Raw genomic sequence first — 130,730 nt, 5'->3', positions numbered from 1 at the left:
TTCATTTAAATGTTTTTTTCATTTGCCGGGTGAACGACAGGGAGACGGAGAGGGATGTCGAGACAAGTGGGTGGAAAATGTGACGTGCAGGTGTGACTGCAGAATGGGCATCGTCACTTGTACACTCACGCGTGCACATATGTGCAGCTTTCTCTGCAGGGTTTTCCATTTCGTTATGCAGGCTTCCATTTATGTGACAACCTTCTCCCTAAACTTAACCTGACCCAACCCTGACAGGACGTGTGACCCAAAATCTCAGAGTTTAAAATCCTCCTAATACCGAGTATCAGTTTCCTCATCAGCATAACTTGGTAATTAATGATATGAGCACAGACAAAACTGTTAATCAACAGAGGCTGGAATATAAATAAGGCAGCACAAGGACATTTAGTTGGTCAGTATCAGAAGTCCAGACATTTGTAATGGCTATATGAGGAGGAAAAAAAACAGTGAGTAATCAAAAATGGAGGTGTTTTATCAAGTGATAGAAATACAGCATCCATAAATTCGTGGTTGTTCTGGGAATGCAAGACCAAGTCAAGGCCAAAGCTTGTGTAATTACAGTTGAACAAAGATATATCACAGTTCCACTGAATTAAAGCTGATTAAGACCATCGTGATTTACTGAAAGCTTTGAAGAAAGGGTGCCTTTGCCAAATTGCTGTATAGTAAAATTTACCGCCGTTTAATGTTTTCATGAGCCAAGTGAGATTTACCTAATATCAAATTTATTGGGACATTTTTGACATTTGAGCCAACGAAAGCAACGATAAATCAAGGAGCTGCTTTTCAAGAATCTCTCTATCATGATGCTCCCCCCCCCCCCCCCCTTTTGACAACCACCTCTCATTAATGGAATTACCATTGTATTGCATGTGGAGAGCGATGAGGTCACCCCTCATGAATCATTTTATTATTTGCAAAATAGGCACATACTAATTAGGTCATCCATCTCGTCTTAGTTAAAACACGAGGAACAACTCAAATGGTGAACTGATCCATTAGGAACATTCTAAACAGCTGCATAGCTTTCCAGACACATTTTTCTCTCTATCTGGACAATAATTATAATAGTATTTTTGCTATGTGATCATTCTTCTTGGAAATTACTAATCGGTGAGCTTAGGTTGTGATTGACTGCACGTATATTGCAGCAATACTGTGCACTCACTGACATTTTTTGTCTTAATAATCTCAGCAAGCCGTCACTTAGTGTTTATTGTCTATGTCCAGAAGAGGGCGCTAACACACCAACAAATACTCACTTCCTCCCTTATTCAAACTTCCTTTCCATCTTTGTCTCCCTCTACTGGCTAAATGTGGAAGTGCGACTCCTAAATGCATTCCCACATTGATTAGTTATGCTCATTTGCACTAATATAGCACCACCTGGCCCCATGAGAGGCCTGCTGCTGAAAGAATGAGCATCTCGGACCCAGCCACAGACAGAAGCAGCCAACAGTGTTAAACATCTTTACAGTAAATGATAAGATGAGCTCATTGATGTACAGTATTTCTCTGGATAGGACGCACCAACTGTGATGTCACCTCAGGGCAACAAAAGTTGAACACTGAGAGACTTTAGTGTTCAGATTAGTTCAACATTACACACTCGCTAAAATCACAGCTACTTTTGAAATAAAGTAGCAGCATTTATCAATGTGTCTGTCAGGACTCGCACAGCGGGAGGGGGTTACGAGGCCTCGGTATCCTTTTCAAATGAAAATACAATGTGAAAAGAGGTTGCATGATGGCAGCGCCGTTCACAATCCGTATGAAAGGGGATCAGAACAGAGGGTAGAGAATGCTTGCTTCACAGAAAAACAAACCCAATCCTTTGATTCCTCCAAGGTAAAAGTGCACCCTGGTTGGTGAGAGCATCTAATGGCGAACCAGTAGGTCTTGTATTGGTTGGAAAGGTTTTTTTCCTCCTGATTGCTTACAGCTCAAGGTTGGAATGACCTACCCTCGACACACTTCTTATGAAAACGCTGCTTCAAGACTCAGGAAAAAACCCGGGTGTGAAAGGAAGGATGCTTTATTGCCTGTTTAGGATTAAGAGTTCAGTGGATCATCGCTGTCCAAGAATCTGGCATAAAGCTGTTTTATTTATGAGTTCGTTTACGTGGGCAACAAACAACTGGACCTAAAATAGGTCCTCTGTTAAAAAGAGATATGTACTGCTTATTGTAGACCTTCTGAACACAAACCACACACGGAGAGAACAGAATATTGACCCGTGTGGGCTCACGACTCTCCCTCATTGGCTGGCCTGTGTTGACATTCACAAGCAAACAGCCAGCAGCGACGAAGATGACGATGATGATGACACCGTGACGGCGTTGGTTTAGAAAATTCTAGCCTGCATGATCTCTTGTCCAAGCTCGTCCTCCACCTAAGACAAGCTGTTGGGCTGAAGAAAGCGGTCGTAGTCGGTGGCCCAAGTATGACGGTAATCAGGCTTTTGTTTGCTGCGTTGCTGCTGGGTAATTGCAGGTTTTCGTCAAAGGGCAATCAAAGAGCTCTCAGCGTGCAGTGTGTCATTAGAGAACCTGTTCAGTGATGACCCCCTCACCGGTCCAAAAATAGATTTTTTTTTCAAGAACATCCTGATTTGACAACGAGCCACGGTGGACTTTGTCTTAGCATGTTTAAAGAACAGTCAGATCTGGAAAACACTCCTGTTTTTCATAGGTTAAAGTCAACAAACTGCTTATTTCTGCGAACAAGCGCGTTGTTGAAACATCGCGCTGCTGTCCGCGGAGGCTCACGGCATTGAACTGTCTCGAGCTAGCAAAGCCTATTTTCAGCCCTGTGGTCATTTCCACTTTTCAGCCTCAGCCGTCAGGTAATCAGAGGCTTTCGCCTGTTTTGTTCCTGATGTGCGCAAAAGCACCTCATTTATAAAAGAAGCCTGTAATTGAGATTCAAGTACCTACCTGTTATTGGGAACGTAGTCGTGTAATTACAGGAAGGGAATATAGGACTGATGGGGAGAAAACGCTCTGCAATATGCATGAGGTATCAAAGAATAAACTTCTGCCCACGATGACAAACCCTGAGTGCAGTGGTGGCCTTTATAGTGCTAAAAATAGCCATTCGTGTTCTAAACTGGAGTCCTCGTGGAGCTTTGGCTGATGGGGACTCAAAGATGGAACCTGAACTCATCATAAAGCAGTTTTTTTTTTTTAAATATCTACAATAGAAGTACATGTACACAAAGCAAGTCCTGTTCAAAATTGCTTTTCTGTTATTTAACTTCCAGTGCTTCAGCAAAAGGCAACAAAGTTTGAAGAAAAGTTAGAAAGAGAGCTGTTTTTAAAGCCGAATGCAGCCGTACGCCCACTTTCACCCTCCTCTGACTTCTCTCATTTGCCGATTCTGCTTTTATAATCGAAAAGTTTCACAGACGAAAGCCAGCATCAGTCGCATCAGCCTGCATCAATAATCTACATTTGGCTCGAAACTCAGTGGCATTAAAGCCATTTAGGACAGCTGAGAGCCAAGCAAAGCCCTTGTAAACCTCTCAGGTACTTCTGTTCGAATTTGAATTAACATTAAGAGAATTCCTCTTTTATAACCACACTGTTAGTTTTATACAATAACATGCATTGTTCTCAACAAATTAAGATTCCTAGATGATGCCAGATGATGGCTACACCCAGGTCGTCCTGAGGGCAACGTGTCAGGCCGATTTCAGAACAAACTGTTTACGCCAAGTTCATCCAATTGGATGATGTCGCATGTTGGAGTCTTTCATTCGTGTTCGGATGGATGAAGCAGAAGCCTGACTCAAATTTACATAAGCGTTATACGTTTTATGCACGTTATGCTTTCACCTTAGTCACACTCCCACTCCTTTGTATTTTCGACCGTGCGTCGGCGTCCCAGCGAAAGGACAAAAAGGAAATCATTTTCTCGATGAGATTTTTTTTAGGAAAAAAAAAGAACGAAAGGCACAGGTTCAAACTGAGGCTAGGGTTAACGGTTCATTCCATTCATGTCTCCAGCTCGCAGTAAACCTTTAGATAATCCCCTAAAACCTGTTCTTCTTCTTAGGTCAGTGAACTCAGCATGGCTGCTCATCCACGCAGCAACCGTAAGCGTTCATTAGACTTGTTTTCATAGATTTGCTTCAGGAAATTATTATTTGTGCTCTTGTTTTCTGCGTCTGGGACGAGAACAGTTGACCTATTCTTTCTTACTGCAACTACAGGGACATTAAAACCTTAAGCACGAGACCCACGCTTCCTCATTGTTCATGTTTATCCAGATGAAGGGTTATTTTTGGTCTGCAGACGGGACTTTTTCGCCATATTAAATTGCAGAAATTGGTCCCAGCACGCAAATATGAACTCACTCCAGTTCAGACCTTTCAGCCATTTGGCCGACCGTATCCTCGAGGGTCACCGAGTTCATTAGAGACTAAATTAAGAATGGTTAAATTGAGTTTAGCGTACTGAAAAACTCTGACACTGACCGAAATGAACCATCCGTCATAACTCGCTGGGACAAGGGCAGGAAGCCGGCCGAGATAAGGCCACATCTGATTACAGGGCGGCCCCAGTAGTTTTCCTCTGCAGGAGGTGAACTGCATGTTCGGCAAGAAAATCCACCTTTTTCAGAGTCATTCTGAGGCAATCGCGGCTCAAAAACCACCGTCTCCGTTTCACCTGACTCATGTGAGCGTATGAAATCAGACCTGCGTTCCCTCCCCTGTTTCCTGTCGCCACCCACTCAGTTGGAGATTGTCTCCGGTCGTCTGGAGGCCTGTGAGGAACGCGCCATGTGTCACCCGCAGCCCCGCCCCCGTCGCCTCGGAGCCGACCTTTGACCCGCCCCGTGCAGAGGCCGTGGCCGACGACACCAGAAGGGCAGCCTGACAGAGAGCGAGGGGACAGCTGAGGAAACACACATGATCTCTGAGCCATTAATCACACCGGGAAGACAAACGTTTGCGGGAAAAGTTGAAAATTTGGACGTATATTGATGCATTCGCTGGAGGGACGATGGGGGGCCCCGTCTGAAGTTAGCAGATGAAAAGACAATCACATAAATAGGGGTTTGTAAACGATCCAGCAGGAATGTGCTCCCTCGAGGGAGTGCGTGGATAACGCACGTGCTGGCTTGACCTGAGCGCTGACATCATATAAATGAGGGCTCTATAAATGGAAGCTCATTAGTGGGCTGTTATAATAGAGACAGGACATCTGAAGGACCCACGGGGCTTTAAATTCTGTCTGTGTTGCGAGTCCAAATTCTATTAGCGCCACAGGAGAGTTCAGATCACGAGTCCCTGCCTGGTGACACCAAGTGTCGCTGAGGCGCATCACAAGGTTATACAGAGTAATTGTTATGGAAATTCAGCCATTAGCACCAGTACAATAAACTCATACTGTCACATGACCTGGGTGGCTGAAAGGAGCGGATATTTAGGCTAAATTATAGTGGAAGTGATGCAATTTTCCATCCCATTTGCAAATCAATCAATCACACGTGTCTATATATACATGATACATTTCCTTTATGAACATTTGAAGAAATATCATTGGTTGGATTTGGGTGCGAGAGTTTGGGATTTTCAGGGCTGAAGACAGATTTTGCACTGCGAAGCTGAAACCGGCGCCGCCGCTCTTTTGTTCTGGATAAAACCCTCCAGTCTGAGTCAACGTTTGCAGAACCGCGTCTCGTCTGCGCCCATCCTCGTTTCTATTCACGCCACCTTTTTTTTTTTTTTCTCTCTAAATCAGCACCATCTTCTCCGCTGCCTACTTTATCTCGGTTATGTAATATCTCTGTCCACACCTCCCCCCTCCTGCCCCCCCTCCTGCTCCTGGCTTTCAGGAGCCAGTGTATTTGCTTGAAGAGGCTATTTTGTTGTTTTCCACATTAATCAGCCTCTCTGCAATCTGCACTCAGGCTCTTCTTGTGCGGCTTGTTTTAGTCACGTTCGCTCTGTCCTGATTGCAGCCTGAAAAACACTCCATCTATTCACTTCCTCGCGAAGGGCTGGAGCCCAACCCGTCGTGAACTAGCCGGAAGTCACCAGGTCAATACGGAGCGGCGGACAGGCTGCACAGTGCCTGATGATTATTATTTTACGTGGTCACCTTCTGGCGCTTATCTCCCACATTAGGTAAATCTCATCTCATCCAGCTTCCGTCCTCCTCTCTGAAGGAGGACGGTAATGACCACCGCAGCACGCGGTGTTCACAGCCCTGCTTCCATCAGCACCTGTCCGGATACCACCAGCCGAATGGATCGTCTCAGAAAAAGTCAATCAGCCAAAGAATCCCTACTCCCTAGCTGCAAATTGCTCCAGCTGGTTTGCTGAATGAAAGCAGAGGTCCGTCGTCCACATTAGCGGCTCCGTGCGTCCTTTCCCAGCCGTGATTATGACCTCCTGCAGGACAGTCCTGATTGCGTGGCGGGGAGGTTGCACTGATTCCAGAGAGGAACTGAGCCAGCCTTGATGTTTGCTGCTGTTGCAGTGGGGGTAAAGACTTCAGCCCTTCCTCATTCTCTTTTTTCATTTTTGAATGGGACAAAAAAAACGACCATCTTGGTCGGTGGTGGCGGACTCAATTTATACCTTTATGAGCTAAATTCAGGGACGTTACACACTCCAAACCACCCAAAAAAGGTTTTTAGTGCCCAGTTTGGTCTTACTCTGCTCTCTTTTTCCTTCTTTGTTCTTTGAGACCTCAATATCTCAAGCAAACACTCGTATTATCTGGAATTGCGTCACGCAGGTGAGTGGACTCGCAGAGCGGAGGACTGCCCACTTCTGCCCAAACTGTTATTTCTGGTTCAAATGAGTCACCTTTATTAAACTCGATCAAAAGAGTTCTATTTCTACTAAAAGAGCAAGCCGCACCCTTTTCCTCCCACATATTTGTGAGTTTAGCATTGCATCGTGTATCCTTTTCATTTCCCTATCCAAAGCTAAAAATAGACATCAAATAACCATAATGGAAGAGTCCCTCTGCCACGATGGAGCGCTCCAAATCCAGATGTGCTCACAGTCACGAACACACGCTCGAGCACTCATGAGAATTAGCAGTTTTACATCATCTCCTGTCATCGCACCTCGCAGATGATGCTAGTATGGTGGATTATGCTAAATTAAACGTGAGCACTCAGTGACCTAGATGGTCTATTTCAGGCTTCCAGTCAGTGTTTTACTCATGATTGATGGAGATTAAAGTGTTTGTCATCTCTCTTTTTCTACCGACTATGCTCTAAATGAGCATTTGTGCAATTTTTCTTTCTCTCGTGTGGATATCTCATGTGACACGCTGCTCAAGACGGCGTCCTTTAAGATTGTTTCTTGGACGAGCTCAGCACCACATCAAGAAACAACTGGCTCTATGATCCGTCCCTATTTCACACTCCTCCTCAGAAACAAGAGTCTGCATTGACGTCATTGTGTCCGCCTATTGATTATGCACGCTCGCAGCATTTCCAGTAGCGGCGGGGGAAATCTCGCTGCGGAGGCTTTCACCTTCCTCACAGCCGTACCTTCATCTCCAATAATCAAAGCCACTTTTAAAGAGATTCATAAGCCAGTTAGTCACAGCTTGAGAATTCTTTCAACCGATTAGGCCTGCTGGGCCTTTTTTCAAACTAAAACGGATCAAGGCTGATCTGTTTGCCAGCTGTTTACTCATCCCGTGTTTGGGAGAGGACACAAACGCTCCCGTCTGCCCATCGCAACATCAGCTCGAGCTGAATAGAGTCTGTCTGCTGATGCTAAAGATGCACTGCTGTCAAGAAACCACACATAAGTATGCCATCCTGCTAGTTGCACTGATTAATCACGTTCTGTGTCTTGACTCAACACACACCAGGTCTTTGTCCTGTTTTTAGGGGTTGATGTGCCCTTATTTCCAATGAAATCATCACCTTGAATAAACCAGTTCATTGGTTTTTCTTTAGAAAAAACTCCGTCAGAGATCATCACATGATGTGCTCTTCTATCTGAAAAGACTGACTTTAAACTAGTCAGTGCTTCTTGGAAATTAGCTGTATTAAATGATTTTGTTGATTTCTGAGGCAAGGGGCCGTTACACAATAAAGGTTATTCAGAACTTTGGGGCCCATGTGAGCAAGAGATGGACTTCCTGCTAACCTCAATTATTTCAGTGGTTATTTTTAGGCCAGACTATTCCATTCAGCAGATTGCGTGTTACCTCCCGGCCGCTCTGACGAGGAGATGGAGGAGGAAGCCGCGCCTGTCACAATATTATTCCAGGCGGATGGCATTTTGAAGGGAAGAAGTAATAATACCTGTGAGTTTCAGCTGGGAAGCCGCAGTCAAGGCGAGGTTGCGTAACTGCCAATTACATTAAAAACATTCAAATCATCCTGTCTCTGTCAGCATCCTTCCAACGTTCCATGTTTCAAGTGATATGTCTTTTTTAATGTTTGGAAAGGAAAGTGAACATTACAGGAAGATCCTTTTTTAACACCCCTTTCAGACGGATGATTTTTTACGTGCCAGTGAAGGCCTCATCTTTCCTAGTTTAAGAAAAAAATGTTTTTCATAAACCTGGGCTGTAATCCAAGTGGATTCAGTTAGACTCAATCACAACTCCTATTTATTTATTTTTGCAGCAGCAGCATATCAAGAGGCTTTTTGCATGTAGGGCGGCTCGGGAGAAGAGGCCGGTCCATCTCTGGTTCCTGTTTTCTAATTCCACATGAGGGGAAAAGGAGATGAAGAGTTTCCGGAGTGTTTCCTGAGAGATCAGGGCCTGGTTGCTAAGACACTAATGGAAAGTCAGGGGCTGAAGGAATGACAGGAGAGAGTCACTGCCTGAGGAGCGAGAGAGGGAAAAAAATGAAATATGAAATGATTACATCATGATCTGCCTTTACATTACTTTGGGACGACAACAAAACGATTAATCTCTGCACACTCGCAATACTAATCCATTAATTCTGGATCCCCGCGTCGCCCTTTAGTGGCTGTTGACTCATTCTTCGTAATCATCATCCAGACACGGTGTTGATCAATCCTCACCCTCCCAGAGCGGAACGCCACACTCAGCAGCGGTCGTTACAGTCGCTCCGAGTGAGGTTTGAATGACAGCGACGCCTCATCAGCATCCATGAGTTTATTCCGCCTGTTTCTGCAAACACCACGCTGGTGTAGTCGTCTGAATCTGTGTCACAGAAACGGTTGAGGGATGACTAGCAGCGTTCTTTCCGCATCGCTTGGTCCTCCTTTTGTCTATTTTTGACCTGTGACGCCAGCGCGAGGGGGGAATTAAGCAGCTTAACCTAAAGATTTCAGCATTCCAGCATGATCCCTAATGCAAAACTCAAGATGTTCTCACCACTAGGTGTTACCAAATCCCACACACGGTGGATTTACGCAAAGGCATGCGAAATCGACGTTTTCTCTGGGTTTTATTGCTCATCTCTGTGTTGTAAGGCTAAAAAAAAAATGTGTCACCGGAACTTGGAGGCTTTTTTCACCTCGCCAACCTCCTGGATGAACCTTTCCTCTATTTGCATCCAGGGCAGGTAAATGTTGGTGCAAACTTGGCAGCACACACTGACATTAACCGCTGCGGTATTAGGTAACATGTGCGTGGGCGAGGGCGGAAACATGTGTTCCTGTTAAGTTTCGCGTGATGAAGCGAATCTACATTCAGGTCCTTCCTTGACAGTTGGAGAGATCAACAGAGCCTGTCTCTTTTGTCAGCATGCTTTTTGAAAATCTTTATCGCAGATATGCCACAGTGACCGCCATGGGCAGACAGGAACATTCTTTCCCCCAAAATAGCCTACAATAGTGCACAAACAAGATAAAACTTATAGGAGAAGGAGTTGAAGCCTCTGTTTAGTTAACAATATCCAACCTGGCACTTTGATGAATGCATGTATATATGCAGGGACTCGTGAGGGGGGATTTTAGCATCCTAGCAGGAACTTTGCAGAGCATATATAAGAGAGGCCTCAGACAAGAGTGGAAAATCAGAGTCATGGCGCTGAAGGAGGAGGTATTTTGGCGTTGGATTTCGATGAAACTCCACTGTACATCACAACAGAGGCGCTTTAGACTGATGTGATTTACACACTCCAGACTTCCCCCTTCGCAGGGTTACCAGCGCCGCTGCTGCTTTTTCAGACAGACAGAAGTTTGTGCGAGACCTGAAACAACCAGCAGGCTTTACATCCATGCAATCTTCCAGACCGCAGGGACACATCATCTGAGACAGGAATAGAACCGGAGGAAGTGAAAGCAGCGGCACGGTGGAAAAAACTCATTTTTCATGGCTGCTATTGTCGATTAAACAGCGGTCATTCTGTCACCGTCCAACCACCAGCCAAATAAAGTCTGAAAAGTCCCGTTTTAACAGGGAAGTGTTGTCTGAGTGACCTCAAAGTGCTGCCTGTGGACCAAAACAGCTCCTTTGTGTAAAAAAAAAAAAGCTCATACTTCCACATGTGCCTGTTTCTGGTGACGTAACTAAGTTGAGAACAGAGGACTGAAGGAGTCACAAAGGTCCGACTCTGGGAAGACAAACCTTATGTCAGCTGCCATTCCCGACTCCAGGAAGGCTGCTGACTAATTCCTCAAATCACAGAAAAACCCAATGAGACTGCAGCTTTGCCCCATGTTTACCACTTTATTTTGATTTACAGTGTAAAATTCCCTGCTTCTTTTCCTGCAGCAAAGCCAGAAATATTTTTGGAGCCAAAACAAAAACGACTCTTTAGATGATTGCTGCTTTTATGGGTTTTGATGGCATGATTTCAGCATTTGGAAAAATACATATCCCCAGGATATGGTTTGTAAGCCATCAGCATGGAACGTTTCCAGCTCTCACAAGTACAGTAAAGCCGGTTTGGCGACGAGATCAACAAATGCTTCTTTTCTGGTTTTGGTGAGATCTGAAATAGCAGCAAAGTGTCTGTTTGCTCATTCCATTTAGCTAATGGCTGAATGGTGACGCCGCAGCGTGCATCGCCAAATAGCAACGTGCCACATGGGACGTCAATGTGCGCTGGTGTGTTTGTTGTGTCGTGTTTCATGATTACCTCCAGATTGGTTAGAAGTGTTTGTTTCAAGGAGGACACGAAGAGGAAATGAAAACCAGATTTGAGGAATTAATGTTTTTACTTTAGTGGAAAATGACGGAATTTACACTATACAAGGTTTACATGGAGCAGGTCAGATTGTTCTGATTTACTTCCCATTCCATTCCCATTTTGCACACAATCCCTCCATTTCTTGGGTTATTTTTACACCAAGCAGACGGTCCTTTTTTTCCCCAGTGTGTAAATGCACCATTAAAGAATTAGTGGTGCGCAATCACAGGATATGGACAAGAGCCAAGAGCGGACAGCTGTTTATGCGTCGGCCTCAGATCCTAAACTGATCTCCGCTCCTCCAGCCTTGCCCCCACCACCATGGCCACCACCCTGGGGGATGACACAGGCAGGAAGGGGAAACAAGTCATCTGCATGCCAGACAACGTCCTGCCCAGACTCGTCCTTTCAAAAGCTGCACCCTCCCAGAGGTGAAGCCATGTTGAGATGGTTGGCGACAAGTCTCCAGACTGAGATATATTTAAAACAACGCTCACCAAAAATAGTAAAAAGCTGAATACTACAGGGGTGATTTTATTGGTATTGCTTCACTATTGTTTCCATTGGTATTTTTCTATTAAAATTAATGTTGCACAACACCAGCCTATAAAAAAACCTTTACTTGTTTCACTTCGTCCAAGTATATTTATAACAGCCAGATTTATTTGGCATGGTGTCTTTCACTTTTGCTTTGTGTTTTAGAAAAAACAAATATCGCTTTAAGAGAAGAAGCTTTGACACAGCTAATTACTCCTACTTGTAGAAAAGAATGTATGTCTTCTCTCTATTATTCAGTGTTCAAGAAAAATTCTTCACCACAGCTAGAAGCTCTACCACCCTCAAACGAATATCAATTTGTCAACTGCCAAGTCAAACACTTCGGCTAAAGTGCTGTTAGCACGAGCAGTTAGCATAGATTGGTGAAAAGCTGAGCTGATAGAGGTTACAGCTGATGGAGCCACGTCATGACCCACAGACAGCACCAGGAACAATTGCCAGCCCTGCAGATGCGCCCCTGCACTTCTCCTTTGGTGACTTGAACAGACTCGACTTACTCATAAGAGTGAGCCAGTCTGAGTCACCGCCCACGTCAATGCATCAAGATCTCAGGTTCTGTGATGTGCTTCAAGATTAAATTCCAGCCTGCATGAGTTCACTTAATTACTGTGGTTTTATTTGTTGTGACAGTTGATTTAACAAAAAAAAAAAAAAAGCTGTAGATTGCACTGGAGAAAGATACTGAGATAATATGTGTGGGCGCCTCTTTTTGTGTGTGTGTGTGTGTGTGTGTGTGTGTGTGTATTTATGGTCCATTAAGATTTGACAAAACAAGTCCAAAAAATGGAAAAGTGACACGATGGAGAAAAACATTCCTCTCCCTCTTGGATTTGTTGCGTAACCAGATCATTGTGATAGAGAAATGGAATACGGATTAATCATTCAGCTGTGGCTGACACCTGCAGGCAGTGCGGCCCTTGTAATCCATGTGTAAACCAGGTATTGATCTGTATGTGTAAGGTGAGTGTGTGTGTGTGAGGTGTGTGTGTGTGTGTGTGTGTGTGTGTGTGGCGGGGGGGCTGGATCAGAAAATGCAGCTGGGGGATGTTTGTGTATGTTCAGCAGCATTGGTTTACGTAACCTCTGTGCTTCCATCTCTCATGGCCATCTTTTTCTTGACCAGTTTATCCCTTTAAAGGTCACAGTGAGGGTGTACATAAGGGCAAAGGCAGAGTATATATAGGGTATAAAGGGTATACACCCAGGATATAAATACAGGGTCTATATCAAGAGTTGTTAGTTCATCCCAGGGCCCCATGTGAACATTTGTGGCGTTCTGTACCTTGCTCCAGGGTACCTTGGCGGTGCTCTGAAGGTGTTGGCCTTGATCCGAGATCCCTCCGCTTCTCAACCAAGTCCCCAACAGGCTGAGCTACCACTGGCCTGTCACCGCTTGTGCTCTTCAGCTTATTTGCAAAAAAGGAGCAAAATTTGCATGTTTAAAAGTATGACAGAAAAAAACAAGTTAAACCACTTTGATGTCGTAATTGCAACGCAAGCTTGATCCTCTCCATCCGCTCCGCATCTCTGGTCAAATTCTGCCTACTTCCCCTCACTCCTGCCATCATCCACTTTTCCCTCACCATTCCATTGTTCCGCCACTTTTAATAACCTTCCTCTTCCTCACCTATCTCCTCCCCACTGGTCACATTTTTAGCAGATTTAATATCCACTTCCACTTTGCAGATGACACCCGGCTCTACCTTTCTGGACTCCATGCTCCCACCCTCCTCCCTCACTTCCTGCTTATCTAAAATCATATAACTGTTCTCCTCCTTCTTGATATAGTGGAATAAAAAACTCAACTTCTCCTCATTGGCACAAAATCATTGATATCCAAATTTGAAAGCTTCTCCCTTCCCAGCAGTGACTCCTCAGTCTCTCCCTCCCCTCAGGTTAAGAATCTGGGTGGCATCCTCATTCCCATTACAACATCACCCATACTACTACCATCCACCTTCACAACACAATCTAACTCCACCTCTCCCACACTGTCCGCACTGCTTCTATCTTTGTCCACAGTCTTGGCATCTCCAGTATTGATTATTGCAACACTCTCCTTTCGGTCCCCCTCCAGAAGCTCCAATTGGTCCATAACTCCGCTGCCCAGATGATCAACACCCCAATCCCGCAGCACCTCCACTGGTTCCCAGTCAGCCTGGTCACCTTCAGCCTGTTCAGCTCCATGCGTAGCAGAGCCTTCAGAAGGTTTTCTTCCTTTTCTTTTACTATATGCTGATTTAATCCATCATTGTTTTATGTGTTTGTTGTAAAGCCTCCTTGAGTTTTGTGAAGGGTGCTTATAAATAAAATATATTACAATTGTTATTAATGGTGGGTTAGATAACAGATATGACAGAACACGGGCAAAAAACACATCTTCATGTAATTTCATTAGTTTATTCTTTGATGTGACTTGTATAACATTTTCTATCTGAAAGTGTGAACAGAGGAGTGGCCCTTATCTTTTGGATGGTAGCTTGGGATTCCAGCTATTTAGCATGTGAAGGACTTCTTGGGAAATACCTGAACTGTGCACTGTGGGACAGAACAATCCTCCTTTCACGTCCAGGGTTAACTCAGTGTGTGTGTTGGGTCTCCGACCGATGGTTCTGGCCCCTCACGGTGCAAAAATGAGGCCCCCGTGCGAGGCCCCGAAGAAGAATGAGTCTAAGTCCAAGCATGAGCACCATTCTGGCCCTCCAACAGTGGAACATTTAGTCTCAAATGGCCTCTTGGCAAGGCAGAAGAGCTAAACACCAGAAATAAAGGTGAGAAATCAAGTTAAGAAGAGACCGTGTGGGCAGACAAACATTTTCTTAAAACAAAATCCGTCTCCTGAGGGGAGCCTGCTGAGGATCAGATTTTCTGAATTCCTTCAATGATTTAAGACTTTAACAGAATTTCTATTTAAGGATGGCTGAAAGGGCAGAAGCTTCCATCTTGGTGGATATCAGCGTAGCTGCGCTGCGGACCCACTGAAAGAGTAAATCCCTGTCAGCTTCCATCAAGACCGCCGAAATCCTGCTTATTTGAGATTCCTTGCAGCCCCTCTGAGCTGGAAATTATCCAGAGCCACGTGGCGGGACAGCATGAGTAAGGTCAAGAGGTGAAGGCCGTTGAGCTTTTCCTCTTTTTACAGCTCATTTGTGGCGCTCTTTATGCTGCCACAAGGTTTCCCAATTTCCTGGACAACAGAGACGTATTCAGGAGGGCCGAGACTGGACTTTTCTTCCGTGGATGGAACAATTTTCCACTTTTTGATGTCAGCTCAGAGCTGCGCAATATCAGCGTCACATCGGCCCAAATATGCGAGCCTTTATTTTCAGCAGCTCTTCCTGGAAACCGATAGAACCCACGAGGACAGAGGAGATGGATTGTGTGCTTCTGAATTGTCTCTCTTTGTCGGTCTCGGGAGGAAATTGGGATTTTGCGGTCACATGAAACGGGGCGCGAGCGTCATCTCCCACAGTCACGGCTCATCGTCATTCCTGTGATGACGCCTCTCATTTCTTTCAGCTTTTCCCCCTGCCTCCCTTCTCAATTAGCCTTCAGAGTTTTCCAAGTAAACATTTTAAGAGGAGGGCGCCGCTCGTAAACTCTTTCCACTCCGTTTATGCTGGATGCAACACATCTCGCCTGCAATCGAACATGAGTCAAACGGGCTTTTAGAGCAGCCTTGTGCTGACATCACGGGATTGATTCATTTCCGCCCCCCCCCCCCCCCCCCCACACACACACACACACTCATTAATGGCTCATTGCTGCCAATTAACACACAAGCGACGGAGCAAAGCAGGAGGAGGAAACATTGTCACAACAGTGTAGAAACATCTTATCAGACAAGGATGAAATTACACGCGATGAACGAGGCCACACTGGTGGTGCATTTTCTCCCCATCCCCACTCTGAAGCAGGGTGGTTGATAAATGATTATCTCCCTTTGTGTCTCCCCCCAAACATCAGCAGAGGCAGATTTTTGTGGATGGTGTGGCTTCTTCATGGTGAGCCTGTAACTCTGATGAGGTCAGTGGGGTTTTTTGACTGATTACAATCCTATTAAGGAAGTGCATTATTGGAGCTTAATGCCAGAGGACTTACATTCATCATTTAAAGTGTTTTGTTCTGCGCAACAAATGGCTTTTTTTTTTTCATTATTTCTTTGATGAAGCCGTTTTCTGCACAGAAAAACGTGTGTGATTTTTTCCCTTTTGAGGTTAGTGTGTTGATGGGTTTTGGACATGAAGCACGAGGGAAAAACATCAACTTTAAAGGTCAAAGCAGAGAAAAAGTGCCAGTATTGTTATAAGAAATTGAAATTGATTAATAAACGTGTTTGTTTTGTTTTTTGGCGTAAGCTGAAGAAGCGGAATACATTAAATTAACATGGAAATCATTTGGAAAGACACAGAAGGCTTTTAAGATGTCATCGAACAGACAAAAACCAGCTGTGTAAGGTATTTTTTTGGTTTTGTGATATTAATGCGAAGTTTAAAGAGCCTCTAATCCAACAATTCCTGACGTTAAAGAAACCGAGTGGTCCTTACACAAAGGCTATGCAAAAACAAGCAGAAAATGGGCGTAAAATGGATAACTAGCCTGTAAAAATCAGCACACTAGCACGCTCAGAATGTCTTTAACGATAATGTTCTGCTTTTTACCACAATCACCAGATCGTTATCATTATATACTGGGACAAATCTCTGTGGTTTATAAATTCAGGAAAATTTTAATTTAGGAAATCTATTTTTGGCACCCAGCAGTGGTTAGCAACATTTCTAGACTTACATCTCAAATAATAAAGCTAGGAGTTCCCTTACCTGAGTCTGGCCCTGCTCAAGGTTTCTACCTGAGTTTTTTTCCTGTTTCAGGGGTTCAGGCTATCACGACAGATGCTTTAAATAGAGTTGAATTGCATGAAATTGAATTTTATTCAAACCACATGGGTGACAGAAATGAATCATCTTGCAAAAAAATATACTAAGAAATTCTAAAAACAGACATGATTAACAGTTTTGTTCAAGAGAGAAGCTCGTTTTTCAGATTTATGCTCAGAATCTAAGACATGTGAACACATTTCAGTTCGCTTCTTTTTATTTTTAATGAATTATCAATGAAACTAGGAGACCCAAACACAGATACAGGTCTAAAAATATACAGAGATGCATTGACTCATGGGTGTTTTTATTCAGAGGATCCACCGCAAGTTGGAAGCGTGGGCCGTTCTGAGAATTAAGGATTAAATCAAAGCTTAAGCTGCACACAGAGATGAGGGACTGGAGGGGAACTCCTACTGAATTCACCATGACTCTCTGTTTAAGTCTTGTGAGTGTTAAAAATAGATCTCAAATGCATCATTTTATGCCCAGTTTTATTATTCCTGTCTGAGGTCATCTGATTGAGGCATGAAGAAAGAGGAATGTTACAAATGTGAATGTGGCTTTTTTTTTAGACTTTCCAGAAGCTTCTGCAGGCATGAGACCCAAACTGTGTTAATCCATGATGCCATATCACTTAAACACTTCTGCTAAACTTCAAAATCCTTATTTTAAGACCACAATAGTCCTTCAGAAGAAAATGTTTTATCCCAGCACAAGTGATATAATTAGTATCTGTGCACAACAGAGCCCAGCGACAAACCACGTCTGTCCTTCAAGATAACAGTACAACTTGTTCCATATCTTGGTGACAAAAATTCCGATACCCGTCACACTGACAGCGGGGACAGCGCTGCGGAAAATGGGAGCCGTCTGGCAGCCGCGCAGCAGCAGTTTGAAAACAATGACAGTCGCTGCGATACGGTTAAGAGATTACAGAGGAAGGAAACTTGAACAAAAAAGATTTGGGAAAAGAGTCCGGCTGGAATGGGAGCCCACGTTGTATGACATTTAATACGAATGTTTGGAGGGGATAAAAAAAACACATAAGCGCTGAGGAAAAGGACGTGGTGAGCGGGGAGGAAACAGGCCCGGAGATAAAGAGACCAAGGACAATCCTAAAAAGAAATGGTGTCTGTCAAAGCAGATGGTGACTGGTTAAGAAGATTAGGCTGTTACTTACTACTGTTTCCAACAGTCGCGATGGAGCTCTGCAAACAGACAAAAACACACACTTCAGCTGCTTCCGCACATTCCTCCCAAACAAGTCAACCCCGTGTCTCAAACACACGCTTGTTTTTAGAACAAGACAGGGGTCAAGACACGTCTGTCTGACCATTCCTAAACTGCTTCAGCCACAGTTTCCCCGACGGACGGTCTGAGTTCGGCCTACGCTTTTCTTCCCCTTGTGCGGCCGCATTTATTTTAGTTTGGTTTTGATCTGCGAAGCGGGTTTTTATGTCTCCTCCATGTCCAAACGCACAGGGAGGAACCAACAGTTTAGAAAAAAAGCATATTTTACTTATGTATAATTGACTGTCTGCAGTGTTGCAAGACCAATGCTAGGCAGTTAGCCGAGCGACCTGTGGATGCAACATGTCATATTTATCATAATTATGAAGCTATCTTGGACCTAATTGCACGCGGGAAAGGTTGTAATAAATGAGCAGAGCGGCTCTTCCATGACAAACACAACCATTGCTTGCTGCACTGTTATCGGTTCTCCTTATCTTATCTTCGTCAGGCGATATCTGCTGGGTGGAAGTGCAGCGTAAATAAAACTCCAAAGCCAGACAGACCTTCCTTCATCAGTTGGGTGGTTTATTTAGCATTAGCAATGACACCATGTACTCTACTGTTGGTAGTTGCTATAATAGGAGATGCATTTTGAATTGTAAACAGTGAAAATGACCAAATGCATTTCAGAAAACTCCTTATGTAAGCAGTGTATGTCCAAGGGAGACGAGCGGATCCAACCCGCCCTTGCTTACTGTGTTTTTGTTTGTTTGTTTAACAATACATCTTATAGTTTTGAGTCTCTCGTATTTACATAGACACAGCTGGCTCGCATTCATCACCAGCAGAGACATTTTTTTTCTCCATTACTTTTTATTATTTTTAATGTGTTATCACATACTTTTCTTAAAGAATTATATTTACAACCATAACAGCCCCGGCTGCCTGCTGCTGGGGTTAATACACAGTTAGAATCACTTGCTTAGATTTCAATAAACTACTTATGTTTCTTGAAAGTTTGCGTTTTTACTTCAACCTTATAGCTCTACATTGTTTTTCTCCTCTTAACAAATTAAGTTAATACAGAGCTCAAGCCTTTCGTCTTTCCTCATAAAAATTTTAAATGATCCAAATAAATGAACAAAAAAAACCAAAACATTGTAATAAAATAAAAAATAGAACAAAAAAATATTGCACTTAAAAGTTCAGGACAGCATTGGACCTGTTTGGTGGTAAAGAAGAAGAGTGAGAGCTTTTAGCTGAGTGCTTTAGAGGAGACGAAGGTGCCTGCAGGAGCATCCAGCAAGTTCATCTAAATAAATAGGCAAATTTCTTTCTACAACGTGAAGCTTTTACTTTAAACCCCTCTGAACAGGAAACAAGCAAATGCTTTGTGTATTGCTCCAGAGAACTAAGGAGTGCAGGTTGCAGCCCTAAAGCATATAAAAACAGTGAGTGTGTAGAAAAACAGAAACAGCTGAGGAGATAAACCAAGCTGGAACTGGTCGGGTTAATGTCCTGAGAACGCTCGCTCGGTTAGTCCACAATGAGCTACGATGTTAAAGGAAATGTCTTGGCTGCACAGGTTTTGTTTCGTGTGTCTCTTCTTGAGTTTTCATTCCACGTTGGAAGCAGTCTTTGGAGACAGGAAGTCTTTTTCTTTTGTTTTCCTTTACTGGCTCTGAATGCGACTTAAAGTTGTTTTTTTTAACGTGAGAGTGACACATCTGTCTCACATCACAGCTCCAGTCCGTTCTGCAGCTTTATATTTCATATTTCCCCCCGCACCCCCCTCCTTTTGTCCCTGTCGACCGCTCACAGTATCTTCCGAAGTGGGATGAAATGAGAGGAAAGCTGTTTAAAGAGGCTTGAGCGTGACGCAGGTGTTAGACAGGAGCGTTAGCGTTCTTTTGCACGTCGCCGCGTTCGTTGTCCCCTTGCCCTGTTGAAAAAAATAAAACACACACAAAAAAAGGACTTTGCGTCGTACCGACAGCTCTGAAGTGGCCTCGCGGAGAATGAGGTGGAGGAAAAGCGGAGGTTAAGGTAAAAAGTGACAAAACAGTACCGGACTGTCTTCATGTCTGCTGGGTTTTCTTTGATGAAACCCTTCTTTTTTTATCACTAAAACCGACGACACAACACAGAAGAAAAGCAAAAAAAACCCAAAAAACAGTGATCAGACAAAGTGTCCAGCTCCTGCTCTGGCCCCGGCCGACGGGCGTCCGTGTTTTGAGTTACGCCCGTCCATTCACCCATTCATTAATCACCCCATTCATCCATCCATTCACCCTGTAACTGTGTAAACTACATTCCTTTGCAGTGCTGCTGCGTTGCTGCGTCCTCTCACGCCATGACGTGGGTGACAAAAAACAAAAAAAAGCCCATAGCGGATGGGATGACGGACACACGTGAAGATTTTTTTTTAAAAAAGGCATACGAGTAACGTCACGTCCCACCCTCGCCCCAACCCCCCCGCCTGCTTCTGTGGCCTTCTGCACTTTATCCATCATCAGTGTTCTGGTTGGGTTTTTGTTTTTTCTGGGGTCTTTTATGATGAGGATGAGGTCGAGGTGGAGCTGGCCTTTTTTTGGTTGATTAAGTCCGAGTAGAGTTCTGAGCGCAGGAACCGGGGATATGAGTCCTTTTCCATCAGCCCGTATATCCGCCGCTGCGCTAGGTCGAAGCTGGAGCGCGTCACATTCTGCAGGTTGTCCTTGGTGTGATCTCTGGTGTAGGAATCCAGGTTTACCTGTGGAGAGATAACGGGGAGACGTGAGCCTTGGGAAAAGCCGGCAGAAGCTGTGCGCAGTTCTCTGGAACATTCCCACTGACCTCTTTGCAGGACTGGATGGCGATGTACTCTGCAAAGATTTTCTTGGCTTTGGAGGCCATCTTGGACTGTGACTTGATCTTCTTGTATTCCTCACATGCTAGCCAGAATTCCAGATTCTCCTCGCTGAACTCTGTGCGCAGGAAAGCTCTGAAGGCTGCCAGACCATCTGAGGGAGGAGGAAAAACAAGAGGAGAGTTGACTAGAGCGCCATGGCAACCCCACCTTGGAGTTTCAACGCCTGAAATAACTCTGCAATGAGCTTTTTTTTTTTTTAGACATGTGGTTGGAATAAAATGACACATAAAAATAACAACGCATTTTCAAGTTTTTACGCGATACTCCTGACCCGGTCTTTCCACGCCATTCAGCGTGCCCCCCCCCCCCCCCGAGGACACACACACGTGAATGAAGAATGACATTACTGTTTCGGCGTCGGGGGTAAAGGGCTAGCCGTCTTAGAGACCGAGTCGAGTTAATGATTCGCGGAAGAAGGCATCCATGAGAAAGAATGGCAGGAAGCCGCGTCCACCCACTGCTACCGTCTGCACCTTTCCGTTCCCATGAATCACCCACGCTGATCGGCCCCAAGTATGCAGCCTCTCATCCCTTACCTCATTCTATTCAGCAGGAATGAGGTAAGGGGTGGAAGAGGGGGGAAATGGGGAAGAGGAGAACGGAGGCCAGTGAAGCAAGAATGAGGAACAGATGTAGCTTTGGCTCGGCATCGGCGCGCTGCATTCCCGGGACTTAAATATAAAAGATGATTTACGGGAATCCAGAAGAGCCACACGCTTGTAGGTTGAGCGCGTTCTCTGGGGAGGGATGTGTGGGGATTTAACTTTTAAAAAAACAACTTGCTGCAATAAACAACAGGTCCTGCATCTATATGTGTTCCAGCAGATGCATCAATCCCTCCCCCGGTTCCACGTTATGCACCAGAGACACCAAAGACAAAGGCTGTATAATGACAAAAGAGGAGGTAAAAGCAACTTACATTTGTGTGTCAGCAGCTTATCAAGTGAGTCCCCCCACTTGAGTGCTTCTTCGGGGGTGGGCCTGCAGATAAAAGCAGAGCGGTTCTTTAACAAGCCCATCTCAGCCAGGTTTCTCATTGTGTGACCCATCCGCAGAAGTTCGGTCTTTGCTGGATAGAGAGGTCGAACACGTCGAAGCGGGTATGTCCTCTCCCTCCTTTTGCTCCCCTCCACTTTGTGTCTGCTGGTTCTTTCCCCCCCTCACACTCACTCCTGCCTCGCAGAGCCACGACAACACTGAGAGTCTATCTGCTCTGGGCTGGTTGGGGGGAGGCTTTTATAATCTTGCTGAATGGGACTTGGGAGGCGGGAGAGGAGGGGCTCCGGCTGGCCAATGGCAGCCTGTTGTCAGGTTTAGAGACCTCCCACCCGGCACATCGGTGTTGGTCTGCCCCCTACTGCATCTCATCCTTCTCCTCATGCTCACTATACTCTGTGGCCGAGGCCCAATTTGGCCAAATTTCGCGTGGCTTTGAATCAAATTCAGGCACAGTTTAGATCACCACTGAAGAGCCTACACATCAATACCGTTGCAATAAATAAACCAATGGATGCTCCTAGTGATGCTAATTCATTGATTTTGTGAAACATTGCTTTAAAATAATAAATACTCCCCTCCTCCAGACAGGCCAATGGTAAACATTCTTTTTTTACACACATTGCTCAAGCCCCCACCAGTGTCGCTGCCCCGGTGTCTGACTTCTAAGGCCAGGTCATCGTGAGCTGTGGCGAGCCCCGACCCGGAATGCGGCCGCACACAAACACACCCCCACACACGCTGCCAGGAAGTGGCCACTTACTTGACGGATTTCATGGATTTGTCTATCTTGCCGGCTGAGTTGCTTCCCGGCGACTCGTTCCTCCTCCGTAGGAAACCCAGTCGATTCTTCATGTCTTTGGCCCTGAGTGACAGAGAGGGAAGGAGGGGATGGATGTGTATATAAAGAAGGAAAGGAAAGGATGGGAGAAAGTTGGAATAAGGATAAACAATGGGTGTGAAAGGAAAAGGGGGGAAAAAACAAGGGGGGAAGTGTGTTAAATCCAAATCCAAAGTCCACATTAAACAATCCAAAGCATGAGAATCATCGCTTAAGTTCCTCAGTAAATCCAATTCCAATGAAATCAAGCCAACAGACGCCCGAAAAGCAAAAACAAAGGTACATTTTAGTCGCCCGGTCAACGCAAATTTTTCCAAGACGGCCGGTGTTACGCTTCCTGTCCTCCTGTCGGTGAAACACGTCTGACAGTCCTTCCTGTGGATGCGTCCCTGGCAGGTACCTGAACAGGGACTGAACGGATGTGCAAGAGGAGGAGGAGAGAGATTCAATCCTCACTCCTCTCTTTCATCACGCCGTTCTTGGTGCACCCACAGGGTTTGCTGCGAGGAGCTGACCTAGGCCCGGGACCAATTCTTCACCCTTCCACTGTGTCCCGTCACCAGTGGCACCACACGGTAAAAACAGCTCCCCTGACTGCCCGGCTTAAACGTTTAACCCCTCTTTATAAAATCCCTCCTCCCCACACACATATACATGAAGACCCTCAAACCTGGCAGACTCTACAGGCTAATTCTGCATATTCCCATATTCCCGAGGTACCTGTCCTGGCTTTTCCCGACCTGAAGCACGTGCTGCCTCAGTGGGACGTGACCTCACTCAACACCCATTTCCTGAGTCCCTGCTTTTGATTTCCACTGTGGATTAGTTGGCCCGCTAATACTGCAGGGAGGAAGCGTGAGCTCGCTGGTTCTAATCACTGCAAGCTGTCCCACTGTCAGCATAGGACCCCCCCTCCTGGGTGAGCCCGTCCACCCCCAAATTAGGAAACGCTGCCTCCAGTAATAGACACGCCGGGGGACGCACAGACATCTGCAAGGTAGCACAATACTGTACGTGGTACTAAGAAGCCCACGTCGCGGGTGCTTTGATGCCAGCTGTTGGAAAAGTCCCCTTGTCCAGCAACGATCCTACATTTAGCCAACTGATGTGTTGCTGTGGAAACCCACAGGTACATAGTAACGCTCAATACATTAAGTAACATTATGAATGCAGCTGAAGACATCCTTGAAAATCCAATACAATGTGCCCGATACAAAGTGAAGGCTCAGAGAATTGACTTGAAGAAACATGAATGTACATGCACACTGACTGGGGGAATGATGATTCATCCATTGATTAAATGTAAGCATAAGGTTTGAGCAGGGCTCAGGGCTCTCTGTCATGGTAACAAGAGAAAACTCTCAGAACACAGAATTGCCACATTTGCTGGTGAATAAACCCACATCTGAGCAGGATTCATTAGATTCTTCTATTTTTAGACTGAGCTGGAGGCAATTAGGGCTCAGCATGTGTTCACCCCAAGAAAGCCCCTATCTCACCAGCACAGGAGAATAAACCTATAAATTAATCTCAGCCTTCTTTTTATTGCAGCTCAGGCAATGTTTTGCAACAAAATTTTGTTTTTTTGCTGTGTGCCTTGTACTGCATGGTCATGAAGCGACAGTAACTGTCACTTTAAATGTATGTTTCTAGCCTGCCACCATGTGGGTGTCAACAGATATTGCATACATTTTAGCTTTATAGCAGCATTGGTGGATGCAATATAATGTGTAGCCACTGTTTGTCGTTACTTATGTACTTTCCTTTACAGTGCTAGCTGAAATAAGCTACCTCTGCAGTCATTAGCTTCATAGCTCCCATACATTGGTTATCATCTGAGCAGTTATCTGCAACTTTTGGATTCCAAAAAGTCACATTCATTGAACAAAGCTTTATGAGACACACAGCTACTTCAATGTGGCTTTTAACCCTAAATCAGCCAAAACAGCCATGAATTCATGTGCCTCCTTTGCACCTCTGTTCTTTATGTGCTAATGGCCCCTCTACTGTATTTAAAGTTGGGTCTTTAGTGTTTCTCTCCTGAGTTGAGCCATCTGACAGCTTCGCAGCACCAAACAAAATCAGCAAATCTGCTGCATCCCACGATCCATTCGTTTAACCCAATCTGCTAAAACAGTGGCACATGCTCGGTGGAGGATTAAAAAGTTGTCATTTAAAATGCTGTCACTCAAATATGTACACTATACAGAACCCTGAAAGTGCTAAATACAGCATGTGTTTGCCACACTAGCATCAACACAAGGCTGAATGTCTGCAAGTGTTTGCTAATGGAACAGAGGATCTTGTGTGTTTGACTAAGGGGACAAGAGGTCTTTAGTTCCGTAATTATCTGCAGGTTTCCGTACTCTTTATTCCCTATTTGCTCAGCTCATATTAGACAGGCTAATAGCGTCCCATTGGCTATTCCTAGTGTTCAGAAAAGTAGGCCATACTCTGAGGGAAAGGCTTTGGGTGCGCATGGGGGAGAACAGTGGGCTGACAAACTGCAGAGCACAAACCTATTCAAGCAAGAGTCAAATGATGTCATTTGGATGACATTTACATGCAGTCGAGCTTGAGCTGTGTCATCTGCAGCTCAGCACTAGGTTGAGAACAGCAAATCAAGCTGAGTAAAGTTTTCATCTTCCATCCATCTGTCTTCTCTATATTTTGGGAAGGATGCGTGGGTGCAGGACACAATATACATTGACTGACTCTGCGTGGGGCTATGCGGGCCAAACTGTATGCATGCAGGCCTGTTCTCACCGTCAAAAGATTCCAGGAAACATGCGCTGCAACACGGCACGCAACTAACCTTCCTAGAAGATCTGTTGAATGAGGGAATTGTCCTATTTTGTGTGTAAAAATAACCCTCTCAGTCACCATCTCCCTCAATCAAGACAAAAATAGGAACTCCATTTCTGAGCAGGCTCACCTTCCTGGGCACAAAAACCACATGAGCGACCCTATTCCTGAAATCCAGGCTGCATATAATAGGAAGAAAAGGGCAGCCTTAAGTTAGAAGTGGGAGCAGCTTTCTCCGAAATAGTTCGCCCTCCGGGGGCCGTCTTCTCCATGATGAGATGCAAGTGGAGGTCGCAGCGCTCCGCCGGCTCTTCTTAAACGTCGATCACGGCAGAGCAGATGAATCCACTCACCCACCGCCACGGCCGCCGTTCTTACCTTTCAAGGTATTTCTCTGAGAAATCAACCATGGTGGGGAACATGGGTGCTGGTTTGTATGCAGGATCTCTTTGCGCAGGTAGAACTTTGACTGCATGTAAGCGCATGTGGGGCTTGCTCACGCTCGTGGTCCTCGGTTTTGTCTGACAATCGCATTCCTCTAAACCCTGAGAGGCTCTAGTGGAGCTTAATATAGTCCCAGGGGTCCAGAAAAGGCGGACCTGTGACTCGCCAACATCACTGCTCTGTGTTTAGAAGAAGACGGATTCCTTCCAACAGGAGTCTGGGCGGGAGCTTTGGGATGGAGGAATTGCTTTTCTAAGCGATTAAATGGTGGGTGGTGGTCTGGAATCCATGAAGAAGAGCAGTGGTCAAGTTCATCCCTGTGGAAGAGTGTTTTATCCTTTCAAACATATTATAACGGGCACATAGAGGAAGAAAATATGTATGTATCTAATATCTGCCTAAAGCTGGTGTCAAAATACTGTGTTGCATTGTGGGAAATGCAGGCACCAGTTTCAGCGAGAAAGCTCAAGATTAGCCAAATTCCACCATGCATAAAATGCTAAAATATGACCCTTTATATCATCCTAACTGCAAAGAAGGGTCTACTTCTTGCTTTGACTTTATACCAGTGGTTTGGTAGGTGAATAAAATGCCAACGTTAGTTAGAATAGACATAAATCAGGACTGTGAGCTCAAGTTTTTGAAGGTATGACTCTCTGGAGGTTTATGGCTTTATTGCTCCGGTTTGAAGGGCATTTGGCGAGACAACAAAGGGGCCCAAACTGTTAACAGACCCGTTGCTTTGAGGGTTAAAAGAAGAACACCTGGAGACAAAGGTGAAGAAGGAAACAGCTTGTGCTGAAACCAGATTCAGTATCGCCGGACCTAAGAAGAGGTGCGTCTTGCTCTCAGTCCTCTGTGGGGGAACAGGGAGCACATTTGAATGGTGAGAGATCTAATGGCCCGTCAGACCGAGCCACTGAGCCAAAACAGGTTTCCATTTACCACACTGTTAGTATTCAAGATGTGTGTATTGGGATGCCTTTCATTTAAACGGCCCGCCATTAAGCAGAATAACCGCCGCAAACCGACAGACAGCAGCAGAACGCTGCCTTCAGGCTCTGGAGGCTGCTGCGCTGCAACAAGATGTGGATGTCAGATACTATCAGGGACAGATCTACTTGTTCCACATGCTCTGTGAGTAATATACCAGCTCCAAACATATGTGGGGGATAATTTAATTTCCATCTTGGTGGACCATCGGAGGTTTCTTTCCGTAGCAGGGTAATATTGCATTCGCATTCCTCTGAGCTACGCACACAGGCTGGAGGGCGTATTTATTAAAATGTGTATATTACTGCCCCAGTACTGGACTTAGGAACATAAGCTAAAAACAGGCCCTGAACACTGGACAAAGAAGCAATAACTGGCTCACAACAGCCAACATTTTGGAAACAAAGGCTGCAAAGAGAGAGGACAAGAACGTGGGGGGGAAATCAACAATTGCTTCTGATTTGCTGAAACAAGAAAGGAGAAGCAATGACGCACTGTGGAATCTTAAGCACCTAATCTCCTGGTTGACTAAACAGATGAAATGGCGGGAGAGTGGCCAGCCTGAGCGGCTTTATTGCCCTAAAGGTGTGAAAGGTGCTTTCATGGTGATGGACGGCGACGCGAGAGGGGCCAGCTGACGCAACGCCGAGGCGGCACGTGACACGGGCAAACAACAACAGCAGCCTCGGTGCGCACACCTTATTCCCACACTGCTGGGACACGCATTTGGTTCCACACTCATCAGCCCGTTTACAGGGGAGTTAACTGCAGGTTGATTAGCGTTCGACCACAAGACCTGAGGGGCGTCAACCTACATCCAATTTCACTTAAACTTAATAAAATACAATTAAAGGGCATTATTTTGGATGTATACCAATGTCCTCAAATAAACACCCCTCTTGACTGTAGCATGAGTTTGTCCACAGTTTAACCAATGTTAAAAGAGGGCGTGAAAAGTTCCTTCTTTGACAGGGGCCACATCTTGATTAAATTAGCATGACAATAAACGTTGATTGAAACCAGAAGAAGTGGCAAACGCTTTGGTAATTATTAGAACTGAACTTCCTCTCCTTCCCTCTCTTTCCCACACTCGGTAATGACTGAGTCACAGTTCAAAACTCCAGAATCTGCACAGAGAGAAACAACAAATGGAGCCGAGTCTGAATACTCACAGGTTCTTGGATTTCTTCTTCTTCGTTCCTTCGGCGCCGACCTCGCAGCTGCAGGGGGACCCGGCGCTCAGCTGGGGGGAGATGAAGAAGGGGAGACACTGCATCATCCACCCTCCACACAGAAAGAGGCCGTGGTGGCCCGATGCGGTTAGCTTTAGCAGCTAATGACAAACTAAGAGCTAATTAGTCCTCGTAGTGTCCAGTTCAGCCACTTAATCCATATTGGTAGTCCATATTCCCAGAAGTGTGTGTCTAAATGGGGTGGTTGTCTGCGATGTGCCGTCAGTGTGTGAAAGAAGTAAAACACTAATAATTCTGCAGGTGATAACAGTGAACGACCACAACTGCTGTTTCTGTTGGCCTCCAACTGTGCCCCACATTTCAAGAGTCGGAGCCCAGACCCCTGGTTTCACATTACACTTTCTGCCAACCCACCACGTTGATTGGTTAAGAGTAGAAGGGAAGTGGCTCCGGGGTGGGGAAGGGGTCAATCTCCTCTAATCTGATGGCTCTAAATAATGAGCCATTGTATTACAGGAACATGGTTGAGTCTGAGCGAGATACCAGCTGGTAGCACATGGTCCGGTCAGGGACTGGGACCTTTGGAAGTCTGGGGCAGTTTGGCTGACCTTCAGGACCTCAGGGTAGCGTTACGAGCGACCCGACAGTTAACAGTTAAACTTTGTAGTTTCTCTTAGCGCGAGAGCAGCGGTTTGAATTAGACGTGTATGATTAATGGGATAAATCCGGCCTTTCCAAGAGGGAATCCAACTTTTCTCTGGTCCACAATGAGTGGACTTCAGTCTGACCACAGCTGTTGTTCTCCATCAGCGACGGAGCTGCGAGTGTTTTTAGGGCCGCTTGTGGCGTGAGCCGTGAGTCAAGAGGCACAATCCTTGCAGGATCTGCAAGAGTTTTTTTTTTTAAAACAAGCAATGAAATATTCGCCCCATTTCCGAGAGGATGATGGATAACAGATGCTTCTATTCTCTTCGCAAGCCGATGCTAAAAATATCCAACGTGCACACAGATATGACCACCTCTGGCAAAGGCGTGGAAGCGTGCGCGTCGCCGTTGGCCCATTTGTAAAAGAATTCGGGGAAAATGTGTGCACCGCCATTGTGTTTGTGGCTGTGTTATTGTATTTAGACAATCAAGGCGAGTCCCATAAGAGTCTGCGTGCACGGGTTCCTGTTGCACTTGTTTTCCGCACCGTCGCTGTACCTGGTCACTGCATCGACCAGTTTTAGCGACCGAAATGACCGATATCTGCAAAGAGGCCAGAAAACAGGATGTGACTTGGGCGGCAGTGCCATGAAGCAAGAATAGATTTAGAGGAAGAGAATTCTAAAGCATCTTTCTGCCCCTGGTCATTTCCTCTGCCACTCAGGAATGTGTTAAAGCTTAATCAAATCTCAGCTGGATTTTATCACATCCCACATCTTTTTCCTTAAAAACAAACTCCATCCCTAATCTAATTTCATTTGTCTTTAAATTCTGTTTAATGGTCACTTCTCAAGTCGTGGGGAATTTGCCTCAGGCTTATTCTTAATAATAGCACTGCCTCTAATCCCGCCTCCATGCACCCAGATTAGGGAATATCTGCACAATCCTCTCCTCAACGTTCAGAGCCGAGTATAACTGGAGGAAGCGCCGATGCTCTCTGGGCTTTAATAATGTCACAGTTGAGGGGGAAAGGTGAGCGGGTGCATGTTATGTAGGAGGCAACTAAAAATAAAGAAGCTAGAGGCAAGAGCTGTTGTTTGATGGGGGCGAGACACAAACAGGGTATTTAGGGGGTTATTATCGCTGATCTGAATGACTTGGCATAGCTTTATAAGCTAATGACGTGTTGCATTGATGTTGCATTAGCACTCGTGTGACATCGGTTGATAGGGCGCACTAAGATTCCTAACATCCTGCATAGAATGATATTGGCACATTTCCTTCATACGATACGGGATGCACCTAAGCCTCCATTTTCATGGGCAAGAACCAGGGACTAAAAGACGGGAAACTTCATGAGTAACCTTCAAACGGAACAATTTCAGCCCACGTTGTGTTTGAGCACATTAACACATCAGCATTGTTGAGGACCCACCAGGATGGGATTAATCAAGGCCAATCAGATGAGCAAACGACTCAATCACACCAAACGGGGTTGGACTGTCCCGCTCGCTGCCAACATGTAAAGGGAGCACGCTCATTCGCGCCTGGCTGCGATGTTCCAGCGGGATGTTTCGCATCAATACACAAGTGGTGAGATGTGTTTGCCGAGACCGGCGCACAATAATGCGGAGCATGCAGCCCACCGCAACAGGGCCCTACTGACATGTGCACAAACAGTGCACAGTTGTAATGGAGGACGTTAATATTTTTATGATCTGAACAACCTGGTGCGGTTAAGCTGCATCAATTGATAAAGAAACCACTGTTGAATGTGCTAAGATAACGTTCTCCACTTTCAGTGTAACTGTGTTTCTTTGAGAGCGTTCTAACATTAAGACCCCCACCTGGGGCCCACACAAAACACACGGAGCGTGGAAAAGGCCAGTGAAGCATAAAAGTCTGAGTCTTTGCTAAAAATAACATGGCCGCGTGTGTTTCTGTGTGAGTGTGTGTGAGTGTGTTTAACTGCACACACGAGTCTGAATGACAACAGTGAGAGAAAAACAGTCAAACTGCCAAAGACCACACAAAACTAGACCCCCGGAGGGCTGTAGATAACCAGGTTGCACGTGTGTGTCAGACATGTTTTGACCTACAGTCTCGTGTATGTTGACGTGCACGTGTGAGGACAAAACTAGTAAATTCTTCTGGCTTCCAACCCAGTGGGGATCAGTGAAGCGGGATTTATAGCACCAGCAGACTGAGAACACTTGTGGGAACGCACAGTCCGGCTCTCCAAAAAGGTCCCTAACAATTAGCCGCAGGAACGTTCGGACTCCGCCGACCTGAAACCTCAGAGCTGCTGAAATGAATCTTGGCCTCTGTGTATTTTCCCACCGTTCCAATCGCGGCTGCTTTTCTTCATCGCCCCTCCCTCAGGCTAAATTCCCCCCACCAGAAACATTATGTGAAAACAAATTGACAAGCTGGCGTCTGAACAACGTGGAAGGGACCCAAACAGTCCTCCCCTCCGCCGTGGGGGCAGATGTGGATTGTTGCTGCGTCAGACACCCGTTTCCTGACATTGTGCGGCGCTGCTGGTGGTGTCAGGTTGTGTTTTGAGCCCGAGTTGGTGATTTGGGGGCAAGAAGAGACATTCTAATTGGAAGAAAAGTGTGCGCTGGCTTTTTTCATCCCAAAATATGAAACAAAACAGGCGGTTTCTGGTTTATGTGTCCGTGTACATGATGGTGGAGAAGCAGCGCCTGCTAGGTAAATGTCCTGGAAATGGCCGTTCGTGGAAGGCTCCTGCAGTGGAGACACGCACCAACGGCCATGGCCCCGTAAAATGACCCACTTCCTGCAGCGGAGACGCACCTTTCACCAGTAGCATTTATAAAACGCCGCTCAGCACAGATTCTGGTAGATGTCGGTGCAGTTATGTGTCCTGAACATTAGATATGGGTGAATCTGAAGAGAATTATGTTAGCTTGTTAATATGTTGGCTCTATTGAGCTCAAACCTGAGCTGGCAACAGATAATCTAGAATTAAATCGATTTTATGGCTCGGAGGGTTGTGATTGTCCAGCTGCAGTCTGAAACTGAGATAGTTGGAGCCGTTGTTTTACTTCCCAGGACTCTGAGTTCCTGGATAAATACACAGCCATGTAGGGAGCAAAAAAAATGATAAGTCTATTATTGTTCTTCTTTCTTCTTCTATGTTTTGAGTCAGGTATTAGACGATTGACACAGTTTGTTTTCAAAGTCACACGAAACCATTTGTGGCTAAATAAATGAGGGACACTAAAAAAATGGACATCCACTAAAGGACAAATGTGCGTTCTCTCTCTGAGAGGCCCCTGAGGAGACATTGAAGGCTTTATAAAGACCAGGATATAAAACAAGATATCAAGGGGGTGGGCTTCCAAGAAAGGTACAAACTAGGCTGGAAGCAGAGAATCCTGAGGGAAATGTCCCAAATCCAACCGCCGAAATCAGCAGAGATGCCGCGATTTCAGTGTGTTTACCAAAGATCAGAGTCGGTCCTTTCCCCTCACGGTTCTTTTGTTTCATAAGAGCTCAGAGAAAACATTAACTGGTGTGTTTTACCATTGCTTTTGATGCGTAATTGTGCAACTTCTAAAATTGCATGCTTTTGGTTTGGTTTTGTTCATTGTTCCTATTTATGTGACAAAATGTGTTTCCAACTTCACTTATGAATAAAAGGAAACATCTGGGTCAAATAAGCTTGTAGTTATAAACTGAATGTAATCAGTGTGTGTGTGTGTGTGTGTGTGTGTGTGTGTGTGTGATCAGGTTTACTCCATACTGAGGACCAAAATCCTCATTGTGCTAGCAAAGTGGGGCCATCAGCTTCAAAGGATTGTTTGAGGTTTCAGACATGGGTGAGGGTAGAATTGGGTTCAGGTTAGGGCTGATTAGGGGCAGGTTAAGGAGCTGGGTAATGTACTGCAAAAGTCCTCATAAAGATAGAAATGTGAGGAGTTCCTGTGTGTCAGGGTGTGTGTGTGTGTGTGTGTGTGTGTTATCTGTCACCCTGCAGAGATGCCTGCTTCCTCTATAACATCTTCCAGTGTCATGAGATGGTAACTAAGAGACCATCTTAGAGCAGCTCTTTGAACGCCAACACTGTTTTCACTGTTGGATCTTCTTTAAGACAGACGAAGCGTCGCCACTTCCTCCGGTTGCTTAAAAACAGCATTTCTGGGATTTAGACACCGCAAACACGCACTGTTAGCGTCAGTATCGACTTGTGCAATGACAAAATGACACTAACTGTTGATGGAACCACGATGATTCCGGGAACCTTCATCAGCAACGTTCTTGTCCTGTCCTGACTCAAAGCCGTGGCATCTTGTTGCCATCGGTGCGCTGTAGGCGTGTGCTGCGTGCTTCGTTTTATTATCGCGTCGGCTCGCCGCTTGGCTTACGAGGATCTTAGCAAATACGTGGTGATCAGCTGCCACAACAAAAGCCTCAAAGTCACACCAGGCGTCAAAGTCGTTGCATTTCCCCGCCGCAGATAGGAAACATGTTGCAGGTATGACCCGACATGCATTCCAGCCGTGTGGCGTGATGTCACAACTGCCAGGCTGTGACATCACAGCTATCCAGTCCTGCGACACAACGCCTCTGGTGCTAGAATCTCGAAAATAAAGGGGAAGCAGCCACGATGCGAGTGAATTTCCATTGCGTTGAACCTTCTTTGGCTGCCTCTGAGTTTGGATAATCTGCGAGATAGAACCGAGAACACGAACAGGACTGTTCTCTGCACCCAAAAGGAACAGTGCCAAAGAGTGGGACGATACGGATCGCTTATTTTAGTGCCGTTCCCAAACCTCTCAGGCTGAAAATGCAGTTCATTTACAAGCAGTTCCTGCTCCTCCGTCGCTGCAGCGCGGAGCTGTGCGCCTGTGCTGTTGGAGCGGCTGAAAGTATTAAAACGCTGCGACATGTGTGTGCTACCAGGCTGCCATCTGTAAGAAGCAACCACAACAAAGTTCTGGTTTCTAGGGAAGCAGAGCGACAGCCTGAGACACACAACCATGGCTGGAGGGACCAGATTCCAAATCTGGCTGCCAGAGAAGGATGCACACACACACACACACACACACACTAAGTACATAAGAAGCAGGAGGTACTGGAATATGTGCACACACATTCTAGCTTCTCTATCTATGTAGGGCCTTTCATGTACATAACACATTAGCCATTAACCTAACCATCCTGCCTAACCCCCTTAACCCTGACCTAAAGCCTGTCCCAACCTCAACTTTAAACCATGTCTTAACTCTTAAAAACTCCTTTGAAGGTGTGGGGAACAGAAAAAGGCCCATCATGTCCCCACTTTGCTAGCAGAATTAAGATTGTGGTCCTCATTTTGTAATTAATGCGAGAACACGCACACACGCCTAGAAAATCTCAAAGTAAACAAGCCGTGATGGAATACGTGCCGGCCTCTTTGTGGAGGTACACCAAAGCATCTGGACTATGCGCAGCCTTTTTCCAGTTCGAGTCCCAGTTACAATAAAAAGAAACAGCACTGAACGCGTCGCTGCCCTCTCAGAAATGCGCAGTGTCACAATTAGAAACACGCTTTTAAATGTAAAAAATTCAAAAGGAAACCGCTGCATAGATTAAAGTTATAAAGCTATTGGCTGAAAATTATTAAAGCGTGCGGGTCCTTAGTGAGTTCTCCTAAAGAGAACATGCAGCACATGTGCATTAAATGACTTTGAATGTTGAATAATGTAACTCTTTCACATATGCTCTGGAATAAATGATGCGAGGTTGCGCTAAATCAGTCCATTACAAGAGCGGTTCGTGAGTGGATGAAATCCTCCCCCTCCTCTGAGCTGCCATTTCTGCACGTCAGCGTTTTACTGCTGGAAATGCATTTGGGTTTCTTGGGTTCTGCACTGATGTGGGCCACATAGCTGAAGCACAGAGCGTTCTCCTCATTTCTATCAGATCGGGCCTTTTATACTGCAGACAGAACGCTGGGGGGGGGGGGGGGGGGCTGGAGCAGCCTTCCAGGAGCTGAGAACTGCTTCTAAAAATGGGCGAAAATGATCGAGGAGGTGAAACGGGCTGGATTCAGGCGCTCCAACTGGTGTTTATTAATGGAAAAAGACAGATTGGAACCATAGTGGTGTCCTGTGTGTCATGGCTGCGCTGTAGCAGAAGCTTATTTTTGACATTTTGATGCTTTTATGTTTGCACCAGGGACCTCAAACATCAAAGTAATCCAGTAGGGCTCAGGAGGGACGGCCCAGTCCAGACTGGAGAATCATCGTCAGCCTAATTTACTTCGAGTACCAAGCGAAAAACGCAGCATTTTTGCATCCTGACGAATCGGAGAGTCGTTATTAAGCTCAGATGGCTCCCGAAAAATCAGCGCGAGCCCTGGCAGGGCTGGAGAAACGAAATGTCTGCGTGCAAACACAAGGAACGACTCTCGGCATTTATGCAACCGGCTCCCGATCCAAAATACCGCCATGGCAACGGCCGCTGTAAACACCTCCGCTCACGCGCGCCGCTATAAACAAGGGGCCCCTCTGGATCTGCTCTGGGACCAGCCGCGAGGCTCTCGGGCAGATGACAGCATCCCAACGCGAGTCCGCCCGCCCAGTGGCCAATGACATCGTGGCACTGCTCGTGCATGTTCGCAATGATTTCAGTGTAATAAACAAGGTCAGAGGTCACCACTACATAAAGAAAAATGGGCCCATTTTGAGAGGGGGGGGGGGGGGGGGGGGGGGGTAACAGAGATATTCCAGGAGGAAACGTTAAACTGAGGAGACAGACGGGGATCACCACTCATCAAAGTTGCTCCGCTGAGCCATATCTCATGTTCTTGGACCTGCCTGCATCCCAGAATAACACGTAAACAGGATGCAAACATAAAAGAGATGAATCTTTTCCAAATAAATGGCCCCGTTTATAATAAAAACACACAAAGCCTTTAAAGCCCATCAGAGTTGAGCTCAACTGGTATTTCCAGGATGAGGTTCAGATTTATTCAATGATTGTGATGGATTACAGAGCAGAGGTGCCCGTTCTGAGCGGCTCCGGGTTCAATCCTCCTCGCTCGAATCCCACTCTTCTCCTCGCTGTAGTGGAAAAGTTTAAATCCAACATCTGAGCCAACTTTTTTTTTTTTTTTTGCATGAGGCGACGCAGGAAATCTGAAGTGTTGATAAATCCATGTGTTGTAGTCCAGCTGTCACGTCTGTAAACACAACAGATAAACATCCTCGTCTCTCTGGACTCTTGTTTGCTGTCCTGGAAGACTGCTATATCCACGTTTCAGGATTTCATGCCCACCTGTGCACCACACGTAAATAAAATCGCTCCTTTGCCCAGAATTTTGCTCCTTCTACGTGCTCTCGAGTTTGGTTTCAGATTGGGCCGTGAAAGGAGGAGATCGTCCTCCGCTGGATTCCCGGTACTCCTAAACTGCTTCCACGAAGGTCTTACAGTATAAAGTTCTTTCGGTATTATTAGCCCCTGGCTCGCACTCTGTGACATGTGTGAGATATTCCAGTAAGGATAGAAACAAGTGCTGCGCTTTTCCCATGCTAACCTACAAGTTAAACTGGGTACATGCAATCCGGAGCCGCGGGGTCCTGCTAACGGCTAATATGTTTTAGTCGATTACCAAACTGCCTACGTTAATAATATTTCAAAGACTCACTTCAACTGCATGTTTAAGGCAGCATTGATGCTCATCCTACCTGTGTTTGCACACAATTCAGAAAACATATATTAGCTTTATCGCCGACAACGACCGCTGTTAGCATCGGCTTACGCTGTGGAGTTGAGGCCCCTTGTTAAATCTTAAATGACGTGGATTCATTTGCAGCGTTGCGGTTTTGAAAAGCGAATTCATTCTTAGCTAAAAGCTGTTAGGATTAAATTTAGTTGGGAACCTTAATTTGGCTGCGCTGTAGCCTAAAGGTGTGTTTGAGTCGGGACGATGTGATTATGGGAGCCCTTAAATAAAGATCCTAGATTTCTGGATGTTGTTATTTAAGCCAGGGGATAATTTCACTTATTTTTCCATTGTTTCAAGGGTTTGTCACTTTGTCCGCCGTCCCTACACGAGCGCCAGCCTCACCCTACACTTCAATGCGCTTGCTAACATGCTAACATGATTCATTTTCCCGCCACGCCTCATATGAACTCGTGACACGTCGGAGGAATGTAAATCATCCGAACCAAAACATTAACATCATCTTAAAAGCTATTCAAACGCAGCCATTCCCGATTCCAAACACTCCGAGACCTGTAAACAAGATGTTTGGCCCACTTTGGCCGAAATCGTCCATCTCTGATCCAGATTGTGTGTCGCAACCGCGTTAGTGAGGATCCGCTGCAAATTGAGAGGCTGTTCGGCTGATTTGTGGGTTTGAACTGCGATGAGGGTTTGATTAAAAGCCTTATTGGAAAGAACAGTCAGGAGTTTATCTTTATTAAAGCCTTTCTTTTGGCTCGAGTCAGGGTTTCTGCTCCCCCAAGCTCTAAATTAGCTGCAGAATAATAAAACAGATCAGCGGAACGGTTCATCTCATTTATGGGTTTATAATAACTTTAACGATCCGTTTCAGTGGAGCTGGTTTAATAGCTATAAAAGTTAAGAAAAATAAAGAAGAAAATACCGTTCTGCCGAACGTCACAGCCGTTTGACGACCCCGTTATCAGCTTTGGGTCGTTTTATTTTTATTGCAAGCGCGGACATCTGTGAAATCCAGCTGCAGTTCTGGCAGAAATAACAAAAGCAGATTATTTCTCTTGTCGGCCGCTCTCAGGGTTTCTCCCCGAGCCGATGAGAGAACACTCGAGATATCGAGTGAGAGGAAAAAGGTGCAGAGTGTGCTCGTAAAGGGCGAGTAAAGGCTGCACGGAGCGAAACGAGAGAGCTCTTCTCTTCAGCCTTTAATGCTCCTACGTCTGACCAACCCATTAGCCTTTCACTAACACAACAGCATCATTAGATTTTTATGCCACTGATGAGATTTTTAAACCCTCACATTGCTCATTTTGTGTATTTGTGCATGTGGATTTGAGTGGTGCGTGCTGGCTCATGAATACACATGACACGTTCAGAGGCTCAGAGGTCAGGCGCACGCCCGTCGTGCCGTGCCTTATGGTGGCACCACGTGCACGGATTGAAGAGGACCCTACAGGTCATCTTAGCCAATGGAAACATGAGCCCCTGGGGAAATGTGTCCATGACGCCAATAGGTAGTGAAATTATCCTCGATTCTGCCAAGACAAATAGACTCCTGCCTCATCTGCTGCATTCCTCCTCTCCTCCTCACACTCGCTGCCATTTAAGGCTGCCGAGAGCGCTGACAGACCTGAGGCCAGAGAGACTGAAAAGGAGCAGCGCTCACATTGATGCACCGCCATGACAGAGTGCACACTCCATCGCCTCTGTCATTTGTGTATCATTAAGTCTATGGGATGTCTCTGGCGCTCTGATATTACTGCCACTGTCTCTTTTCGGGTTTCTCCCTGTTTTTCTTATGGCGATAGATAAAAGCATCCCATAAAAAAGAAATGTGGCTCAAGGTGCTATTAAAAAATGTTACCACCAAAACCACCATACAACCTGCCTGTGTTGTGGATAAAATGCTCATCTCGGGACATGGATTTTTATTTTTAAGACAAATTTAAGTCAGAAGTGATGCAAGAATTGATGGGATGTTGTTTTGTCTGGCAAATGGAGCCAACGGTGTTGCATGTCGCCCTCTGCTGGATAATTACAGTAACTGCTACCTGCACTCTGGAGGCACAGCAGTCCAGGAAATGGCCATTATTGTCCACTTAACTGGCCTTAAATAATAACAGTACTTGATCTTAATGGTTAGGAGGTAAAATAATGGTATGGCGGTAAACTAAATATAAAAATTATTCTGTTCAAAAATTATTAACTGTGCAACTGTGCTTTGAACACATTCATTCTTTAGTATTCAGTATTTTTGATCATCTTGATAACAAGTAACAGTTCTGTTTTATAAAGACATTGGAATATTTGCCAGTATTAGTACATTGAGGAATCACAGTGTTTCGATTTTTATTTACAAAAAATCAATCTTTGCCAAAACCGTGCACTTGCACATTGTTACCGCTTGATGTCGCTCTTTTACAGAGAGAATTTGGTGGAAACGGAGTCTGAGCTCCTGATCGCTTATGTCGAGGGAGGAGGCCCAACTTGATACAGCATGTCGTGTAACTGTGTTGGTTTTTGTGTCAAGCTCTCCGGTCTGCTTACCTTCCTCCCAGAGAACAGCATACACAGCTGGTGCATGGAGCCTCCGTTCTTGGTCAGCTCCTTCTTCAGGGTTTTCGGGGACGGGAGCGTCCAGCCTCCCTTGTTGTGCGCTCCCACGACCTCCAGACAGTTGATGGCGTTGTCAGAGGTGAAGCAGGGCGTGCGGGGGTCCTGCAGCAGGCTCCCCTCGCTGTGGGTGCGCCTGCGGAGGGAGTTCTGGACGCTGAGCCGGCCTCCGCCGTGCTTCTCACAGGTGGCGCCCTCCACCATGCTGCGGCGTTTGCTGTCGCTCCGCTGCAGGTAAGCGTCGTCGCTCTCGTCGTCCTCCTCATCATCTTCCTCCTCGGAGTCTTCCTCCTCGTCGTCCTCGTCATCGTACTCTTCTTCGTCTGTGTTGGGGGAGGACAGGGCGTCGGCGCTGAAGGAGTGATCCAGACGCAGCTCGGGGATAACAAACGAGGAAGAGGAGGAAGACGGGGGCGCGTAGGTGTCAGGGGGCTCAGATGCGTTGTCCTCGTCCGTGTTTGACACCACCAGGCTCAGATTGACATCTCCCTCATCCCCCTCTCTGTCCTCTTCCTCCTTTGCTCTTTTCTCCTCTTCCTCACTGCCCGGGCTCTTCCTGCTGACCATATACTCGCCCTCCTCCTCCTCCTCTTCATCATTCTCCTCTTTCCTGCACTCCCCATCCCTGAGCTCCCTCCAGAGCTCCATCTCCTCTACACTCTTGGAGTCCTCCCCCTCAGTGGAAGGAGGTGGCGTCGGAGGCACCCGATGTCGCTCTCCTGATCCAACCAGGCCTCCCAGGGGCATGTAGATCTCATCCAAAGGGGTGAGGGGCTCCGACGGGTGAGGGCTACCCAGGGTGGGCGGCTCGGACGGACTGGAGGGGTACAGGCTGCTCTCCTCGCCCTCAGAGTTGCGGGGGGGCAGGTGGAGGCACACGCCTCCTCGGCCTCCTGCTACTCCTCCCAGCTCACACGATGAAGCATCCACCTTCGGCTCCAGCATCTGAAAGCAGCAGAGAGGAAAACAGAAAGGGGAGAATGAGTCAGCGTACGTCGGACAGCCCCCGTGTGGCCGTGACCTGAAAACCCGCCCCGGTCGGCAGATTTATTTTCCCGTCAGGAGCTAATCAACTTATTACAAATGTTCCATTAGAGGTTATTGAATTTGATCTTTGACCTTTAATCCAGCGTGGATTCTGGCGTGGGCGAGCGGTAACGTCAGGAGCGCAGCGGGATGATATATGTGGACGGAGAAGGTCGCTCTGACAGAACGAAGGGATTCCGTCCGGTTTGAGAGCTGGGAGGGGCCGACGAGCACATATAGCACAGCCCTCCGCCACCCATCCTGTCTGACTGTTTCTATCATTCGCACACAAAGATCTCTGCCGATGCACCTTTCTGACTCGAAACGCTGCATTTGAAACATTAACCAGTCACCAGGAGGAGAGCTGTGAGGCGAACGGAGCATTTCAAAGCGACATAAACATGTAAACTCATCCCGCTGCTCCTCTCAAAGGGGCCTCTTTGTGCTGGTCAAGATATCCCATGATGACAGCGTGTAGTCACAAGACGCGCTGGCGTAATTGGAAATAATGCAGCCTCCTCTTAGACGGCGCTCATGATATTCCTCTGTGGCCATTAGTGTCCTCACATCCTTGTGTGTGGAACAGAAATCGGCTTTTTTTCCCCCTGACAATGATGTCACACCGTCCAACTGTGTACTTAAAGCTGTTTAGACTCTAAAATTTGGATGAACAGCTGACAGTTCCAACAAACTCCTAAATATAAAACCCACTAAATACCTATTATGTATTCCATGAGGACTTGTCATTATTTTTCCCAGACCCTGGTGCTCCAGTCACTTTTTCCTGACTTTGGCCATAGCGAAGCGTCTGAGCCTGAAATAGTGACTCAGGTCTCCCGATTTAGCCTAAAACGGCCTTGATGTTCACAGATATGCTCAGGCGCCCGGAGGTGAGCCCGACCCCTCGTTGCTCTGGGTCCCTCCTAACCTGCCCAGTCTAAATGATCCTGATCCTGTCTAAATGGTCCTCAGTCTTCCACCGAGGTGCACGTGGAGTATTTTTAGATTCAAATGCACTTCCAACCCGCCCCCCCCACCCCCCTTCCCGGGTACGCACGCTTCCTCGTGGTGGTCCGAGGTGGAACAATGAGTCACTGCCAGAAAATTCTGACATTTTTACGAGGCCTCTGCGGACAATTTAAGGCTCCGGGGATAAATGTGTAATTTTCAATCCATCTTCTACGTAGATCCAAACGGGCAGCTTTCCCGTCTTCTTCTGCACATAAACCACTGACCTGAAAACATGGCTTCCGACACAATGGAGCCACCTGTCCTGTCAGATCCTCCCTGCAGCCCCCGCGGCGAGCGCACGCCAAGCAGATCCGCCGGTCGGGGCCCGTCCTCATTTCAAATGAAACATTGGCTAACGTGTTTTTTCGTTATCTTTTCAGTCGGCGGGCGACAGAAAGCAAACGACACACTCGGTCACACGTGCACGTGCACGAGAAGAAGTCATCAATGATTCAACGCGATGCATTTCTGGCATCGGTTACGCTGGGAGGGGGCAGAGAGCAGCGCTAAATGGGCTGTAGTGAAGATGCAAAGTGGACGAGACAAGCAGACTGGAGGAGGAGAGACAGTGGACGTAATGACACAGAAGAGGAAGCAGGACACGTCCATCCTGACTCTCTGACGTACACGTGGACGCGTCTCCCGGGCCGGGCTGGATCATATTACAACAGTTCATTTAATTCGGTCCTTGACTTTTATTTTGATGGGAAGTTATTAGAAGGGGGGAAATGCTGAACCTCTTCAAGTGTTAGAGACAGCCACGTGTGCTGGGATGGTTGCCATGGCATCCCTGGAGAGCCCGTCTACAGTAGACTTTCTACCTTTGAACCGAGTCTCGCCCCCCTCGGAGGCCTCGTTTTATCTCTCTCCATACATGCTCTCCTTTTTTTAATTTCCTTTTTTGGGCGCAAGATGCCATCGACTTCCTGCCTCTGCCCCGGTCTATCAGCCTCCGCCTTTACACCCCCCCGGCTCTGATAAAACCTGCCTCGGCTGATTAGCGACGCTGTTTCAAATCTAGGCTTCCCATTCAGACGGATGCGTCCTTTCTGCCTTGGCCACGCCCTCTCTCTCCTCTCACCGCGTGGTCAATATGCAGGGTGACATCACCGCACACGCATCACTCTTGTTTACCCTCCACTTTGGCGTTCTGAGCTAACAGACGCCTTGAAGCCGAGACACCGTTCCGGGGGAGACGCTAAATCACCGCTAATCTCTCTGCGGCAACTCTGACCCAGTTTGCTTCGCTTGAGCATTTCAGTCATATTCCATCTGCACATTTTTGCTTCTGTGCCTCCATTTTTGAACTCTGACTCTCCTGAGAGCCGCATGGGGCCCTGAGTCCTCCACAAACAGGTGGTTTTAGCAACAAGGACACCATCACAAGCTCAGAACCTCCCCACGCTGACATCACGGACACAAAACAAGCAGTTTGACAATTGATATATCAGAAGGTTAAAGGTGCCCAGGAGAGAAGCGCAGTCTATTTTTATTCATAAAAAAGGGCGAGGCTGCTTCTTAATTCCTTCAAAGTGGGCCGACTTGTTTATATTTCATGGGATCTCATTATTCCGCGGCCCAGCCCGGGTTGTCAGTTTGCTCTGACCGCTGTTATGAAAACATGCGCGGGTCTCTCTTCACATTCCTGTGATCATCAAAAAGCTGCGTAGGACACAGCAACAGCGCGGCGTTGGCTGCCTCTCTGTGGATAAATAAAGCGGGTACGTTTCTGTCCATCACGCCAAATATACATCAGGCCCGTTTGGACACGTAACGGCTACGCTGATCCGCAGGCTGAGGAGCCTCTACCGCTGTATAGACGATCGATTTTTGAATGACCTCATTACATGCGCCACGATGCGCCCATCTGTTCAACCCCCCGTTTCATCCAGAGAGCAGCGCCGCGACGGTAATGGTCAATTACGGAGGAGCCCTCCGTTGTGACCAGGAGGGACGGGCGAGCGTCGATGTGGACTGGGATCGAGGCGGAGGAGCGAGGCCTGTAAATCCAGGAACATCAGGAAGGCAACGCATCAGGAAGCGCTCGGAGAGGTTTCGCTTTAGTTCAACGGATGTTCTTCACCGCTGCACTCCTGCACAGCAGGACATCTGCAGCCAAGAGCGCAATGATGGGGATCGATACGTTGCAGGAGCGCTGGAGAGATGCCGAGGACGCAACTGCAATTTATTAGCATGAATTATCTCCCCGTCAGGACCGCAGGGCCTTTTCCTGCTGAGAACCGGTGCGTTTATGTCGTAGTTCTCTCCCTCCGGAACACAACTTCCACTCAGTCAGACCCTTTGTTCTCCCACACAGACCAGCAGCGCCGGAGACGGCGCCGGAGACGGGCTTCAGACGTCACTCCCAAAGATGCGAAAGCATTAATGGAAGCTTGGAGCTCAGGGAGGGAGAAAAAACAAAAAAAACCTAAAAAGCAACCCATTGAGGCAACCGAGCGTGTGACGACAATGTGACCACTGAAGGACAGAGGGAGGCCTTCACGTCAGGAGTGGACAGAGACGCCTTCTGTGGCCAGTGAGTGTTTGTCTGCCTCCCGGAGCGGGGAGGAGATGCATTTGGCTTTTGCCTCCCGAGTCGAGTTTGTGTTTTTTCTGCTGAGTGGGAAACTGCGTGAGCGTGACCGGCATGTGTGCACCTAAATACTATTGATCATCGTGTCACTAAAGTCAGCCAGCGTAGTCTGAACATACGATTCCCTAGAAAAGGAGTGGGCGTCGCCACAAACAGTTCTGATCCGTCTCACTTTGACCCCCCCATGTGGTCCCATCTCTTCTGTCCTCCTACACCTTTCACCTCAGCTGTGGCACTCCTCCGTCCTCCCCGTGCGTCTCGCCCCACAGCTCCGCCACCATGCGGAGGGATAGATCGCCTCGCTGGCCTCCAGCCAGAGCAGGAACGACTGAAGTCGAAGCACCAAAACAAAGCAGCGTAACAACCTGTCGTTCCCGGAGCACGGACGTCAACTCTCGCTCACCGCGGCGGGAAAGACGCGCGATACCACCAAGCGGGAGGAGGTTTCACGCACTTTAAAAATAGCACGCGGCAATATATGTACAACTCCTCACATGAGTCTGTCATAAAGATGTCTGCTGATAAATACGGCTTTATTGCCTCCCGCTATCTCTCCTCACATCTCCTCATCTATCCAACATGTTCGCATGTGACTAAACCACTCCCTGCCCCACAGCAGCATGAAATGAAAAAAAAAAACACATTTCTCCCCCTCCGAAGTGAAAGACAAGCATCATAAAACTCATTTCCGCTAAAAACCCGGACGTAAAAATCAACTTCATATGGACGACAAAAAAAAAAAAAAGGAAAAGAGACCATGGTTTGTTCACCGTACCTGGTGAGAGGAAGCAGTTCCAGGTTAGAATCCACTTAAGACAGAGTCGGGCGCTCCACACATCCCTATGAAAGTGGCCTACTTCCTTTGTCAAACTGGAATGTGAGTGTTTGCGGCTGGTTGGCTGTGTGTGATTCTGCTAGTGTGGGCTAGGCCAAATGAACTATGCACACACACACGGAGTGAGAGAGAGAGAGAGAGGGAGAGAGAGAGAGAGAGGGATTGCCCAAGAGGCTGAGAAGGTAGAGTCTGAAGCTGCACAAACAAGTGAGAAAGAAAGAAGCAGAGGGAGGAGACGGAGATAATGAGGGGGGAGACAAATGAGCACCGAGAGCTAAGAAAGACCAGCATATATGTGCACATTTGATGGACGGGCACTAATTGTTCCTTGCGTTTTTTTTCTTCTGTAAATATTGTCCAACACACAATATATGAGCACACGGGGCACTGTTTATCTAATTGTGTCCACATGCATCACCTCCGCCCTTTCTTTCCCCTTTTAAGGACATTAATCCGCTCTAGCCGAGTCCCACTGGATCCACGATGCACACAAAGGACAATGTCTATTGTAGGGCCGTGTTCATTTATCCATACGTGCTGGTATATATATATAACCTCCACGTAGCCACGCCCCAGGCAGGAACAACGCCTCTCTGCTGTTTAGCAGCAGTGCTAGCACTCCTGTCCTGTCAGGTGGGGACGGTTGTCCAGCTTTAATGGATCGACCGGAAGGGCAAAGCCTGTCAGAACGTCAGCAACAGGTTCTGGCTGCCGCAAGAAGGAAGTTACAGCCTGTGGGTTCTACGTTTTAAATCAAAGTCAGCAGAGGAGATAAATGGAGTTTTGATTCAGAGCAGGACAGGAATGATGGAGGGGAAAGGGGGCGGGGCCAAAGAAGAACTCATTTATCGTTGTTGTTGATCCGTTCGAAATAATTTTAATAGAACAGAGCTGTCGCGGCTGCCTGTTTTGACTGGGAAAGACTGCAAACAGCAGCAGAGGTGGATTCGAATCTGACGTGTTTCCATTCCATTTCCTCCGAGCATGCCAGCGCAGATAAGCCACATCTCATAAAGTTCCGATGCCAGGCGATAAGGACAACTGTCGAACGCTGCGCAATAAAGAGTTGCGGAGGTCAAAGTACGGCAGCGAGTCACTCACACGCCTAAGCGGAGCGACGGCGCTTTACCTGAAGCCAGCCGCGCTGGTTTTTTGCTTGTTCTTTTATGTCTGACCTGCAGAGGTCAAAGGATTTTCTACCTGACACATAGATGATAAAGGAATGCAACATATGTCACACAAATAAACATCAGGGCCATGTGATGAAGCCGTGTTTGATCTGGAGGTACAATGATGTCTCTAGCAGCAGATTTGGACACACACACACACACACACACACACACACAGAATGTAGTTACTTCAATGTGATGACAAACTTATGCTAATCGGCTCCAGGGTGCCAGTGTGTGTTCTTTCATTATTAACTGGGACTGAATTATTGTTGATTATAGTTTTTATTCCATCATCGTCATCACCTTCTTCATCATCATCATCATCATTAGCGGCAGCAGGAACCACGGTGCTCTCACAGATCTCACAGACAACCCCCCCCCCCCCCCCCCAGAAATAAATCAGCACTAATTTAATGCACAAGCCAGAAATATTCAAAGAGAAGTTCACCGCTGAACACAACAGTGAGGAGCCCCGCGGGCGACCGAGGCTACAGAGCACCGAAACTCACACAACAGCAGGCGTAATCTCAACAACCAGACAGAGCTCCCGGTCTGACCTTCATACCAGTGGAGAATAGAGCGTACATTACCTTAGATACGGGCATCTGGGTGCGCGCTCGCCTCCTTTATGTGTGCAAGTGAGCTGTTATTGGGGTTGCGTCCCAGAGCTCAGCAAATAGTTCATCCACAGGCTCAGAGAGCACGTATGAAGTGTAAATACACACACACTGCTAATCTAATCCAGTGTGACCATGTGTGATTAGTTTTCCTCAGGATGGGTCAGAGCTCTCTTCTCCTCCTCGCTCTGCTTCTCGTCTGTTGTTGCTTTCGCTCCCCCATCAGCCCGGTGGTACCGTGCGTGGCAATGTGTGAGCAAAGATGAGAGAGGGAGCAAGAGAGAGAGAGAGGTGGGAAAGAGGAATATGATGAAGGAGGGGAAATGAAGACAGATGGAATCGGGGCGAGGAGGAGGAGGAGGAGGAAGTGGGAAAAAGAAGCGTCATGTGTTAAAATGTAGCGGGAGCGACGGCGATGAAAACACCAAATGCAGCTCAACTCTCCAGAGACATGGGAGCCAGTCGCTGTCCTTTGTCTTCTCCTCTTTCTTTCTCCCTCTTTTTCTCCCTGTCTTTGTCCTGTCTCTCCACCTCGGAGAGCTATTTTTAGAAATTGCTCTGTTGCAACTATAAGATCACAAACACACACACACACACACACACACAACACTTGGAGGAACAAATAAGCAAATAACCAGATTTGATCTCAAACTAATGCCCAAATGGCTTTAACAATAGTGACTTTTTCTTATTACAACTGCTGTTAATTGTCAACTAAATGAAAGATTTTATAGCTTTCGGCTCCGGGGATTTTCTCTGCTTCCATGTTGAAGAGATCTTTCAACATGTCATTACTGCCAGTCGTCTTTTGTCGGCACTTTACGCCATTATCCCGACTCTATTGCACGCACGGCGGAGCGACAGTCATTTTTCAGGATAACTGCCACGTGCGTAATTAATACTGGCAGTGAATGAAAGCCATGTGCACCTTCTCCAGACCGACCGGGTGCCTTTCGCTGGCTGCTTCTCTGTGCATAATTGCTGTTATATAACTCAGTTATGAATAGTTAAAGGTGAGCTAAAATAAAGCCAAACACGACTCCATCAGAAGGGAAATCATTAATGTTTAAAGGGAGAGCAGGGAATTAATCCTCCACTACAGACCACAATGAATAACATCCGGGAGGGGGCTCTGGGCGTGCCGAAGCTGGGGAGGAATAAGGTGAATGGTTTGATCGGTGGATCAGATGGGGAAATGGAGGTAGAGTGGAAAGAGGAGTTTAAATCGTCTGCTCTGTTAATAGAGGCCGCACGCCTCCCTGCAGCGGTTTGCAGCTCAGAATTATGTAAACGGCAGATTTAGAGACTGCTTAGTCACGTGATGCAGTGGAAAGCAGTAAAGCAGGGGGAACCGTGGCGCTTCAATAGATAAATGAGTACAATCAGAACACCAGAGCTCCAAATGTGTTTTTGATGTCAGCGGCCTTTAATCCAGTCATTGATATTTAAAATCCTGGATAATCCGGAAACGGGTAAAAAGGTGGAGAGCGATCCTGAGACGAGCTGGATAATTAGATTAAAGCCTCGCCAGGGACGGACGCGGAACCAACAAAAAGCACAGCTGAATGTTGCATCCGTAGAACAGCTGCTTTATTTTCCAACAAGACTTCCCTGCTCGGCAGCGAGCGACACGTCGGGTTCGTTATCGTTTAACGAAGATTCGGGTGCCGGCCACCGTGTCGCCGATGAGTTGACAACGGCGGAACAATAAGGCAAAAGGCACCGACTCTCCAGACGCTGACGAGATGTCTTGTAAGTTGATTTACTGAGCTGGAGTGTTGCAGACAGTCTGGGGTTCCAGCCTCAAAACAGCTCTGTGAGGTTTACTCACACTCACAGACACAGAAATCAACGCACGTGTCCACATGTGTGGACGTAAAAATTGACGCAGAGGGCCAATAAATTATTTTTAAGGCCTCATTAGAGGGCGGAGAGCGATCTCGTAAATAATCGCTGAGCTTGAATGAAGGCAGCGGGCGTAAAAAGAGGGCTTCAGATTGGTCCCTCATATCCGCTGGGAACAAGTTCTAAATTTGAATGTCGCACCCTCCAAAACACATCCCAGAATAGCACCGAGTGTGAGCGCTAGTCTGAGTGTGTGTGTGTGTGTGTGTTCTGGTATTCATCACATAATGGGGACCACTTCACAAGTAGGGAAGTGAGGGCGTTTCATCTTTAAAGGGGGGTTTAAGTGTTGAAACTTGGTTTTGAGGTTCAAGTTTAAAATGTTCAGGTAGGAAAAGGGGCTGGGGAATGTATGTCCCTCGAGTCCTCACAAGGCTCGAAGCACAATCGTGTGTGTCCGTGTGGGCTCACACTTCACAAAGTTGCCAAAATCACGTGGAGACTGTAAATATTTGCATTTGTGTTGTCCCACGGTCATATCAAGTTGGACGAGTGTTATCTAAACTGCAACATCTTGTTGATATCTCCGTGGACACGCAGAGGAAATGAACTCTTGACTCGGCGACCTTTCAACGTGCGGCGCAAGATTAATGCAGCCCAGCGGCATTTCCATTAAAAGGTATAGCTCAGTCAACCGATCGGCATTGTGCGTCTCACTTTCTGTCCGGAGCGTTTGAAGGGATATTTGAAGGTTCCTTTTTCTGTTGATGCTCAAGAGTGATGCGCCCCTGCTGGCCAATCAGAGCACTGCAGATTGTCTTGAAGAACCAGATGGGTGTGCATGGGAACCAAGTAGTCTGAGCTACTTCTCTTCCTTCTGCATCCCCACATTCCTCACAGGTGGAGTGTTTTTTTTGTTTTGTTGATGCTGGAGATCTGAGCTCAAATGCACTTCTTCCGTCTCCCAGTGAGACATTTGACCGCTGATTTAGACTACTGCTGATAAATATTGATGACTGCAGTAAACAGACTCCGGTTTGAGCATCGTTAATAAGTGCCCGTAGCCCAAACAGCATCTATCATATGGACACAGGAAGCATTCGCCAAAGTGCTGGAGCTGTGGTTAGAACTGGGCGGAATTATGAGGAATAGGGGGAAACTTTAATTATTCAGCATTGGGATCGGCTGAACTGAGCTGAACATGGGGTCTGACTGAGCTTATTTTGGCGTTTAAGATTCAGCGCACCTTCGTGGTCAGATCTCTTCTCATATGATGCACATTCTCTTTTAGAGGGGTAAAAAAAACAACTTTTCAGCAGCAAAACAGCAGGGAGGCAAGGCACAAAACGGGCCGTTGTCCTTTACTGTGCTGCTCCTTCCATCGCTGCTACGGCTGCAGGAACTGAGACTCATAAATGTTAGATGAGACGGCGAGAGAAAGAGAGCAGAGGCGAACAAGTCGTCTCTGAACCCCAACACAGACTCTTTATTCATTAGCAGCAGCAGCCGTCCTCGTGTGAGCCAACGCTCGCGTGTGGAAAATTTGGGCCCATTTCGCCACAGATTTGCTTTGATCCTCCGAAGGAGGATGACCGTCAGCGCCACCGCAGCTTGTCACATGCCAAATGTCGCCCGATGAAGCGAGGCCGTCGTTTCCGAACGAGCCGGTACTGCTATTATTCCCATTTGAGTGTGTGCAGCTGAACACACTCGTTCGTGTATTCGCCCGGCATCTTAACAGCTCACTCAGACCAAACGATGCATGCGTGGAAAAAGGTCGCACACTTCCGGGGTCACAGCTGTTAGCCCCAAATCCTTCATATTCCTCTGATAAACCAGTAACACTGTAGCTGGAGGCTAATTAAGGTTAAAAACTGCGCAGGAGTATCTAAATAAATTGATGACAAAGTAGATCAAGTTTCTAATAACCTCTATAATTAACATCCGCGGCTGCTAGCATCACCGCCATCTGAGAATGCTTGAACTGACAAAGCAACAAAACTGGATCAGTTCAACGCGCCTGTGGAAGTGCTCGCATCAGCTAGGTGTGGATTTACCCGAGAACCCGAACGGCAGCACAAATAGAGTCTCTGACAGCAGAGAAACGCCCGCGTCAATAGGTGATTTGCTAAAGCTGCTTTGCTGCGGTCTTTAGTCACAGTGAAGAATCTAGCCGGTGCACGGAGGCAAACGTGCCCCACATGTGGCAATAAACCATGGGCCAAATGAAGATGTATAGGGGAATAAATGTGTGCTGAGTAAATGGAACGCGATGGGAGAAGGGGCGGATGTTTAATGTTTAATTTAAGGAAAAACATTTGCGTCTCTGCATGATTTGTGCGGAACGCTTCAGATTTATACTTGTTTTCATGTGTTTACCCAGCTGCTGGCCGCCTGTGAATAAATCCAACGGGAGAACACCGCTTTCTCAGTTAAAGCTAGATTATAAACACGATATGGAGTAAAACTGTGCAGAAACCAGCACGCTAAAGAAAAGCATTCTTTTTATATCGTACATGCATGGCTAAGCTAATTTGCATATAATTAAACACACTTGAGGTTGACTGAACACAAACCATTTGCCTGGAAGGGTCTCCACAGAAACGCAATCAAAAGTGAACTACTTTGTCAAGATGTTAAATGTTATGATTAAGCATGCGCTCCTCTGCCTCCAGGATGCCATTCAGATTACCATTTAATAAGAAACTACAATTAAAAAAGTCCTACACAAGGAAAGCATGCAGCAACACCACAGAGGGAAACGTGCACCCATGTACGCGCATCTGCAGCTAAAATGACCGATTTTAGACACAAAACACATTAAAGGGACTGATCAGGGCTCAGGAAGAGCCAAGTTCTTGTAATCAAGAGTCATGGGAACAAACTCACACACTCATCTCAAAGGAATCACACATGCAGAAAGGGAAGGATGAAAATGCTTCGAAGCCCCGATGTACAACAGCTGTAACGTCTCCACATCACTATTTATCCCTCTTCTCCTCGTTACGGCACCAGACTGCCTTCATAACGGGGATAACGACACCTCTGCACGGGAATGTGCCAGTTCTGCACCAGGTTCTGCACTCAAACAGGCTCACGTCAGGGGTTCCAATTAGCTCTCAGAGAAAAAGGGCAGCCTTTGAGTGTCTAAATGTTCTCCAAGTGTTCCCTTTAGAACGCTACGATGTGAACAAGGGCTGTTAAAGCTCAGGGAGTATTTTAATGATCCCGCGCGCCCTGAGTAGGGCCCTTCAGTTTAGATTAGGTGGAAGTGTGCGTGATGGAACCCAACGTGCATTCTTCTCCAACATGCTGTCACGGGTTCTCTTGTTATCAAAGTTCTCTTCCTCCCGACACACGCGGGGGTTCAGCCGGGGGCGTCGCCGGGCATGACGGTCAGCTTCCCTGACACACAGCAGACTCCGTGCCGGATGGGTTTAGCGTTGACTCTGGCGTGATGGGATGAGCCCTTCTTCTCTGACGCGTGACGTCTGTGTTAGAGGTTGAGTTGATGTAGCAACACGTACAGCTCCTTATGTGAAGGGGGTTGTTTATCAAGGTTTTAATTGGGGGGAAAAAATTGTGCATATTCCCCCATTTTAAGTTGATCATTACATTTTGATCGTGCTTTTTACCAAATTGTGGGTAAAATCTTTATAGAAATAACGGTGCGGGTCCCCCTCCGTGGATGCTCGGTCGCGGCGTGCTAATTTCCCGACATCCACGATTCCTCGTGCTGTTTGAGCGACAGTGACTGAGGAGCTGCTGAAAAAGCGCGAGGATGCTGCAAAGGAGCCCCCCCCCCCCCCCCCCCCCGCTGGTCACATTACAAACCGAGCAGTCATCCTCGTTGGCTTTTCAAATATCAAACATGGGTCCCGGTAAAGTTTATGTTTCCAGCAATGGTTGACCAGAGATGTGAATGAGTGCCCTCCTGTCAGGTGGAACTTGAGGTAATAAGTAAGGCAACGTCGTTAGCGAGGGCTGTTCCCTCCAGAGCTTAAGTTGGCCCTCAACCAAAGCTCTTCAACTTTTTAAAGCCAGATTAAAGGCGGCATTAAAGCTTCCCAGAGAAACGAAGGAGCTGAGAGGGAAATCGTTCTGAGCGGCTGGGAATTGTCAGGGACTGGCTGCCTGCTCGGGAGCGTGAGAGGATCATGGGGTAGCTGTGATGTAGGCACGTACAAAAATATGCATTCCCATGTGTTCATGTGTTGACTGATTTATCCTGTGTGTGTGTGTGTGTGTGTGCATGCGCGTGTGTGTGTCGTACCTGTTCAAAATGTGGAACGTGAGGCTCCCTCCTCTGAAGCTGAAGCTGCTTGTCGATGTTGTCCTTTAGGCACTGACACACGCGGCGCTTCTGGTCTGCTGAAAAGGCTTCCAGGCTGAGGAGGCAGTCGCACTTCTACACACACACACACACACACATGGAGGGAGAGGAGAGAGAGGAGAGGGGAACAAGAGGGAGGAACAGACAGCGGGCAATTAGGCATCTGCTGTCGGAGAAAGTAACGCGTCTCCTGATTCCCAGATAAGCTGGAGAAAAAAGATTTACAGTGGCTCCAGAAAGAATGTAACAGTCATGTTTTTGCCATTAAGGATCAGGCATGACGGGTTTCTTTGGTCCAGACACACCTGGAAGCTTCTGTAAGTGTAAAACTACAAGGAAGACTGGAGAAAAGAGGTGCGTATTAAAGTCCGTCAGTGCGGATCAAACAAGACTTTAATGGCGCCGTTCTAAAATCGGCGGCTCCCGACGACGATAGTAGAAAAGTCGCGTTTGGTGCCCGTTTTGATTGCCAATCGGGATACGTGACGGTCACAATAGCAGAGGTGTAGCGCTCCAGTAGAGTGGAATTAATCCGGTCGGTTAAATCACTGCTGACTCATCTCAGGCTTTCATGATGACTGTCCCCGCATCCCATCAGCTGCCAGCTCAACTTTTTTTTGTTGTCACCACAGCGCAGACAGAGAAGACGCACGGCAAAACACCAGCATTAGTGGAATTAGATCATGGCTGCCGTCCACTTGAGGCAGAACCTGATATGCTGACGGGGCAGTTTTACTAAAAGAGGACAAAGTCAAAGAAAGAGCCCATCAAATAAATCGGATCTGAATTGGATTTGGTCTGATTTCTGCTGCTGGAGCGAGTCTCCAAGCGAATCCTTCAATGGGTAAAAATCAGCCCGCACAAGCATTATTTAAGGCTATCTGGAACTCTCTATTATAATGCAAAAGATAGCATTATGGGATACAAAATCCTGCAAACTGCCACCCAAACGCCCCCATTTCATAATAAAAGTCCGCAGTGCCTTTTTTTTCATTTCCTCGGCTTCCCAGTTTCATATTTGTCCGTCAAGCGCGGCTGTTTTCGTTGTCTCCTCTCTGTATCTGGGCAAAATATTCATGTCCTGATATTTTCAGGCACCACTTATATTGTTTTCTTGGCGTCGCCTGAGGTTGACGCGAGTCATCTGAGCTTTTGATGTTTGCCACAGCGGACAGAGTCACAAAGCTAGCTCCCCACTCCGTGGCTGCGCGGGCTTTTTTTGCATGACATGTTGTTGTTGTTGTTGTTTCTCTCGTGCACTTTTCTTGTCTCTCATTGCCGTGTTGTGGCTTTAATGATAAGTGTTGATGGTTAAAGCCTTCTCGCCTTTAACAACGCTGTTGTACGGGAAAAGACATTTAAGCTAATGGCATAGGCAACAGCATAACGATAATGGCGGCTCTGTCAGCGCTGATTTGCGCTGATATGGTATATAAGGCGCAATTCTGGATCACTTTAAGCATAACTGGAACATTCAATGCAACTAGATGTCATAAAACAGTGCTGATATTTCTGAACCAAAGTATTAAGTAATAAAACAAGGAATAACAAAGGCTGCGCCTATACATGCTGCTGAAGATAAAGTGAGAAATCTGGGCAGAGCTGCTCAAGTGTTCCACAGAGACGAGGCTCATCCTGCAGCCAGCAACTTGTGCATGAGGCAATGGGGAACTAGATTATTACATAAGAATTTAACCCCCAAACAGAGACGATCTAGCAAAAGAAAGACATCGGAGAGGGAGAGAAAGACAATACAAAGAGCAAAACAAAAGAGGCACAAACACGACAGGAAGAACAGGTTAGATGGGAAGCAGCTTTTATGGCTGTGGCTGTTTCCAGTGGCACCACCGCATGAGGAAATAGGGGCGATGTTCTTTAATATCCATCATTTGGGCTCTACAAGGGCAGCGTCACAACTCATGATATTTGAAAGGCAGTCGCGCGCACGCACACACACATGCGCCGACTGTGATGTCAGCAATCAGTCCTCCGAATCCTGCAATGCTGCTGTCACTAAAAGGCTCATTATTCAAGTGAAAGGTTGTTTTTAGATTCTCCTGTTCATAATTGATGCTGTAGGGGTCAGAAAATGTGAGAAATCTGTTTAGCCCCCCCCCCCCCCACACACACACACACACACACACACTCTGTGGTATGATTGGCACCCAATGTTGATCGATAAAGCATCATAAAGGAATCGCTCCGCTTCTTAAAGCTCTTCAGAGTCAACCTTTATATTTGGAGCCAGCTATTCTTATGTGCTCGCACCAAAGCTGGACCGGGCGTGTGTCACGGTCGGAATGAGGCCATCAAGATAAAAGGCCTATTCAAGGGACAGGCTTGCCTTCTTTGATCGTGGAATTTTAATCCCTGGCTGGAATTTTCACACTTAAATCACATTTGCTGGTGATTGTGGAGCCGAGCTCATTAAATTAGGGGCAAAATATCCCTCTGTCTTTCTCCTCCGCATCCCCTTGAACTTGTGCAACAACTGTTTGGGTGAAATAATGCAAAGGCTCAGGCCTTCTAGAGAACATTGCCTCATATGGCCAGGTTTTTTGTTTTTCTGCCCCCCCCCCCCCCACACACACACACACACACACACACCAGGCAACCCCTCACTATCTCGCACGAGAGGAAAGACATCTGCAGCGCAGCGATTCAGGGTCCCAGAGGCAAACGAGAACCTGCAGTCACAAACAGCCTCCCCCGGATTTCAGACCTGAAGCCGGATCCGGTGAAAACTCCGACGGAACGCCAGCAAATTCGCAAACTTAACAGCGAGCGCAAAGCAGCTGCCTGTCTGCCCTGTGAGTCAGGGCGAGACGCGGCTCTCAGAGACGCGTGAGGGCTCACATCCGAGTCTGTCAAAGAGAGGAAGAGCGTGTGTTTACACTGTCTTAGTGTGTAAATAGGGGGCGGCGTGCACTGCAGTGTAAACCACTCGTTGGCGTGATGCAGGTGTTTAAATGTTGAATAACAGCGTCGCTCATTATCGTGAGGACACTCGACACAATACGAATGCTGTTATTTCATACTTTCGGTGGTATTTGGGGCTTTTTCCGCACACCCTTGTTCAGTACTACAAGTGCGAGGAGCCAGTTTATGCCGAATGTTTACAGATGCGCGAGATCGGATCAGTTTTGGCCGGTCCCAGTTGGAAGAGAGTTTACTGGAATCTCCCGGGCTCTTGGGGATTTTAGTGTTTAAGTCTTGATGCTTCCTGGCATTAAGCTGTATCCGGTCACTAACCAAGGCTGCAACTGTAGAAATGCCTCTTCCACTAATGTGTAGCATGAATACTGGATAATGGGGAATATGTCAGGGTTCCCTAAATCTGGAGCCCAGACCCCCTTTTTTATGACTCCACCCATCCGAGAGACAAACACAGGAGCTAATGAAACCAAATTCAATGAATGGCTACTGGCCTACCATGGAGAAGCTAAAAATACAGGCTGCATTTCCCCTTAATCAGATTGATTAAAGTGCTCCCTGGTCGAAGCCCTCCCCCTGAGCCATCTGGCAGATGAGTTTTATGTGTGTCACTGCACTGCTGTCAACGCTCACCTAAGCTGCTCCGGCACAGGTTAGCCTTCATGTCAGTGACAGCTAATGCGCGCTAATACTGGCACTACCCTGATGCTATCGAGGCACCGGCCGATTTGTGCTGAAATAAATAGAAAAACATGTTCTTTTCAGCGTGAATGCAGGTACTTTTGGCCTTAAGCGCTGCTGCTCTTGAATGTAATTTGATCTGAGCAATGCTGTGCTGGACTAAAGCACCTTGTACTTCTGTTGGAGTGGTCTCAAGCATGATTCATGTGTGCTTAAGTGGAATTTGCAAACTCCGCTCTGTCATACTCATGCAGCATGCGCCCGCCACATCCTCCGCTGCATGGCGGACGCAGCAAGTTGACAGGTCTCTTGCTCTTCATGCTAAGCTAACATCAGCTGTCCTGACGTGCTGCTTTCAGAGGCCAATGAAACCTGCAAGGCGACTGTTTCACCAGGATTAATAGCCATATTATGCAGGCATTAAACATTTCCAGCACATAATTTTAAATTTAAACCAAATTAGCGGTTAAAAAGTTTACAGAAGGGTGGACAGAAGTGTTTATTCTGATCCAGCAAGGAAGATTCTCAGACAGTAAACCAGGTCTATATAAGGACATAAACCACTGCACACACAGTTTCTGCTGCGAATGCTGCCTTTACTTTACGACCTACATATTAAATGCTTTGAATCACTGGAACTGTTCCATGAAATGTCTCCACGTTCTCTTAGGTGAGGAGGGTATTGTGATGGACACAGATAAAACAACCGATACCTCACCGTCCACTTACTGCGTATTACATGGAGCTCATTCAGGAAGACAGTAGCGCAGCCATAACTCCTTTGTCTGAGCCCTTTATTGAAAGCATTGCTCTTGTTCGCAGGAGGCTAATGTTTCATTTCCAAGTGCAGCGGCTTGGTAACCGTGCACTTTATTGGGTTTATGATTTCCAATTAGTAAACGCATAAACAAGAGCTAATGATGCCTAAGCTGCATGTTGGCTGTTTGTACAATATATAATCATTAATTCTTATGGCAATGAAAGCACTGCTTTTTTTATTTTATTTTGAAGCTGCTGTGATCATGGTTGAACCAGCACATCCATCATCTGCAGGTATTTGTGTCCTCTTAACACATTTTTAGAACTTTTATCACCAATATAGACACACTAGCACAATTCATGAATCTTTTTATGTAACCGTGAGCTAAATCTGACTCGTTCAGAGAGTCTTGTGAGTTCGTGGTAATGTACTAGAATATATTTTGCATGCATGACTGTCTTGTGACTGAACTAAGATAGCTGGGAACTTCATTCCTGAGGCTGCGAGTCTATATTGTCAAGGGACAGAGTTCCTTGGTGTGTTTTAGTCTACAAAAACACAGCTATATGGTCTTATGATTGAACGCTTTCGTAACACAGCGCTGCAGCTGTCCCTGAGCATGATCACATCACGGATAATTGTGTGAACCTTTACGTAAAAGAGTGCGTTCTCTCCCCAAATCAGGTTATTGTTCAATTGCTGCCAAATCCAAACTCACAAGATTAACCTATAAAATTGGAGTTAGTGTGTTGTTCCCACTCTATTTCTGGATTTCCTTTACTGCAGTTTTGAAAGCAGCCATAAAAAAGGGAACTTATAAACTGGAGTCCTTGACCTGAGGCCTCTCCTACCACCAAGGGGATGAGCACATGACGGGGTTACAGGCAGATTCTTGAAGTAACGTAGTGTTTGAGCAATTTTCTGTTTGTTTACTGGTGTTATTAATGTTACTGTTCCTTTTTTGGAAGCATGTTGGGAGTTTTAACATGAACTCTGTATCGGATTTTAAAATATTTTGAAAGAATTTAATGATAAAGACACCCAAAAAGCTCCCAAATGTTACAGATTGATGTATATTGTTGAGAGAGTGCAAATGCGGAGCTCTAAGAGCCTCTATTAAGCTGTGCTGTCGATGCCACTGCTGTCCTGCCAATGTCCTGGCTTGCACCATAACTCAAAGCAAAGTTCACTTTAAATGGGGCTTAAATGGAATAAAGTGGGTACTCCTTGGTTCAATAGGAGCCCTGAGAGACTGGCTCCTGCGCTGGCTCCTGTAGATGACAGCCATAAAACAGATATTTTGCTGACAAGAACCCCTAGGTGCATCATTCACACCCTCCCTCCTGACTGCAAGAGACAGCCCATGTGTCACGCCTTCATCGATGAGCCTCCAGGCCCAGACCGCTACACGTATGGCGTGCATTCAAGTCCAACTGGCCATCGGAGCGTTGCAATACGCCGCTTATGCGTCCGATTGTCAGCAAAGTTTGACACAAACTAGTACGAGGCTGCTCTCTTTAGCCGGAGGAAATGGATCACACCTTCCTAATAAAAGCAGGCACTATTACCTCATTCTTTCGTCCAGCGACATTTACAAAGACAGCAGACCGTTACCGAAAAGGTCAAATACCAAATAAGCAACTATATCAATTGTGCTAGCTTGACGGATCGTAAAATGCAGCATCGCATTAGCGCAGGGTTTTGCGATGGCAGATGAAGGTGTCAGCCCTCTCCGCTCAATGAGGGTTTCAAAAAGCTCCACAGGAAACAAATGAAGTTCTCAACCATTGAGGCTTTGGCCTGCCAATTTTAAGCAGAAAAAAACGGGCCGACAGTGTCTGCGGCCAACGTCACATCGGTGAGGCGCGCAGGTGGGATGACGCCGCCAAAGACGCCAGCGGCTCTGATTGGCCACGGCAGGACAAAGGGGATTAGACAGGAGAGGCTGACAAGAGGCGTTCTCTTCCGTCGACACCTCTGAACTCATCCGTCCAAGCATCTCAACTTCCTCTTCTGCGCCGGTGCCGTCGCCGCGCTGCCGTCAAGGCAAACATTAGCCTGTCAGGCAATGGAAATCACCTGCGAGCACCACCGCCACCGTTTTAGCCCAGCAAAGTCTGTCTCTCGGACGTGTCACGACATGGCGCTCTGGGACAACATGGCGCTGCCGCTCGTGTTCCAAAGCCTTTACCGAAAGGCTTTTTTTTAGAACAAAAAGATGTACAATGAAGAGCTACACTGCCGGTTTTGCTAATCGCATCAATGCTACTTCGCTTCTACAAACGTCACAAGATTTTATATATGAGCCCTACACACGGCGCTGCTCTTTGTACGTCTGATCACGGAGCCGCACACTCGCCGTCATACTGTGATTTTACCTCCTTTTCGACTCGCCCTGGTTTCCTTCTCAGGAAATCTCAAACTCCACCATAGTATCGAAGTAAATATGAGGAGTAAACGTAACTGAAGGTGAAAATGGCTTCAAACACCGGCCAAAATGATGAAACACACGCTATTAAATCACTTTAGTCGCCGTTGTAACAGGAGATTATTCATGGAAATGATCTCGTTCTGCCAATTAGATACAACGGGGGGGTAATAAGTGGACGGGACGTAGAGGAACAGCAACAGCAACCACCACCGGACCCTCTAGACTGCACACAGCAAAACGCAACATTTTTCCATCACCGGAGCAGCGCAGCCTGACGTCCTGACGGATTAAAGTCACGTCCAAGCGCATGCAGCATGTTTTCATCTGTTCTCGCCCTCAGCCTCTACACACCCCGACAACCTGACTCACCCATCAGGGGCACTTACATCTCCCGTGTCAGCCAGCAGGTGCTGTTGAAGGGAGCCGCCCTCTCTCACCAACCTCTTCTTAGGCCCGACGCGGTCGGCCAAGTTCCCCATGATGACACGTTAGGGCCCCTGTCGCGCTCCTGCCGTTTATAATCTCCTGCGATGTCTCGTCGTGCCGTCTGTGTTTGTCATTTGCCCACATCGGACTTTTGTCTCCGTCTGCTCCTGCGTCACTGACACACTTAATGCGCGCAGCTCACTCTTGACTTTCATTAGATCTGGGTTACATCAGTTCCTTTTAGAGAAAGTGCTAAAAATAAGATGACCTTCAGTGTATTGAGGAGAAGGGCAGACAAAAAGGAGACGGACTGTCAGGGTGTGAGACGGAGGCGGGGTCAGATGCTCCGCTACTGTTGAAAAGGGCTTTCTAAGATTGTCGATTCTCTCTGACACATTGTGTTTGTCTATATGTCGAACATCTATGTGTGTGTTTGTGTGTGTGTGTGACCTTTGTTCAGAAAGTCCAGAAGGAGACAATTCAATTACAAGCTCATAACACACACCTTCCTACACACAGACACACACAGGTCAGGGTCACGTCTGTAATTATCAGCGCTCAATACTGACGATATTACAGAGGAAAATAAAATCGTGTCCAAACGGAATTGTTGATTATTAGCTAAACATGTTGCCATTATCTCTGAAAGGAGATTTTAATCCTATTTCGTGCAGGATTCTCCCCCTTTTGAGGTGTGAACGCAACTGTTGACAAGTGTGTCAGCTATTACAGGTGACTGAACAGCTGGTGTAGGGTGTGTGTGCGTGTGTGAGTGTGTGTGTGTGTGTGTGTGTGTGTGTGTGTGTGTGTGTGTGTTGGGGGGGTTGGGGGCATGACAGGAGATGGATGAGACCAAGCCAATTTAATCTCAACTGCAGGGCTGCGTGCACGTCTCTCTGCTCTCTGTATGATGGCCTTATTGTGCTCCGTCTGGAGCATCGTTGCCTGACCTTTAGTTTTGGACCTGGAATCAGAGGCTCCACAGCGGTTAGAGAATGCAAGTGCGGTTAGAAAAGCTTCTATTCCAGCCTTAATGGGCGTAAAAGGAAAAAGAAAATTCCCAAATCTGCCGTTAAGTCCCTCAAACTCTCCCTTTTTGTCTCGGTCTGGCTTACGTAAGAGTTTCTATTTATATGTGTCTCCTAATTGGCTACGGTGAATAATATTACAGCCTTTTCCTTCTTCTCCAGGCCGCTTCTGTCTGGAATATCTGTAGGGGGGGGGGGGCTTTAAAAGTTTCATGAGCTGCTAATGAGGTTATGCGGCACATTCCAAAGTGGAAAGACGCAACGCTTCAGAGCAGAGGCCCTTTGTGATGTTTCATTTCAGGCCAGTTTGGAAAAAAAGAAAGAAAAAAAAAAGTTTGTGGATGAGCCAAATCTGTGCGGAGAATAATTTAGCAAGATCATCAAACTGGCAGATGCCCAAAGCCGAAAAAGCTTTGCACCCTTGTTTGTACATGAAACAAGGATGCGTGTGGGCCGTACGTCAGTATGCCTGAATTTGCAATTTGGCCATTTGCGGTGGACTTTAATGCCCTGCCAGATGGATAAGATAAGAGCAAACGTCTGTGAGGAGCATCCAGCAGCACCAGAGCAGCTGTTAGACTGGGATATAAACAACAGACTGAAGTGACGAGGGACAGGACAGAGGGAAAATGGACCAAAAACGATAGGAAGACAAGAGCGGGTTCAGGAATGGAACCTGGGTTTGGCGGCGCAGCTGCGACGGTGGTGGGGTTCTAACAGGGCGCGTCTGCCAGACCTATTTGCAAACAACAGCAGACCTGCTGGAAAAATCCGGCTCAATAAATGCTATTTCTGTCCGTCAGGTGCGGCGAAGGCCAAATCTCCCTCAGGTTCCCATTTTTCACTCCCCCAGGCATCAGGATGATCTGAAAGCCACCGCTGAATGTAATTCCTGCGATTTGCATGGTCGGTTTTTAGCTGGAACAAAACCCGGATGTCACATTTTGGAGCCTTATTAGAGCGACGGAGTCGAGTGGTCGTTATTCTGGATTCCTCCCAGCTACAAGGTGGATTTTAGTCACCCAGCAATCTAAATTTTGCATTAAATCCCGACATAGATAAGCTTTGAATGTAAGTCATTATGAGCCTTCGGACAGGCTTTTAAATATACAAGCAACAGTTTGTTCTGTTTGAGTCCCACCTGTAGAAATAAGAGTTTCCATTAATATCATAATGCACAATGTTATTTGTGCTGTATGGCAATATTAGAAGTGCATTTTTTATGTGTGTGGTTTATATGTGAGAGCCTTTTCAGACCTGTACAAAGCCTAATGGGATGGACTGTTTATTTTTGTATACTGGTGGAGCACTGGGAAATGCCTTCCTGTGAAATTCCATTACTCTGAGCCAGTGTTGAATAAAGCTCTGAATTATTAATGAGGATACATCCCCCATTCTTCTAATGAAATAAAGGATTTATTATGTACAGATCAGTCTTCGTTAATCTATCGCGTAAAACACGTGGAAATATTTGAATAAAAGGGGAATATATGGTATTATATATCATATAAGTGTTTTAATTGGTATGTAGGGAGACTGCAGGTGGGAGACACTCGATCTCCTGCTTTGGTGTTTCTTACACATAGACATATCAGAAACAAGTGTATTAAATGTGTGGCAGAGACAAAGATGGAGTCAGATCTGGGAGGGAGGGACAGACGGAGAAAAGACTAATCCCTGTTTCTTCCCTGTAATGTGATTTCCACCAGAGTCAATTGCCCCTCTGGCTCACAGACCAAACAGGCCGTTCACATTAGACCCTGTTTTCCCTTCTGTTTCTCCCTCTTTTTCTTCATGATCCCCCCCCCCCCCCCCCCCACACACACACACACACACACACAAACACACACACACAAATCTCTTACCTCAGTCATGTGAATTAGGTAGAATCTCAGTTCTTCTGCATAATCTGTAACACAAAGTAAAGACATTTAATGCTTTAATTCATTTATCCACTTTACTTTCACCCACTCCACCTCCCTTCCCTTCTTGTTGCCGTGGCTCCAATTTCTGATTGTGATTTCGCCATAAACACTCGTTTTGATATAAAACCTTTAATTTGGGTCAGCTTCGGAAACATTTCCCCATAATTCACCGAAGCGGCTCTCTCTTAGACAGGCCTCTGGGGTCTGGAGTCAAGATAAATAGTTTTAATCAAGTTACCTCACGGTCAGCAAACACCCACAATCTATACAGTATATTTTGAGGTGAGGTTTGGAGCAGAGTAGTTCATCCCAGGGGTGAGATTTCCCCCAGCCTCTCTCCCGTTTCCAATTCTTATATCGACATAAAATAACATTCATCAAGCACCCATCAATACAGCTCTCAGTCCGCAACATTTATCCCTCCACACAGCTATTTTAATTGCATCTCTAAGTAAAAAAGGCCATTTATACACGGAAGCAGGGTTCAAACCAGCAATGCAGAGCTTTTGTCGCCCCTCTCTGGCCGTATCACAAATTACACAACCACCTCCTTTTTTTGCCCTGAGCTTGCTCCCCAGTTCAAACAGGCAAACCAGTAACCTCCCCACTGGTGTTAATCTCGATTAGGCTCGTATCAAAAGTGCCATTATTGCTCCCTGGGTGTGCATGAATCCAGCTTCTGCCTTTCCACTGATTACTCACTGACTGCAGGGGGAACTCCACAGGCAGCACTTTCACTGGTCTGTGAATTTGTTTTTCTTGAGACAGAGCCCACAAATGAATGCCCACCCCCCCAACACACACACACACACACACACACACACACACACACACAGGATCTCAAAGGGAGAGGGGTCAGGGTCGGTGCAATGGAACAGCAGGGTTGCATCTCTTCGAAATAAAAATACAGGGTTCTTGATGAACAGCAGAGGTCACTGTTGGATGTTTAATATGCTGAGGAAAAGTTTACCCCCTTCCCACCCCCCCATAGAGTAAAGTAAATAGTTTTTCTGCCCATAAAACACACACACATTTCACCTTTGCTGTCAGTCAGATTTCGCAGTGTTGCAGATGGAGTCAACCTGATTAATGTATATATGAAGGGATGGGTGACAGATGGATGGATGCGTGGTCATTTCAGTATGTTTTTAATGGCGTTTCCCACGCTCTCCAGCCCCAACTTGGGATGTACAGGAAAGCCCCCGTATTGAACTTGCACTATGTCATTACAGACACACACACACACACACCCTTGCTGAAACAAACACAATCCCCCGGTGCCTCTTTCCTGACTGACTCTGCTCAAACACAATAACAATGACAGGCTTCGGGGTGGAGATGTGTGTGTGTGTGTGTGTGTGTGTGTGTGTGTGTGTGTGTGTGTGTGTGTGTCCTAACATTTACTACATACTGAGTACCAAAATTCTATTTGCAAAGTGGGGCCGTTGTGCTGGGCCCCACAACTTTAAAGGACTGTTTGAGGGTAAGTCCCCGCAAAGATAGAAACACTGGCTCTGGGTGATTATTTTGGGTGAAGGGCAAAGGTCAGAAATGGCCAGAAGTGAATCCTGATGCATAGCCCTAAATGAAAGCGAGCGCGTTCATGTTGGAATATCAGGCTGGTTTTCAGACACACGCTGCTTAAAGCTGATGCGTTGCAGCTTAAATTCGGGGTGAAGCTCGGCGTTCTGTGGCTAAGTTGCTTTGCTAAATACCGATCCCCATTGCCATGGTAACCGGTTGACAGCAGGTTCTGTTTGAGGGATCCAATCTGACCGTATGAAAGGACCACCTATTGATCATTTAATTCCTCTGACATTTAATTCAGAGGCGCCCGTGTAGCACGGCAGGCGGGTGACGGGGCTTCGTGAGCTGCCAAATAAAAAAAGCTGTGCAGACAATAAGGGCCATCTGTTGGTGAAAACAATGCGCCATAGGTGTAACACAACTGACGGGTCGGGACAACCACAACTCACGCCGCTTCCTGTTTTGCGTGCACGCTAATTCTCGCCTATCTGGCAATTCACTGAAACTGGGGACATTGTCAGCGCCTGATATTAATGGTCCTTCCTGCTGCTTTAAAAATATAAAATAATCTCCTGGCCTGACTATTTTCCCTAAAAACAGAATCAGATACCGTTATCAGATTTAAACAGCTCTCTCTCTGTTCCAAGCATGACTCAGCAGTTTCCCTTTGTGCTCTGAGCCACTCCAAACACAGATATTTATATTTATTTAATCTCTGCAGACACTGTGGCCGGACTATTTTCTCCAAGTTACTAGAGGACGTGGCTGTTTATGCTGAGGTGGAATAGAAAGACACAGCAGCAGGAAACTAGCTGGTCTTTGCCTAAATATCCTCTGTGTGTCTGTGTGTGTGTGTGTGTGGGGGGGGGGGGGGGGTAATAATTTTTTGTGTGTCTGTTGCAGTTTTGCAATTTTTTGTGTTACAGTTTTTATGCCGGATTTGACTTCATATTTAGAGAGTGGTGTGTTCAGGCGTACAGACCGTCCTGGAGCCTCAGATGTCGGAGGAAGAGGGGACTCTGAAGAACGTTACACCGACCGGGTTCATCCTCTCTGGTCACCAGCATCAAGTCAGTGTAGACAAAGACGGTGACCTAAAAAAGACACAGACGAGGATCAGAGAAGTGCAACATTTGTCACTTTGGATGACCTCAGTGGTTCTTTTCAGTGCATAAACATCAAAAAAATAAAAACGCCAAACAAGCACAATGAAAGTAGTTCCAATGAAGGTGCCAAAGTGATATGTATTTTCACTAAAGCTGAAACCAGCACTAATGGAGGTAAAGAAGTAAAAAGGAAAAGAAAGAAATACGACCTAGGAATAAAAGCTCGGATGAAGGCTTAAAAGTTGCTTGTCAAATTTGTGCGTTCATGCAGCAAAAAAAAAAAAACACAGAGAAATTTGTGCGGACGATGAGAGAGCCGAGAGGCTAGACACAGAGAGAGCGAGAGAGAGTGTGTGTGTTTGTGTGTTTGTGTGTGTGTGTGTGTGTAGGCACACAGAACAAAGCCAGTGCAGATGAAATGCAACAAGCAGACAGTTTTTCCTCCCGACATATGAATACACACCATTTAAATGTGCCCAAAACATTATAAAGACTGGCTCTTCATCTTTGTCCCTTCATTATCGCAGCATGTGTGTTTCAAACAGCAGCTTTTTGCGAGCACACCTTTGATTAGTCCCACAAATATTTTGGGAGCAGATTAACAAATACGCACTGAGCCAATTAAAGCACAAATCATCAGTGGAGGCTAAATGTCATTCACATGTTTTCATTAAAACTGGGAGTAATGGAAACACTTTTTCTTTCCTGAACAAGTGTTCCAATTATTAGATCTGGTAATTCTTAGATTTCCAAATGTCACAGGAAACTATTAGTTTGATTTAATTCCCAAAAGGTCCCCCTGAAGTAAATGAAATCTGTGACACTTGTTATTAGTGTTCAGATATTATAATGAGCGTGTCATTGGGAACAACAGTGTGTGTGTGTGTGTGTGTGTGTGTGTGTGTGTGTGTGTGTGTGTGTGTGTGTGTGTGTGTGTGAGAGAGAGAGAGAGAGAGAGAGAGAGAGAGAGCAAAGCTAAAGCAGGGCCGAGTGATCATTTTAAAATAACCCATTCAAGGGTCTCAAGGGTGAACAAACAAGGGCTGTTTAATTAATATTTGTATCACTAACGTCTCCACAGAGAGATGAGAGAGGGCCCCCACGGCAGCAGTCACTGCACCTCACGGAGAGATGAGCTGATACTGAAGGCTCCAACCTGAGTCGAATTCAATTAACCAATGCTCCTTTAATTCTTCAAGTCCACTGGCTCTCGATGGTCCGGTCCAGGCATCGTTGTTGACTCTCAGGGCCATATTTGCTCTGCATGACGTGGAGCTGCTACTATTGCATGCTAATAGACAGCTAGCGTCGCTTATACCCTGTTTAATTTGGGTGATTTATCTTTTTTTATGGGGTACGACCTCAATTTTGGATACTATTGAGAAGTGACGGTAAAAGCGTCAGAAATACCGAAGCAGATTTTCTTGAGATGAATAAAACAGAAAGTGTGTGGCGGCTGGATGGTTGCTCCTCTCCTGCCCTATCAATCATTTATCCCCCTGGCTGATTGAGCTTTGATTATTCACCGTATTAATGAGCTCTTGATGTTCGTGTCACAGTTCTGTGCACGCTCCTTCCTTCCACATGTACAACCATGCAACGTGCACGTTATGAATGCGGCACCCTGGGGTCGAAGGCTTGTCACTTCCAGTTTGACCACATTAACAGGCCGCACAAGTGGTCGCGACATACTGAAACCCCCCTCCCGATAAGCAACTCTCAGCTTTTCATAGCTTGTGGGACTGAGGCAAGATCGAATATGTGCCATGTCGAATATGTGACACACTTAGCTGCTGTTTACCTTGAGAGAGTGATGTTTGCTCTCGTGTAGAATCATCTCTTCAGACAGGATCAGAGCACGACTGCACAGGTCAAGAGGCTAAAACAGAAGCAAATAAGGAGATTAAAAGAGAAACACCATCACATTATACAACGCCGTGCATATTAGCATATTACCAAATCCATATCTGTCGAGTTACTTTTTCCTTCAGACTTTTCTTTAAAAAGTAATTCTGTGAGTGCTAAAGGTTTGAAGCCGTGAGGTGCTGGGTGCGTGTGACGAGACACTAAAATGACCCCAACAAACGGGGGAAGGACACAACTTTCTCGTAAGTGCAGCGAGGGACCGGCTGTAGTTCGAAATGAAAGTTGCCTAAGTTGCGTTCAAGGTGAGAATGAGACCATGGGTTTCTATATGAATGAACAGGAAACACCAGAGCGAAGTTTCCAATGTGAGCATGTGTGGTTCAAAGACCCCACACTAACACCTTTGTAAAACATGCACAAGCTACAAACACTTTTGTGTCCCACAAAGTCTACTTCCTCAAGTCAGAACTGCATTTATGCAACAATATTGTGTAGAAAGCATGAGGAAAACATTTAATAAACTTGTAATCTTTATTCTGTTGTATTGTTTTTCCTTTTCACATAAGCCCTGGACAGGAAATTATTATTTAATACTAACAAACTCAAAGTTACTTTGAACCATTTTTTTTAACAAATTTAAAAAACTGCCCAGTTCTAAAGGGACATTTACAAACCAGGGACTTGTTAGCTTAGCATAAATCCTAGAGCAGACCCCAGAATTTGATGGTCCTTGGGCCATATTTGCCTTGACCTTGACGATCTTCTTAATATTGCACAGAGAAATTCATTGTAAAATGACCTTAATCACACGGGTAGAACATGAATTACCTGAACAAAAATGGGGAAAATCAGGATCTTGGGCGCCACTTTGACGTAACCATAGTTGCCGTGGGACGTGTGCGAGCGGACAATGGTGCAGTTCTGGTAGTTGGCAAAGTTGGCATTCTGCTGAGCATAGTTGGGCGTGGCAGCGTGACCTGAGGTGGACGCCGCCTTTGAGGTCTTGGTGTTGTTGGACCGGCGAAGGAAGCCAGCGCGGCTGGAGAGACCGCCTCCACCGCCGGCGCCACCACCAGAGAAGGCCCCTCCACCGCTGCTCTGGGACTTTGAACCCGAGGCTTGTTGTGATGGGTACAACCTGGCTGCTGAATAAAACAGGAGGTGAAACAAGCGAAGAGCATCAGTTTTTGACTAGAGATTTTTTTTTAAATGGATAATTACTCTCCAGATTTGTTATGTCTGACCCAGGTGATGTGGATACCGAGCGCTGCGTCTCTTACCTAACGTGCCCTGGTTGTCCTGATAGACAGGCCTCAAGATCTGCAAGCAGAACAATATAAACGTGTTAAACATGGCATTGTTTCAGCACAAAAGGATCTGAATAGAACACTAACATTGTCAGGAAATACAGCGTGCTGTATGTTTATTACTATAAAGTCATATTTATTCCCCAAGATATCTAGATAACAACACATTTCATAGACATTAAAATGTTATATATCGACCAATCAATCAGTTTAAACTGGATCTTTTCTTCCTTTATGTGGGAAGAGTTTGCGTGTGTGTATCAGGATCTATGTGTCACGCATCCATTGTTTCTTAGGAGACCCTGAACTCATCATCTAAGATGCAGCTGAGCCTCTCTTGCTTCCAGTTAAACTCACCGAGGGCAGAATGGGTTCTGCCGTCACCACAAATTACTATCAGAGGTTAACCCACTTCGCCTGCTGCGCAGATGGGCGCCGTAGGTGAACCAGAGGTCGGGAAAATGTCCCGCTAGTACGCCTCTCCACGTTGGAATCGTGATAAATATTTTTTGTAAATGCGGGCTTTCCAAGCTTTGTTCTGTGTTTGGGAACTAGAATAAAGTGCCAGTGAGACGTGTCACCGCCGTGACCTATTTCCAGAGGGCTTCCTGTAAATGTAGCCTGCCATGGCGCTCACAAACGCTCGAAGAAAAGCCTTCCCTTGCGTTTGTTTCCAGTCAGACTGTACTGCTAACACCGCCTTATTTAACTGTGATTTGTCTGATTTCCAAATCTCCACCTGAGAAGCAACCAAAGGTGGGAAATGTGCACACACAGACAGGAACACACACACGGGGTTAGAGACAAATAAGAACAAACTTGTGAGGAAAAGAGGATTTCCTTTGTGAGCGGCTATGCTATTGAGAGCTTCTATTTAAGATGATGTTGATGCAGGGAGGCTCAAAACAATAAATCTTGCGGTTGTTATCGGGTTAGTTATTGCGGGATTGCGTTTAGGAAAATCAGTTCAGTCCTTTGATTGTATAAGTTTGCTTTATTTCCTTTTTGACCTTGTATACATGATGTCAATGCATGAATAATAGGCACATAGTGTAAATATCATAAACAGTACACGTCATGCGGTGCTATAGTCGGGGCTCCAGAAGTATTCTTTTACTGAATCCTTTCTTTTTCAAACTCCTAGACTGGACCCTAATGTTATATTGGAGAGAAATTATATCAGATAAATGCTTTGTTTTTCAAATTAAGCTCCATATACAGCACTGCTACAACTTAAGCGTTTTTCACACTTAAGTGGGTGTCGTTATTTTACAAAATATACATTACATCCGCTGAGGGCCCGTTTAAAAATGTGGAGGCGGGTGAAAACATGTGGCACATATGAGATGGAGGTGACCCAGAAGGGCCTGGACATAAACTGTCCATCTATCTCGGGATAAAGGGTAAGGAGACATATCTAGGATGTGTCACCATATGACCATGGTGAGGATGAGGAGGACGGAGGAGATGATGAAGATGCAGCCCACCACCACTTTGCACCGGTACCTGGCTTCCTGGATTGATGGGGGCCAAGATAATGTAGTTGTCCCCGTTGGATGCCTTCACCCTGGTACCCTTCAGTGTGGCGGTGTGAGGGTGGTGCAGGTGTCGGGGTTTCCCGTCCAGCTCCTCGGCCGACCCTCCCTGGGCCCCCCACGCCATTGTCCCCATGCCAAGGCCGCTGCTGTTGCCGGCGTCGGAGCCGTTGACCAGTAGCCTGCGCGCGGCGGCGGCGCGGTGGTGGGCCGGAAGAGGCGGCACGGCCGGCGGAGTTTTGCTAGTGCCCACATCTGGAGCACGTCTGCGGGTAGGAGGAGAGGGGGCGTCGTAATTCGAGGCGGAGGGCTTGTAGGACGGATGGTGAATGAGGCCCTCGAAGCTCGGCTTTGCTGAGGGTCCGGTGCGCCACACCACCACCGTGATTTCATTGGCACTGCTTCTGCAACAGGAAAGCGCGATGACTGGGTGAAGACACGGCACTTTAAAACATTACAATCACAATTTTATCGCCTATTATGGCCTCATGCCACGGGGAATCGAACCCAATTTCACATTTAGGAAAGCCAAACACACCAGAGGGAATCGAGGCGAGACCAGTTGCACATTTTGGGGTGTTGGGCTGGTTACCTGATGGCGTGGGCTAAGTCCACACATTTCCACTGCTCCACCGGCTGACCGTTGAGCTGCAGGAGAGTGTCCAACTGCTGCAGACCAGCCTGATCTGCCGGACCCCCTGCAAGAGTCAAGAGACAGACACAAGGTCATGTGGCACGGTCCCAAGGGTAAGGGTCAGGGTTACGGTGCGCTAACTTGTGCAAACTTGCTCCTCCGTCGATGGGAAGGATTTCGAATCGCAGTAGCATAAAGATGAGGCAGCAACATAATGAATTGGTTATGCTAGAGGAAGCGTGGTCAGCAGCAATTAGCGTCCTGTTCTTTGCAGCAGGGTGGATTGCTGCCAACACGGGGGGGGGCTTGGCTCCACCTTGTGCGTTCGTCATGCAGACTCTGTGTTTACTGCGACACCCTGCTGCTGAACAAGATAAAGGCCTCGGGCTCCCAAAGACAGAAATCTCAAGTCGACTGAGGAAAATCACCCAGGAAGAGGATGTAGCGCGTATAAACATCAATGCCCGTTTCGTGTCTCACACGTCTGGCTGGTTGGCGAGTTAAACCTAAAATCAAAATCAGGATTAAATGACACTCCGGACTCACCTGGATCGACAGCCTGCACCCTCACGGGGGAATCCGAGCAGATGGTGAATCCATATCCGTCCTTTCCGCGAAGGATGGTCACCTGCAAGACACGCGCACAAACCGTTAGGAAGAGAGGACCTTTCTCTGCCACCCCCCATCACCTGAGGAAATTACAGTAGCACGTTGGCAAAATAGTCCACTTCCTTCCTGCAGGACGACGAAGGCGATTTGGATTCTGCTTCTTCCTATTAAAACTGTCCTGGCAGCACTTTCTGTGTGAGGCCAATTAGCTGAGTTAGGGCTAACGGAGACGGGAGGAGGACATTCTTTGTCCATTTTGTAGATGAACAAAACGGACCGTTTGAATCTGCTCACAGAGGCAAGTCGATTGGACGTTGAAAACTGAGATAATGTGCATGGAGCTGCTTTTGCTGAAGCAAACTGAGCCTCCATTGATGAAATGAGCTCCGACTATGACAAATCGAAGACGCTGCCGATGGCTCGCTCCCATTCCAGCTTTTTTCCCTTTGACCCCGCACTGTCAAACATTCAGCGTGGCCGGAGCCAAAGTCAACATGGTTTCATCCAAAACATTTCACTTTCCAGCTCATCCACTGACAACCAGAACCCCCAAAACACACAGAAACCCATGTCCCTTACCCCCGCTGCACATCCTGCTGTCTTTCTGCTGGACGAGCTCAAAATCCTGTGTCCTGCCATTAAAACCGCTCCTCTAAACGCAAGTAAGAACAGTAATTTTTGGGAAAATAGGTATCGCTCGATGGGCTGAAGCCCGCGATGACCCCAAAATGTCAGGTGTGGTTTCATATGAGCTGGACAACACTGTTTTTCCTTTCGAAGGAAAATTCTCTACCCTCATTGCCTTCCGATTCCGTACGGTTGGTCCAAAACTTGGGAAACGTCAGAGATATTGCAGTTTCTTGCAGCAGCTGAGGGACAGATGGACGGAAGAGAGAAATGCACAGGAAGCTACTACTGGTGTGGGGAGTGATGGTGGAGATGCAGAAAGACTGGGTGGTGATGAAAGAGGGCAGTGGGACTGAAAAAAAGATGGCGGATGAGCAGATGACAAACAGCAGAACAGATGGTATGAGAAGAGAGAAAAAACACTGTGGAGGGGAAAACAGCCATGAAGCGTTATTGTCGGACCAGCTTGAAATCTAATGTGAATGAAAAAAAAAAAAGAAGTGCGACTAAAATGATCTGACATGGGAGAAACAAGAGTCTGAATAACTGATCCGGGGTCAGTTTAACAGGCCGCGGATGGACACGAAATGAGTACATTTGGAGCACAGTCATCAGAAAAAAACGATGCAATAAATAACGTGCATTAACTAGTCAGGTGAATTAATGCATCCCAACGAGGTGATTGTGTGAAATGAGATGATGATGTTGTAATGAGTCTGGATGCACCCACAGGAAGAGACGCCCACAGTGAAGAACACGCATTCTTCCATGCGCGTCGCTTCCTTCCCAACTCTCATGCGTCACAGCTCGACCAGCACTCACGATGGCGTGAAGTTGCAGGTTCCATACTATACACAGTCACTATTTTCACAATCTTCCCAGCACCGAAAATATTTAATGTCTCAAGCAGAATCAGTTCCTATTTTCTTTTAATGTCCCATCTGAGTTTAAGTGGATTAATTCACCATATCGCATTTAATTTCCTGTATATTTTTCCCCCCAGCTCACATTCACATAAAGTGACTCATGTAAGAATAATGGCATGAGTTCATAACCTTTGTGAATATATTTCTCCTACTCTTTCGTTATTTTGCTAAGTGAGGGATGAATAATAGAAAGCAATAAAAGTGTGTTAAAGCTGAAACTCTTATGCAGACTCACTGCATTTGAAATCCAATCGAAACTGCATATTTCTACAAAAGATGCTTAAATACCTGAATATTTTGTCAGATTTTTGCTTCCTGGCTTGTATTTGACAGTTTGATGTTTTTTTTATTGCTTCATAAATGGCTGAACTTGATTTAACGGAAGCAGATTGTCATCGAGCGACGGGGATTGTTACTCTGGAACGCACCTGAGGCAGCCTGGATCCGATGCAGAGGTGGCACAGCCCGTGGATGGTGTGCATCACCCCTCCGCCTCCTCTCCCAGTGTTCAAGTCCGCGGCCAACACGCACACGCTGTGGCGGTGGCTTTCCACCTGGCCGGAGCCTCTGCAGCGGGAATATCTCCACAGCCTCCTCTGCGCGGCTGACTGCGTGCTCCTGGGGCTGTGCTCTGGCAGCTGGGTGGACTTGAGCGTGTTGTGAATCATGTTGACAGAGAAGGCTGCTCGCCCCTCCAAATGTCGGCGTTCCCGGGAAAAACCTCGCTGGCGTGGCTCTGAGTGGCAAATCTGTGCCTTGCTTTCCTCACAAAAAGGTGATCATTCGGCGGATCTAGTTTCTTTCCTCTTTTCCGCAGAACCTGCGCGTCACCCTCTCACAGAACTTCAGGGCGTGTAAGTGACATCTTCAATCCATCCACTCAAAACTCCAGTTTTCTTCAACTTTCTTCATCGCCGTCTCTTCTGCTCGTTCTGCCGTCCAACTCTGTCCTCTGCGGCCCCCCGATAACGGTGGATGCGGCTCGGCGGGTCAGCGCTTGAGAGTGCATGTGGCGTCACGCAGACGAGACTGGCCCTGGCTCGGCCCGCTCAGGCCACACTGTAGCTCCTGGCAGGAGCGCTCATGGGAACTCTTCAACAGCAGAAGAATAGGAGGAAGTGCCTCCCACCGCTACCCCCCTGTCCACAGGCACACACACACATGCGCTTGTGCACATCACACTACCGTGCAGCCAGGACGACTTTGCGTGTCTGCCTCCGATAAGACCAGTTTACTTCCTGAGTCCACACTACATGGCCATGAGAGGTGCTACGGCCCTCAGCCACTTCCAAATATACAAAGCAGTGTCAGACCGAGGAGGCGAAGCAGAGAAATGTATGAATCGGAGCCGTCTTTCAGCCCGCGATATTGCAAAAGTGATCATATTTCCATAGTAAATAAGGCTTTTGCATCTTTAGACAATAACACGAAAACAAAGGTTGGGTGAAAGGATGATTATTTAGGCTCATATTCACACATGCCTCAGTCCTCACTTCTCATTAGAGCCCGTCTACGTTAGCATTTCGATGCCAATTCTGCGTCCAGACATCTGACTTGTTTGTTATGCTTTCAACTTCCATATTTCCTCTACTTTTTCCTGCCCCCCTCACCACCACCACCTTCAGCAGCTAAGTACGGAAGTTCACACGTTTAGCGCTCTCTCACACACACTTAGCCAAACATCACTCCTATTTTCAACAAACAGCCATGGAGGGCTTGTAAAATTACAGCTAGAACAGTGACCAATCTAACCCCTCAACCTCATTAATTCTTAGGTTGCCTTTTTTTCTTTTCTCATTAAGGTCCTGGCTCACGGACTAAGAGAGGGACATAAAAGAAAGGAGAAAGCAGAAATGAAAGAGGAGCAATGCTGCGCTTGTGTGTACAATGCTAATAAAGTGGCAGAGAAAGCCGTTGTCTGAAGATCCCTTTATGCCGTTAGTAATGGCAGCTTTTCCCTGTTTGCCTTTTGAAAAGGGCGAGGGTTACCCGTCAGAAAACACAAAAAACACTTTCTCTCTCTTTCATGCTGCGCTGTTCACCTCTAAAGAGGCAAAGGACGGATTAGGGCGAGAGAAGAAAGCGCGTCTTAGGAAGAGGACTGAAAGACAAGTTTGAAAAGCTTGTCTGGGAGCTAGATGAGGACAATCTGGTGTTTAATAATGTGGGATTTCTCTCCCTGTCCGTCCCCCTCTCTACCGCTCTCTCTCTCTGACCTCAATAAACAAAAGAGTAGGTGTCTTCCAAACCAGTGGACACACAAGATGGGTCCAAGTTCAAGTTCAAGTCTGAAGAGTGAGGGTCGTTGCTGGGATGTGACAACATCGGCAGTCCCTTTCTTTAAAAAAGATGTTGAAATTTTGTCCTAAAATCAAAACGCATTAAAGCTCCATTTGGTAATGTAGTTGGGCAGCAGGTCAGGGATGACAGCAAAGTGTACATCTCAGGGAAATATAAAGCCCTGGCTTATTTTAACCTGCCTGTGATTTCAGCCAGCACCTGTCCTCCCTTCAGCCCACCTCAATCTTTCTCTCCCTCCGTCCCTTCAGACAGGTGTGTCAGATAAGTTCTTAGAGAGGCGTGTAGCGCCAATGCTAACTGCTAAACAGAGTGATGTGGACACACCATCCCGTGTACCGCCATAGTTCTTCCTGTAAACATGCTGTCATGGCAACTAAGGGTATCAATAATTATTTAGTGGAAAGTTGTTATTCAGGTATTGAACCACAGTGTCACCAAAGGTCTCTGAAGCCTTTGATACATTTTGCAAATTGAATGAAATCTTTCCTTTTCAGGGGTAACAGGATTCGCTGTGAAGTGGGTGATGGCCGTGAGTTAGACAACAGGAGAGAAAGAGAAGAAACGGAAATGTTCCTTGGTTTGGGATGAAGCAAGGACAAGGCAACAGAAAAATGGACTGGAGCCTGTGTCACACACACACACACACACACACACGCACGCACACACGCGGAACTAAATCATCTGCTGACAAAGAAGGGGGAGCAGGAGGGGAAAGGAGAATTCTCAAAAACAGATAAATAATGTTTCCCTCTGTGCTGCCCTCTTCACCTTCTGCCTGATGCCCAAACCTACCTAAACTCGCTTGTTCTGCCACCAAACAGGGCACGATAGCCCAAAGCCATTCAAAATCCATCAACACTCAGGGCCACAACCCCCCAAATTCCCTCGGTGGAAGCCATGTCCAGGTCCGTCCAGAGATGTTTGATTGGGCTTCAGTCTCTGGCTCAAGGATATTCATAGAGCTGTCCCAGAGGTCCCCAGTGCTCTGCAAAGTCCATGTGAGTTTTTTTCAGCCGTCATTTCGTGAGGAGAGGCCTCCGTCTGAGCCACAAAACTCAGATGGGGGATCCTCTGGACACTTCTCATTTCTACCTACATGATCTCTGGAGCTCAGTCAGAATGACCATCGGGTTCTTGGTCACATCTTTTTTTCATTTTTGGGTTTGACAGACAGCTCTGGGAAGAGTTCTGGTTGGTCCAATCTTCCAATCCAGTTCATGAAGATGATGTCGCGGAACTTACATTAACACATTACATTTTATTACAATTTACATTTTATTTTTTTATTTTATACAATTTAAAGTATTTTGGAATATCCCCAAACACAAGTTTTTTAGATGCTCCCATTGCTGTTTATGGTTTTGATTCACTGTGTGCAGCATCATAAACCCCGAACCATAGATGTAAATCCTTCCTCCTCTCTGGGTTTGCAGTGAGCATGTGTGAAGTGTTGTTGAGAGCAGACGGACAGGTCATGGCTGTGTGTGTTTCCTCTGTGTTCTAATGGCCTGACCGTATGCTCAATGATGCTACTGATTGTCTTAAAGTGCCGTGCTGTTTTCTGACGACACGCGGCAGAAAAATCGGCCGCGGGTGTGATGTCAGCTTGAAAGCCGTCCATTCCGAGCTCCTCTATTACACCCCATGCCGCGGCGCCTCCATTAAAGCACCCTCTGCAGAAGAAGATACTGAACCACGCTTTATTTGCTGGTCAGTGTATAGTACATCCGAAATGAAAGCTGCAGCTCAGGCTTGCAATTTTGGCATCGGTACATCAGTTGTAGATTATAGGGCACTGATTACTGCACGAGCAACGCTAACTGGAAATAATGACTCAAACAAACAAACAAGTGACATCTTAAGAAGCTCTAGGTACCTGTTGTAAAGCTACCGAGAAAGAACTGATTTGAAAAAAGGATGGGGAAAAGAGCAACACCTTTCAAAGCGAGAATGAAATAACACCTCAGAAGGTCAGCAGAGCATCTAGTGAGAAAACTCTACAGTTGACTGGAAATGCCAAATATTCTCCGAATCTACGCTCATATGAAGCAACAGCCTAAATTTTGCAGACCGCGCGTGACAAATGTAAACACAACTGATCCTGTTCAAACACGCTTTCTTAAGTCATCACTGTTTTCCATTCCCGGCCGTAAAACTGGATAAAAGTATCGCCAGTCACGCTCCATAGTCTCAGTAAATGGTTTAAGTGGTCTTCCTCATTCATTCTTAATGAATCCCATCGAGTCTCTCGTGTATAATGGACCATGGATACATTTCAATCCTGGAATATTGAGACGAAAATTGATAAAATGCACAGAAGGAGGGAGGAGGGATGGATTTGTGGCGAGAGAGAAAAGAAGAGAGAAAACTGGCTCCACAACTGCCCGCCGTTTCCCTCTCTCAGGACGGACCATCGGTCTGCTCCCCACGCATGTGAGCCTTCTGACAGATATTGTTTTCCAAGAAGCGACAGGCTGCCTTCGTCTCTCCTCGGAGCTCCGAGGCATGATTGAATTTAGTTGCTGCGGTTGCTGAGTATGCGCAATACAGAAGTCGTGCGGCACATCTCTTTCTGAAGGCATGTTTATGCATGACCGGCTTGTTGCTACAATCGTAAGGATGCTACAATCACACTGCATGCACATGCGGGTAAAGCAAAAAAAAATGATAGAAGTGGCAGTGAGTTCGACAAAACACACATCAAGAATAAAAAATCGATTTAACCACATTTGTCCGCAGGTGGCGTTAAATTTCCTAAATGTCTCAACTGTGGCAGTCTGTATTTCCTGACCCCGGGGCAGGAATCGCGACATTCAACAATGCACACACAGAGAGGGTGAGAAAGTTTGATTATACTTACTGTTAAGCATTGCATATTCTCAGGGCGAGTGGTCTCGGGAGCAGCACCATGGTTTGACAGCACAGCCTCTGAAATGTAGACAAAAGAATCACGGGCTGAGACGGTGCCTTTGGAGCACATTTCTCTCCGTGCCAACTCGAAGCAGGCTTCGCGATGCACAGAAACAAAGTTCACCAACGGCTCGGAGACGGCGGAGAGCCGACAGCGGCGTGCAAATCCCAGCAACAGTTGTCTGGTGCTGCCTTTCGCTGGATGGCGGTTCAAACTTCGCAACACGCATAAAAAAGGAGGCCGGTCAAGTGGAGGAAAATCCTGCAAGATGCGAGCATCCAACAAACTGCCCGGGAGAGGAGGGGAAGTGAGAACAAGTGAGAGGGAGGGAAGGAGGGAGGGGTGAAGAAGAGAAAAGGAACTCCTCTCAGACTATTATCCGTCCGTCACAGGGCTCCTGGGAAGTTGCTATGGTTACGGGGACTCGCGCTTCAGTGTCCTTTTAACTATTGCTAATAAAGCCAGCATTCAGCTTTGGGCAACAATGCAGATCTGCTTCTCTCCGTCTCTAAATCTTCTTCTGTTTACATCGGTCTACATCTTCCCCTCTTCCAGCTCATCAGTTTCGCCAGCTTCACAAACGCAAAACTGCCCCCCACCCCACCCCCACCCCCACCTGCAGTGAAGAGTCCCTAACTTTCTTTTTTATTGTCCTTCACTTTCTTCATCACACAGCGACCTCCATCACCATAGGAGAGAGAGGAGGCCGACCCGGACCAGAAAACTCTGTCAAGATCCTCCTGACCAGCTAATGTCCCACAGCTGGAACCTCTGCGAACCTGTGTTCTAACCCCAAACCCCCAACCAAAGCAGCAACTATTGTCAGAAAACCTTCCTCTGAGTTGCATTTAAAGGCTGGGACAGCTGGCCATCCGGGTGGGGTCTCTGCTGCGATTGTCCGGGGGACAGATTCAGTTAATGAGATATGAGTTAATGAGATCATTTGAGTGAAGGAATCTGAGTGGCATCTTCATCCTTTCTACAGTCAGAAGAGTTTAGGTGTGACTGTGTTTTCTCTGAACAATTGCAAAATATGGTGAGTTAATAAGAATGGCCTGAAAGTGTTTTAGGGAAGAATAAATGGGCCATTGATTTAGTACTTAATTCACTTTTTGGCTTACAGTCAAATGTATATACATTTTCAAGAGCAATTTCCTTGGATTCCTTGAATAAAATGCTCAAAAGTGGACAGAGATAAAACATGGAAAATGTGCACTCTGGTTGCACTCTCGCCACACTCAGTCTCTTCCTCCCTACGGGTTAACCTCCAAGTAAATGGCCTAATCCTGTATCTGCAGGTCCCATGGCAACCTGAAGGTTTACCCGAAGAAATGGCAAAATCAGTCAGCTCTGAATCAAAAACCTCCCGGGCTCCTGCAAAAGAGGGGGGAACCTGGCTGGCATCAAGCCCAGGAGAGCAGCCTTTTGTGTGGGTTAAGACATCGGTAACACGGGCCATATGAGGGGAAAGTCAAGGAGCAGCTTTCAGTGAGTCCTCCAGAAAGACTGACAAAAAGAGGGAGGGCAAATAAACCAGGGAAGAGTGGGCGGCAGTGGGAAAAGTCTACACTGGAGGAATCATCGTAGCGAGCGGAGAGAAAGACGTCTGGAGACGGGGCGGAAGATGTGGAAGAAAGACGATGACAGTGAAAACAGAGAGAACGTGCCAGAACATAACAGGCCCTTGACTCTGCCCGCTGCCCTCTTTGCCCCGCCGCCTCACCCGACACTCAGTCTCCCTTTCACCAAAAGTCCCCCGCAAACAAATAAACATTTGATGGGGAGCGCGGCGACGCCAAGATTGGAGGAGAGAAGGCCCACGCGTTCTTGGGAACCCTCCACCCGCCCAGGAGGGATTAACGACGTCACCAAAAACAAGCGACACCGTCCACCAAGAGGTTAAAAGAGCGATTAGTCGACGGCAGCCGATCAGAACGCCAATTACAGAATTCACAAGACTAAACATGCGTTGTTCTTGACAACTGCATCAGATAATAACGGTTCACTGACAACAAAGAGGGTTGTTGTCCAAATGACTTCCTCCTGATTCACCGGTTTGGCTGTTCTACAGTTTATTATTCTCCATGTAAGTATTGGCGTGATTCTCTAGTCGTCAGTGGGGTTGGTTAACTTCTTGGCCAAACTCACTGCGTCAGTTTCTGAGCGCAGGAAAACACAGCCTGATGCGCTGATGCAGAAACAAGAGAGAGCGGTGGAAAACAGGTCGGCCCACGTCAGCCGAGCTGAAAATTCTGCAGCATTAATGATGCTGAAGGAGAAAAAAGAAAACCACCGGCAGGAGAACAATGTCAGACTCCTGTTTTATATCTCAGCTGTTATTTACATGTTTTTAAGTTACAGTTGCTATTTTTCCCCTTTGAAAACTCATAAATTTGAAGTACGCTAGCGATTTTACTGAAAAACCCAGAACATTGAGTTACTGATCAAGTGACTTTGATTCCGACAGGCTGACACTCATTAACAGACTAACTGAAGAAAACAACATTAGATTTGGGAGTTTGATTAATTAAATTTTCTTTCAAATGTGCACTCGTTCATCCTGTGAACTGTCTCTCTCTCGTGGTGGGAATTCAGAGGTCATCTATTTCATAACTTTGGGGGTTTCTTTGCCTTTTAATAGTAAAACTGGAGCATGAAGATGATCTCTGTAACCCTTCAATATAATCCGTTAAATCCACCAAGACATCATCATCATCACTCACGGCACCAGCTATGATCCCTTTTAAAGATTTATTGACACGATTGTCTTTAGAACTGTTATCCTTCTGTCTCTGGGACACAAATCACCCATTTCACTAGATAAACTCACATTTTCATCAGATTAACTAAAGAATTTGGCAAAATTTGACCTTGGCTCTATCTTTCAAAGGCAACAGTGTAGTCCAGTGTAAGAATAAAGATATTTTAAAAGTCTGAATATGTTTCTTTTCCTCTAGCACAGCCATCCCCGCAATCTACAAACCGTAAACATTAACATGCTAATATGCTAAGTACAACCCAAACAGCGAAAGGATATCATTTATCATCATATCATCTGGATATTTTTTTCATGTCATTGGAAACAAAAAGGAAAGTGCATATTGTAGGACAAATTGTGAGTGGATGCACAGTTAATGTACCGTGCGCGCCTCAACGTGTAATTAGATTATAGAGCTGCATGTTGGGGTTGAGGGTATTCTTGCTCTGTTCTCTTCCTGACCTCCCACTGACTGATTCATCTGCTCATGACCAACGTAATGTGCTGAATTTAGGCTCGCCTGCACCGTGCCACCTTTCACATCCTGTTACTGTCACAGCTGGGGCAAAATAGCCGGGGAGGAAGATGTCAGTCGCCTTTCCGCGACATGTGTTGAACGCTCGTCCCTGATAGAGATTTGCAAAGGGGGATTTGGAGGTAACAAATCAAAATGGTTTATATGCACAGGGCTGATGCTGCTGATGAGCAAGGGCAATCCCAAATGCCTTAAATTGAAATATTAATGCTTTCAATCTTTATTTTTTAATCATTCTCCGTATTTGGTTCAGATGTCCCACCTGAGGAGAACATATGCTTCAAACAGACCGAATGGGAACCAGTTTGTTCCCCTTGACTGTGTTATTGGGAGCCACACTTCTCCCCGAAAAAGATCTCTCCAACTTATTTCCGCCCAGGCTGGAAAATAAATCCTAATTTTCTTTGTGTCCGTGACAACTCTGTGCCAACAGGGTTTGTTGTCGCCGACCCCGGCCTGTCAAAGTGTCCACCCACTCAAGATTGAGTGTACCGGAGTTTGAGATTCCAGTCTCTGTGTTCTGTAACTGCCGAGCGTCCGCCTTGTGCAACAGTGTGTGTGCATGCAACAACCCTGTTTTCCAGGTCACTGCATCTGTAAAATTAAGCATTTGCAGGTTTGAGACGGAGTTCCTTCTGAAACATCACTACACCACTGAGTCATTTTCAGACTGTTTCACCTCCATGCGTCTTTTCCCCCTAAATAACAAGGAATGAGCCGGCCGACAGTCAGTGGCGACCCAGGATACACTTATTCAGGTGTTTGCACAAAGCTCAGGGGTGGATTCATAAGCGTGTAAATCTGCAGTTTTATATTCATCAGCAGTGGCCTCTGAGCCGCAGGGTCGAGTCTTCGTGGCCACGTGACCTTTCTGACACACTTGCCTACTCACAGGTTACAAAATAAAAAAAAAACCACCTCATCTATATGCAGGTCCTCCATCCTGCATCCATACGCGGTAAATTCATCCCATTTCGTCCATTTTAATCTGCTGATCTCACCATCTGGAAGCCTCCCTCGCTCTCTCCATGCAACATGTCTGGGCTACACGCCGCCACTGACCGTAACAAAGGCGTGTTGTGCATTGAAGATGACACACTTTTGAAGCTCAAACCTATTGGGTGCTCCGCTATTTATACTTTTACACATGTACGAACCGACTGACCCACATCATTAAGTTAGCATTTGAAGGGAGAATCAATTAGCCATGGTCAAACACACACGCACACACACACACACACACACGTATGTGTCACCGTGGGTCAGCTGTCCTCACTAACACTGCCAGCAGAGAGGGAGAAAAAGCAGAGCGGAAGAGAAAAATACCAAACAAGGCCACTATCTCGACTTTCAGAGTAATTAATAATATATATAATCCCGGAGAATGTTTGAACACATTTCTTTTGCAGCTGTCAGCGAGTTTGGGGAATTTCACACCGTAGTATCTCCTCGTATCCAGGATTAAACCTGAGCGGCATTCGTGCTTTCTCCATCGCTCCGTACGAACAAGTGTCCGGATAATCAGCTGTCACTGAAATGTTGTTGGACTGCCACTCAGACGGAGCCTCTCCTCTCCTTCAGAGCACGTGAAGATGGCAGCCTTTCTACTGTAGCCCTCCAGTCTAATTAACTGTCAGCACTCCGGAGATTTGTTTTGTTGCGGAGGCAGGAAAATCTGCATCCAACAAGTGAGAAGTCGGCCTCGCGTGCCAGCGGTGCTCGAGATTTTCAGAAGCATGACTAACAATATGGTAATTATAGGTTGCCGTCCTTTTTGTGCTCTGCATGCATGACTTATTTCCATGTATTGTACTTTTTGTTTTTCGTGTCCCGCTGATGTTTTGTACCTCGGAAGCAAATTCGCTGAATTTCCCAGCAGCGGACCCGTTCTGTTAGGTCGGGATAGTGCAGATGCGCCGTGACTTCGCCCGCAGGGCTTTGGGCCTGATCTTAACTGGCACCGGTATTTCGCTGTAGGATTAGCCGGCCCGACGGGGCTAAATACAGAAATTCTGAGCACATCAACTTTGATTAATTTGGAACTATAGTATGGCTGACTTTAAAGTTTTTTTCCACTAAAATGATGTATTTTAGGATTAAGTTATAGGAAATATCGTTAACATTGTGAACTGAAGTTTGACCTTTGTTCTATTTGTGTTCAAATTGCGTAAACTGCTTTCTGCACAATCGCCACGCAATGACCACCATTAGCATATTTCTTGGATCATTTGATTAATTTTAAACTTCCCGAGCGCATGCAACATTTGAAGTGCTGGCTGGTGAAAGAGAACACGTTGCACCTCCTTAACTCTGCCAAATAAAGGGCAAACCTTAGCTCCCCAGAACGCTGAAGAAACAACAGAAAGCATCGCGCATAACCCCAAAGGTCAAAACCGAGCTGCCAACGGAGAAACCAAAACTGTTCGATGTCCGGGAAGAAGTATATTAATGAAGAAGAACTTACATACAGTCAAACATGACTAGGATCGCTGACATTTTTGTACATCCTGTTGCTATGGCACCACCAATAAAGACAGTTGGTTGACCTGGAGACGGGGAAAAAATGATAGATCGCCTCAGATTCATCCAAAGCAAATGAGAACGTGGCGAGCCAGCCAACATCCCTACGTGCTCCCACTTACACATTGACAAGCAAATAGCTCTATTTGATAAATTATTGAATGCATTTTTTTTATCCCATTTTAAGCCTTATAGCCTAAGCATACAAATTGGTCTGGGGATTAACATCCCAAACAACAGTGCTATTGAATATGAAAGAGTTATATCAGGACATAAATCAACTGAGTGACTATAATGAAACAGGTGAGATGTATGAAAAGAAGAGGAAGTATTTTCAATAGATGTGAGAGGATGCGCATAAAGGGTGTTATTGTAACGAGTGGGATTTTGGTCATTTCCATGTAAGTGCATGTCATGCCGCAGCAGTGGCTCCATGGCCTACATTCTGCCAGCTGGCGACACAAGAGCATGCATGAGTGTGCACCCCCCCCTCCACGCGTACACTCACATGGAACGGATGAGACAGTTGTGGGCCACTGGGAGAGATGTATACTGTAATAATGCAACTGCTCCATCGGATTGACTTTTCAGTGGACTTGTTTGTTTTTGGGTTGCTGGAGTGGCAAAACCAACCTGGCGGCCCTTTTCTGAACACACATGACGAACGTGATATGATTAAACCCCTCTTGGGGCTTTAACTAAAGGTACCCATTAGTAGAAGTCAGGATCCCATCATGTGAGCTTTTCAACGGTTTCCCACTGGCTGAGGAATGAGTCCAATCTGACACTCCTGTCCCAGTTCCATCCAGAGAAGCGTAAAACTAATTTTAAAGTTGCATGAGGTAGATTAGCCCAGTTCAGCCAAGCAGTGTAAATTGAGCTGGGTTAGCTAACATCATACGATATCTCCATCCTTCCCGTAACCCAGAATGGAAGCATGAAAGCAGCAAAGGGGAGTTGCTGAGAATCACCAGGTTCAAGGGATGTGAATAAGGGAGGACGGCTGCTTCGTTCCACCGACACGTCCACGCACAACATTTCACTGAGTGGGAAAGTTTCAGCTCCCACCACACTCAGAGCGTTGCTGTCCAACTTTGCTCAGCTGGAGGAAATTAAAGGACAATCGGCAGGTTGGCAGGTCAACAAAGGGGGATTAAAAGTAATGTCAGCAAGGATAAAACTGCACTGAGGAGATTTATGAAGGAGGAGCGTGGGGGCGGGTAAGGAACAGAGAAGAGGAGAGCAAGAAAAGACACAATCAAAGAAAGGCGCTGCTGGGCGTGATAACGCAAAGGTGGTACTCACCTAGTCTAGGCTGGCAGAGAGTGGCAGAACTCCGACACACACACGCACAACACCATGACCAACCTCAAACTACCGCTGAGAGCAGACATAAGTAAGAAGAGAAGGCTCGCTCGAGGGGAAGGAGCGTCACCAGATCCCCGCACAAACGTGGGTGCAAACGTGCGTGAGTTTGGGGGCGAGTGGGTGTGTGTCTGTGTGCGAGGGGAAGATCCACTCCAGCGCCGAACGCGACACGAGAGCTCTGTCTCTCTCTCTTCAGTCTCTGGCAACTGTGACGTGCAAGGGTTACGTCCAGACCCCTCCCTCTCTCTCTCCCTCTCTCTTTTTTTTCATTTGTTCTCCAAATCCCTCTCTCCTACCCTTACTTAATCCCTCAGTTCCCTGGTTACCCCCACCTCCCGATTCCACTGATAAAAACGAGGCTGACACACTCCCAGCGCCCGCACACATAAGGAAATATTTATCTAAAGTACTGTAGTTGACCCCCCAAGCACTGCTGATGAGCCATCCAACCCATTTTTTGTTTTTGAGCACTATTTGGAATCGGAGGTTTGTCTCCATCTCACATATTTTAATGGTTTCTTCTCATTCGGAAAGTCTGTCTCCTGGTTAAATAAAGATAATGTCGACTTACCGGCGGAGTAGCGGGAGCGAGTGGGCACTTTAAGATGCTTCTTCCTGCCCAGTTCTTCGCTGAGAAGGTAATACCACCCTTCTACCTCCTACAGAACACACAAACATGCAGACATATGTCAGGGTCGGCCCTGATTCAGCCTAACAAGAGCATTAAAACGACTCCTCTGCACCGAGGAAGAGCACTGCACACACACACACACACACACACACACACACACACACACACACACACACACACACACACACACACACACTCCTGCAGGGCTGCAAAACATACACACATACACCCACACACACACGGTTCTTATAGTGCTGTGGCTTATTCCAGCAGCTGATGCCCCCTGCTTCTGCACTTTTACACTCTGGGCCAGATGGCGTGTGTGCGCGCGTGTGCGTGCACATGTATGTTAGCCCTACTGTACTGTACACGTCCAGGATAAAGTCCCCGAGGCCCCTCACTCCTTTTTATCTGACGATGTGGACACGCTTGCGAACCAAAACACGATAAGACTGTTTTCAGGCAATGTTTATCAAAAGTGCGTGCACATGCGCGTGCACGCGTGCCGCCTCTTTTGTGCTAAACAATGCAAGGCCATGCACATTCACAATAATCTCCGTTTTAAAAGCATCTTATCTAAGTGGACAGATTTCTGCGGGCTGTGGGACGGGCGGGGGGGGGGGGGGGCTGTATAGAGGGTGGGGGAGGGGAGAGTAGAGGAAGGCATATGTACTAAAGTTCAGAGAGGGATTTACGCCATCGTTCAATATTACGCGCGTGACAAAGGCAGGAGGGATGAGCCAATGAGAGCTGCTCCATTTCGGATTAGAGTTGAGAGTAAAAGAGATGGAGGGGAACAGGAAGTGACACGGCAGAGGTGCAGGTAGGAAAACTAAGGCTTTTGAACTCGGAACGGCTTTGGGAGGGACGCTGTAACATAAAAGGGGTGTGAAGAAGCGGGATTTGGAAGCCAGTTGCAGCTCATTAGCATCTCAAATCAACACGTGTCGGGACAACTGCGAGATGGAAGACAAACCCGCTGGATACAAATCCTTCAGTGACGTCTTCCAAGAGAAAACGGGGGGATTATTTTGTGTATTTTATTCTCGGGTTTTAATTCTCAACGTTAATTAAGTGTTTCACATCAGCTCGAAGCCAGTCTGACACAAACCAACAACAGTTAAAACAAATGCAACAAACGCAGTGATGCTTCCCTCCCAGTCCCACTGGCCACTTTAGTTTAATTAGTTTTTAGTTTTTATACTGTAATTATAAAAATGACCTCACCGGGTTGAATTATGATTAAAACTACAAAATGAGGATGGCCTTAAACAGTTTTAATTCAATATTAAATTTGATTTAGGTCCACATTTACATTATACAATGTCTAAATATAAACAAGCTGCAGTATTGAACTCTGCAATGAAAAAAAAAATCTGAAAGAAATTCAGTAACATTTCAGCAATAAAGTGACTCACACTGTGCTGAACTCTCGTTTCCGCGGGCAACGCCGCAGCACTGTAACACCGGTAACCCTAAAGTGTTTCCATCTCCACAATTGAGGTCACTCAAACTCATTCAAACTGAACTAAACCCTTAAATTCATGCTCTAATGGATGGACACACAAACGCAGGGCGAGTTGAAAGAAGCAAATGACAGCGTGTTATGTTCAGAAAGGCTGAAATCGCTCTGCTTACAGTAAACTCACCTTGTCCAGGAGGGAGCGCACGCCGAAGCTCATGCAGCCCAACAGCATGCTGCACCTACACACACGGCGGGACAAATTAATTAGCGTAGAATCGGATTTTTGAGAGGCAACTGAGATAAAAATGAAAATGGCACTGCTCTATTTCCAAATGAACGAAATAAGGGGGACATTTTTTTAATGGGTTCCTCTCTGGAAGGATCTAAACAGGAGCCCGTGTGTTGGGGTGGTGGGAGTTGGTGTTCAATTATGCATACATGAGAGAAACAGTTGTGGACGTTTCTCCCAGCTGGATGAGGCTAAAGCGGCTGCCGCTGCTGTTTTCTGCCATCAGCACCTCATAGGTGGCATAAAACTGGACTCCACTCCGAGAAGGTGTTGAGTCGAAGACGTTGTACTGTTGGACCGCGCGTAAACAGACCAGATCGAGACAGACAGGCAGACAATCCAGCTCAAATCCTGGAATCAAATGCAAAATTGACCTGATGCTAAACAGGCCTTCTGTTTCCTGTATTTCAGCCAAAACACCAGCTGCATAAATCATAAATAAGCTCCACAGCCAGATTCCTGGTCTAACCGCTATGAATGTGAATCAAAGCTGGCAGAGGTTGAAAGTCCTTTTGTGAGACCTTTTGTTGTTAATAAGCAAAAGATGAGCGACAAGATCAGCAGAGGTTGCGCAGAATGTGGTGGCATTCACATTAATGGACAGTCAAGCTGCGCTTTTGGCTGCAGGAGCACCTTGGCCAGGGTTCCACAGAGCTTAAGAGGATTTCCTGAAGATGCACAGATGCCAATGTTTCTTGACAAATGCTTGGGAGAGTTAACCGACTACTGAGCATCCTGTTCCGTCCTGAGTGTAGTCTAAAAACCACGGCCGCCTCAAAATGTCCACATTCGATGAGAAACCTCAGAAGGATTCTTGACTTTGTTCTCCTCGAATACGTGGTAGGTGTAATAATGCCCAGTGATACAATATCTGGCCTTGGTGGTTCTTGTTGGTGCATAAAAATAATCAGAAGGTTATAAAAAAAAAAGGTCTTAAACTGACCAACTTGACACAAGAAGCTGCAGGAGGAATTAGCCAGACTGGTTTGGTGGAATAAATATCATGTTTACACCTCCACAGAGAATCTGGATCATCTAATCTGCATTTCTGTGCAGCATAACACTTCAGCGTGGATGGAAAATGGGAGAATAAGCCATGGTAACACAACTAACCCTTTCAGGCTGTTCTGCACAGGGGAAAAAGGAGCACGGACCTTATGCAAATGTGGACACAACAAAACAACCGAAAGCGACGATGCCGTGTTTACTGATATATTCTTGAGGAAAAACAAGTTCTCGTGGTGGAGATGTTTTTCAGGGCACAAGTGGTGTGAATGAGGCTTAATTGCTCTCTGAAGATGAGCAAATCGCTCTTAATCTGTGGCCTAGAAACTGTCCCCAAAACGTCGCAATCCATCCCTGTGGTTCATACGTCACTTATGAGATGGAGCAGAGGCCGCTGAAAGCCTAAAACAGAGCTGTCACGAGTATTTGGCACCTTGCGGCAGAAGCGGAGTTCCACATTGTGAAAATCATCCTCTTTGGAAGGTCCCCCTGGTTGACGCGGCTGGAAATAGAGACGGGAACGCCGTTGGTCACCTGGTCACGGAAAGCAGCGTTTGCGTCAATCGGATCAAACTTTATGGAACGCTCACAAGGTGAAGGTTTGTAGGAAGACGGGGTTGCGACAGTGGGGGACCAGGCGGGTCTTCTGCCTGTCCCTGGGATCACCGTCGGGGAAGATGCCAACCTGGGGACAGGGCAGAAAGGAAGGCTCATATATTTTGCATGTCCTTGCAAGAATGAGCCGCTGCAGCTGTACATACCTTAACATAAGCATTGCATGACCCGTGACCCTCCCCCAGGATGCCTCGGGCCTCCAAAACTGCAGACGCGTGCAAAGAGACGACGCAGGAAATGTTTCAAATATGCGCGTTGGCAGGCTCATCAAAATTTCAGGTAAGTGGGTCAAAATGTCAACGGCACAGCCTCACACAAGCAGATTAGCGGGATTCGGGGACAAGCGGCGTGAGCCAATATCAGAGGAGCCCCGCGTCAGCTCTCATCCCTACGCCAACGTGTTGTGGGGCTTCGTCCCTCACACAACAGCGTTCGTGTCAGCAAAGTAAGAATAAATTAGAGGGAGTAAAATTCCCCCAAGAGGGGAGATGAATTCTGCTCACTGTTGTTGGGATTTGATTCATGCTTGCATTTGGTTTGACACCAGAACAATTGAAAATATCGTTTAGCTGCCGTACGGCAGCTTCTCTACAGTGTTTAATTAAAATGCCGATTGCAGACTTTGAACTTTTATTATCGGTCACAAGGGTGAAAACACATTTCTTCTCACCATTGACCACAAGGACTTGGTGCTCCTGGATGATTGACAGCTTCAGCTGACCTATGAAAAACACAGAATTATTTGGCTTATTGTCTGTCATGTCATAACATCTACACAGAATGTAATTGCAGGCATTAGATAATTTTTAGCAAAGCTGCTCTTGGGTCGGACTGAGACCGCGCGGGACTATCACCAGGAAACCAGAGCGTCTGACGAAGAATGTAGCCTTGGACATCGCCGCCATGGGAGGCTGACGAAGGTTCATAATTATAAGATCAACAGTTTTAATCCACCTTTTAGTAGAGAGCCAGGGGTCGTTTAAAATGTGCGAGGGGAAGAGCTCCAGTCTAAAATGTAAAATTGAATTGAATTGTTGGAGAAGATGAGCGGAGAAAACACAGACAGCCCTGGTACCCACGCAAAAACCCATTAAAGGTCAGTGTGTGTGTGTGTGTGTGTGTGTGTGTGCGTGCTACTTTGAGGATTTAAACTGATTCATGGCTAGTGAACAAAGCTTCTATCTGTGTGGGTTTTTCTACACCTGTGGGGTCTCAGCATGTGTCTGTGCATGCAAGAGTGTGTGTCTCTATTTTGACCCCGCTCACCTTTCCTGTCTGCTTGATTTTCTTTCTTGCTCTTCCTGTACGTCTCCGAGCAGCAGCCCTAGGAGACCCGTCAGCCGTGTTGACACGGCCACAGCTAACATTGGCTTTGTGCTTTTCTAAATGAGCCCTACTCCTGCCGGCACCGTTCGGAGTCTAAAATGTGGGAGTCTTGCTTGTGTGATAACACCCCCGGCGTGTCAGAGCTTGGGTACAAGCGCTGTTTGTCGTTCCCACACTGAACTTGGCATCGTTTTGGAATATTGGAATATCTCAGTGGTTCATGTGATCCCGAGGCTGGGTACACAGCAACCTCAAAAACAGGATCTATATCACGCTGCACTGTACCAAACAAATGGACGATGGTAAAAAACGATCAAAAAAGCCTCTTTGGACATGAATATACAGAAAAATCAAGTCAATCTGATTAAATTTGAGTGGTTTATTTTATCTATATTATCATTCAATTTGAATATAAACAACGCAAACAGGTTTGTCAGAGATAATTCTGATAAAATAATGATTTCTAATTAAGGATAATCCAGTGTGGTGTCTTGCACAGCACTGCCGTGAGATGCATATAGATTAGGTAAACAGGAATTATAGTAGTAAGTGGTGTATATTGATCACTTAAAGGGGATTTCTTTCATTATTGGAACAGGGAAGAAAGCTGCCAATGATTTACGCAGACTAAAAGATTTGGGGGGGGGGGGGGACACTTGATCAATGGATAATAAACATGCTGGCATCGTTGAAGACAACGGGGGAAAGAAGAAAGGAATGAATAGAAAAGAGTTTTTTTTGGCTGCGGACTGAACAACAGTGTGCAGACAAGAGAGGGAGGGAATTAATAGAGCATGACAAACCCAACAACACTGTCAGATAATACATGCAGGAACAAAAAAACATGGAATGCAAATACACTGTCAACGACCCTTACAGTGATCCGCATAAAATGAACAAATTAGCTTAACAAACTCTTAAATCCCAAAGTTGGGGGTTTTGGAGACTGGATGCAACCTTTGTTCTCGGGAAACACACCGCCTGATGGAGGACATGCTCAGCAAACAGCAGCAATTTGAGTCTTCAAGCAAGCTAACAGGCATGATTGGGGACTGAGGCAGGCAACCAGAGCACCTGGAGAAAGCAGGAGACCCTTCACCCCACACTGAGGCTAATTGGCATTCACCGATGCTTCAAAAGGTGCTATATGGCCACTGGTCAAGGAAAAACTATTGTTTTTTTCTTAGTAGCGGTCTGGCAACAAATCATCCAGTTTTGCCATCTTGGCAGAGACCTGCGGATGTCGCCATCACCTGAGCAGACTCATTCGATGCGGAAGTCCTGACTCGATGTCGGGAATGAGAAAGGGCACGTTTGATTTCAAAAAGACAGGCAAAATACTCGTTCTGCAGAGACCCCGGGTGCAGCCACCGAATGCATCTTCAAATACCACAAACAGGAGAAAAGGGCAGACTGTCGCGGGTGAGAAGGTTATGCAGTTTATCTGTGTGTGTGTGTGTGTGTGTGTGTGTGTGTGTGTGTGTGCGCGTGTGTGTGTGTGTGTGTGTGTGTGGTTCTTTGTTGTCCTGACCCTCCCACTCCGTGTTTCTCCACTTTAATAGGCTTTGCTGTTGATTTGTCACATTTACATCTGAAAAACCTGTTCCCTGCAGAAACCTCCAAGGCCAAGCGAGGCGGACGTCGTCTCTTTTTAGGAGACATTATGAGTGTCCATTATCCAGCAGAAAGCCGCAGGAAGAGAGGCTGGGCTCCACTTGCACTTGGCAACACTTTCTGTGAGAACAGAATTCTGACTTTTAATAGGGAGGGGGTTCCATCACTGCATCAGCTGTGATGCTGAGACCTCGATTGAAAGTGCATCAGGTTTTATGCCCCCCATGAAGGCATTTATCAGACACCAACTCGACCTGACAGTGAGATCCGAGAAAAGAACATCTGTCTCCAATTCATAAATGGCTCAGGTTTGTGTTTTTTTATATTTAATCATTCTAAATGCACTTTAATCCCAAACAGGCGGACGCAGACATTGACCAGCTCGCCCCCCCCAAAAAAATGATTCAGTAGAAATAAGGATACAACTGACATAAAAACAGAGGAAAATCTTCCTCAGAGAGGTCATGTGAGTGTCCCTCAATCGCATCAACATCTAGGACGTCAACAAACGTGTAATTTGATCCCCTCTGCAGGCAGTTCCTGTCTCATGGAAATAACACTTAAAACCATTTGACCCCGGCAGCAGCCAGAGGAGCTGGAAATGGTCGTGTCTCTCCTGAAAATATTATAGTCTAAAACAGGGGTGGGCAAACATTTTGATTCGTGGGCCACAATGGGTTCTAACATTTGGCAAAGGGGCCGGACCAGGAGCAGATGGATGGATGGAGTGCTTTGGTAACCTCACCTCATTGGAGAAAAAATACACATCTTGGGATATGGAGAAAACATGTGCTTTAATTTCAAATGAAAATGAAGAGAAGCATTACAACAAAATATCTGACTTTGGAATGAGTCTTAAAACACTTAAAATCAAATGAATAAAATGTGCCTTTTTAAAAAAAATGAATAACCATTTCTATTTTAAAGCACTGAAAGTTCTGTTATCCTTCAGGATATCACCATCACTCTCCTCCTGACTGTCTTTTTTCTAGTGGGAAAACACCAGAATTGCAGTGAAAATTTAACATTAACAAGGTTTATTCATTTAATTTTTCAAGTTTGGCGGGCCGGATTAAAACGTTTAACGGGCCGCATGTGGCCCCCGGGCCTTAGTTTGCCCATGCCTGGTCTAAAATGTCTCCTCAAAAGGCCGTGTCAGGTCACGCTTCTGTATGGAAAGGCCTCGTCTTCATTCCAAATTTGAAACCTGTTTCTCATTGTCCTTTGGGAACAGGAGGAGCCTCTAATAAGCATCGCTACAGCTTTGAGGTTAAAGCCTTGTCCAACTCTCCCGGTGTCTCCAGGACTCGTCTCCCCCGCCTCCTGCCTGCAGCAACTTGGTGCCGCGTTTTACATGACCAAAAGGGAAAGAAAGACGCAAAAAAGGGCCGAGACAGGCTAAAAAATACAGCTGGACCTGCTCGTTTGGCAGCTCCGCGAATAGAAATTTCAGCGCCAAAGCCGACCCGAACTGGTATTTGTTGCTTACAGGCATGAAAATGAAACATCTGCACTCCAGTTGTTGCTGGCCTCGGTGCAAATCTCTGCGTCTGTCATCCGGTTTAGGCGCATTATTGCGTCGTGGCTTCTTCGCCACTGAAACCTCTGTGACCGGAACGAAGCAGAAGCCGAACGCTTCCCAACAAAGCCACAAACACGTGAGGGGCAGATGCACATATTTGCGAGTTTAAATCGCCAACGAGGCAAACGAGGAAAGGAGGAGCTGCACCCAGATCTGCTGCATCATTTCCTGGGGGGAGGGCGCAGATGCACATGCTTTCCGGAAGAAGTTCAGCTCATGGCGCTGGTTGACCCAGTTTGGAAAGGGCACCCCCTCAAAGTTAATTCAACCAGTCAGCAAGTGGGCGGATCCCGCATAACATTGCAACATGTGGGATGAAGGTGTGAGGCGCTCGACGCTGCGGCTAAAATGGAGCTCTTCCCCTCGCACTTGATGAAGGACAGCAGCAACCCAGAGGGATGAGGAGCAATCAGGCAGCCAAAATGACGCCGCCAACAACGAAATGGTGTAGCCAAATCAGTACTTCCTTCTGGACCTTCGTCCTGACCTGATCCAACCCCCCCATTCAAGAAAACTCTTTATTTGTACTTTTACTCCTTTAAAGGCACAAATTGGTTTGTGGCCCTGTGGAAAAATCCATATCAATAATTCAGGGTGTCACCAGATAGCTCAGGAGAGCCTCGTTAGGGGGCCAAAGGCTCGTTGCTACGCTTGGCGCCGACAGTCACATGTTCCTCATATCATGTTCCACACATGCAAACAGACAAACGGACACTTTCCTGTACTGTTAATCTCCTTGACGTCGTGTCGGAAACTGTGCTTGCGCGGGTCAAAGCCGCAGCAGAAAATACTGAGGCTTTTATTCCATATTAAAAAGGGGAGAAGGAATCAAACCCACCGTGAGTCGTGAGCAGAAAAGAGGTCGGTTCCAGGGAGCCGGCCGGAGGCTTCCGCAGGTAAGCTCTGTGACAGGTCATCTCTGAGAACAGGCAGGTAGCTTCTCTCACACACACCAGCTGAAACTCAACACCTCTGTGTGTGTGTGTGTGTGTGAGTGTGTGTGTGAGAGAGAGAGAGAGAGAGATTCTAATATCAATTGTTCAGTGGTGGGTTACTATCAACAGCCCTCACAGAATATGACCTGAACATTTCGAAGGGCACTTTATTACTGGTTGTACAACGATCCGCCTGCGGTGTTAGCTGGTGACGGGCGTACAGTGAATTAATTGTGATCTGAGCAGCAGGGGGAAAAAAGAGGAGAAAAATGTATTCTGCGCGACTCCCATGCACCAATTAAAGTCGGTGGAGTTTGTATTGTTCTAATGAGTCGACCACTGGTGGGAGACTGATCTCTGTCTGAGGGAAACGACATCTTTTCCCAAAAAAGAGAAACACTTCCTGTTCTGAAAACAGTTTCTGGTATTTCCAATTGGCTTTTTTATGGCAGAGCGCATCAAAGACAATGCCAGGAAAATCACCGTAGCTTTTGGAAATGTAACCTAAAGATCCTGCGATCGCCAGTGTTTCATCTCTAACTTTTATTCACAACTCCTCCTTTGTTCAAGAGAAAATGCAGACAGCCGGCCACTCAAATAACCAAAATAAAGATTAAAAACGGGTTGTTGTTTTTTTTTTATCACGGATTAATCTGTGACTGTGAGCACTGAAAGAGATCTGAAACAGAGGCAATAATCCAGATTATTTGCCAGTGTGGTTTAGCACACCTCGAGGTGAAATGTGAGCCGACAGTCAGAGCTGCAGCATATTATTCTGACATCTTGCCCAGCGGCGGTGTACCAGTAACCCAGAGATGAACTTCTGCGCTAATCCTGATTACCACAACGCAGGCCGATCTCCAAAACAGCCGATCAAGCCTGGCTAAGTGGTTAATGGGGTCCGAGAGCAAAGCGTGCACTTCAGAACCAGTTTAAATATGAACTGCAACAAGCTGAAGGCTCAAACACAAACTGTCTCTGCTTCCCTCACACGACGTCCCGTCGCCCACACTTTAAAACAGTCATCATCTTTCCCCCTCTAAATCTGAGCTGCCAGAAAAGGAAAAAGAAAAGTCCCTGATTCATTTTGATTCTTATCTTTTCTGTGAAGTAAAAAACAAAGGAGTTCTCTCAAACGCCACTTCCCTGGAGAGGAAACCGCTCAGATAGAGCTACTGTGGCATGGCCTGGTGAGGGTTGGCCCACACGACTGGTCCAGCCGTCACTTGCCAGCGTCAACTACGATCAGGACATGTCCTGTGGAGACATCCAGATTGCACAAGACAAACAAACTGTACAACTGTAAGCACGAGGTGGACTTAATTAAGAGATAAGAAGGAAAGAGAGGGACAACTCCCAAGAGGTGATGATTTTTCAATTTCTGGGGGAAGATTGCAGTTGAGTATAAAGTTCTGACATTTAACGCCCGCAGAGACGTCCAGACTGTCAAAAAAAATCTGGGAATTCTTTCAAAGACAGGGAGCAAAAAAAAAAGAATTATTATCTCTGTGGTTGCTGCTCAATGTTAATATTGATTGATAAACCAAAACTACTTTCAATGAACAATTCTGTCAGTATAAGTGGGTCTGCATTATTTTGATTAGACCAAACCTTTCCATCATTGGGAGGTCATTCATTTTAGATAAGAATAAACTTTTGCAAGTCTACATCAGTTTATAAATGGAGAATGTATTAATCTGTGGTGGGAAGGGGAGTGTTTAACAGAGATTTGGATGGAGACAGAAATTACCTCTCTGGCCATAACAAAAGGACTTTCATGCGAGAGGGAAAAAAGAGAAAGTACAAAAATTTCGATGAAGGACTAAAATAATCTATTTGAAAAATTGTCCTACTATTCTGAACAGTTGCCAAAAAAAAGTACAGATGACAAAGTGCTTATCCTTGCTCCATCCTTTTTGTGCTATTATTCCTTTTTATTATCAGTAAAAAATAAAAGGTTTTCAGTTCAAGCAATTGATTGGCCGGTAAGAATGAATTTGCAATTTGCTATTTTACATACATGAAGCTCCTGCAGGAGTAATAATTGTTCACAGCTTCATTTAATAAAGTGGTAAAATTCTGGAAAGTGTCTGAATTTTAGCTCGACTTTATTACTGATTCTTGCTTAATCTAGAAAATCAAGTCAATGTTTTGTAGGGCCACAGTTTGCTTATTTATATGGATGTCCCCTTCCAAATGATATAAAAAGATGACATGTAAAATAGAGTTGAAAAGTGCACCATTGTAAATAATATCTTTCATTCTAACCCACAGGTTTATAGACGATTGCGTGTCAAATATGCAGACGCCTTCTAGTTTCAATACAGGGACAAACCTGCCACCTAGTGGACAATGTGTGAAGCGCACATTTTATATTTTTAAAAGAGGTTAACATCTGACAAGCCGAACTAGTCTCATTTGCTACTTATGTTGAAAATGTATGACATTTACTCATATGCGTTGATAATTTGTATCTTTGAATCTTACCTTGATTTCTGAAGAAAAAAAACTCCATAAATTAACGTCTTTACGTTAATTTTATGGATTTTTGTTTTTATTAGATTAGATTAGCATTAGAGTCACTGCGGGAACGAATTGAAGTGGAACCTTTGTGACAGGGCAGCACTGTGTCAGGTACAGTAAAGATGGAACTCATCTCTTGCCACTCATACGACAGTGCATTTTTAAAAGGTATAACACGACTTAATTGAGACATTCCCAAGACATTTACCCAAAAAATGTTTTTGGGGCAAAAAAAATCTATCGTTAATTAATCCCAATATAGGATCCGTAACATATGTTAAAAATTAAAACCACTTTTGTACTTGAACTGTCTATTTTAAGTTTTGCCTTTTCTTTTTAATTTAACCCGGAAGTGCAAAAAGAAAAGGGGAAGCACTTCCTTTGGGCTAGCCGCTAACATTTATAGCTTTTCTAAAAACTAAACTACTTACATGAAATATCACTAAATATATATTCTGTAATTGGGAATATATTCCAAAACTAGGATAGTGTGCCTTTCAGCCTGCTTTCGATCTTTAATTATTGATATTATATCATTTCAATTTAGCCATATTTATCTTGGGAGCTTCTGATCTTGAGATGTATTAGAGTTATGAAGATATGAAATATATAAAGACTAATATTTAAGTTCTTTGTACCATAGACATTTTTATTGTCATGGAGTTTCTCCCGGTCCTTGAAGCACTAGATAAACCTAAAGAAGGAATATGGTACGTTAATCTCATTTATTCATATTTATGATGCAAGAATTTTCCATTTTACAGATTTTCGTTTTGTCTTCAACAGGTATTCATTGATCCCCAGGGGCAGCGCTCCAGGTGTTAGTGTTGGTCACACCTGTACATTTATTCCATCTGTGAATGAAGGAAAAGGAAGAATAATTATTGTTGGGGGAGCTAACCCCAGTGGTAGTTTCTCAGATTCACACATCATTAATTTAGGTAAAGGAATCTTTGTGGAAAGCATGAGATGTGTGATTTCTATGTTTACCTAAATTATTTAACTGACAGCCATCACTCGCGGACGTTTTCGACTGTTTTCCATTTACTTTTAAGTCCCTATGACTGACAACTGAAGGGCTAGGCTGGCTAAATCTCATTTGTGTGTACCCCTTATCTTTTGTTTTTCCTTACCAGATAATCACGAATGGGACATCCCGGACTGGGAGAGTCTGGAATCAAGATATGAACACTGCAGCTTCGTACCAGCAAGCTCCCCACAGACCCTCTGGGTGTTTGGGGGTGCGCAGCAGACTGGAAATCGCAACTGTGTCCAGAAATTACAGCTTAATGGTAAACTGCTGCAGATGAAATAATCATTTTTTCTTATTATATCATAGATAAATAATAGTCAGTGTTACTGTGCTTTGACCATACAATAACGTTAACAAAGATTGTGATCCAGTCTGTTTGTGTATGACCAGATAGCGGGTCTCGATGGAAGAAAGTAGTGGTGAATGGCAGTCCACCCTGTCCCAGAACATACCACACTAACTCAGCCTCCTTAGGGGACAAACTGTATGTCTTCTCTGGAGGAGAGGCTGGAGCTTCCCCTGTCTCAGACCCCAAACTTCACGTCTTGGATACAGGTCTGCAATATGTCAAGTATGTTTAAATCTTACAAAAGCTGGCTGGTATAGTTCAGTCATTTTACTTTAGTTGTGCTCTCAGTTGGTTTTTGGTTGCACATTGTATTTTTTGTGCAAGTATGAAAAGCCTACAGCGATTCATCAAAAAGACAATCCTGAAGAGAGCTACAACATTAATGCTCGTTTGTGGTCTTCACTCAGCCACTGCTGCCTGGTCCCAGCCAGAAACCCAGGGAAAACACCCCCCGCCAAGACATGGCCACATCATCATCGCGTTGGGTCCAAAAATTTACATTCATGGAGGCATGTCTGGAGACAAATTCCACAATGATATGTTCTCATTGGACACAAGTAGGTCTCAGTTTTGTTAGTTTTCTGCCTGTTATTTCCCTCAAATGATTCCAAAAATTGTTTTTCATGTCTATTTCAAGGGAACATGATGTGGGAAAAGCTACGGACCAAAGGAGACATCCCACAGGGAGTAGCAGCCCATTCGGCTGTGTTGGTGGGAAAGAACATCTACATTTTTGGGGGAATGACTGTTGATGGAGCCACCAATTCTATGTATAGATTCAATGCAGGTATTCACTTATTTTCCACGTCAGTTCCGAGTAAAAGCCAAAGGTCAGTCTAATGATCTTATACTGTTTTTTTAAAGAACAATGCAGATGGACACTTGTGAAGTTTGAAGGGGATAAGCCTCCCAACCGCCTTGACCACTCCATGTGTTTACTGCCATGGAAAGTGTGCGATGAGGAAGCCACCAGGACTGTGAACCTGGCCTTTGTGTTTGGAGGGATGGACACCCAGGGCGTCATTCATAATGACTGTGTTGTGACTGTGGTATCGTGAAAGTAAATTTACCAATACAGGTTTAATGAAAGTTCAAAGGTTGTATACTCAGTGTACATCAGTAAAATGTAATAAAGAGCCAGACAGTAACATTTTGTATCAAACATTTATTTTTAGTGATGTCTTCCTGTAGTACGATGACCAGATTCAATAAATAACTTGACATTGTCTCAACATATCGAGCCCTTCGTTACCTAGACATCAAGCTTGGTGGACCCCAAAACACATGCCCGCCCCCCCCCCTCCCAAAACCTCCCCACTACAGAACTGCCTAAGAACAGCAGCAAGCCTCATCTGGGCTGATGAATACCTCCGCCTCATTGCGAAGAGAACACCTCACACCTGAATGAAAAGTCTTTTAGGAGCTTCAGGAAGTTGCTTGTTACCGCCACCCCGACCCACTCATTCCTCTCATGATTGAGTCCCGTTAGTTCAGTATGTACATCTAATTGCCATTAGAAGTGAAGGGGTGACAAATGTTGACTTGAAACCTTCCTACAACTCATCCTTTTCTTCTTGTGTACCATCTGCCTCAGGTGGGGGGCCACCAGCGCTACCGTACAGCTTGCTAATGATTGGTTGGACCACCTCCTCCAGCGACTTCTTCTTGGCCTGGAAGTCTTCCGTCTCAGACTCCTGATGAGACTCCATCCACTCGATCGTCTCCTCCACTGCCTTCTCAATGGTTTCCTTGTCCTCGTCCGACAGCTTGCCACCGAGCTTCTCCTTGTCACCAATCTGGTTCTTCAGCGAGTAGGCGTAGCTCTCCAGCTCATTACGGGCGTCAATCCTCTCCTTCAGCTTCTTGTCTTCGTCAGCAAACCGCTCTGCGTCGTTCACCATGCGCTCGATGTCCTCTGGCGTCAGACGATTCTGGTCGTTTGTGATGGTGATCTTATTTTTGTTGCCTGTGCCCTTGTCCTCAGCTGTGACTCTTAAGATACCGTTAACGTCGATTTCAAATGTGACCTCAATCTGCGGTACGCCACGAGGGGCAGGAGGGATGCCAGTCAGGTCAAATGTTCCCAGCAGGTGGTTGTCCTTAGTGAGAGGACGCTCACCTAAAGGGGGGGAAGAAAAGTATAAAAGTGAAACTTTATTTTTGTAGGCAGATGACTGAAATACAAATGACTGGGTTCAAAATCTCAAACTTACCTTCATAAACCTTAATGGTGACAGTAGGCTGGTTGTCTGAAGCTGTGGAGAAGATCTGAGACTTCTTTGTGGGTACCACAGTATTTCTGGGGATCAGTTTGGTCATTACGCCTCCAACAGTCTCAATACCGAGGGTCAGGGGGCAGACATCCAGAAGAACAACATCACCTGCAAGAGAGGAAAATATTTAGTGAATTTAAAGTTCTCAAGCCCATTGGGGGGGGGGAAAAAAGAAAAAAAACAATTCAAATGACAACTGACTCACCAGTATCCTCCTCTCCAGAGAGCACTCCAGCCTGCACAGCAGCTCCATATGCCACAGCCTCATCAGGGTTGATGCCCCTAGATGGCTCTTTGCCATTGAAGAACTCCTTCACCAGCTGCTGGATTTTGGGGATACGAGTGGAGCCTCCAACCAAGACAATCTCATCGATGTCAGTCTTTTTCAGGTCAGAATCTTCCAACACCTTCTGCACAGGCTTCATTGTGGATCGGAACAGGTCCTGTTGAAACAAAGAGTTTAGTTTAAGTTTGTAAAGTAGCATAATATAATGTTTAAATGAGCTCATTAAAAGAGATTTACCATGTTAAGCTCTTCAAATTTGGCACGGGTCAGTGTCTCGGAGAAATCTTCTCCCTCAAAGAAAGACTCGATCTCAATGCGGGCCTGGTGCTGGGCAGACAGGGCCCTCTTTGCCTTCTCAACCTCACGACGCAGCTTCTGGACAGCACGGTTGTCTTTGCGCACGTCTTTGCCAGTCTTCTTCTTGTATAGCTTGATGAAGTGTTCCATGACGCGCTGATCAAAGTCTTCACCTCCAAGGTGAGTGTCACCATTGGTGGCCACCACTTCAAACACACCGTTGTCAATGGTGAGCAGAGACACGTCGAAGGTGCCGCCACCGAGATCGAACACGAGGATGTTCTTCTCGCCGTCCTTTTTGTCCAGACCATAAGCAATGGCAGCAGCGGTTCTAAAATATCAATAATACATTAATGACGGGAAGGTTTTCTTTGGTTTAGAATTTCCTGCAAATGATCTCTTCACAAGACACTTACGGCTCATTGATGATTCTCATAACATTCAAACCGGCAATGGTTCCAGCATCCTTGGTGGCCTGACGCTGGGCATCATTGAAGTAGGCAGGAACAGTGACTACAGCATGTGTAACCTAAGAAAGCAGGTGACACATTCAATTAAGTTATTCCTGTTTCATGATTTTTCTTTTATGTATATTATTTGACATTTTTGTACCTTCTTGCCCAGATAAGCCTCAGCAGTCTCCTTCATCTTTGTCAGCACCATAGCAGAGATCTCTTCAGGAGCAAATGTCTTCATCTGGCCACCAATGTCAACCTGAATATGGGGCTTGCTCTTTTTTTCAGTGATCTAAGGAAGATGATAACTCATTATTATCCACATCACTCACAAAAACTTACAACATGCAAATGTCTAGAGCATTAGGAAATCTTACCTTGAAGGGGAAGTACTTAGCATCCTGCTGCACAGACGAGTCACCCCAAGTGCGACCAATCAATCTCTTTGCATCAAAGACGGTGTTCTCGGGGTTAGAGGTCAGCTGATTCTTGGCAGCATCTCCGATCAGACGCTCCCCTTCTCTGGTAAAGGCCACATAAGATGGGGTGATGCGGTTTCCCTGGTCATTAGCGATGATTTCCACACGGCCATTTTTGAACACGCCAACGCTACAAAGAAATCATTTGGAAACCATGAACAACGTGACCAAGGCTTGCAGGACTCGGCAGTCACATTGTGCTCAAGTTTAATCTACCAACTACAGCTTTTATTTCTTACCAAGAGTAGGTGGTACCCAGATCGATTCCAACCACAGTCCCCACACTGTCCTTCTTGTCGTCGTCATCGGCAAACACGGTGCCGACCAACAGCATTACAACCCACAAGAGCTTCATCATTGCTGGGTGCAGGTCAGATATACCAAGAAATCTGAAAAGCAACACAAAACCATAAAAATTAGACTTAACGTTGATGACGTGCCACGTGCCCTCAAATTTTCTTCAAGTAGGACCAGATTCCAAGCCAGCATTCCATGTAATCCAGTTATTTGAGAAACGCGGGGGCAAGTAGTGAATATTTCCCGTAAAGTAGCGAAAGCTGAGGAAAAGGACGTTTTAAAAAGGGTGGAGCACCACTGGGTGTTCTGACTAACGGATGAGGTCCATCCGCCGGCGGTAGCCTATGCTAGCTAACCACGTTATAGCGTGTCTAACGTTCCTTCGAGGAAGGTAGCATTACTTTGTTACTAGCAAATTTAAAGAGCATTCTTTTTATTTAGCGAGCAATCGAAATCTAGAGACACAGTTTAAAAAGCTCGATCACGTAAAACACATCGTTGACACAGAAAATGGCTGGCAAGTTTCCGATCTTGAAGAAAATGAATCTTGCAAATGCAATTACATATGGATACATACCTTAAAATGCAGTACTTTCAATGGCTTAATGGCCTTGGAGATGTTTAGAACAGTAGTAAGCTCTTCCAGCAGAGTGGTTTTCAGTTTGTCTCCTCTATTGCTAACTCCAGTGAACTGTTGTTGAATGAGCTCTGTCCATATATAAGCTGTCACAGCTTCCCCGTCGTGGAGGCTTCTGATTGGCTGATTAGCAGCTCGTTGGAAGGCGGTGATTGGTTTGGCCCGGCACGCTGGCCGACGCTGATTTGCACGCGCACAGCCGACGTGACGTCACGTTTTTGGCCGACTGCGCCGACGCTGATTGGTTGACCGTCAGACACATTGTCCATCGCCGTTGGGGAAGCGACACGCCACTCTTAAGAATAAGGAAAAGAGAAGGGGAAATGTGAATTTTAATCATTATCTACATCTGAAATTTACGCAGGTTCGCACTATGAGAGCCCCATTCGTATTGTTTGAAAATTACCTTTAATTATTGCAACTGCATGGATACGGTTTCATGTCAGAGATAGTCATGATGACTTACAATGAGTCCGAATGTATAAACCCTGTGTAATGCATGATTTAATATCCATAAAGAAGCTGTTGCATCATATAAACTGGATTGCCTGAGTGTTTCATTGGTGATTTTAGACTTAGAAACACATGTAAGTGTATATATTTAAATATATATGCACTGATCAGTAGTCTAATGTTTTTGTGATAGGATTGATCTTTCCAACAAATTATGACCTTGATTACTGATGACACAAATTAGGCTACAGTCCTCATTCAAGACATCAGGACTGCAAAGTAATGTTTCACTTTTGGATGATTCTAAATAGGTCATTATTACATAACTAGAGAAAGCCGGAATAACCAAACCTTGAACCCTGAACTTGCAGGCAGTATGAATACAGCTGTTATATTTAAGATGATAAGTTAAAGGCGTAACCTCTTTATAGAAAATCACTGTTCTTTGCATCTAACTCAACCCTAAAATGGATTAGTTGTGAATATGAAAAGTGACTATGATACATTAAGGGCTATTTCTGGATAATTCTAAAAAATACATGACGGCATGCTGTATATAACTCTGCAAACAAAGCAAATGAAACAAGATGAGCTCGGGTTAGTATAGATTGTAAATTTATTCATGAATTAATCCATTTATATTTTTACTATAATAAAAATAATCATAATAATAATATGGTATTTTAAGCATTTTGAAATTATACTTAGAATTCTAATATTAGACATAAAACTCTTTTTATTTTGCAATGACTTGGCTATTGGCTCTAATCCTCTTCCATTCAGTAATGATGGAATATCGTGTTTTTTCTTTTAAAAAATGGTTTAGACGAGTTTAATTGTTCTGGATTGTGCTCGAGCTCACTTGAAGCGTAGATGAGACTTTGTCTCCCTCTACCGGACAAGATGAGTAACATCACTTTTGTGTCAACTCAAAATTAGTTTTGGAGATTTGTGACACTTTCACTGTCTGTGGTTGCTCTTATTCTCAGTCTCAGAACTAAATCTAATTGTGTTTGTCAACTCTCTCTCTCTGTATAAGTCAAAGTTCACAGCATCAGCAGAAGAACTGCTGGGAACAGACTTTAATACTGACATTTGCTAAGAAATGGAAACGCTGCTTTAATATTATCGCATTAAACAATGCAGACATCAGTGTGTCCCCATATACTATTTAGCAGAAATCCATTTCATTGTACTTTCCATCAAACACTAGACTGCAGGTTATTTACCGAGTCAAACTATGGAAGTGAGCGCATTGATTAATTTGAAAGGGCAATTTATTGGATTAAAAATCACAGTATCTCCATTCTGAGGCAACAATCTCACCCACTATTTGCAGTTTCCCTCTTTTAAGACATTCAGACATCATCTGCAGAAATAAATAAAACTGCTAACACAAAATGTAACAGCAGTTTTGGTGATCTAAAAAAGATCACCATTGGTACTGCAAATGCATCAACATTCATGTTGGAACATGACAATGTTTTGATTTCATCATAGAAACTGAATTTTTAAAAAGTCAAATTCTATTTTTTTTCCCCCCCTGCTTTATTGAACCACTTTCATGCAGGGACCCAGGAAACCACAGGTTTTTACAAAGGTTCCATTTCGGAATTTGTTGTTTTATTAGATAACTTTATTGTTTACAGTCAACAGAGGTAAAGTTGCATAAACTAACCCATTTAAAACACAGAATAAACAAAGACCTACATAGTGGCAGGCTGAAGGACGGCTTAGATACACATATATGACTGTCCTACATTTTCAGGGTCACACACGCATAAACATGTAAACATGACTGATGTAAAGCAAAGATAAGGGTAGCTGCCCCCTTACAATAACATCAATAGAACTTTTGCTTTCGTGAAATCGAGTTCAACCCAACCACACAGAAGAGAAAGAAGCAAAGTTAGGAGACATGTTAGTATTTCCGGAGGTTTTTTTTAATGAAAATAAGCGTCTCCTGAAACACCTTGCAGTATTTAACAGTAAATTTTGGTGATTTGTGTGCACTCATCTGCGAGGCATTAAAACTGTCATTGAAACAGAGTTAAACACATTAAATACACATGAGAAGTACAATGTGTGAATGAGAGATCTACTCTATTAAACACATTTTAGAGTTTATACTGTCATGGTTTGTCTCCTTTCCAACTTTAGTTATTGCTACTTTTTAAATTTTGAATGTTTCAAGCGGATTTCAGTATTTCGTGACCTAAACTAATATATGCTTCCATACATTCCATTTTTTCCCCTCCATATGTTCCTTTTTTGAAGCATTTTCTCACCTTGAAATGTGGCAGCTGCCCTGTAACTTTAGTGATATTGCTAGAATTTTCTGCACCTTTCTCCATCCAACCATTCACATTTCACCAACACTCGAGGCCACGATCAATTATGATTGATGCGTGCATTTCTATGTGTGACATGGATTCTTGTCCTCCAGTGTCAAAAAACACGTGTCAGAGTGATGCTACACTGAACATGCGGTATCGTACTTTAAATGAATAAAATTGGAACCCGTCATAACATTATTACAATGTACAACTTTATTGAGCAGCATTTAAACACCGAGATAAAATCCCAACAACCCATTCAGATACGTCAACATTGTTCACATGTGCAAAAACAACTGACTTTAAACGAAGGTGTAAATTGTTCCAGTATCAACGCTTTCATTTTCGAATGATGTGATAAACATCTGCAGTGAAAAGGAGGTAAAATTAGTCCATTAAATAATTTCAATCAAGTCATATCTTCAACACATTTCATTCACTGATGCAACTTTTGGAACGTCAGATTTTTACTTTAAGCAGTGCAGGAGAAACCAGTTAGTGAGGTTAATATACCATCTTAGGCAACAGCTCTGGTGAAACATTAAACAACAATTCAGTGCCAAGAACAAGGATACCATTTCATACAGCAGCAGATAATTTAAACCGAATTAAATCTGACAACCCATGCTTTTATCTTTTAAACTCTGGCCTTTGCGTCCGTTTAAATTCTGGATTCTTGTTCAAGCGACAAAAAGGCAGAGACTTCATTCCGAGCAACCCATTTTCATTATTCTACGACGTAATTTTAAAAATAATACTTTGGTTCAGGGGAAATAATCAAAAAGGAATCAATAATACACACAAAAAAAAAAAAAAAATCAGTCACAGCATTTAGAGACAGACAAAGTGAGGATCCCCCTCCCCCAGCAGCCCTGTAACGTCCAAAGAGATAAGCTTTAAAATGGCGACCATCAAAACAGTTCGCTTTCAGTTCAGTAGTACGGTCCGATGTTCTCGTAACCTGCATAACTGGGCCAATCGGGGAACAGCCCGTGTGAACAGGTGGGGCTGCCGTAGCGATCCAGATGAATGTCAATTGTATCAGTGCGGCGGCTGCAGGCAATCTGTTGGCTCATTTTCACTGAGGACCTCACTATCCTGTAGTTGTCCCCGTGGTTACTGTCCCAATACTGGGTTCCTTCAACTACGTAACAGATGGCGAACTCGACTCGTTCGTGAGACTTTAGCTCATCTGGCAAGGATACGTGGAAGGAAAAGGTGTCACTGTGAGCATTGGGGTACGTGTCCTTTATGTAAACACAGTCTATGTCCGTGTGGCTCTTCCAGGAGTCAAACGTCACCCGCAGCTTCACGGCTTTTTCAAAAGACACATTTTTGACTTTAATGGTCCCGGCTAAAGCCTTCTCTTTCAACACGCAGTGCTCCAGGCAGACCAAGTTAGTCTCCAGGCTCTGACGGAAACGCAGGTAGTCTGAGGAGGGCTGAGGAAAGTCCAGCAGCAGCTGATCCTCCTCGGTCTTCAGAGAGAGCACGGAGCTGAACATCTCCTGGATGTTCAGAGGGATGTCGATGGGATCGGTGAAAGCCGAGAACACCTTCACTTTGGTCAGGGGCAGGCCCCTGTGGTCAGCAAACGTCACCTGCTTGGTTGCCTTTTTGGAGCCGGTTCTGCGGGACGCTCCATCGCTGTGATCGACGTGGTGGGGGTGCTGAAACCTGAGGCAGGAGTTCGGAGCAGGCTTGTATGTTTTTGGAGCCCTGTAGACGAAATCCTCGTTGGAGAGGTACAGAGGCAGGGCCATGTCAATCGGCATTCTGATCTTGGTAGGAAATGTCTTCTGTACACTGAAAAGGAAGAGAAAACATGTTTAGAGGGGTTGAGCCCAATGCAAGATCTACAGTTTGTATTATGAGCCAGTTCATTTTCCTTCTGTGATTTAAAAAGAGAAATCACGTCTTCATTGTGAGGCTGAAGGCAAATGACTTTTTAGGAAACACAGACCCTCTTTTCTCCCTGCAGCTTTCAAACACACAAGCATGTCCAGCATGTGACATTTTGGTTTGTTTAGTGACCAGTTTAGACTGGAAATGGCTGCCGACTATCGGCCTGAAACAATGGTTTGGTGTGATCCTTTTCTCCGATTATTTACAACGACTTTATTTCCAAAATTCCATCGATGCACAAGGGCTAAAAATAACCTCCCCCAAATCCCTTAAATGTGGGTGTCGTTTTCCTACTCGGGCTATCATTAAATATTTGCTAAAGAGCACACCGGGCCGGGTTAAGTTTACACAAGTTTTATTTCGCATTCTGGTGTGGCGCTTTTTGTTGTTTCTCTTATTTCTGTGGCAACAGTCTCCGCCAGCTGTCACAACATCCTGCTCAAATTGACACCGTCTTTTCTAACATTTCTCCATCTTGCCGAGAAATAGTGAAAGCAGTATTGATCCATCTGCTACTTTTGGATACGGTTAACACTTATGTGACCTTTTATTAAGCAACATGATACACTCATCACACCACGCACAGTTGACACCCACCTTTGCGAATGCCGATCGACAACTGTTCGGAGGCTTAGCACGAGTATAATATGGATTTTTTTTTTAAACAGTGCAAACCTCCAGGTAATTTCAATATGGACCATCGTGCTGCTTTACTTCACGGATTTTTCAAAAGACACATTTTTGTGTCGGAGTGGTTCCCGATCCACTTCTTTGTCTTTTAATCTCGGTCTCTTCCGCTACGCCGAAGGGTAGCCCTGCGACTTTCGTAGCTTCATTCGGACCACAAAGGCAGCAAACACGCTTTTTTTGAATCGCGGTAAACCGGATTTAAAGTATCCGCAGTTTATCGCAGTTCCAACATGTTGCTCGGTGGAAGCTTTTCGCCTCTTCCTTCGAGAAACTAAGTTCCGCACAGCTGCATTGTGAGTGATTCTACGCCGACATTCCCACCATCCCCGACGCCAAAGTAATTGTTCTTACCTGGAACAGTTGCTGACAACCATTTGTCGGCTTGTTCTTTCGCCTCAGGCCGGAGTGGTACTGGTTCTGCGGGTCAGAGTAGCAGGACAATGTGTCTGCATGTCCTCCGCCGTCCAGTCCCGGGCACCTGGACCTGCCCCTCCGTGCTCTCCGAATGGAATGATCCGCGCTCGCGAACACTTTCAATGGTATCTTCAGAGCCCACACGCGATTCACGTGAACACTCGCGAGCAGCCAATCAGAGAGCGCGAAGATGGAGTGATCGGCCAGTCCCGGAATGGTAGTCCATAGTCTTCCCAGATAAAATAAAGTCCTTCTTTAGGCCACCTATACAAAGGGTGGTGCGTGCGTGTGTGTGCCTGTGAGGGGTGTGCGTGCGTGTGTGTGTGTTGGGGGCTGTTGATAAAGTTTGTGTTGAAACACGTACTATTCTACTTTTGGAAATGGAGGACTACTGAGGGGTAAATTACTTTAAATACTGATTTTATTCATGCACGTGATTTTAAAAGCTCTTTCACCTTATCTCTAATTTCGTTGTTATCGGAATTTAGCAGAAATTAGTCCACAGCCTTTATTCTGAGATTAATGCATTTTCTAATGTGCTGCTTAATATTTTAGACACATGATTGGGCGTTTATGGTTTCATAAAATGAATGTTGGGCTTACTGAAAATGCTTAATGTTGCATCGCAATCTGGTGTTTTGTTTTAATTTCCTTATGTCATTAGGTTTCTAAAGCTTCAGAAGCTTATTCAGACCCCAAAGATCTTTGATAATTGTAATGACATCTATAGGACTGTGGGGGCGCTATAATAGTATTTTAGTTTTGTCTTCTACCTTAAAACTGGTTATGCATCATTTTCTGTGTCTGAATGTGACTTTTTCTTTTTTATTTTACTGGGAAATAGTTGCTTTTGGTCTGGATTTTAGATAAGGTAAAAATTTAAACTTAGTTTTGCTTGATTAATTGATTTTTTTATTTAATCCCCCTAAATCTTTTTTGATTGTGAATAAAACAGGGCTGTTATTTTGTTATTTGTTATCATATGCATTTCCTGAAAAATTATGACTTTATCTAATCATTGTTAAATTTGGCATGTAATCAAATAATTATTTCAACGTTAAGCTAAGTTAGGAGTTTTTAGTATGTCGCACATCCTCTCTTACCTTTCCTTTTAGCCCCTTCTTAATTCCCAAATAATGAGAGTTATTACCACAATAAAACAATCTCATGCCCTGAAATCTCTCCCTTTGTGAGACACAAAAGGACTAAAGTTACTCCTGAAACATGCCCTTCACAGGAAGCCAAGCTGCTGACTAAAGGGACAATGTCCAGTCAGTTTGACCGCACAAAATCATTTCCACGTTGAAGGTTTGCATTCAGCCATTCATGTACAGCCTCCACCTGCTTACTGGGATAGATTATCATTCACAAAGAGAACTTCCACTTTTGGGGACGGCTAGGAGTTGGTTATTGCTCTGAAGGACACTTTGACATGCGCGAGGGAGAACGGACTGACGGGTCAACAGCAGCACCTACATCTGAATCACTTTAGTGTTTGTTATTAAAAGGATGACACAATATAAAGGGGTGTAACTAATGACCTCCAATCAATCATAATCAATCACTAGGTTCTTCTGATTGGTCCTTCAGTGCATTTTTAATCACTTGATGCAAAAACAATTGTTTTGGGACAATAAAGACCTGAAGTGAGCTGTTATTTCTTTGTTGGGGCTGACATTTGGAGAGTTTTTGGTATCTGATGAGTTGTAAATGTCACGTCTGCTACTTCAATTGCAACTGTCAACAACTGCAGCTGGCAGGGACCGTCACTTTTTTCTTATTCAGTGGCCAGAGGCAAGAAGACAGGTGGAGCAACAGAGGAGGAACCAGCAGACGGGCTCCACCTCTGAACACAGAGGCCGTCTGTCCTCACATTGAACCAGGAGTGATGAAAACAGCTGACTGTGTGCAAATAGCTGTGATCTAGGATGGTGTCCATAAAATAGTTGACAGTACAACCTGTGCCCCAACACACAAAAACACAGCCAAGACTGCATTGTGACTGAAGCATGACTTTTGATTCGATACCTTTTTATTGGGGACATGCTAGTGTAAACAAACACAATAAACTAAAATTAAGAACTAGGCAATAAAGCAAGAAAGAAAGTCGATCTACACGGTCAAAAAGGTTAGGGGCATATATGGTCCTACCCCCTTGCTATCTGACCCATGTCAGTAGTAACACAATCTGCACAGTTGTGACACCCTCTGTCCTTAGACCCTCGAACCAGGACAGGAAAAACTTAAAAACCCCTTTTAAGGAATAAGAAGCATCCTGAAGGAGAGCCACAGCTGAGGGATCCCTCTGTGATGGACTGATTGATGCCACGTATACAGAGAACTGAAACAACAACATTGGCAAGATTTCTACATTTTTTAGTGGGGAGGAAATGACGACAAGGCTAATGACATCTACAATGACACTAGAAACAGTAACTGCAACAGCACCAATCGCAACAACAGCAGCAGCAAATTCCAACAACAGATAACTAAAGAATGGTCAAGACTCTTTCCTCCCCGTCTTTAGTGAAAATAAGCTGTTTATACTAGAGCTTCATGTTTGAACATTGTTTAAGCGCCGTATTCGGACTGTTCCAGAGTTTTCTCCCAGCAACTGATGAAGAGAACCTTTCCTTAATGGTGAGAATGTTTTGAGCTTTCAGGATTGATTTCTCTACCCTCCCCCTTTTTCTTGCTTTACATATGAATATTGCTGATTAAAGATGCACAACGTGATGGAGCTAAAGTAGTTTTGATTTGAACGTTGTGAATTGTTCTGATGGATCTTTTCTGCCAAATAAGCAATGGCTGTAAAGAACTAATGCCGCCGTTGCCATAAACCTCTGCAAAAGAGTAAATATTGTCATATTAGTGGGCAGTAGAGGAAGTGGAATGACCAGTAATTGAGAAAGTGTTTTGCTTTGGATATGACGAAAATAATTTGACAGTTTGGCATTAATTTGAGATGTTCAGCAAGATTTGTCATCAAACACAACCCCTAGGAATTTAACTTCACAAACGTTTTCAATATTGATCCCCTCAAAGCGCTTTCGAACTTGATTTTTAAGCACATTGTTACAAAATACCACCGCTCAAGTTGAGTCAGAGTTTGTTAACGTGAAAGTTTTTATTTTGCCAGGTTCCGATGGACAAAATGTCGACTTTATTTTCGGTTCTGTAGAACACGGCAACACCTTTGTTACAATCGAAATGTGCATGCAGATAATAAGTTAAAAAAAACATTTTTTTTGGCTTAGCAAATACTTCTGTAAGTGGTTATGTCCCTAAGCTAAGAACTGGTTCTCCACAGGCTATTAACAAGCCGAGAGAGAAGGCCGGAGAAAACATCTGTCGCCACTGTCTATGCCTATTTCTGCTACCACTTACTCAAGTGGCCACTCTGGAATACTTTGAGTTGCAGGAGGCCTGGTTCATCTCTTTGCTTTTAGGTTTTGACATGTGTCAGAGCAGATAAAATAATTACTTTAAATATTTATTTGAATTGCTGAGAAGCTGAAATGACTCAATCATTTATCTCATAATCAAGATAATCTCTGGTCTGGTATGTTTGTCAGAATCAATCTAGACAAATATATTTTGACACATCCTTTTTTTAAATTATTTGTATATAGAGCACATTTCTAGGCACCATATAAAATAATTTTCTTTATTTCATTTTCAAAATAATGATATAAATATTCTCACCTAAAATATATCCTATTTGAATCATTAAACCAAAACCCTTTCATGCATTGTAATTTACTACACTATTGTAAACACTTTTGTAAATATGATTAATGATCTGCATTTCTCATTTGCAGCCAGATGATTTCCTCACTGAAACACCCATTCGGGGCCAACAGGCCGATGTATTTTTGTTACCCTGTCACTGACACAGGGGGGACTTTAAACTTGACCCCATGAACCAGGCATGCATCAGTGTGTTAAAGGGAATGATTTTTATTAAATCATTTCTGATTTCTACTCTCTCTTAAGTTATTTTGATATGTTGCCATAATTTGCATCAATTTTCCCGACGCCATAAAAAGCATCTTACATGAATATTTATTTTGGCTGCTATGTATATTAATATGCAATGTATCTTTTTAGCTGCTGATGGTGTAAATATTTGCTCAGGGCCAAAACCTAGCGGATTGAAGTTCAAGAGGAGAAAGACCACGTTTGGTCACAGGTCTGATAAGGACTCAGACTAAACCGTGTGCAGATGTGTGACCTGAAAATAAACTCTTTCTTCACCTGTCTGGCTGAAAGCGAGCTGATAAATGCAGCAGCGGTCAAACATTAATCGCAGGTCGATCAAAGTGGTGACACGCTGTCATGTTTACCTCCATTCGTGCATTCTGGAATATCAGGTGATGACAGAGATTGACAGTTAAATTTTATTTATTTTTTTAAAGTAAAAAGTAAACAAAAACATTTGGGGGGGGGGGGGGGGGGGTTGGTTATGTTCTTGGACCAGAAATATGGCACAACAGTTCAAATATATTCCATGATTAAAGGTTCAACACCAACGCTGTTGCTTGTCTGGGGTCAGGCCCTGGGATTCTGGAAAGCGCCTTGAAACAATTTTGATTGTATAAGACGCTATATAAATAAAGATTGATTGATTGATTGACCATGTTTAAATACCCTGACTGCAATTTCTTTTTAAATGTTGATGTTATAGAAAATTTAAGTTATTAATTATATTGAAGAAAAGCATACAGTCATTCAATTGTAGCTTTATTTTATGTGATGTCATACAAAGTTCATTTTGAATGACTGAATATCTCATGGGAATTAATTTAGATTCCCTGATCTCCGAGTCAGGCAGCAACTATGAGAACCTCTAGAGTGCTGTTAATGGTTCATGAACTAGTAAGGCTTTATTCACCAAATGCTTTTTGCTAATATAATAATATGATTACACAATCACCACTGCACAAGTTTGGACCAGAAAAACAGCCTCAACAACCCCACCTCAGACAACTATTTAACCATATTAAAAGACAGTGACAGAACATTTTACAGTGTATGATGAAATAACAACTGATTATTGATTTATGCGTTTAAACCTCTTCATAAGAATCTCTAAAATATTATAGTTACACAATTAAGGGGATGTATCAAAAGTACAGTATATCAAAATATTAGAGCAGAGTGACCGCTGATAACGCAACTTTCACAGGTTCAATTCAATCCACCTTTATTCATAAAGTGTTTGTTACACTTTAATCATGAGGTTTTTATGCAATATTGCAGCTGTTAATCTTGGTTGAGCTGGCCTTTCAAAATTTGGAGCTACGCCTTTATCAGTGGGATTATCATACCTAGCATGAGTGCATTTTCAAACTAAAATGTATCTTTCTTAAAAGAATGTTGATACAGTCTTTAAAATGAACCTTCAGATGAATTGATGAAGAATAGTGAACACTGAGCCAATTACAATAACAGAAAATAACCAGGACAATTTAAACTGTAGTCAAACGTGTGTGTACTTTGCATTTAGTTTAGTTTTTAAATTAGATACTATCCCTAAATTGTTACTTCTGTATGAAACAATTTACAATAATGTAGATCTCAATTGACCAGGTGCCTTCAAAATTCAGCCCATCTGCCAATGGACAGAGTGCCATTATAATGTAGTCATGATTTTTATCTCAACATGCTATTCCCAATCAGGGATACATAACCAAGGAGCTAGGATATAAAGGCATTTCAACGCAGGCGTTTTAGACCTCAGTGAAGATCAGTTCATCAAAGTTATCATCATGATCATCATCGTCATCATGATGAAAATATTCAGTTTGTCAGATAATTATTTATTTATTTAAAAAAAAAAAAAGAGCCTAATTTCAGATCGGACTTCATGGTCACTCTGCGCATGCGCAGACCCCCTAGTTCAGACGTCATCTTTATGGTCTGTCAGGAAACAAGGATGTGACTGATTAAACTGATTCTTTTTACTGTGAGCAAAAAGAATATCATTTTTGGTCGTCTATAGAAAATACTGAGCGCCGTGGTATCGATTTGAATGCTTGAAAAGCCGACGAAAAACGGTAAGAGCCCTCATCTCAGTGGCGTTTCCTGTGTTCTGTTGCTAGCTGTCATGTTATGCTAACTCGCTAGCTGACGTTGCCTTGCTCGTTATCTGATCGCAGACTGCTGATCTCTACCCTAAATCTCTACCCTCTGCAACAAAATATTGGTGACATTTTGACTGTAAAGCCTAATGCACTAATGATTTTTACTAGTCTACCGATCTCTTGTTTCTTGTATCCACGGACACGTTTGACAGCACTTATTGATCTCACTATATTTGCTCGGCTTGATCACGCAATACAGTAATTCAGGGTTTGTTTTTCCGTTAGCAAAAGTGAACGGATTTTAAAGAAATATTCATGGAATGTTGATAATGGGCCAAGGAAGATCTAATTAAATTTTGATCATTCCGATGGGACCTTCCAGAGATCAAAGGTGGTGAGCCAGGGGGTGCTGGCTTTGATCATAACGCGTTACTGTGTTACGTCACCTTGCATTACCTTGGAATGAGTTAACTGCTTGTTTTTAAGTTGAACAACCTCCATTTAAAGAAGACAACTAACTCCGATCGCTCTAATCGGAATTATAGTCTATAATGTGCTGTCTCAACCAGTGATCCTTTCACTGAGGCTAACTCTTGAATAAAAGATGAGAAATAGAAACTCAAACTAAACTAAATTGTTGTACTAGCATGTGATACACATATACCAATCATCATTTGAATTATCAAATTAAATTGACATAAAATATGCAGAAAAGTAATATATTTGAAAGCAGTCAGGCAACGTTTGAACTTAAAATACCATGGATCAAATTCATTTCAAGCAAAAAGCATTTTGATTAGTTTATTGTCGCTGGTTCTTTTGCCCCATTCATGTTCTGGATTCTTCTGCTGACCGTAGACACTCTGTTGCCTGTCCTTTCTGGAATACAAAAGACCCTTTCATGGGTTTTTACAGGTCAGAATGCTTCTGTCTCACGTCTTTAATGATTTGCTGAGATAAAGGTTCTTGATTAATTGGGTTGGCATTTTTCTGTCAGCTTCACTCATCCTCACCAATGCAGTCAATGCTCTCTGTGGCATTCTAATTTGCCTTTGAACCACACCGTTATTTATTATCTAAATTTGTTTTTCCCTCATAATTGGTACTGGTATTCTTAGCTTCTGGAAAATACACGATTCCAGCAAACCAAGGATTTATAAAAAGAGTAATGCTGTATCATTTTACTACCAGCCCTAATATGGAGGAATTAGTCTAAAAAATCTCTAGAAAATCTTTCTCATTTAGATTGTTCAGTTTTATCGAACGAGACATGGATATGGTTTAACGCCCTTACATACCCCCTGGTGATGTTGGGTGAGCGCTACATTTCATGAACGCCCCACACGAGCGTTCCACGTAACAAACTGGATTGTTGTCTTTTGCAGGTTTCGGAGATGAGTGGGGCGGCTCTGGGTATTGAGATTGTGGTGGTGTTCTTCTTGGCTCTGTTCCTGCTGCACCGATATGGAGACTTTAAGAAGCAGCAGCGCATGGTGCTATTTGGCACGCTGCTGGCCTGGTATTTGTGCTTCCTCATCGTCTTTATTTTACCTCTGGACGTCAGCACGGTCGGTTCCCATTCGAGTTATCAGAAATCTGCTCATTTGAGTTGAGAGATGCAACGTGTGTCTTTATTGTGTCTACACAGACCATCTACAAGCAGTGCAAGATAGACCAGGAGCAGGAGCCTGTCTCCACTCTTACCCCGTTACCAACCAACCACACAACATCAAATGCTACACCTACTAAAAGGTTAGAGAAAACATGTACTTCCTATATGACGGTGTAGGGATTTTATCAGATTTTTTATCTGTATTAGATCGGGGTTTTTTTTTGTTGCGTTAATTGGAGAGATTTTTCTTAATCTCAAGAAGAAGGTTAAGCTTTGTGACAAACAACATCAGGCAATGATTAGAGGATCACATTTACTGAATTCTGCAGTGCTGCTGCTTTGAACAGTCATCAGTGCGTGTGAGCACACACAGCCATCCACCAGAAATGAGTTCACAGCTCAGTTTTAACCCCCAATGATGTCCATCTAATTGAATGAGCCTTTAATCATGCTTGTATTTGCTTAGATAAGAAAATGATGAAATATCATTAAAGATCAATACTGGGAGATGAAGTAAATGCTGTCAGTAAAATTGTTGTTCCAGAAGAACAGGTGTTTCTTATTTCAAGCTTCTTCTGTAAAACAGCTTAGAGTGAATTGGAAGGAGAGTTTAAGTATATCAAACGTGACATGCAGCACGACGCCTGACATGAACTGACCCCGGAACAGCAGCAGCTACTGTAGTTCACTGCTCTTTCCTAAGACGGTGAAAGAGCGCCCCCTGTGGGTCACATGTCAGACAACAGTCCCTGTTCACCTCTTAATGCTGCTATAGCGACTAACTAAATATTGCCCCGGAACATACAGACCATTTCATGTATGGTATGGTGGCCATGTCATCATGTGACATGCAATCCTTCTCAATTACAGTGTACCCACACCCTGCTACAAGCCATGGAGCTACATCCCCGATGGCATCATGCCTGTGTTCTGGAGGGTGGTGTACTGGACGTCCCAGTGTCTCACATGGTACTCATGAATCTACGCAAATGTGCATTGTTGGACTTGGGAACCACGCTGACGTTTCTAATATGACATTTTTCAGGCTCCTGTTGCCCTTTATGCAGTCATATGCCCGATCTGGAGGGTTCTCCATCACTGGGAAGATTAAAACAGCGCTAATAGAAAATGCTATTTATTATGGGACCTACCTGCTCATCTTTGGCTCTTTGCTCATTTATGTGGCCGTGCACCCGGAGTGGCATTTGACTTGGTGAGTGTACTTTGTTGTACAATTAATAGAACAAAGAACATCCACACGATTTAGGGATGGCTTATTTAATGGACAGACACAATACATAGAGCCCAAAATATAGAAATGGGGGTCTTTGCAGTTTCTGTAAATAATGTGCTGCACATGTGGAAAAGAAGGCCATTTGAACATAAAGATTAGGTCGGTATTTGTTCACAGCATCAGTGTCGTATCCGTCCTGCCTGATTCAGGTATGAGCTCCAGACCATTGGGATCACAGCAGCCAACACCTGGGGCCTGTTCCTTCTGGTGCTGCTGCTGGGTTATGGCTTGGTGGAGATCCCTCGTTCGTACTGGAACGCCTCGCGGCACGGACACTTGCTCATCAAGACCTACTTCAAGGCGTCCAAACTGATGACGGAGAAGGCCGACGCAGAGGAGAACCTGGAGGACGTCATGGAGGTGGGCAAGGGACAATGAAAGGCTTGCAAAGTGATGTGATGTCTGGCTTCACTGTTTTTACCTTGCACTCGCTTGTGTCGCTGCAGGAGGTGAGAAAAATTAGTGAATCCATCAAATACAACCACCCGTTGAGGAAGTATGTTGATACAATACTAAGAAAAGTAAGTGGGATTCAAATCAACCATTAAGAGCTTTGTTAGAATTCATAGTTCAGTCAGATTGTCCAATGTCCCATCAGTGCCCTGTGGAATACCAAGAGAAGATGGGAAGGAACATGGACGACTATGAGGACTTTGATGACAAACAAAACACCTATCCCAGTGAGAAGAGCCTAGCAAAGCTTCACAAACAGGTGAGGTCGATGTGGGTTTTGGGGGAATAACATTTATTGCACTTAGACGGCAATGGTCTCGAAATTGAGCCTTGCAGTGCACTCTGATTTATGTTCCATGTGTGTTTATTCGCAAAGGTGATCTATGCGGTTCAGAGACACAACAGGACTCGTGTTCAGTGGCAGATGCTCCTGCAGCAGGCCATCCACCTGGAAGACGTGGCTAAAAATGAAACCAGTTTAACCCACCAGTTTGTTCACAGCTTCCCATCCGCTGAGCCAGATGGTTGGTTCACCCGCTACATTTACACGCCAACTGTGGGTGAGTTTGGGTCACTTTTTACAGTTTTTTAAGGCTTTATCTCCGATTTTTTAATCATGTTTCTGGGTGTGCGTTCTCACGGACTCACAGAGTGGTACTGGGAGTGTCTGCTGAAGCACTGGTTTTATCGTCTGCTGTCTGTGATCCTGGCCCTGTTCAGCGTGGCCGTGGTCTGGTCTGAGTGCACGTTCTTCAGCACCAGGCCTGTCCTCTCATTATTTGCTGTTTTCATCCAGTTGGCTGAAAGAGACTACAATTATTTATACATTGAGGTGAGTCTCATCAACAGAGTGATGATGTGGCTATATTGTAGCTGAGACTGTAACAAAAACAGTTTAAATGATATATTGCTCTGTCAATAATAGAGACAGAAATAGTTTCAAAGTGCTGTCACTGGGAATCACTGCCAATGGGCCTAACCTGTATGTTACCTTTTCTCCACCAGATGGCGTGCTTTATCACAATCTTCTTCCTGTGTACGTGCGTTTACTCGACCGTTTTCCGCATCCGGGTTTTCAACTACTACTACTTTGCCTCCCATCACCAGACTGATGCTTACAGCCTCCAGTTCAGCGGCATGTAAGCAAACACTCACTTTCAGAACATGTGACTCCGAGAGTCTGGGAGTTCTCTTTTTAAATAACATGGAATAATGAAAGAAAAGTATTTAAGATTATCATCTAGCATTCATAGCCAAATCCAGCTTTCATGTGGTGTCATAGAAAAACTTGGTTTCAGAGAAATACTGTTTAATTCTTTTAACCAATGGATAAACTTGAGTTATTGTGGAAGAAAGGCTGTCCCTTCAAAATATGACTACAATATATTTTATTTATAAAGCACTTTTCTAAAAGATATTCAGATCAAATGAATAAAATGCCCTTTTTTCTGCAGGTTGTTTTGCCGTTTAACACCCCCGCTCTGCCTGAACTTCCTGGGTTTGATCCACATGGACTCTGCCATTTCCCATCAACAGAAGGAGCAGACTGCGTACACCTCTGTAATCACTGCACACGACAGTAACTACAGATACACCCCGCTGTCATCAAACATCTGCTGAGCTTGCTTTTCTTTTTCAGATCATGGGTTCAATGCATGTTATTTCTTTCATCGCTAATGGCTTCTATATCTACTACCCCATGTTGATAGTAATCCTCTGCATCGCCACCTACTTCAGGTGAGATAAGTGGTTAAACAGGTAGATTTGCTGTCACCAGAACACTCGAGACTGCTTGTTAATGTGGTTGTAATAACTTTTTTATACAGTTTCGGGACCCGTTGCCTGAACCTTCTGGGCTTTCAGCAGTTCATGGGCGACAATGAAATGACCTCTGACCTGATCGATGAGGGCAAGGAGCTCATCAGGCGAGGCAAGGCAACATTTCGTAACAGTTTCAGCTCTAATTTGTAGGATTACAGCCATTAACCTTCTAAACTTAGTGGATTCTTTCACAGAGAAAAGGAAGCGACAAAGGATTGAAGATGGTGAGAACAGACGAAGGGTGAGTCAAAGAGAACAGATCATTTGAAATTGCATGACAAACCAGTGCCAGTGAAGGAAACCCACCTGTATACAGGAAAAATGAACACAAACACATCTTAAAGAGATTTTCCTTTGATCACTTAAAACCTTCCGAGGTGGAGCAGGGAAATACCTTTCACTGCTTTTTAAAATTTAGATTATTTCAGAAAAGAAAGACAAAGCCAGTCGATCAGAGCCTTTGGTAGAAAACTACCAGATTTTTAGTTCTTTGTAGCGATGTGAATCGGGTTCTTTCAGGAGTGGAAGGAGCGCTATGGAAACCAAAGAGAAGAGTACTCATCGAGGAACAGGAGCGTTCATGAACTGAAGGAGACCAGTTATTCAGACACCGTTGCCCCCGGCAACAACAGACGTAGGTCCCGGCCAGACCAGTGTTGCTCTTTTCAGTTTAGTATCCGTTGTTAACAAGTGATGTCATTTCACTCTTGCCTGCAGAAGCAAAATACTCCCGGTCGGGGAACCGGACAGAGAGGGACTGCATTGAGCTGCTGCAGGACGCCGAACCCTTGGACTTCAACGGGGATTCGCTAACAGACAATCCCTTGGAAACAGAGTCTGGCAGGTAAAGCAGCCGCGCTCCCACAGCAGAGACACCAGGGCGCTTAATACATGAAGCTGAGATTTGTGGTGCATGTGGACTTTTCTCTGTCTCTCCAGAAATACGGGCGGGCGCTATCTGTCCATGTCCTCCTCTCGCAGCCGAATATTCGACGACGTCTGATATGGGTGAGGGAGAACGTGAAAGGGAGCCATAAACAGGAGCACTCACATAATGTCACTGTCCAGGAAGTGAATGTACCCCCACAACCTCCAGCCTAGTGCCATAGGCTGCTCCCTCCTCTCTGAGGATGCACGGTAAATTTATAAAAAAATACAAACAAAATCCGGGCATGTGCGTATCATTGCAATGCTGTATCTTAGTAATTTTATTACTAAACATTGAAAACAGGCACTTTTAAAGTAATATAAAGGTTACATAAACTATTCGGTATGAAGGAACCCTTCGATCTGTGTCCATGTATATTAGCTGCATGTCGGCTGGAGTCGCCTACGAACTCTCTGAGCACGTTTGTCCTTCTGCAGCCCTTCACTTTAATGAAGGCTAACGGAAATAGTTTATTTATTGTGTTTTTTATTTTCCACGTCCACATGGTGGGTTTATTTATGTTTCTCTTTAGAGAAACAGTCACATTTACTGATCTGTCACTTGAAGGTTTTGTTGCATTTTCAGTGTGATCCATATCTGGTAGGACGTCCCAATCCTCCATGGAAGCATATAAACAATGCATTTGAACCATAAAGTCACTGAATTCAGACTGTTTCTTTAAGCATTGAAATTCCTTGCACAGGACTTGGATGCAGGACAATCCCAGCTGCCAGTAACATTGAAATTACGAAGCTATATTGGTCTTATCCTCAGGCATTATAGCGACATGTTTAACTTGATATTAGTATAAACATGTGATTATTTTTGGGTTCTAAACCATCTGAAGCTGGTGTAGTTTAATGTTATACTGAGCTAAAAATGGCAGTCCTTCTGATATGTTCTGAGGTTTACATTGTTCCTGGTTTTCTTTATGTCAGCATTGATCTCCACAAATACATTACATTCAGGACATTGTTACCACATTTTACTGACGATTGATTTTTACAATTTCAATAAAAATCTGCAGTGGCTTTTCGCTGAACAGAAAGAAAAGAATCCTGTAAATCAAAGGATAAAACAAGTAATTGTCTTTGTTTTGTTGTACTATTGATGAAAACTGGAAAAAGTATGAAGGAATTGGTACAATGATGGTCAAAATTTACATTATTTTGGTTTTAGCTACTGCTAATTTCTTCATTTTAACTTAATGTCAGTCAACCCTTTGAAAGACCACACACCCAAGTCTATATAAGCAATTTCATTACTAACATCTGTTTTTTTTCTGTTTATCAATAGCTAAGGCTTAACTTTAGTACCAAAACTGTGAATGGGAGCATTATTATTTTAAATATAAATGTACTGTATGCCTTCAAAAAAAGGACTACAGGTAATAACTTCCTGTTGGGGATGCAGATTGTACAGTGTTTCTATACGTAGTGGAAGCATTTACATAAAACGGCAATCCCAGAACGGCAGAGGCAGCACTTCTTCGAGTAGGTGCAGCAGGTAAGCCAGTACACGCCTCTTTGGTCTTGAACGGCCTGTTTGGTTTGTTCACACTGACAAGCTGGTTCCTCTGGAATGGGATAAAACACTGGCGTGCCTTGGGAAATATTAGACGTTTGAGTGGGAATTAGCATTTGTGTTAACTTTAGTTTCACAGGAAAATGCTGACCTTGGATATGTACACTGTAAATATCCTGTATATCTTATTTTGTATTATGTGGGTTAGTGGCTGTGTGTGTATCTTGATTGTTTCCCCCCCCCTCAATTCCAGAAGAATCCAAGTCTGCTATTGATCATTGCAGGAACCAAGTATTGATTTTATGTCCTTGATATCAGAATATTTATTGTCCTTTATGATCTTGGCACATTGCCGACCAGTTTTGCAGACCTCCAGTAGATGTAATGAATTGTTCTCCTCATTGTTCTCTTTAATAAAAAGCTGATGTATCTATGTTTTACTCAGTGTTACATCAATAAAAAATAATTTAACACACTTGACCTTGTCATCAGCTATGTGAAGTAAAAACAATTACAATTTGCAATAAAAAAAGGAATCATTTATTGTTTATTTTTGTTATTGCTGAAGCTTTGGAAAAAGTAACATGCAACACACACACACACACGGTATAACAAAGATAGAGGGTTTTTTGAGAAACTTCATAAACAGCAGAAATAAACTGATGATCGCTTGTCTTCATTTTTAACATTCTGTTTAAAATGTGAGGTTATTTCTCCTTTGACTGGCTGAGCGTTTAGATATTGCAGATGGAAAAAGAACCCTTAAATTCAAAAGTGAAAGGAGACAGTATGTGATGGGCACTGCCCTGACTCTTCCCATCATTTCCATGAAACCATGTGACCCCCCTCCCTCTCTTATAGTATAAATTCGCACCGTTACATCACCATCACATTTCTGCACAACTCTCCAGCGTTGTAAGTACAGTTAAACTTCAAATACGAGGCTACAAGCGTGTTTCTGGGATTTACTGAAGACGATTGAAAGCTGCAGAATTACATTTAAAATAGATGCAAATTAATGGCACGACTGTGACTTGACAAAATCGGGGCTTTGAGGCTAATTTTCTTTTTAATATTTTAATCACCTGTTAGATGTTCTCGCTTCCAGATCAGTTTTAAAAAGAAAACGAAAACCTTATTGAATAAAAGGTAATATTTTTCATTTTTTTTGTCACAGTGTGAACATTTGTAATATGACTGCAAAAACAAAGACCAAGTTTAACAGTTTAAATTTGAATTGTCTATTTTTCTGTGCGCGATTAGGTGGCGCGTGAACAGTCTCGAACAGCTGCAGAATTCTGCCTCATCACAGCTGCCAGGTGACGTCGTGATTTTCGAAATAAAATCACTGTTAACTTCCGGTTGGTGTTTTCAATTTTTTGGGGGGGAATCCCCCCAAAAAGCTTTCAATAACGTCTCTGATATTTTTCAAAAAGGAACAAATTTTTTTTCCAACCCAGCATTGGATCAGTTAGCCCAGATAAATATAATAGAGGAGCTGAACACAAATGTACATTCATTTAATTAGTATATTAAAAATAAATACATTATCATACAGAATTAGCAGAAATGTAGATATTTATATTCAAGCATTTACCCACATTTTTCATTCTCCACAATTCATTTCGTATAAATTTATTTTACAAGCATACTCCTGATTAGGAATAACAAGAGATAAATGGATGTTGTGTGTAACAGTCTTTAAATTATTGCTTGCATTGTAACATTGCACATAAACATTGGACTGTAATTCTACTCAGCTCCTCTACACTCATATAACACACTGGCTGGCACACGGTGATGACTGTGTTTTTCTCACATCTACAGAAGTAATCAGCATCTCAACAGTCACTCACCAGGGACATTGTTGCCATGGAGAGGTGAGTAACGCATCGTATAAAGTCAGAAGTAACAGTTCTACTTTAATTGTTTAGGGTGGTACTTTTGTACTGTTTTGTAATAGTATGCAAATTCTTGATGAATAGTTCATTAATCATCCTCCATACTACTGTGTGTACTAATACTGTGTAACAGGATATTTATGTTTTTAATCAAAATATCACTGCATTTTATGTTTTTAAAAACTATATATATCTCTCTCATATATATATATATATATATATGTGTGTGTGTGTGTGTGTGTGTGTGTGTGTATGTATATGTATATGAACATCTTGTTTCCACAGCCCATCTAAATTTGACAGCATTACCTGTAAAGAACTGATCCATGGTGGATCTCCAAAAGTCTACCAGCTGAAGCCAAAATCAAAGAACATTGGAACGCTAAAACGAATGACCCTCGGAGAAAAGGATGCAAATACAGAAAACAAAACCATCCTGCTTTTGGGTGAGACGGGAACAGGAAAATCCACTCTGATCAATGCCCTCGTCAACTACACCATCGGGGTGAGGTGGGAGGACGACGTCTGGTTTGAGATTGTAGACGAAAAGCAGACAGTCAGTCAGTGCGAGAGCCAGACGTCAGACGTGATCGTGTACCAGATCTTTGGTTTTGAAGGTGGAGCTCTTCCTTACTCTCTGACCATCATCGATACTCCTGGGTACGGAGACACCAGAAGGGTCAAAAGAGATGCCATCATCAGTCAAAGACTGTATGACTGGTTTCGCTCGGAGGATGGAATTCATGAGCTCAGTGCAGTGGGCCTGGTGCTGAAAGGCAGCGAGAATCGACTGAGCGACCGGCTGCTGTACATCTTTGATTCAGTGTTGTCTCTGTTTGGGAAAGATGTTAAGAACAACATCATTGCCCTGATCACACACTCGGATGGAAGAAAGCCGAAGAATGCCCTGAAAGCTCTGAAGGATGCAAAAATCAAGTGTGCTAAAGACGAAAAGAAGCAAATCATTCACTTCTTGTTTAATAACTGCCAGAAGGAAGACAGGTCGGAAGACTTTGAAGTGCTTAAAAATGCTGACAACACATCGATGAAGGGGTTGAGTGGGTTCACAAGATTTCTGGCTGAAATTGAACCCCAAAAGCTGAAGATGACTACAGCCGTCCTCAAAGAGCAAATCCGACTGGAGGCCTGCATAAAAAACCTACAAGAGAGAATCACCTTTCTTGAGATGAAGCAGAGCGAAATTCATAAGACTCGGGAGGCTCTTGCAAATTGTGAGCAGAAGATGAAGAAGAACGAGAACTTCAGGGTTGAGGTAGACAAGGTGTACAAAGAAAAGATGAACATTAATCGTGGCATGTGGTGGCTGGTGTTGTATGAAGGGGCCACCTGCTGCACCGTCTGTGAGGAGAACTGTCACCACCCTGGATGCACCATGTCCTGGTCTCCCAAATACTGTGAAGTGATGAAACGTGGCCACTGCACCTCCTGTACCGGGATGTGCCCCGTCTCAGCCCACGTAAAAGAAGGCTGGATCTATGTGAACAAGACAAAAAAGGACAAAATGACCCTACAGGACATGAAAGAGAAGTATGAAGCCAACAAGGCAGAAAGTGAGAGCAAACTGAGCCTTCTGGAAATACTGGAGAAGGAAGTAAAACTACTGGAAATGGACAAGGACAAGATGTTGAATGAATCCTTCCAGCATGTGGAGGCGCTGGAAAAAATCGCTCTGAATTTCCTGTCACTGTCCACTGTGGGTGTCCTGGATTTCCTGGTCAGCAAACTGGGGGAGAGCAACAAGACAGAGATGAAGAAGAAACTGGAAGTGATTAAGAGTCAAATGGATGATCGGACCCGAGCTGCACTCGCCTACAAAAAATTGGTCGAAAATGCCAACGAAGCCGCCGACTTCGACTATTGAAATCTCATCAATTTCACATTTACCCCCTAAAAGTACTTAGAATCCCATATCCAATAAATAGATGTGTAGTTGTGATTAAGCATGACAAATGACTTTAATTGTAAATGTTAACATAAAAGGAATAAAGATGGAAGACATGAAAAGTCATGATTACTAAAGTGCTGATAAGCATGTGTGTAATACTGAAAAATAAATCCAACAAAATATAAATAAATACATTCAGAACAACTTCAACAAGACTTGACATTTTGTAATTTGATAGTGTTGTTGTTGTCTTGTCAGTTTAAGTGCAAATAAAGACAAACAAATGTGAGAGACAGATCATAAATAAGAACAAACAAATAGTGCCAGTTACATTTGTTTGAACATAATATACATGCTTGAAAAGATGAGGAACCTTCTCCTGGAACAGACAGATGTACAGTAGGTGCCACATATACAGAGAACATCCTTAACTTCAGCAACATGTCAGCATTTATACTAATCGTATTGGTAGTGACAGCGATGATAAAGCACATGACATCTATGAGGACAATAGAAAGAGTGAGATACAGGATCTGTGAAATTCAATTTTATAATGTAGATCTTGACACTATTAACTTACTGTGTATTGTCTTATATATGTAGCCAAACAAACAGTCTCGACCAGGGGTCACCAACACAGTGCCCGTAGGCACCAAGTCGCCCGCAATGACCACATGAGTTGCCCACAAGCCTGTTCTAAAAATAGCAAAACTCGCAAGTGAGGTGCGTCTAAGAAAAAAATTTCTACCGCTATTTTTTTTAAAATCACACCTGCATTTACATAGATTTTAAAATGACAATGTTTTAAAAATAAATAAAAATATAAATAAAGTGAAGATGAACTCTGACCTAGTTCAAAGGTCAATATTGTGCGCATGAAAGAACCTTTGCGCTTGTGGAGAATAAACTAGCGGGCAGTGAAGATGGTGGGTGGAGGGCAATTTTCTACCCCAAAAACATGGCAAAAAGACGACAGTAAATTTATCATTTTCAAAGTGAATGGGAGGAAGAGTCATTTTTTACTACTGTGAAAGGAAGGTGTGTATGTTGCATCTGTGGGGCGACTGTGATGACGGCGACGCAGCACAATGTGGAGCGACGCTTCACTACGCGTCATGAAAGCTACAATGCTAATGCTAACTACCCACCGGGAAGCTTTCTACAGTCAGAGAAGGCCCATGAGCTAAAAAGTGTGTTTAAAAACAGATTTTGAGCAGAATTGCAGTAGATTTGTTCAGTTAAGATTTATTAAATATGAAAGTTAATTTTTTTTTAATGTTGCATAACTTTTTAAAACATGGTTCAACATAGTTTATGAATGGTTAAAATGGTTTAGTTTCTTATGGTTGAAAGAGTCTGGTGAAAACTCGACATTTCTTTCCTGATCAAATGTAGAAGTGATCATCTGAACAATTGCTGAGATTAATAATAATAAAGTGTTGAATATTGATCTTTTCTGTTACCCACTCTAAGTTATTGATAAACACACACATACACAATTTGTTATTTTAGAGGAGTGTGTCAAGCGGTAGCCCTTCACATGACTCGGTACCCATGACGTAGCTCTTGGTTTCAAAAAGGTTGGTGACCCCTGGTCTAGACAGTAGACAGCATAGAGGTAATAGATATTGAAATTTACCGTAAACTTATTGATATTTAAGTACTTTTGTATCAGATAAATACTTTAAGCTTTTGTTCGACTGGAGTTTCAATAGCTGACTATTTTCCCAATTGAACATCTTTATCTTTGTGCGTCACTGCTGCCACCAAGTTCTGCCTTCTTCAGAGAGCACAGAGACACAGTGGAACCAGACTTGTCGGACCACAGCCCAAACCCGGGGAAGAGGGCTTCGGTGAAAGTGGTGTTAAAGGTGTGGAGGTGGTTCATCGTGCCAGAGGCGACCGTGTAAAAAGACAGCGAGCCGGCAGCGAAGTCCAAATACACCGTGACTCTATTGGAGGCAGGAGATGAGTGTGGGATCAATGTTCTGTTTCTTTCGTGACAGACGGAGAACCCTTTGATCTCAGAGCAGAAAAGGCTCCAAGAACAACTGTTCACCCCAAACACACAGTCGGCATTGTTCCCTTTCCTGCAGATTCCTCTGTAACTCACTGAGATATCAACATCACCCCTCCAGTCCACTTCCCAGTAACAACGTCCGGTCAGACCGTTTTCGCACATGAGCTGAGACCAGTTGTCAAACCTGTCTGGGTGTTCTATATACGGCTGCCCCTCGGCCACGAAGGTCACATTCCTGTTGTGGTCAGACAGCTTCAGGTTTCTGTTGATGGTGTTTGTGTCCAGCACAAGTTCACAGGCATCTAATGGAGAGAACAGTACATAAAGCTTCTGTCGATGGCGCAGAAGAGACAGATTTTAAAGTGTTAACTTTGGAAACAAGCTTACACTTTGTCAGACCGGCTCTCAAATATCTTGCTCCACCAGGCTCCAACCTAGAAGAACAGTTCACTTTGTCAGCAGGTTGATAAGTGATGTGGAATTCCCCAAGGCTAAAAATATATATTATTTTAAGAAACATGAACAAAGAAAACTACTTGATAGGTGACAAAGTACACTTTTAAAAGACAGTTACTTATTATAATAAGCAGTCTTTATTATTTATTGGGAATCCTACATGTTATCTGCGCTGATATGTATGTTTCCATTGATTTAAAAATGCGTTTCTTCTCTCTTAAAGCCTTGCATGTTCCTACCTGAGATCATCTTGTGCAAGGAAAGGGAACAACTGATTCCATGTTGCACCTCCTGGATGGTTATAGCTCAGGTCCAGCTCCCTCAGACAGCTGCCGTTCAGAGCAGAGGCCAGAGAAGCACAGCCCACGTCTGTGACCAGGCAGCCCGACAGCCTTCAAACACACAAGATGACAAGCAACACGCTATCATTATCACTATAAAGGTTGACCTTGAGTTCACTAATGAGAACTATAATTAGGAAATCCTAGTTTGGGGATTACACCTCGCACACCTCAACACTGACCTGAGCGTCTGCAGAGAGCCCTGAGGAGCTTTCAGCGCGGCGGACAGCAGCTCCACTCCAGAGTCCCCCAGGTTGTTGTTATTTAGCTCCAGTTCTCTCAGACTCAAGGCCCGGAAGTTGAGTGCTGATGCCAGAACTTCACAGCTTTTCGGTGAGAGGTCACAGCCACTAAGTCTGGAGACACGTTGACCGAGAGGACAGTGTGATAAGACATAAAGAAATAAACAGTGACACCATTCGGTGATAATACTGCTGTGCTATTACCAGTTATGGATATAAGCACTTAATCAGTTTTGTATATTTAACAATATAAAATGTTATTGTTTTTAATTCGATATTTATTGAGAATACTGACCGGACTACTTCCACTTGACAGTGTGGACTGTTTAATCCATCTGACAGTAACATTAGTCCTGAATCCTGGATGTTGTTGTCACTCAGATCCAGATCTGTTATACTCGAGGTCTCGGGGCTAAGAACTAAAGCGAGATCTCTGCAGCTTCCCTCTGACAAGTTACAGCCGCTCAACCTGTAGAGGCAGGAACCAGAGTTCATGACTGTGCATTATTGACACTGGTAATTTGGTGACATTGATACGGCTGCAGTTTTGCAACAGATGCTCATTTAAGCGTCACCTGAGTTTATGAAGCATACAGTGTGGATCCTTCAACGCAGCGGACAGCACCATTACTCCACCATCTCCAAGAGGATTGTAGCTTAGGTCCAGCTCTTTTAAGTGGGAGGGGTTGGTTTGCAGTGCCAAGGCCAGACAAGCACAACTGTCCTCCGTGATCACGCAGCTTGATAACCTGCAAAGAGAAGAGGGGAGGAGGTGCATCACCTTTTCCTGCACAATCTCCATTGCATCATTCCTTACCAGTTAGAATGAGTCCAGCAGTCCAGAGGTCCTTGGATAAGCACCATGTTTATACGTTGTTAGCGCCACAATGGATTTGACATGAAACAACTAAGATTCAGATTGATTTTAAAATTCATTTTTATCCATTTAAGGCCCAGAACCTGCATTTCTGGGAGCTTAAAATGAAAATCATTTCCACGAATCTCCTACCTTTTCATTGATAGGGATTTTGATTTCTCCAACCCTAACCTCCAGTGGACATCACCAGTTTCTCCTCATTCCTGTAGGTACTTTGCACCCTCCTTTCTTGTTTTAGGACTGTTTAATTGCTGTACATCCAACAGTTTTGGCAACTGTTTACTAGCAAATTTAACATTTATGGTGATTCATTTACAGAACT

General features: G+C 44.9%; 7 protein-coding genes and 1 long non-coding RNA gene across 14 annotated transcripts in view; 4 read left to right on the top strand and 4 right to left on the bottom strand.

Annotated features, from left to right (window-relative positions):
• Window positions 1–17,102: 17,102 nt before the first annotated feature.
• Window positions 17,103–94,517, bottom strand: rgs3a (regulator of G protein signaling 3a). 7 transcript variants are annotated; one of them, XM_011604516.2, is made up of 23 exons: window positions 94,424–94,517; window positions 89,734–89,784; window positions 89,210–89,268; window positions 89,039–89,133; window positions 88,882–88,950; window positions 87,339–87,393; window positions 85,630–85,717; window positions 77,827–77,894; window positions 71,050–71,131; window positions 70,462–70,567; window positions 69,841–70,273; window positions 68,308–68,347; window positions 67,856–68,172; window positions 66,963–67,040; window positions 65,038–65,149; window positions 62,469–62,512; window positions 52,284–52,418; window positions 38,846–39,856; window positions 27,937–28,007; window positions 22,445–22,546; window positions 21,605–21,666; window positions 20,610–20,776; window positions 17,103–20,526 (listed from the first exon to the last, which is right to left on the bottom strand). In XM_011604516.2, exons 1-23 carry the CDS (start codon window positions 94,500–94,502, stop codon window positions 20,326–20,328), a joined length of 3,525 nt encoding a protein of 1,174 aa, XP_011602818.2. In that variant the 5' UTR covers window positions 94,503–94,517; the 3' UTR covers window positions 17,103–20,325. The 7 variants fall into 7 exon arrangements, with proteins under 7 accessions (XP_011602818.2, XP_029693129.1, XP_029693130.1 ...); XM_029837269.1 differs by having other exon boundaries at window positions 67,856–68,169; XM_029837270.1 differs by having other exon boundaries at window positions 69,841–70,270.
• Window positions 94,518–97,405: 2,888 nt separating this feature from the next.
• Window positions 97,406–99,742, top strand: rabepk (Rab9 effector protein with kelch motifs). Its single transcript, XM_003965157.3, has 7 exons — window positions 97,406–97,753; window positions 97,830–97,984; window positions 98,180–98,335; window positions 98,467–98,631; window positions 98,833–98,982; window positions 99,063–99,212; window positions 99,290–99,742. The coding sequence occupies exons 1-7, from the start codon at window positions 97,701–97,703 to the stop codon at window positions 99,481–99,483; spliced, it is 1,023 nt and encodes a 340-aa protein (XP_003965206.3). The 5' UTR covers window positions 97,406–97,700; the 3' UTR covers window positions 99,484–99,742.
• On the bottom strand, window positions 99,576–103,246 carry hspa5 (heat shock protein 5). The gene is made up of 9 exons (XM_003965156.3): window positions 103,090–103,246; window positions 102,455–102,604; window positions 102,114–102,345; window positions 101,894–102,028; window positions 101,698–101,810; window positions 101,222–101,612; window positions 100,904–101,141; window positions 100,639–100,806; window positions 99,576–100,544 (listed from the first exon to the last, which is right to left on the bottom strand). Exons 2-9 carry the CDS (start codon window positions 102,571–102,573, stop codon window positions 99,979–99,981), a joined length of 1,962 nt encoding a protein of 653 aa, XP_003965205.1. The 5' UTR covers window positions 102,574–102,604; window positions 103,090–103,246; the 3' UTR covers window positions 99,576–99,978.
• Window positions 103,247–106,128: 2,882 nt separating this feature from the next.
• Window positions 106,129–109,053, bottom strand: ppp1r3b (protein phosphatase 1, regulatory subunit 3B). Its single transcript, XM_003965155.3, has 2 exons — window positions 108,885–109,053; window positions 106,129–107,744 (listed from the first exon to the last, which is right to left on the bottom strand). Exons 1-2 carry the CDS (start codon window positions 108,905–108,907, stop codon window positions 106,871–106,873), a joined length of 897 nt encoding a protein of 298 aa, XP_003965204.1. The 5' UTR covers window positions 108,908–109,053; the 3' UTR covers window positions 106,129–106,870.
• A 121-nt stretch (window positions 109,054–109,174) lies between these two features.
• LOC115250162 (uncharacterized) lies at window positions 109,175–110,604 on the top strand. The gene is made up of 2 exons (XR_003888731.1): window positions 109,175–109,345; window positions 109,792–110,604. It is a non-coding gene; the product is annotated as an uncharacterized lncRNA (long non-coding RNA).
• A 4,231-nt stretch (window positions 110,605–114,835) lies between these two features.
• Window positions 114,836–123,098, top strand: lmbrd2b (LMBR1 domain containing 2b). Its single transcript, XM_003965154.3, has 18 exons — window positions 114,836–115,006; window positions 116,419–116,601; window positions 116,682–116,785; window positions 117,516–117,614; window positions 117,691–117,858; window positions 118,089–118,299; window positions 118,386–118,460; window positions 118,538–118,651; window positions 118,769–118,952; window positions 119,043–119,224; window positions 119,398–119,531; window positions 119,847–119,952; window positions 120,032–120,129; window positions 120,219–120,322; window positions 120,408–120,454; window positions 120,733–120,847; window positions 120,931–121,057; window positions 121,153–123,098. Exons 2-18 carry the CDS (start codon window positions 116,428–116,430, stop codon window positions 121,214–121,216), a joined length of 2,106 nt encoding a protein of 701 aa, XP_003965203.2. The 5' UTR covers window positions 114,836–115,006; window positions 116,419–116,427; the 3' UTR covers window positions 121,217–123,098.
• A 442-nt stretch (window positions 123,099–123,540) lies between these two features.
• LOC101063769 (uncharacterized) lies at window positions 123,541–126,983 on the top strand. The gene is made up of 4 exons (XM_029838122.1): window positions 123,541–123,814; window positions 123,929–123,984; window positions 124,493–124,545; window positions 124,852–126,983. The coding sequence occupies exons 3-4, from the start codon at window positions 124,538–124,540 to the stop codon at window positions 126,446–126,448; spliced, it is 1,605 nt and encodes a 534-aa protein (XP_029693982.1). The 5' UTR covers window positions 123,541–123,814; window positions 123,929–123,984; window positions 124,493–124,537; the 3' UTR covers window positions 126,449–126,983.
• A 963-nt stretch (window positions 126,984–127,946) lies between these two features.
• LOC101063549 (NACHT, LRR and PYD domains-containing protein 3-like) overlaps window positions 127,947–130,730 on the bottom strand; it is a gene marked incomplete at its 5' end in the record, with an annotated part of 5,567 nt that continues 2,783 nt past the window's right edge. Inside the window, 6 exons of the mRNA XM_029838033.1 lie at window positions 127,947–128,794; window positions 128,880–128,926; window positions 129,188–129,340; window positions 129,472–129,645; window positions 129,827–130,000; window positions 130,107–130,280. Of these exons, the coding sequence (XP_029693893.1) occupies window positions 128,214–128,794; window positions 128,880–128,926; window positions 129,188–129,340; window positions 129,472–129,645; window positions 129,827–130,000; window positions 130,107–130,280 (1,303 nt within the window). The remainder of the gene's footprint in view (window positions 128,795–128,879; window positions 128,927–129,187; window positions 129,341–129,471; window positions 129,646–129,826; window positions 130,001–130,106; window positions 130,281–130,730) is intronic.

This window comes from Takifugu rubripes, chromosome 6 (assembly GCF_901000725.2).
Source record: "Takifugu rubripes chromosome 6, fTakRub1.2, whole genome shotgun sequence".
NCBI classification, from domain to species: domain Eukaryota; kingdom Metazoa; phylum Chordata; class Actinopteri; order Tetraodontiformes; family Tetraodontidae; genus Takifugu; species Takifugu rubripes.
The sequence above is the reverse complement of the archived record's forward strand: the minus strand, read 5'-3'. Positions and strand labels throughout refer to the sequence as shown.

What these genes read in the sequence shown, in the direction of transcription:
- rabepk (XM_003965157.3), top strand. Translation starts at nt 97,701, where the DNA reads ATGGAGTTTCTCCCGGTCCTTGAAGCACTAGATAAACCTAAAGAAGGA. An exon ending in TTCACACATCATTAATTTAG is followed by an intron (nt 97,985 to 98,179) that starts GTAAAGGAATCT and finishes TTTCCTTACCAG; the next exon opens with ATAATCACGAATGGGACATC. An exon ending in TATGTTCTCATTGGACACAA is followed by an intron (nt 98,983 to 99,062) that starts GTAGGTCTCAGT and finishes GTCTATTTCAAG; the next exon opens with GGAACATGATGTGGGAAAAG.
- rgs3a (XM_011604516.2), bottom strand. Translation starts at nt 94,502, where the DNA reads ATGACCTGTCACAGAGCTTACCTGCGGAAGCCTCCGGCCGGCTCCCTG. An exon ending in CCATCAATCCAGGAAGCCAG is followed by an intron (nt 68,348 to 69,840) that starts GTACCGGTGCAA and finishes TTCTGCTTGCAG; the next exon opens with ATCTTGAGGCCTGTCTATCA. An exon ending in GGACAACCAGGGCACGTTAG is followed by an intron (nt 68,173 to 68,307) that starts GTAAGAGACGCA and finishes TGTTTTATTCAG; the next exon opens with CAGCCAGGTTGTACCCATCA.
- ppp1r3b (XM_003965155.3), bottom strand. Translation starts at nt 108,907, where the DNA reads ATGGTTGTCAGCAACTGTTCCAG. An exon ending in GTTGTCAGCAACTGTTCCAG is followed by an intron (nt 107,745 to 108,884) that starts GTAAGAACAATT and finishes CTTCCTTTTCAG; the next exon opens with TGTACAGAAGACATTTCCTA.
- lmbrd2b (XM_003965154.3), top strand. Translation starts at nt 116,428, where the DNA reads ATGAGTGGGGCGGCTCTGGGTATTGAGATTGTGGTGGTGTTCTTCTTG. An exon ending in CATTTACACGCCAACTGTGG is followed by an intron (nt 118,953 to 119,042) that starts GTGAGTTTGGGT and finishes ACGGACTCACAG; the next exon opens with AGTGGTACTGGGAGTGTCTG. An exon ending in ATGGTGAGAACAGACGAAGG is followed by an intron (nt 120,455 to 120,732) that starts GTGAGTCAAAGA and finishes GGGTTCTTTCAG; the next exon opens with GAGTGGAAGGAGCGCTATGG.
- hspa5 (XM_003965156.3), bottom strand. Translation starts at nt 102,573, where the DNA reads ATGATGAAGCTCTTGTGGGTTGTAATGCTGTTGGTCGGCACCGTGTTT. An exon ending in AGGCTTATCTGGGCAAGAAG is followed by an intron (nt 101,811 to 101,893) that starts GTACAAAAATGT and finishes CTGCTTTCTTAG; the next exon opens with GTTACACATGCTGTAGTCAC. An exon ending in ATGAGAATCATCAATGAGCC is followed by an intron (nt 101,613 to 101,697) that starts GTAAGTGTCTTG and finishes TTGATATTTTAG; the next exon opens with AACCGCTGCTGCCATTGCTT.